The sequence below is a fragment of the Stegostoma tigrinum genome, chromosome 17, assembly GCF_030684315.1.
Source record: "Stegostoma tigrinum isolate sSteTig4 chromosome 17, sSteTig4.hap1, whole genome shotgun sequence".
Taxonomy (NCBI): domain Eukaryota; kingdom Metazoa; phylum Chordata; class Chondrichthyes; order Orectolobiformes; family Stegostomatidae; genus Stegostoma; species Stegostoma tigrinum.
The window spans coordinates 11,115,049-11,236,944 of record NC_081370.1 but is presented as its reverse complement, the minus strand read 5'-3'; the positions used below and the strand labels follow the sequence as shown (position 1 = coordinate 11,236,944).

The 121,896-nt window shown below is 43.5% G+C and overlaps 1 protein-coding gene across 1 annotated transcript; it reads left to right on the top strand.

The window, feature by feature from the left end:
• Positions 1-229: 229 nt before the first annotated feature.
• Positions 230-97,969, top strand: LOC125459123 (AP-2 complex subunit alpha-2-like). Its single transcript, XM_048545060.1, has 22 exons — positions 230-335; positions 10,960-11,028; positions 12,578-12,720; positions 15,657-15,850; positions 23,159-23,288; positions 23,379-23,480; positions 26,375-26,483; positions 26,979-27,129; positions 29,541-29,709; positions 30,357-30,494; positions 38,877-39,059; positions 49,128-49,225; positions 51,039-51,270; positions 61,710-61,877; positions 67,391-67,554; positions 74,511-74,593; positions 75,924-76,013; positions 79,484-79,607; positions 79,708-79,824; positions 80,787-80,856; positions 83,438-83,572; positions 96,222-97,969. The coding sequence occupies exons 1-22, from the start codon at positions 269-271 to the stop codon at positions 96,297-96,299; spliced, it is 2,814 nt and encodes a 937-aa protein (XP_048401017.1). The 5' UTR covers positions 230-268; the 3' UTR covers positions 96,300-97,969.
• Positions 97,970-121,896: the final 23,927 nt, after the last annotated feature.

The following is a 121,896-nucleotide window of genomic DNA, read 5'->3' as shown; positions in this document are numbered from 1 at the left end:
TGTCTATTTTGGTCGGATGAAAGGAAAAAGGACAGGTCAGAGTTATGATATGGTAGTTGGGGAGAAATGGGTGTTTTAGGGTGGAGCTGAGGAGACGTAGTGGGTTTCTGAGGGGGAAAGGAGAGGTGAGAGGGGTTTGTGAGGTGGAAGGGAATGGAGTGGGAGGTGGGGGAGGGGCCTCTTGTGATTCGCGGGCTTTCCGCGCAGCCGGCACGCGCTTTCCGGGAGTTCGTGGCGGTGCCAGCCGCGGGACCGTTATCTCGGGAAGATGCCGGTCGTGTCGAGAGGAGACGGGATGCGGGGTCTTGCTGTTTTCATCTCGGACATCAGAAACTGTGAGTGACCGGGGCCCAGAATCGGCAGTTCAACCGGGAAGGTCCCGTTCTCCATTTCATTCCTACCCCTCCTCCCCCGGTTCAGCTCCGCCATGACCGCCCCCACCCCTCGGGTCGGCTCCCTCATGACCCCCCACCTCCCGGGTCAGCTCCCCTATGACCTTCCCCCCCCCGCCAGGGTCAGCTCCCCCATGACCTCTTCCCCCTTCTGGCTCAGCTCCCGCATGACCCCCCACCTCCTGGGTCAGCTCCCCCATGATGCCCCCACTCCCGCAGTCAGCTCCCCATGACGCCCCCTCACCCCAGATCCAGGGTCAGCTGTCTGACTGACCCTCCGACCCTCAGGGTTAGCTCTTGCCCTTTCCTGCATAAAAGAAAATTCTGTTTACCTCATTGATGGCTGTCTAGTCTGATCTCTTAGTTGATGCACTGGAGAGAATGAGTAGCTTGGCCCTGATTAGGGCGTTTGACGGGGTAGATGTGGAAAGGTTGCTTCCTCCTGTGGGAGAGTCTGCATCATTTCAGAATAAGTGGTCGCACATTTAGGACAGGGATGAATTTTTTTTCTTAGATGATTATGAATCTTTGGAATCCTTTCTTGTAGAGAGCTGTCAATGCTGGATCATTAAGGCTTAGACAGACAGACAGACTTTTAATCAGTAATGGGAATCAAGTGGAGCGGGAGACTGTCAGATCAGCCATGAACATAGAATCATATAGTACAGAAGAGGCCCACCAGCCCATTGAATCTGCACTTACAAAATCAAACTATTGTAAATCTTCACTGGTTCCACACTCTAACATTTTCCTTCGATGTTGAATGTTACAACATTTTAAGTGTTCAAACAAATACTTTAAGGGTTTGTGAGGTTTCTTGCTTCAGCTACTGTCCCAGGCAGTGCATTCCAGATCCTCACCGCCCTCTGGATGAAAAAGGTTTCCTCAAATCCGCTTTATACCATTTTGCTTTTCACCTTAAAATTATGCCCTCTTGTAGCAAGTCCTTCGGCTAAGAGGAAGAGCTGTGTCCTCTTCACCCAATCTATGCCTTTCATAATCTTGTACACCTCCATCTCAGCCTTCTTTGCTCTCAAGTAAACAACTTGAGTCTATTCGATGTCTTTTCATAGCTAAATGACCGAGAATGATATGCGTACAGAGTCAGTTTGGGTTCAGGTCCAGAATAAGAAAGGAACAGTCACTTTGTTGGGAGTATTTTACAGACCCCCCTAATAGTTGCAGAAAATTGGAAGAGTGGATTGGGAGGCAGATACTGGAAAGGTGCAGAAATCACAGTTGTAATCATGCGTGACTTCAACTTTCCAAATATTGATTGGAAACATTTTAGTTGTAATAGTTTAGATGGAGTGGATTTTGTCCAGTGCATTCAGGAAGGATTCCTGACACAGTATGTGGATAGACCAACATGATCAGAGGCCACTTTGGATTTGGTGCTTGGCAATGAACCGGGCCAAGTGTTAGACCTGTTGATAGGAGAGCATTTTAGCAGTAGTGATCATAACTGTTACTTTTACAATAGACATGGAAAAGGATAGGTGCACACAGCAGGGTAAGGTTTATAATTGGGGGAACGGTAATTACAATTCTGTTAAGCAAGAACTGGATAACATAAAATGGGAACAGATGCTGTCAGGGAAGAGCACTATTCAAATTGTTTAAGGAATGCATACTGCACGTGCTCTAAATGTTTGTCCCAAGCAGCGGGGAAGATGCGGTTGAGTGAAGGAGCCTTGATTCTCAAGAGAGTTCGAACGATTGGTTAATTGCCACCCAGGTTGACAGGGCTGTTAAGAAGGCATACAGTGTTTTAGCTTTTATTCATAGAGGGATCGAGTTCCGGAACCAAGAGGTTATGGTGAAGCTGTACAAAACTCTGGTGCGGTCGCACTTGGAGTATTGTGTACAGTTCTGGTCACCGCATTATAAGAAGGATGTGGAAGCTTTGGAAAGGGTGCAGAGGAGATTTACTAGGATGTTGCCTGGTATGGAGGGAACGTCTTACGAGGAAAGGCTGAGGGACTTGAGGCTGTTTTCATTAGAGAGAAGAAGGTTGAGAGGTGACTTAATTGAAACATATAAAATAATCAGAGCGTTAGATACAGTGGATAGGGAGAGCCTTTTTCCTAGGGTGGTGATGGTGAGCACGAGGGGGCATAGCTTTAAATTGAGGGGTGAAAGATATAGGACAGATGTCAGAGGTAGTTTCTTTACTCAGAGAGTAGTAAGGGAATGGAGCGCTTTGCCTGCAATGGTAGTAGATTCGCCAACTTTAAGTACATTTAAGTCATCATTGGATAAGCATATGGACGTACATGGAATAGTGTAGGTTAGATGGGCTTGAGATCGGTATGACAGGTCGGCACAACATTGAGGGCCGACGGGCCTGTACTGTGCTGTAATGTTCTATGTTCTATGTTCTATGTTCTATGTAAGAGGAAGAAGGATGCTTATAAAAGGTTCAGGAAACAAGGATCGGAAAAGGCTCTAGAGGGATACAAGTTAGCCAGAAAGGAGCTGAAGAAAAGGCTTAGGAGAGCTATGAGGGAGCATGAGAAAACCTTGGCAGATAGCATCAAGGAAAACTCCAAGGCTTTTTACACGTACGTGAGGAAGAAGGGAATGACCAGAGAAAGGGTAGGGCTGATTAAAGGATTGGAGAGGGAATTTGTAAACAGAGTTTAAAGAGAAAGGAGAGGCCCTTAATGAATACTTTTCTTTGGTATTCACAAGCGAGAGGGACCTAGTTGTAAAGGAGTACCGTGTGAAACAGGCTGGTAGGCTAGAGGAGGTGGTTGTTAGTAAGGAAGATGTACTAGAAATTTTGAGGAACTTGAAGATACATCCCCTGGGACTGATGGGATTTATTCAAGGATTCTATGGGAAGTGAGGGAAGAGATTGCAGGATCTTTGGCGATGGTCTTTTGTCTTCACTGTCCATGGGTATAGTGCTGGAAGATTGGAGAGAGGCAAACGTCATTCCCTTGTTCAAAAAAGGGCATCGGGATAACCGCAGAAATTGCAGACCAATTAGTCTTACACCAGTGGTGGGCAAATTATTGGAAAGGGCTCAGAGATAGGATTTATGATCACTTGGATAGGAACAGTTTGATCCGTGATTGTCAGCATGGATTTTTGATGGGTAGATCATGCCTTACAAACCTTATTGACTTCTTTGAAGAGGTGACCAAACACGTGGATGAAGGTAGAACAGCAGATGTGGTGTACATGGATTTAAGTAAGGCGTTTGATGAGGTTCCCCATGGTAGGCTCATACAGAAAGTAAGGAAGCATGGGATAGGGGTAAATGTGGCAGATTGGATTCAGAATTGGCTGACCCTTAGAAGCCAAAGGGTGGCGGTGGATGGAAAATATTCAACATGGTGCTCAGTTATGAGTGATGTCCCATAAGGATCTGTTCTGGGTCCTCTTCTATTTGTGATTTTTGTGAATGATTTGGATGTAGGAGTGGAAGGGTGGATTAGTAAGTTGACGAACGATACAAAGGTGTGTCGAGTTGTGGATAGTGCATAGGGCTGTTCTAGGCTGTTCTATTGATAGGATGCGGAGCTGGGCTGAGAAGTGGCAGATGGAGTTTCACCCTGAAACGTGTGCGGTGATTCATTTTGGTAGGACAAACTTGAAAGCAGAATACAGGGTTAACAGAAAGATTCCTGGCAGTGTGAAGGAGCAGAGGGATCACGGGGTTCATGTCCACAGTTCCCTGAAAGCTGCCACCCAGGTGGATAGAGTTGTTAAGAAGGCCTATGATGTGTTCGCTTTCATTAACAGAGGGACTGAGTTCAAGAGCCCTGAAGTTATGCTCCAGCTGAATAAAAGCTTGGTTCAGCCACATCTGGAGTATTGTGTCTAATTCTGATCTTCTCATTACAGAAAAGATGTGGAAGCGTTGGAAAAGATACAGAGGAGATTTACCAGGATATTGTGTGGATTGGAGGATAGGTCTTGTGAAGTAAGATTGAGAAAACTAGGGCTGTTCTCTTTAGAATCATGAAGGATGAGAGGTGACTTGAGAGGTGTATAAAATGATCAGAAGACTAGATAGAGTGGACTGCAAGAGACATTTTCCTTGGATAGCTGTAGCTATTACGAGAGGGCATAGTTTTAAAGTGAGTGGAGGTAGACACTGGGGAGACGTCAGAGAGTGGTAGGGGTGTAGAATGCATTGCTGGAGAGGGTAGTGGAGTAGGCCTCTTTAGGGGCATTTAAGCAGCTATTAGATAGGCATATGGATGATAGTATAAGGTATGGGTGAAGGTCAGATAGACCTTAGGTTTCGGGTAAAAGTTCGACACAACATTGTGGGCCAACATCATGCTGTACTGTTCTATATACTATGTTCTATGTTAAACTGCTGCATCCTCACGTACATCCCCTTCCCCCATTCAGTGTAATCACATTCCTATAGTGCAGTGCTAATCTCTTGCCATTCATTGAGTACTCCCTTGTCTGGTTACTTCTTCCAAAATGCGTCACCTCTTATTTGTTAGGGTCAACTTCCACCTGCTACTGATCTGCCCATCTGACCAATTCATTTATATCCTCCTTTAACCTAAAACTTCCCACCTCACTCAATCACTGGCCATTTCTCGTCTCATCCAAAAACTTTTTTTCACCCCCCTGACATTTTCATCACTATCATTTAAGAAGATCACAAACAATAAAGGACCCAGCACTTATTGTGTTATACCACTGCACATCAGGCTGTGGTCACACAAACACCCTTACACTACCACCCTCACTGAATTTTGGAGCAGATTTGATGGGCTGAACATTTGTGCTCCTATATCTTATGCTGTTAAGTCGTGATTGGGATGGAATTCACTTAATTACCTGGAGGAACCAGGTAAAGGATTTGACCCCGACTGAATGTTGCAGACTGGTACTTTGCAAGCTTCTAGGACTTAATGCTGAGGGATGCACTAAAGCTTAGGGCAGTTGCTGCCAAGGTGCAGTGGGGAAAGACCACTGTCTGAGGCCCTTCTGTCAAAGTTAAATACAGGTCCATACAGTTATTGGACCTTCCTGGTGCTGAAATGCATGTAAATATAATTTTGTTCAAGTAAGAGATGCCCTTGGTTTGTGTGTTGGACAGAGTCAGCTCCTACGTTTGTTTGTTTCCCTGATACGCTACTATACAGAACCAAACTTCATTTGTGACTAAGTATGTATAAGGATTTTTTTATGAATAAAGTATATTTTTGAAATTAAAAAGGCCTGGAGGAGCCAGGTTGTTAGAATCCATATGTATAACCCCCACATCCCAGCAGCAGATGTCCTAACCTACCAATCCTGCGCTGTAGGGATTCTGAGAGACTGGAAGATTTGAGATGCGCGGCACAGCGGGTCAGTGGTTAGCACTGCAGCCTCACAGCACCAGGTTCGATTCAGCCTTAGGCGACTGTCTGCGTGGAGTTGGCACATTCTTCCTGTGTCCACATGGGTTTCCTCTGACTGCTCTGGTTTCCTCCCACAGTCTAAAGGTGTGCAGGTAAGGTGGATTAGTTGTGCTAAATGGCCCACAGTGTCTAGGGTGGGGATGCAGGAATAGGGTAGGGGTGGGTCTGGGTCAGATGCTATTTGGGGGTTCAGTGTGGATTTGATGGGTTGAATAGTCTGCTTTCACACTGTAGAAATTCTATGATTCTATGTATGCACAGCTAGAAGGAGGCAGCACCCACCTAGCGGATCCTTTTGGAATCTGGACCAGCAAGCAGCAAGTCTAGGTGATCCTGAAGGTGACCGCTAGCAGGAACATCCTCTGCCTGCCTTCCAGCTACGCGGTCAGAGGGATCTGAGGATACCTGACATATGCGGAGAGTGTGCTGAACCTGTGGGAGATCAGGGCACATGGCAGCAGATTGCGAAGTGACCCTTCATAGGAACTGCCAATGGGAGGGGCACCTGATAAGGATTGCTGGAGTTCCAGAGCTCCAACTGGTGTAGGGAAGCAGGCCACCTGTACACAGCCTGTCTAAGATGTTGCGGGTAGAGGGTGGTTTGTGGGTGACAGTGTGCCATGTATTCTCAGATGGCCGGAGAACTCTGGACCCTGAAAGGGTGTAAAGTGCCACCCTCCAGCAAGAAAACTAAAATGAGGGGCACCAAAAGGAGAGACAGGCTGGAGAGGAGTCATAAAGTCATAGAAATGAACAGCAGGGACTTCCACTTGAACAGACAGAGTCAATGGAGGAGGAGGAAGTGAAGAAGGCGGGGGAATGGATACCAGTGAGGAACAACTGGAAAGAGGAAACACTTTGGGCCTGCTGGTTCCACAGCAGAACAGTAAGAGGAAGCTGCATGATGGACATACCAGCAGCTCCTCTGATGATGAAGACGTGGAGAAGGTCGGCCACCAACAAAAAAAAAACAGGCTCAGCATCACGAGGGTGAGCAAGAGGGAGAAGAGCACCTCCCAGCCCTGAAATACTGGATGTTGTGAGGGGCCTGGTGAAACTCAAGCTGTAGCTGCTGGGAATCAAGAGGTACTCGCTACAATATAGCGCTGGGCAACTTGCTGCAGAGCAAATAAGGAGTAGAGCACCCCAGTCTTTTTGTTGGACTCGGAATTGGACCTTCGTAGCTTCTTTCTCTTGCAACAACACCGGATCAAGGCAAACCCCTAGGGAAGAACAGGGTGGCTACCTCACTGCTGAGAGTTTCCAGCAATTTGCCCACACTGCAGGGATGAGGGGAGTCCCCCAGTTTCAAGACTGCGGGTGAATGGACATTGGGTCTATGGGTAATTCTGTAAACTCTCATAACGGGTTTTAAAATTGCCAGTATTGATGTGCATGGTGTTAAATCCACTCCATGCTGTGTTTCCATGTTGGGTTACCTGGCCAAAGTCAAAGCAGACCTTCTGTTTCTGCAGGAGCGCGGGATAATACACCTCAGCAGCTACAGGAAATGGGTGAACTTATGGGCCTATGGTCCTTTGATTTGGGCGGGAATGGGGAACGATTACGCAGGCCTGAGGAATGGCATTCAGATGAGCGGAGGCACATTCACCATTTCCACAGTTAAGGAGATGGTGGGTGGATGCCTTCCTGCTCCCAAGAGTAAGGCTCCCTTGAAACTAATTAACATGTACACCCAGGTGGTAAAGAGTCAGCGGCTGGCTGTCCTGCAGCAGCTCCCACAGTTGCTGATGACGTCTAGGCTGGTCATTCTGGCCAGAGACTTCAGCTGCATCATTAATGAAGATGGACAATCCGGAGGGCCTGACAACAAACCGGACGCTGCATCCAGATTCCTGATGGGAGCAGTTAAGGTTGCCAAGCTGCATGGCATCTTTAGTACCCATGCACATGGAGTGCAGCATGGAGACACCGGATTGTGGCCTGACTGGTCTGTCAGGCTCAAAGATCAATTTCCTGATTGGCTTGACCAATAACATGCAGGACACAATGTTCCTTAATGACCACTGCCTCCTGCTGGCAACTGTCACCTACAGAATGACCATCTGGCCAGCAAGGGAACATGGAAGCTGAATGTGAAACTGTTGACCTCAGAAAACATTGAGAAGTTCAAAAGGGATTACATAGGTTGACGAACTGTGAACTAGTGGGGAACATCAAAAGGTTCTTTGTCCTCAAAGGTATTCCGAGGCAAGAGAGAGATGGGGAAAACTGCCCAAACTCCAGAAAAAGCATTAGACCCTGCTGCTATTGCAGATGATGGGGGTCGATGTCACGGAGGATCTCAGAGGTGAACAGCCAGCAAGCCTCGCTTTTTGCCTTGGTGATAAGATGGTCAAGATAATCTTCTGGGCCAGGGTCTGCACCCTGGAGTAGCATGACATATGCTTGTGTTTTTTCTTCCAGAAGTTGCAAAGCAGCCTGAATGAAGAAGATGGCTTGTTAACGTTGTTTCAGTCTGACATCCTGAGGAGCAGCAAATTCTTTTCTGCCAACTGTATGACACGAAGCCCACAGACAGTCGTTGCTATCCTCTTTCATGGAGGTTTTAAACAACAGCATGAGAGAGAGGTTGGACTAGCCATTATCTCTGAGTGAGCTGACCAAGGCCCTCGGGTCCTGAGAAAATAATAAAATTCCTGGAAGCGACAACTTACTGGCCAATGATAATGGGAACTGCAGATGATGGAGAATCCAAGATAACAAACGGTGGAGCTGGATGAACACAGCAGGCCAAGCAGCATCTCAGGAGCACAAAAGCTGACGTTTCGGGCCTAGACCCTTCAGAGAGGGGGATGGGGAGAGGGAACTGGAATAAATAGGGAGAGGGGGAGGTGGACCGAAGATGGAGAGAAAAGAAGATAGGTAGACAAGAGAGTTGCAGTGGGAGAGAGATTCCCTGAGGTTGGTCCGGAGGGAGGAGGGTAACTTCTTCAGGTTAGGCATCCCTGGAAGAGGCTTCGCAATGTGGTTAACATTGTATCAGTGATAATGGGAACTGGAGAATCCAAGATAACAAAGTGTGGAGCTGGATGAACACAGCAGGCTAAGCAGTATCTCAGGAGCACAAAAGCTGATGTTTCGGGCCTAGACCCTTCATCGAGGAGCTGCTTGGCCTGCTGTGTTCATCCAGCTCCACATTTTATTATCTTGGATTCTCCAGCATCTGCAGTTCCCATTATCACTGACACAATTTTAACCTCACTGCGAAGCCTCTTCCAGGGATGCCTAACCTGAAGAAGTTACCCTCCTCCCTCCGGACCAACCTCAGGGAATCTCTCCCACTGCAACTCTCTTGTCTACCCATCTTCTTTTCTCTCCATCTTCGGTCCGCCTCCCCTTCTCTCCCTATTTATTCCAGTTCCCTCCCCCCATCCCCCTCTTTGATGAAGGGTCTAGGCCCGAAACGTCAGCTTTTTGTGGTCCTGAGATGCTGCTTGGCCTGCTGTGTTCATCCAGCTCCACACTTTGTTAACTTACTGGCCAAGTTGTATTCAGCTCTGTGGGACGTGATTGGCCAGGACCTACTGTAGGTGTGTGACAGTCTGCTTAAGGCAGGTAGCATGTCCAAATCCATGAGGAAAGGTTTCATAATCCTCATGTACAACTGGAAGGGGGAGAGGAAGGTAATTAGAAATTGGTAACCAATTTCACTGTTGAATGCTGATTATCTGTCTAAGGTTAGCTGTTTTATGTGAAAACAAGACCAGACCTGTCCTTTGTAACACTGGCGATAGATTGCCATTATCAGGCTTTGTTAGTTCTTGTTTCACTCGCCACATGGATATTTTCCTGGTGGTGGAAAATATAGAATAAAGTCTTTGCACAATGGTGTCTTTTTACTGTATCACTATAGATACACACAGCCATCGGTGATTTGGGAGAGTATGAGCATTACTACTGGTCCCCCTTTGGGGACAGTGATAGTGTGGGGAAATTTAAGCAAATACCTGGGACGCGTCGAACCTCAGCACGTAGTGGCATTTAATGTTTGTGTACTGAGGGGCTCTGCACTTCTCGAAGCACCCACACTTAAATGGGGATGAATATGTCTTCCTCCGCCTTTTATCCAGAGGTTTGTACACAATGTCCTTGCGGACATGGTCCATCTTTGAACTTCAGGTGATGTGGATGATAGCTCGAGTAAGCGCAGTGTGCGGTTTCAGTGAGTAAGCCAGACCTGCACCGTGTACAACACTAAGCACACCTCATACCTGATGACCAGGTTTTTTACCTGCAGTGGAGACAGAGCGGTGCTCCCATCTGCCCAGAAATCTGCCTCACCTTGGTAATACTGTCCCAGGTTGTTATGCATATTCAGGCCCTTCTGAACTGTATTCACAGTACAATCAGATAATCTGACCTGATGGTGAAGGGTGTAAAGATTTCTTTAGTCCAGTTCCTAAAGAACATGGTCTTGCTCTTACCTCAATTTACCTTGGCTTCCAAGTGTAGTTTGAACTGGTTGCAGACGTTGATGAGCCTATGCACTGACAACGGATCCAAACAGAAAGTGGTGACATCATGAATGTACAGGGAGGCTTTGACCTGTAAGCCTCTGCTGTTCTGAATTGTCACCCCTCTCAGGCTCACACCCTTCTTGGTGGTCTCAGCGGAAGGCACAAATGAGGCAGGAGAGACTAAGCAGGAATCTGGGCGTGGTGTCCAGTTTGTTGTCAGCCCGTCTGGATCAGCTAGCCATGTGGATGATGCAATTGAAGTGTCCAGCCCAAATGACCGGCCTGAACATTGCCAGCAGCATAGAGAGCTACTGAAGGATGGCCAGGCACTTGCTGTTTATTGTAGAAGCAGAGTTGGCAGCTAATTCGTTGCTCTGCTTAGTGCTTTGCCATCGACACAAGACCTTGATAGGTAGAATAGAAAGATAGAAACTTCTTCCAGAAAGAACATATGGCAGTGTGCACAATCACTAGTTATTCAATCTTTGATTAGTAACAGTATGAGAGCATTAGGAGCAGCAGATGGACAACAGAATCAAAGGTTTAAGATGAAATCTCTTCCCCAACCCCAAGCATTGTGTTCAACCTTAACTCTGCAGATCTTTCACATGTGCCCATGAAACTCAGGAAAGTAGTGTTTGTATTGAAGTTTCATCGTGTACATTCCTCTTGAACAAATACTTAGCCTTGTATTCTTCTTCACAGGCAAAAGCAAAGAAGCGGAAATAAAACGAATTAACAAAGAATTGGCAAACATCCGGTCCAAGTTTAAAGGTAAGCGTCCAGAGCAGAGGATGATAGCAGCATAAAGACTATGGTAATGCACCAGGTACTTCAAAAACAAGAGTCCAAATTGGAACTAGCACAAGGGAAAGAAAAGTCTCCTGGAAAATTACTGATTTTTTTTCCATAAATTTGCTTTGTGCCAAAAGTGGTCCTAATCCCCTCCAGTGTGTTTGCCCCTGCAAATTCTCTATGTTGACTTACCCTGCAACCGCAGGAAGTGCTACACTTGCCCCCACACCTCCTCTCTCACCCCCATCCCAGGCCCCAAGATGACTTTCCATATTAAGCAGAGGTTCACCTGCACATCTGCCAATGTGGTATGCTGTATCCATTGTACCCGGTGTGGCTTCCTCTACATTGGGGAAACCAAGTGGAGGCTTGGGGACCGCTTTGCAGAACACCTCCGCTCGGTTCGCAATAAACAACTGCACCTCCCTGTTGCGAACCATTTCAACTCCCCCTCCCATTCTTGAGATGACATGTCCATCATGGGCCTCCTGCAGTGCCACAATGATGCCACCTGAAGGTTGCAGGAGCAGCAACTCATATTCCGCTTGGGAACCCTGCAGCCCAATGGTATCAATGTGGACTTCGCAAGCTTCAAAATCTCCCCTTCCCCCACCGCATCCCAAAACCAGCCCAGTTCGTCCCCTCCCCCCACGGCATCACACAACCAGCCCTGCTCATCCCCTCCCCCCCACTGCATCCCAAAACCAGCCCAGCCTGTCGTTGCCTCCCTAACCTGTTCTTCCTCTTACCCATCCCTTCCTCCCACCTCAAGCCGCACCTCCATTTCCTACCTACTAACCTCATCCCACCTCCTTGACCTGTCCATCTTCCCTGGACTGACCTATCCCCTCCCTACCTCCCCACCTATACTCTCCTCTCCATCTATCTTCTTTTCTTTCCATCTTCGGTCCGCCTCCCCCCTCTCCCTATTTATTCCAGAACCCTCCCCCCGTCCCCCTCTCTGATGAAGGGTCTCGGCCCAAAATGTCAGCTTTTTTGCTCCTGAGATGCTGCTTGGCCTGCTGTGTTCATCCAGCTTCACACTTTATTATCTTGTATGAGACGCTGTTGGTGTGAGGATGAGGGTGAGTAAAGTGTATGAGACACTACTCGTGAGGGAATACATATGATGAAGGCTTAAGAGGCTTTGGGAACTCTTGCCTGCGGGTTTTCACTTTGCTGCAACTACCTACGGAATTTGCATTTCTTCACTGGGAACCTGCCCGATGTGCTGCCAGTCTGGTTCTTTCTGCTCTGTAGAGGTTTGGAACGTGTTTGTAGGTAAAGGTCAGTGTGTTGTTGCAGTGGCCATCTGGTGTAAGGGGCTCCTGCTGGAAGTTGTGCAGTCCTGGTGTATAGGACTTGTATAATTTATATTTCTTCTCCATTTTTATGTGCATTTTATAGTCAGGTCAGTCAGAGTACCACATTTACATTTTCCTCATGTATTGCAGGCATTGTTTTGTGTGGGAAGTGAATACATTTCAAAATGACCTGTTTAAGAAATGTTCCTTGTTTTGATTTCTAGGTGACAAAACATTGGATGGCTACAGCAAGAAAAAATATATCTGCAAACTTCTGTTCATCTTCCTCCTTGGCCATGACATTGATTTTGGTCACATGGAGGCAGTTAACCTGCTCAGTTCGAATAAATATACAGAGAAGCAAATTGTAAGTGGGACAGCAGTCACTGCCTTATTTTGGTCAAACAGATTATCATCATAATAATAGTAAGCACAACTGAAACACTGTCTTTGAAAAGCATGGCACTGATTGGTAGTGTTTGGCAGGGAATTTGTACCTTGACAAGTACAAGGTGGCATTTTGTGTGGGCATGCTTGGTTATGATTATTCCTGTTGCTTAGATTTCTGATATCCTGTGGATTCACAGGGGAATGTATGTTCTTTTTCTGCCTGTTCACTTTGTGACAATGTGGACTTGTGTTAGGCTCTTGCAAGTCCAAAACCACATCCAGAAAGGTCAAGATAATAAAATGTGAGGCTGGATGAACACAGCAGGCCAAGCAGCATCTCAGGAGCACAAAAGCTTTTGTGCTCCTGAGATGCTGCTTGGCCTGCTGTGTTCATCCAGCCTCACATTTTATTATCTTGGAGCTTTTGTGCTCCTGAGATGCTGCTTGGCCTGCTGTGTTCATCCAGCCTCACATTTTATTATCTTGGAATCTCCAGCATCTGCAGTTCCCATTATCTCCAGAAAGGTCAAGGTGGTAAGACAATGGTGATACTGACGTATAATCACGTGAGCTTCTTGGTGCAATCAATGTGCTGGGTTAGAACATAGAATGTAGAACATTGAACAGTACGGCACATTACAGGCCCTTTGGCCAGCGATGTTGTGTCAAACTTTTACCTTAAACCGAAGGACTGCCTAACCTCCACCAGTACCTTTTATACTATCATCCATATGTCTATCTAATAGCCACTTATATGCCACTAATGAGGCTGGGATGGATGGATTAGGTGGGTTATAGAAGGATGGGTCTGTGTGGGATGCTCTTGAGAGCCAGTGTGACGTTGTTGGGCTGAAGGGCCTGCTTCCACACTGTAAGGATTCTATTTTTATTCTTAAATATCGTAGTTCCAAGCACTGACCCATGCTGTAAGTTCATCCGCCTTATTTATGATACTTCTGGCATTGAAGTATACACGCTTTAAACCGTCCCTGTGTCCACAATTACGCTCCATCGACTGCATTTCTTTATTAACAACCTCACTCCCTGTGGTGTCTGTTGGAAGGCTGAGTACCTCATCCTCTGAATTACAAATCCGGTTCCCTTGTTAGGTTGTTGAATGAAGACTAGCAATCCTATAAACAAGTGTTGCCCATTTAGCATAACCCTTGTGCATAAAAAGCTTTTACAAACAGAAATCAGACTGATTCTGCAGCTCTCGTGGACCATCCTCCTGACTGCTTTGTAGACAGAGAGGAGAATGAGGTCCTGCAGGCAGGAATTTTCAAATCATATGCTGAATAACAAGAGGTGATAGAAGGAAAATTTTCTTCTGCAGCAAATGTTTAAGATCGAGATTGCGTGACCTGAGAGTGGAATCAGTCATAGTTTTCAGAGGGCATTGGATTATTAGCTGAGAAGAAAGCATTTATAAAGCTACAGGGTGAAAGTGGGTGACACTAATTGAGAGAGTATTGAAACAAGCTGGCATTGACCCAGCCAGTTGAACGTATCCTGTGCTCCAGCATTCTGTGATTTTTTTTGCTGTTTTTTTCCAATTGTGATAACATAAATGTCGGAGAGGTTTTAGCCTGGGTTAATGGAAACATGTGGGATGATTGTTGATCAGAGATAATGGGAACTGCAGATGCTGGAGAATCCAAGATAACAAAATGTGAAGCTGGATGAACACAGCAGGCCAAGCAGCATCTCAGGAGCACAAAAGCTGACGTTTCGGGCCTAGACCCTCTCTGATGAAGGGTCTAGGCCTGAAATGTTAGCTTTTGTGCTCCTGAGATGCTGCTTGGCCTGCTGTGTTCATCCAGCTTCACACTTTGTTATCTTGTGTGATTGTTGATGCCTGTTTGTGCTAATAATGACTTGTGCTCCTGAGATGTTCTGTCCAAATCTGTGCTCCCACTCCCCGACAGTGTCTTTTGCTGTCACCTGCTGCTCCCTTAGCCTGTCCTTAATTCAAGAACTCTAACACTCTCTGTCTTGTCATTCTCTCTCTCACACTCAGTAATTCACAAATCTGTATTTCACAATCATCAACCTTCACCCTTCTGCATTTCACCCCCTGCCTCAACCTGATCATCCTTTTTCGATACCACCCATCACAATTATGCAGGGAGTTCTCCTCGTAGTTCTCCTGAAATCTGTGATCATGCCTCCTTTCATATTATGCCCCAGGAGTTTCTACAACTATACCAGATCCCTAAACCTTTCTCCTCTGCATGTGCACCTATGCCAGTCTTCCAAGAACCATAAACCTGGATTCACATAGATGGGAATCCCTTCCCAGCTTTCTGAACTCTCCCTGTTGTTGCGAAGACCCAGATTCACCATCTCAGTATGGCTCTCCAACTCCCCACTGCTCCCTTTTGACTTTATATTCTGGGCCTGGAACACAAGAAGTAAAATGACAGATAAATGAGCTTTTAATAAAAGCCATGGAGATTGTGAACATTTTGTCTGAACTTAGCCTTAAGCAGTCTTTAACACTCATACAGTGCTTAGAATAATTCAAATTGCAATTTTATAAATAATGGCAAAACTTTGAATTACATGTAACCATGCAGGGCATCCACTTACTCCCAGTGAGCAAGCAGCATGACATCGACCAGTGAATAGAACAAATTAGTCTTTTAATATCAGATTAAATTAATTATCATTAATCTGTTGTTGAATCTGAGTGACAGGCTCCTCATTCTTTGGTGAGTAATGATCATCCATCCAATGTTCCTGCTTAATGCCTTTGTGAAGACTACAGGATGGATTTAAATACCCCTAGCTCAGCGCCAGTGAGTTTGAGACATGCCAGAGTATAATGATCAAGCTGACAGTGTCAGATGCTAATAAACCGGTTCTGAACTTAATGTATCCTTTCTCTAACTGTCTTTTAAATAATTGCAGGGCTACCTTTTTATCTCGGTCTTAGTGAATTCAAACAGTGAGTTGATGCATTTAATAAACAATGCTCTCAGGAATGACCTGGCCAGCCGTAACCCTACCTTCATGGGCCTGGCCCTACACTGCATCGCAAATGTTGGAAGCAGGGAGATGGCAGAAGCTTTTGCTAGTGAAATTCCTAAAATTCTGGTTGCTGGGTAAGTGCCAATGTGAAAATAAATTGCATTTTTAAAAGAGCAGATTTTGTACCCTGTGTATAATATTTTGCAACAGTGCTATCACAGTGTATTGATCCAGATACCTGCCTTGCCTTATCATTGATTTTATTTTGTGTGCGCATATTGCCTTAAACAGAATCAAAAAGAAGTGGTAGTCTGTTACCTGGAATATTTAGTCATGCATTGCTTCACTTATTTTTTTCTGAAAACTTTGAGTTTCAAAAAAATGGTTATGTTTAGCTAAGTCTTTAGTCTCATCATCTTCAGTGTATGCTGCATTAGGATTCCACAGACACCAGTTGATTTGCAGTTGGACTTTTATGTATGAGGCCAGATATTGTCAGTGATTGCTGACGAAAGAGGCACCGCCAAGATCAGTCCTGTAGTAGTTCTTGTGCTCACTGCATTATTTTCTCTTCCGTGGGAAACACTGGCAAGTGATCAGAATTGGGAATGCCTCTTCCCTGTTATAGTGCTATCATAGTGTAGTAAGACTAATTGTGGCTCCACATGATTCCCCAGTAAGGTGTTGCTATGAAGAGACTGTACCCATAACTTGCTGGTCTATATGGCTGAGCTAAAGATGTGAGGTGAGAATGATTGTTTGTGTTAGTAATAAAAATGGAGTCAATGGGAATCAGGGAAGCTGTCCACTCATTGGAATCATACCTGCACATAGGAAGATGGTTGTGGTTGTAGAATGGCTAAAAGGGGCATGAAATGTCCTTGGCAAGTTGGATTAAGGAAAATCCCAAGGCATTTTACACATATATTTTACATATTGGAGTTAGAACGTAACTAGGGAAAGAGCAGGTTCACTCCAGGACAGAGGAGAGAATTTTTCTATCAAACTAGAGGATATGGATGAGGTCCTTAATGAGTACTTTGTATTGATATTCACCAAACAGGAGGACATGGATGACGTTTAATGTTTTAACGAAGATTTGTAGCTCGGGTTGTGGCTTGACTTGTTGTGTGGTTTGCTGAGCTGACTCGTTTTCATACAAACATTTCGCCTTCCTTCTAGGTGACATCATCAGTGCTGCCTAGTGTCTTTTGAAGCGCTTTTGTTCTGTCCCGCTCTGAATTCATATGATTCGGTCTAACATGGTGGGTAGTCTTGTTTCTGGTTTTGTACTATAGTGTTTTATAGATGGGGTCAATTTCAACATGTTTGTTTATCACAGGCCACCATAGTAACCATCCCAGCATCTACAAACCAAGCGGTGTCAAGACTCTGCTTAAACGAGCGATAACTAACTACAACACCCTGGAGCTGCACAAAAACGAAAAGGAACACCTTTAAAAAGTGTTTACGAGCAATGGGTTTCCCAACAGATACGTCGACCAATTCCTGGCAAATAAACAACACCAAGAAGACGGTGTACGCTCCAACACACTGGCCATCAGACCTTACATTAGAGACACATCAGAACTGACTACCAAGACTCCTCCAACCTCTTGGAATAAGGATAGCACACAAGCCAATAGTAACACTTCGCCAGTTACACTCAAGGATGAAAGACCCCATACCCACATGAGCAGGACAAGGGTGAAATACAAAATACCACGCAGCAAATGCGAGAAACGCAACTAAGACAGATGGCAGAAACTCATCACCAGGATACATGAACACTAACTCGCAGCAAACCAGCACGACCAACTTTCCTTCATTTCAATACGCTCCAACATAGAAGGACATCACTTTAACTGGGACAACTTTACAAGTAAAACAAACACTAGCACGAGAATTCCTAGAGGCCTGGCTCTAGAGGGAGACAAAGGAGTAGGTTGCTGGGGCTTTGACTGACATCTTTGTATGTTCTTTACCACATGCAGTGTCCCAGAAAATTGGAGAATAGTCAGTGTTGTTCCTTTGTTTAAGAGGGGCAACAGGGATAATCCAGGAAATTACAGGCTGGTGAGCCTTCTGTCAGTGGGAGGGAAATTACTGGAGAAGATTCTCAGGAATATAATTTATTTACTTTGGAAAAGAATGGACTTATTTGGGATTGTCAGCATGGCTTTGTGCGGGGGCGGTCTTGTCTCGATTTTATTGATATTTTGAGGAAATGACAAAGATGATTTACGAGGGTGAGGTAGTGGATATTGTCTACATGGACTTTACTAAAGCCTTTGACAAGTTCCGTCGGGTTAGGCTGGTCTAGAAGATGAAATTACATAGGATCCACAGTGATTTGGCAAGTGTGATACAAAACTGGCTTGGTCATGTCGTTCTGACTGGAAGTCTGTGACCTGTGGTACCATAAGGGTCAATACTGGATGTCTGTAGTTTATCATATATTACAATGACTTGAATGAAAGTGGAGGTGGTCTAATTAGTAAGTTTGCAGACGACAGTCAAGCTGGTGGAGTTGTGGATGGTGAGGAAGATTGTCGAAGGGTACAACAGGATATTGTCCAATTGGAAAGTTGGGCAGAGAAATGGCAGATGGAATTTAATCCTGACAGATGCGAAGCGATGCATTTTTGGAGTTCAAATGCAAGAGGAAAGTATGGCAGGAATGTTGATATATGGAGGGATCTTGGGGTCTCTATCCCCCTGAAAGTTGCAGTACAAGTGTATATGGTGGTAAAGAAGACATGCTTGCCTTCTTTGGTCAGGGAATTGAGTATTAAAGTTGGCAAGTTATATTGCAGCTATGTACACTTTAGTTATGCCACATTTGGAGTATTATTTGTGGTTCTGGTCGCCACACTATGAGAAGGATGTGGAAGCTTTGGAGGGGTTGCAAAAGAGGTTTGCCAGCATGTTGCCTGGCTTGGAACAGCACTTTCCAAACCCATGGCCACTTCCATCTAGAGGAATGAAGGTAGCAGATGCATGGAAACACCAACCCCTGTAAGTTCCCCTCCAAACCACAAACAATCTTGACCTGGAAATATATTGCTGCTCCTTTAGTGTATTAGTAATAAGGAGAAGTTGGACAAATAGGGATTGTTTTTGCTACACTGTTGGAGACTGAGGGGTAAGCTGATAGAATTATGTAAAATTGCGAGAGGCTTGGGTAGGGTGGATAATTGGAATCTTTTTCCCATGGTGAAAATATCAAACACAAAGGCATATACGTTTAAGGTGACAGGCTGAAAGTTGAAAAGGCCTGTGCAAGGCAGATTTTTACACAGAGGCTGGTAGATGCCTGGAACACGTTGTCAGGGGAAGTGGTAGAAGGGGATACCTTGGTAACATTTGAGACTCATTTGGACACATACATGGACAGGCAGAAAATAGAGGGATATGGACCATGTGCAGGCAGAAGGGATTAGTATGGAGTGGCATCATGGTTGGTACAGACATGGTGGGCTGATGGGCCTGTTCGTGTGCCGTCCTTTTCTGTGTTCCTCAGATGCTGAAGCAGTCCTTGGTCTATAGCAACAAGACCTGGACACTATCCAGGCCTGGGCTGACACGTGGCAAATAACATTCACAATGCACAAATACCAGGCAATAAACATACCAGGTAATGCAACAGGGCTTGTTCCTGTGCTTTACTGTTCTTTGTTCTTTAAGGGAGAATTTAATCATTGTCATTTGATATTCAATGGTATTACCATCACTGAATTTCCCCCCACTATCAGCATTCTGGGGATTACCATTGACTAGAAGCTCAATTGGACTCACCATCTCAACACAGTGGCGACAAGATCAGGTCAGAGGCTATGAATTTTGCAGCATGTAACTCACCTCCTGACTCGCCAAAGCCTGTCCACCATTTTGAAGACATGCTCAGGAGTGTGATTGAATACTTCTCATGTGCTTGGATGAGTGCAGCATCAACAACACTCAAGAAGCTTAACACCATCCAGGACAAAGCAGTCCACTTAACTGGCACCAAGATCCACTCCTTTCACCACCAATGTTCAGTAGCAGCAGTGTCTACTGTCTACATGGTGCTTTGCAGAAATTGAGCAAACATACTTAGACAGTACCTCCAAACCCATGACCATTTTCATCCAGACAGACCAGCTCAGCAGATACAGCAGAACATCACCGCCTGCAAGTTTCCCTCCAAGCCACTCACCATCCTGACCTCAGAATATATTGCTATCTCTTCAGTGTCACTGGGTCAAAACCCTTCCCTCCCTTGTATCATTGTAGGTGTATCTACACCAAATGGACTACCCTGTCTAAAGAAGACAGCTAACCACCACCTTTTCAATAAATACTGGCCTAGCCCATATCCCCTCGATGAATAAACACAAGTGATGTAAGTCAGTCGAGAATACCCAGACTTTTGTAGTCACAACATTTATATAATAGTTCTGTTAGGTTTCTGGTCAATAATGGTGGTCAGGATTTTAATAGTGGAGAATGCTGGTTAGAATCTCTCTGATGAGCGATAGCCCTTCTAACATTTGTGTTTTGCCTGTTTTTCTTTTTGTCCATGTGCATGTGTCAGTATTGTAAAATGAGTGAACTTTAAGTTATGTAAGTTAGAAATCCCAAATGTTTACAGTTCTTGTTGAAGTCGAGTTACAGTAAAGAGTTTTGTTTAATTGTCATTGAACAAATCTGATGTAGTTTGCTTTTGTTCTGGGCAGCAGCAAGTCAGAGGTGATATATGATGCATGGTAATTTGATTGACTGTTAACATTTGTCGTAAATCTTAAACAGAAGATAGGCTCGATCTTGATGACCAATAAAGTGACTTATTATATATTGCATAATAGCTAATTTCATTACATCTAAGACATATGTTCTGTTGTGAAACATCAGGCACGACTTCAGAGTAAGTACACATGGGTAATTTAGTTCCATGTTGTTTCCTCTTCTCTAGGTTAGCATGCTTGTTCTGTCCCTCTGCATGATGCTGAACCATAGCCAGAACAATCTTAGAACATAGACTGTACAGCGCAGGAATAAGGCCCTTTGGCCCACGATGTTGTGCTGAAGATGACGCCAAATTAAACTAATCCCATCTGCCTGCCCTTGGTCCATATCCCTCCATTCCTGCATATTCACGTGCTTATCTAAAAGTCCCTTAAACACCCTTTTCGTATCTGCGTCCACCACCACCCTGGCAGCATATTCCAGAGTACTACCATTCTGTATGTTTAAAAAAAACTTGCCCCTCATATCTCCTTTGAATTTTCCCCCTCTCGTCCTTAGAATTAGACACTTCAACTCTGGGTGCAAAGATTCTGACCGTCACCTCATTCTGTGCATCTCATAATTTTATAGAGTTCCATCAAGTCTCCCTTCAGCCTCTGCCATTTCAGAGAAAATAACCTGAGGTTTTTCTAACCTCCCCCTATAGCTCATTCCCTCTAATCCAGGCAGCATCCTGATAAAGCTCTTGTACCTGTCCAAAGCCTCTACAAACTTCCTGTAATGTGGTGACCAGAATTGAATACAGTACTCTAAGGTTGGCTTAGAAAAGTCTTGTAAAGCTGCAATGTGATTCCTAAGTCTTATACTTAGTTCCCCAACTAATAAAGGCAACCATGCCAAATGCCTTTTTTACCACCCTATCTACTTATGTGGCCACTTGCAGGGAGCTTTGGCCTTGAAACCCAAGATCCCTTTGTGCATCCATGCTGTTCAGGGCCCTGCCATTAACTTTATACTTTTCCTTAACATTTGATCTCCCAAAATGCAGCACCTCACATTTACTCAGATCAAACTCTATCTGCCACTTCTCTGTCGATATCTGCAATTGATTTATATGCTGCTGTATCCTTTGACAATGTTTCACACTATCCTTAACTCCACCGATCTTTGTATTGTCTGCAGACTTACTAACCTGCCTATCTCACAAACAGCAGAGGTCCCAGTATGGATCCCTGCAGAATACCATTAGTCATCGACCTCAAGCCCAGAAAAAGACACTTCCAGCACAACACTCTCTGGCTTCAATGGGCAAACCAGTTCTGAATCCACCCGGCCCAGTCACTGTGGATCCCATGTATCTTAATTTTCTGCTGAGCCTGCCATGAGGAACCTTTCTTGAAAGCCATACTAAAATTTGCATAAGCAACATTCAGAGCTCTACCCTCATCGATCACCTTTGTCACTTTCTTGAAAGATCCAATCAATTGATGTAACATGTGAGCTGCCCCACACAGCCATGCTGACTGTTCCTAATTAGGCCGTGCTTTTCCAAATGTGCATAAATCTTATCCCTAAAAATTTTCTCCAATAGCTTCCCAACCACCGAAGTGGGACTGCCTGGCCTACACTTGCCTGGATTATCCCTATTTCCCTTGAACAGAGGAACAACATTAAATACTTGCCAGACCTCCGGGACCTGTCCAGTGGCTGGTGAGGATCTAAAGATCTTGAACCTTAGCTAAATCCCTAGTTCACTATCTCCGTGCAGCTGCCCAAATTCTTTTTAAATTCTGATCCTGGCATTAGAAATACTGCAGCATCTTCAACCCCAAGATCAGCCTCTTAATGTCTGCATTCTAAGCATTCAACACTACTGCACAAATACTGCTGCTGCCTTATTGTTTTGAAGAAACATACTCCTATGAACCATATTGCCCCTGTCCATCTTCCTGCTCTTGTCATATGGAGACTTCATTTCATTTTAGAAAACACTGCTCCTTAATTGAAATAACAAGATGTAGAGCTGGATGAGCACAGCAGGCCAGGCAGCATCAGAAGAGAAGGAAAGCTGATGTGTTGGGTCTGGAGCCTTCTTCAAAAGCCTTGAACGACAGACTGGAATGAATGAATTTTCACATTCTATCAATAGCCCTTTGACCCAATCATGCATTCCATTCCCTGATCAGCAGAAAGCTGCCTCACCTGATTATGCCTTTAACCACGAACAAGTATGCACATGGAAAGAATTGTCATTGCTACATTATGCACCTGGGGCCTTACCATTCATTCATATGAGAAAGGAAGATGCAGTTAAGAAAATGGGCAATTGTAGAGATTGTTGCAGTGGAGCTAGTTGTGCTCACTGTTTCCTGTATGGTCTTTTCTTGGTCCTCACCATGTTGATGTGACTGTGATGTGTGCTGTCTGAATTTTTAGGGAGGCCAGGCAGTAATATTTATGGAGCACACTCAAAAGTATTCCAGTAACCTGTCCTTATTTGTGATGTACACAGCAGCCTCTGGACAAGCAATTCATTCTAATACTGTGATTGGGATTCTTTGTAGGCTTTGTTGAAAATGATCCTTTCAGATATTGGTATGCATTTTAAAAATGTTCTGCTCCTGACCAGTTCTAGTGCTCCTTTTTGTCTCCCCTGATGAGGAGTATTGGGTTGTGTTATTTCTTCTGTTAAAGGCTCTGTGTTGATCTTGCAGGGATACTATGGACTGTGCAAAACAGAGTGCTGCTCTGTGTCTACTGCGGTTGTACAGGACATCTCCAGATGTGATGCCAATGGGAGAATGGACGTCACGAGTCATTCACCTTCTGAATGACCAACACTTGGTAAAACTATTTGAGGTTTCCTTTTAATAATGTGCATTTATCGAAGGATCACAGTGCTTTTCTTGACTGTCCTATGCCTCATCCATCCAGGGCGTTGTAACTGCAGCTACAAGTCTGATCACTGTACTCGCACAGAAAAACCCTGAAGAGTTTCAAACTTCTGTGCTCTTGGCGATTTCAAGGTTGAGCCGGGTAGGACCTTTCCTTCATTCAAGTGTAGCACTTCAGTGTCAGCTGATATGAATTAAAAGTTGAAAAACACAGCAACTGCACAAAGCTTCAAGGGTCAAATATAGTTTGATACAGGTGCATGTATCCCATGGGGTAAGGTATGGTTTAGTGTGGGAATTGATCCAGGGTAAAGTGTTCTCTGTGGAAGGTAGTCCAAACTGCTGTTAACCTTTGAGTACAGAAATGTTTAAATTTCACTACGAGAAGGTCTGACTCTGGTCTTGTTAAATCTGTGCGGTCCTAAGCTACATAACCAAGAGAAATACATTGTCACAATCTAATCCAGTAGTTTTGTTTGGCCAAATTACTCTGTAACCCTCTATTCCACGGGATACACTCCTAGTATATTTGATCTCCCTCATTGTCTCTGTCAGGTATCATTTTCGTAAATATACACTGCTCTCCCTCAGATGCCGATATCTTCTTCCAAATATGCAGGGCCCACAGTAGTTCTCAGTGCCTCTGGGGGTGGTGAAAGTAGGGCTGTGTACAACGGAACTGTGCTGTCTAGCCCCTTGCGTTTGTGTCCTTGAGAGAAAGGCTAGAATTCAATCAGCCTTTGAATTATTTTCTGTATGTGTTCAAGGTATTTTAATTAAAAAAACCCTGACAATTGCAGATGCTGGAAATCAAAAACTGAAACGGAAATTGCTGGAAAAACTCAGCAGGTTTGACAACATCTTTGGAGAGAAAGTAGAGTTAATATTTTGGGTCCAGTGACCCTTTTCGTTCTGAAGAAGGGTCAATGGAACCAAAATCTTAATTCTGCTTTCTCTCCACAGATGCTACCAGGCCTCCAGGATATTTTAATGATCTGTATACCAAGAAGCACTTTTATTCATCCATTGTTTATGGATTATCGCCATTTAGCATGTCCCCCATTTCAGACTTCCCAGATCCAAAATGTATGATCACATAGAAATCTATTCACTACGTTTTCAGTCATTCACTTAATCTATGAGTAAATCTAATCATATAGTGTGGAGTATAGTTCAGTGTGGGAATGTAAATTCAGTGGTGCAAGTACAGTTTATCGCATGAATGTGAATCCTGTAGCATTGGATATAGTTTATTATAAGATTGTTACTCCTATTATGTGGGATATTATTTAGCATTGTATTGACCACACCTTTGTGCTTTTCTGTTATTTTGATTGTAAATGTAAAATTGTTCTAAAATGAAAAATTGAGAGTGGGAATTACTACACTTTTCAAAAGCAAGCTACTGGATATCATTTCATTTCTTGTTTACACTGCTGAAAGAGTGGAGGAGACTGTTTACAGATGGCTAGCGTCAGGGTTGTATACAAAGTGAGATTCGGTCTGTAAGAAGGAGCTGATTGGTTTGTGGAGTTATGACCATGCAAAAAGAGATATCAGCTGAACAATAATGATCTGATTGGCTCCTGGGTAACTGAACGGCTTGTGAGTGAGAATAATATTGGCAGAATTCTTTGAATCTGAAGTGGAGGTGATATGTCTTTCTATCCAGTAAAAACTTTTAAGCCAGTTTATTTTCTGTCATCAATTACTGAAGCAGAGGCTTAAATCAGTAACTAAAACTTTTCAGAATTTTTGAATGTGCCAACAGCCTGTGCCTCTTGTAAGGAACCGAAATGAAACGGGAGTAGGAAGCTGAATGACAGACTGAATGAGAGACCTAGCAAGCTAACAGGTCATTAGGGAACTCTGTGGTCTGGACTATTGAACTGATTCCTATCCAACCATATAATCAATGTTTTTGTTTGTCTGTCTGCCAGTCTGTGCGTGTGTCATGAGAGTTTTTTAAGGGGTATAGAGTTTTAACTTGTAGAGTTATATGATGATAATTCATAGTTATTTGCCTGTGATTAGAATCTATTCATTAAATATTCAATAAATGGCAATTCTTAGTCAGTACAGAAATCTCGACTGTGTTTTCTGCTAGCCGGAGTTTAACCGGACAGGTGACTATGAATTCTCTTACTTGGATAAAATTTTTTTAACTTTTGTGTGAACTCCGTAAATAGTGGAGCCTGATTCCAGCTGACTATTCCAGTGAGGGCTGCCAAAGTTTGGGAACTGGCCTGGGTTTGATTTTGAAACTGATCCATCAAGGATTTGGGTGTAGGTGAGGGATTCTCAATTGTCTTAAAGACATAGCAAATAAAGAAATTTCCTGCAGATAGCAGAGTTGTCACACAGATACATTTGCAGAGCAACATTGGTCATTCACCCTTTGAGCCAGTTCCATCAGTCAATTAAATCTAAGCTCTTAAATTGGCTTTGTAACTCCTGATCCCTTTATTAACAAAAATTGATTTAAGTCTTGAAATTATTAAATGATTCCCAGTTTCAACAATGCTTTTGAGAAGAAAGTTCCAGATTTCTGCTATTTTGTGTGGAACACACATCCTGATATCACAATGAAATGACCTATCTTAAATTTCAAGGTTAATATCACAGACTCTGGCAATTCCTGCTGGAAAAATCGATTTTTCTCTATCTGTTTAATGTTCTGATAGCTGGCTTTCTTATCTGACTGTAGTGTGATAAGACCATGTTAGAGTAAGGGCTTTCAAGGCCAGTGCCTGCTGTGAAAAGAAGGACTGGGATTTTTATGGAGCTGAATGATACATTGAACTGCCTAATGAAGCCCTCAATGTGGTAGTGATTGCGTTGTAGGAAAGCCAGCCTTGTCAATATTACAATAGTAAGAGTTCTTGATTAATTAGTTGACAAGTGGTCACTCATGTTGACTAGCAATTTCATGAATGGGAGAAGTGCCTACATGTGTCAATTAAAATAAAGGATCACACTAATGTCCTGGTTTGTTCCTTGGTTATTTGAACTGGTTTTGTTTGTTTATTATTACAGCTTGTATCATCTGCTTCAGCTGATCTCCAGGATTACACTTACTACTTTGTGCCAGCTCCTTGGCTTTCAGTGAAGCTTCTGCGGCTGCTGCAGTGCTATCCCCCACCAGGTGAGCTTTCTGTGTCCCCACCAGTGGAGAACCAGCAGTCCCAGTTCAGGTAGAGCCCTAATTAGTAATCTGATCATCTTTCAACGTTGAACAGTCTATTCAGAACAAATGGTCCAAGATTCAGTCCTTGATCCATGCATCTTGTGGTGAATAGCTTGTGGTCACTCACGAGTGAATAGTTGTGATTTGGGTGAAGTAGTGGAGCTGCTGGTTGTGTAGGAGTTCAGTCAGGTAATGTGTGCCAGTTCCCTTTCCACCTGAGCTCACTAAGACACAATCACTGAGCAATACTACCACCCAACCAGCTCAGAATCACAGGAAAATCTTGAGACCAATAAACTCAAAGCTAATAAAAAAATTGAACCTGAAATTTAGATGGTGTCTTCAAGATTCCATTTTCTGCTTTGGATATGATGAGAAGCTGGTCTGTGCCTCAGTATCTGTCCGATGAGCAGTACTGATTATGTCTAAATAACCGATTTCTGTGCCCTTCAGAGGATCCTGCTATTCGAGGGCGTCTGACTGAATGTCTTGAAACTATCCTGAACAAGGCCCAGGAGCCACCTAAATCAAAGAAAGTGCAACATTCAAATGTCAAGAATGCAGTCCTGTTTGAGGCCATTAGCCTCGTTATTCACCATGACAGGTTAGTCAGACAGGTTTGCAAAAAAGAAACTACTGGACCTTGCATATGATAAGGATAAAACTTATATCTTGTTTCAGTAATCTCTTGTTTACCACAAGATTTTTCAAATCACCCTTGCTGCAGCTTTCCTACCACAACAACTGACTTGTTCTTGCTTACATGTCTCACTTACATTAAACAACAGCATATAACTTTCTTACTCTGTGATAATAGATTACTTATTGCTTCTTAACATGATCCAGTCAGACTTTATCAGACCGTATTACATATTTGTCCCAAGTCATAGGGGCGATATGGTGACTCAGTGGTTAGCGCTGCTGCCTCTCACTGCCAGTGACCCAGATTCAATTTTAGCCTTGGGATGTATGGAGTTTGCACACTCCACATGTCTGTGTGGGTTTCCACTGAGTGCTCCCGTTTCCTCCCGCAGTCCAAAGATGTGTAGGCTAGGTGAATTAGCTAAGGGAGATGCAGGGACAGGGTAAGGAGAGTGAATTTGTGTGGGATGCTCTTTAGAATTTTGGTGTGGACTTGAAGGGCTTGAATGGCCTGCTTCCACATTATAGAATCCTTATTATTTCAAAATTCTCCAGTTCAACTATCCATTCGCATTTTCAGCTTGGTTACATCAGTCTAAATAAAAACTGAAAGAATTGTGGGTGCTGTAAATCAGGAACAAAAACAGGAGTTGGTGGAAAAGCTCAGCAGGTCTGGCAGCATCTTTGAAGAAAAAAGGTCTGACCTGAAACGTTAACTCTGACTTTTTCTTCCCAGATGCTGCCAGAGCTGTTGAGCTTTTCCAGCAACTTCTCCTTTTGTTACATCAGTCCAAGTTAGCCATGTAGTTCAGCAGCCTAGTATATCAAAGCACTTTACACTGAATGACATACTTTTGAAGTGTGATCATATTATAATCTGGGCACTATATTGAATTTGTGTGACACTTAACGAGGTATCAGGCAGTAGCAGAATGGTTATCTTCTTGAATTATCATTGTCGAGCCTAGACTGATATTGAGGTTACAAGTTCAAATTCTATCATGACTGCTGGGAGCTACTATAGGAGGAGACCATTCAGCCCATCATGTCTACACTGGCTCTTCAAATGAGCCTAACAGCAGTGCCATTCTCCTGTCTTTTTCCTTGACCCTTGAACTTTGTTGTTCCAAGTTTAATTAATTAATTAAATTCCTGGGATTCTGAAATCACCAGGCTGTTTTTAAACAGAATCTGCCTTTGAATATATTGAAGCCTGGAGTTGACAAATATTTGGTTTCACAGGAAATCTTGGCATATGGCGAGTGAACAGGAAATGGAATTGAAACAGAAAGTCAGCCATCATCATGCCAGGCTCGATAGGCCGAATGGCCTACTCTTGCTATGTTTGTGTGATTTCATGGTTGGATTCATTAAAAATAAACTCGCTGAGCTACTGGACATTTGCTATTTATCAGACATCTGTATTTTACAGTTTTCTAGAGTTCAGGTTGAAAACCTGCTGCGCTTGATTCATTACTCTGAGCTGTCATTTCTTTTGCAAGGGAGATTGCGTCTCAGTTGGGAATCAAGGTGCAGTCCTAACCTGCAAGCAATACTGTGCTTTTCATACTGAGAACCCTTTGTCAGTATTGATAGAAAGTATAGCTACCTGAGCCCTGTCCCCATCAAACACTGCCAGGACACGGACAGCGTGGGGCTAGATACAGAGTAAAGTTATCTTTTTCTTGACCTGAAGAAAGTAATGTGCCTGAGCTTTCACATTCAGGGCCTGTGCCATCATTCTCCTTATACGTGCTCTTATAAGGTTGCAGATTCTGAAAACTTGCATATTTATGGATTGTATTTTTTAAATTTGAAAGAATGCTTGCCCTGGTGTCATTGTACAGCTAGCTACCATTTGTAAATTGTACTGAATGCCTGATTCCTTTCTCCACTGCCTCCTTTATGTTTTTGCTGTGTGCTATGCTTGGAAGGATTTGAAGACAAGGTTAAGCTGCCTTCATTGAATCAATGGAGTTTAGGTGCTCGGAAGGAGGCCGTTTTGTTCATTAGCAACACGTGAGCTCAAAAACAAATCCCACTGCTCTGCTTTCTCTCTCTCAGCCTATTGCTGTATCTATCATTGCTTCCTTGAAACTCACCTTGAATCTGCAGCTGCTATATGTGTCAATTAACTGTCCCCTTTCTTCCTCCTCAGTCTGTCAGTGACAGTTTCAAATTGGTGACCCATTGTTCGTGGATTCGCTGACCAGAAGCAATAGTCTTTCTCTAACCCTCATTCCTTTCCAATAATTTGCTGCTTAGTGTAAAAAAAATTCACAAACAAATCTATTAAGCTGTGAACAGGTTCATGGCTGAGTTGGGCTAAATATCGGTCCCATCATTTTGAGGTACAATCTTTTGATTTCACAGTGAACCGAACCTCCTTGTCCGTGCGTGTAACCAGCTGGGTCAGTTTCTGCAGCATCGGGAGACCAATCTACGCTACCTGGCGCTGGAGAGCATGTGGCTGCTAGCGAGCTCTGAGTTTTCTCATGAGGCAGTGAAGGCACACATCGAAACAGTCATCAATGCACTCAAGGTAACTGCCCTTACCATTCCAGGATTTGTTCAGCTTTATTACCGACCAGTGGCTTTTTAATAAATGTACCCTCTGGTTGGGCAAGGGCATTTGGCAGCTGGTGTCAGCTTTGTAAGACAGAAGGTGGGCAACTGGAATATACTAAGTGCCTAAATACTTGGGCACTTAATAAGCCAAATTGGTGGCCAGCACATTTTTTTTTAGTCTAGTGTATCTGTGTTTACTCAGTAGGTTCAGCACGTCCACCATGTCTCTGGTCCTGCCTAGTGCTTCAACACTTGGCACACCCCCCTACAACTGCAGCTCTGCAATGGGACTCCTGCACCGAGTTCTACTTTCATTCTTCACTGAGCACCAGAAGTGTGAGGCTCCTTTACTTTGACTTCTGTTACAATCTTAGTTCTCCATTTGAATCTTCTCCTACCGAGTTCCCTGCATTATGATGCTTGCACATCAGTTTTAGTTCCTCACTGGAAAAACTAGGAGTATAATTCTACCCTTTCAAGTTGAGGTGGGTGTTGTGAAAGCTCTGATTGAGGCATTCAGCAGTGTCCTTGTGCAGGAATCTGCCTCTCTGTAATCAGAGCAGTGAACAGTCGTTGCCCAACAGGGTACAATGACCAGTGACTTTGCTGTTTGTGTTACAGACTGAGAGGGATGTGAGTGTGCGACAAAGGGCAGTGGATCTCCTGTATGGGATGTGTGATCGCAGCAATGCCCAGCAGATCGTGGCAGAAATGCTGAATTATTTGGAGAATGCTGATTATTCCAATCGAGAAGAAATTGTGAGTCCTGTTGGTTATTTGAATGATGGTTTCTCATATCTGATCGTATTCAGACACTTGGTTTTGTTTCTACTTTCTCACCATCAATAACCAAAGTTTTTGCTGGTTCAGCATTTCTGTTTCCATTGTTGGGGATTGATTGGCCACTAATATCCACTACAAACCCACTGACTCCCACAGCTACCTGGACTATGCGTCCTCACACCCCACTTCTAGTAATGACTCCATCCCATTCTCTCAGTTCCTCTGTCTCAGTCGTATATGTTCCGATGAGGCTAACTTTGACAGGGGACCCTCCAAAATGTCCACTGTCTTCCTCAACCAATGATTCCCCAGCTCCGTGTTTGAAGGGCCCTCAACTGGGTCCGCCCCATCTCCTGTACTTCTGCCCTTACCCCTTTTCTCCCCTCCCCCAACAGCGATAGCGTTCCCCTTGTCCTTACCTATCATCCCACCAGCATCCACATCCAGAAGATCATAAGGTGCCATTTCTGCCACCTCCAGCAAGATGCCACCACCAGACACATATTCCCCTCCCCTCCCCTCCCTTGTCCGCCTTCTGCAGGGACAGTTCCCTCTGGGACACCCCGGTCCACGCTTCCTTCACCCCCAACACTCCCCCATAGCTCTATGACACCTTCCCCTGTAACTGGCGAAGGTGCAACACCTGCCTATTTGCCTCCTCCCTTCCCACTGTCCAGGGGCCCAAACATACCTTCCAGGTCAAGCAACACTTTACCTACACTTCCCAGAATCGAGTCTACTGCATTCTCTGCTCACAGTCTGGCCTCCTCTACACTGGGGAAATGAAACATAGACTAGGTGACCACTTCACAGAAATCTACGTTCTGCTTGCAAGAAAGACCCTGTACTACCCATTGCCTGCCACTTTACCACACCACCCTGTTCCCCGACCAGCACGTCTGACTCTGGCTTGCTGCAGTGTTCTAGTGAAGCTCAATGCAAGCTAGAAGAACAACACCTCATTTTCCGCTTGGGGACCCTACAGTCTTCCGGACTCGATATCGAGTTCAATAATTTTAGGGCCTAAACGCTTCCATGTCCCAGCCCCCAACCCTACACACCAGGCCCTGTTACCACATAGCCTGCCATTATACACTCCCTGTTATTAGCCACTATTAACAATTATTCATCCTCCCAGCTTGATGATTATCAATTCGTTTCGATCCAACTGCTCTTCTCTCTCTTTAGACTCTAATCTGTCGTTTACTCCCTCCCCTTTTTTCTGTGTATAAACTGATGTTTTCCCTGCTACCATCAGTTCTGAAAATGGGTCACCGGACCTGAAACGCTAACGCTGTTTTTTCCTTCACGGATGCTGCCAGACCTGCTGAGCTTTTCCGGCAACTTAGCTTTTGTTCCAGATTTTCAGCATCCACACTTCTTTTGTTTTTTTATAGTCAACATGGATGTCCTGCTGAACAAATCTGGTAGATGTTTTTGAGGTGTTGATGAAGTGTTTGAATGAGGGTAGGACATTTGATGTGGTTTACATGAACTTCAGCAAATCCTTTGACAAGATCCCCCATGATAAACTGACAAAGAAGCTAAAAGCTCATAGGATCCTGGGTAACTTGGCAAGTTGGATCCAGAATTGGCTTAATGACAGGAGACACAGGGTGTTGGTAGAAGACTGTTTGTGTGACTGGAGCTTGGTGTGTAGTGACATACCACAGGGATCAGTGCTGGGTCCATTATTGTTTATGATATTCATAATAATGGAGAGAGAGTGTGGGAGAGATGGTAAGTAAGTTTGCAGATGACACAAAGATTGACCAATTGGTTGGCAGTGAGGAGGGAGGTATTAGGTTACAAGGAGGATATAAATGGATTCGTCAGATGGGCAGATCAGTGGCAGAATTTAGCCTGATAAGTAAGTGTAAGGTGATGCATTTTGGAAGAAGGAACAAGACAAAGGAGTGGCATCCCTGGAAGAGGCTTCACAGTGAGGTTAAAATAGTATCAGAGATAATGAGAACTGCAGATGCTGGAGAATTCCAAGATAATAAAATGTGAGGCTGGATGAACACAGCAGGCCAAGCAGCATCTCAGGAGCACAAAAGCTGACGTTTCGGGCCTAGAAACCTTCATCAGAGAGGCAAAGGAGTATTCATTTAATGACAGGACACTGGGAAGCTCAGAGGAATCTTCGGGGCTTGTCCACAGATTCCTGAAGGTTATAGGACAAGTTAATAGGGTAGTTAAAGAGACTATACAGGACACTTGCCTGTTCAATCGAGGCATGGATTATAAGAGCAGGTGGTTATGTTGAGTTTGTAAAGAATGTTGGAGAACTGTGTGCAGTTCTGGTGACCACACCATAAGAAGGGTATGATTGCACTGGATGGCATGCAGAAGAGATTCGTCAGGGTTTTGCCTGAGGTGAAATGGTTTAGTATGAAGAGAAGCTGGATAAGCTTGGGTTGTTTTTGTTGAGGGGTAAATAATAAGGGGGCATATTTTAAAGTGAAAGGTAGAAGGCTTCGAGGGTTATGATGAAAACCTTTTTTACCCAGAGAGTGGTGGGAATCTAGAATGCACTGCCTTGGGAGGGGGGTTGTTGAGGCAGAAACCTCACAACCCCTAAAGAGTACTTGGATGAGCACTTGAAATGTTGTAAAATTCAAGGCTATGGGCCTAGTGCAGGTAAATGGGATTAGCGTGGATAGTAGTGATAATGGGAACTGCAGATGCTGGAGAATCCAAGATAACAAAGTGTGGAGTTGGATGAACACGGCAGGCCAAGCAGCATCTCAGGAGCACAAAAGCTGATGTTTCGGGCCTAGACACGTCAAGGTCTAGGCCCGAACCGTCAGCTTTTATGCTCTTGAGGTGCTGCTTGGCCTGCTGTGTTCATCCAGCTCCACACTTTGTTATCTTAGCTTGGGTAGTAGTGTACTTTTGGTGGTACAGACTTGAAAAGCAGAATTTCTTTTTCTGTATTGTGCCATTCTATGATTTTACAATATGTGAAATCTTTGAGCCAGAAGTTGTGGGATGCATTAATATCAGGACGTAGAAGGAAGGTCATACAGGCAGATTTTCCAGAGCTAGGGAGGAAGTTTTAAAAAATAGGAGTTTGAGGTTAGTAATCTCTGATTGTTCCCAGCACAGCAACCAGAAGATTAGAGATAGGAAGACATGCTAGGGGGTGAGATCGTGTGGGGCTTCAAGCATGATGCAGGAGGCAAGGCTTAAGATGTTTAGAGCTCTGAACAGAACACAACTCTTGAAAAGGAATGGGCTGCATTAGGGACAATGTTCTTGCAGGGAGGTTCACAAGTGTGTGACAGTACTCCAGCTTTAAGAGATGTATTTTGTCTTATTTTTGAAGAGGGATTTCGAGCCAGAGGTGGTGAGTTGTCTCTTTCAAGCCAATAAAGTAAACAGCTAATAAAATGTGAGGCTGGATGAACACAGCACGCCCAGCAGCATCTCAGGAGCACAAAAGCTGACGTTTCGGGCCTAGGCTCTGATGAAGGGTCTAGGCCCGAAACGTCAGCTTTTGTGCTCCTGAGATGCTGTTGGGCCTGCTGTGTTCATCCAGCTTCTCATTTTATTACCTTGGATTCTCCAGCATCTGCAGTTCCCATTATCACCAAAGTAAACAGCTGTTTTTTTTTTGATGTTAGAACAATAGAAGCTGCATGAATGGGTGGAGTAAGGGTCCCGCAGAACCAGGGTTTTAGTTTAGCATTCAGTAGTTGTTGGGGTTTTGAAGCCGGTTGTGGAAGCTGTTCTACATCTCTCTCGGCCGCAGCAAAAAGCTGGAGTTCTTTCTTTCTGAAAGATTTTTCTCTTGATGTTCTTTCAATCTGGATTGGCAAAACATAATGTGAAACAATCTGTTTTACTGAATTTGCCTTTGCCAAGGGCATGTTTATGGAATGTTACTACGTTGGAACAGTTGCTGTTTAGTTGTTAAAACATCTATTATTCTGTTCAGTATTCCAATAGAGTTAAAGTTATGTAAATTCTTCTTTCTATTGTTTGTGTTCTAACTGAGTGTAAGAATAAAATGTGTTTTGCTTTAAGTGGAGTAGTATGACCAATCAAATTACATTTGTACTGGAGCACCTTACACTTGTCTTTCAATAAGATAACGTTATGGTCTTAGGCTATCTCGTTGATACATTTGAAGGGGGTTTGGTCTAGTCCATATCAAGTGCAGTTGAGGAGGGTTTAAACTTAATGGCTACCAACTTGTTGAAGTCTAAAAGAGGAATAAAATGTAAATGGTGACTCTGGTGATTGTTCGAGAGAAGGGAGGAAAGCAGACCAAGATATATTGTGAGGAATGTAAATACAAGATGATGGTGCATAAATGTGCAATTGAGCGTGATTTGGAGAGATACAAACATCATCAGCAGTTTGAGAATATGATCGGGGAAGATGATGGATACATGGCTTAAAAATCGGTTGGCTCGTGTCCGTAATGTATAAGATTATAAAGCATTCAACAAAGATGGAGAGAGGAAAAAGGGAGGTGGGATTTCTTCAATGATTATGGAAAATATTGAGTATACATGTTGCACCTAAAACATACTGTTCAAGTGTAAGCCAGGTCAAATATAGTCGATTGTGAGAGGAGAAGAAAATAACATGGGGAAAGAGAAATTATGAGAATGGGATCAAAGAGGGTGGCATATGATTTTTTGGCTCAGGACAAAGCTAGACTGATTCCTGAGTTCATTGTATAATTGTTCATTAAGGAAGGGGCATCTGAGAAAGTATCAGTCGAAAGTAGTTAACAGACAGTGTGAAAATTGAAAGGGAGGAATTACTGGAAAAGCTGACCGTGCTTAGAATGGATGGGTCATAGAACATAGAACATAGAACAATACAGCGCAGAACAGGCCCTTCCGCCCTCGATGTTGCGCCGACCTGTGAACTAATCTAAGCCCCTCCCTCTACACTATCCCATCATTAACCATATGCTTATCCAAGGACGTTTAAATGCCCCTAATGTGGCTGAGTTAACTACATTGGCAGGCAGAGCGTTCCACACCCTTACCACTGTCTGAGTGAAGAACCTGCCTCTGACATCTGTCTTAAATCTATCACCCCTCATTTTGCAGCTATGCCCCCTTGTACAAGCTGAAGTCAGCATCCTCGGAAAAAGACTCTCACTGTCCACCCTATCTAATCCTCTATTCGTGTTGTACATCTCTATTAAATCGTTTCTTAGCCTCCTTCTCTCCAATGACAACAGACCCAAGTCCCTCAGCCTTTCTTTATAGGGCCTGCGCTCCAGACCAGGCAACATCCTGGTAAATCTCCTCTGCACCTTTTCCAATGCTTCCACATCCTTCTTGTAATGGGGCGACCAGAACTGCACGCAATATTCCAAATGAGGCCGCACTAGCATTTTGTACAGTTGCAGCATGACATCATGTCTCCGGAACTCAATCCCTCTACCAATAAAACCTAACACGCTGTAAGCCTTCTTAACAGCACTATCAACCTGAGTGGCAACTTTCAGGGATCTATGGACACCAAGATCCCTCTGCACATCTATACTACCAAGAATCTTTCCATTGACCCTGCCTTCCTATTATTCCTCCCAAAGTGAACCACCTCACATTTATCAGTATTAACCTCCATTTGCCATCTTTCGGCCCAATTCTTCAGTTATCCAAGTCTCCCTGCAACCTGCAACATTCTTCCACACTGTCCACCATTCCACCGACTTTAGTGTCATCTGCAAGCTTACTAACCCATCCACCTATGCCTGCGTCCAAGTCATTTATAAAAATAACAAACAGCAGTGGTCCCAAAACAGATCCTTGAGGCACACCACTAGTAACCGGACTCCAGGCTGAATACTTTCCATCAACCACCATTCGTTGCCTTCTTACAGAAAGCCAGTTTCTAATCCAAACCGCTAAATCTCCCCCAATCCCGTGCCTCTGTATTTTCTCCAATAGCCTACCATGTGGAACTTTATCAAAGGCTTTACTGAAGTCCATCAGCTCAGGATGAATTGCTAAAGGAGCTGGTATTAGATATTGCGGAGGATTTGCCATAATCTTCAACCTTCCCTAGATTTGAGGAAATGTGAGAGGATTGGAGAGTGGAAAATAGACATTCCTATTCAAGAACGACTATGGACAGCCGTAGTGGCTACAGGTTGGTTAGTTTAACATCAGCCAGTGTTTGCTAATCCATTATCAGGGACAAAAATTCAGTGGGAAATTAAATGGGATTGGTTTAATAAAGGAGAGCCAGAGCAGCACTGTCTAAGATAGATTGTGATTGATTAATCTGACTATGTTTTCTGATGAAAGAATAGAGAAGGCTTATGAAGGGAATGCAATGGATATTGTCTATGTGACCTTCAAGAAAGACAAGATACCAAATAGAAGAGTGATTCATTTAATGGAGATTGGTGGAATAGAGGCTCAATGTCCAGTTGGGTAAACAATTGGCCTAAGGACAGAAAACAATGAGTTGAACTAGCTGGGTATTGTTCAGATTGGAGGATGGTAGACATTAGTCTTATTTAAGGGTCAGTGCTATGCCCCTTTTTTTTTAAACTTGTACATGATTTGGATCTTGGGACATAATGTACAATTTCAAAACTTGCCAGTGATCACAGTATAGTGCACAACAGAGATGCTATGAATTATCTATTATAGGACGTAGGTAGACTAGCAAGCTGAGCAGACAGTTGGTTGTTTGGGTTTTGTACAGGGAAATGTAAGTTGATGCGTTTTGGCAGAAAGGATATGGAGATATTATATAGATGTACAATTATAGTTTAATTTGGGAAACATGGTCTGCACGGATGAGTTAGACAGAATGGTCTGCTTCTGTTCTGCAAGATCTCCTAAAAAAAAGTTAGTGATCCTGTTCGAAAGACTGTAATGATAGAGAGACCTTGAGGTGCATGTGCATCAGCTTTTGAAAGTGGCAGGACATATTGAAAGACAATTTTTTTTTCATTCATTTGTGGGATGTGGATGTTGCTGGCTGGCCAGCAATTCTTGCCCATCCCTAGTTGCCCTTGGGAAGGTGGTGAGCCGCCTTTTTGAACTGTTGCAGTCCTTGTGCTGTGGGTTGACCCACAATGCTACTAGGGAGGGAATTCCAGGATTTGACCCAGTGACAGTGAAGGGATGGCAATATATTTCCAAGTCAGTATGGTGAGTGACTTGGAGGGAACTGGGAAGTGGTGGTGTTCCCATATATCTGCTGTCATGTCCTTCTAGATGGAAGTTGTCGTGGGTTTGGAAGGTTCTGTCTGAGGATCTTTGCCGAATTTCTGCAGTGCATCCTGTTGATAATGTCAGTGGTGGAGGGAGTAAATGCTTGTAGATGTAGTGCCAGTCAAGCGGGCTGTTTTGTCCTGGATGGTGTCAAGCTTCTTGAGTGTTGTTGGGGCTGCAGCCATCTAGACAAGTGGTGAGTATTCTATTACACTCCTGTTTTGTGCCTTGTAGATAGTGGACAGGCTTTGAGGAGTCAGGAAGTGAGTTACTGGCCGCAGCATTCCCAGTTTCTGGCCCGTTCTTGTCGCCACTCTGTAAATATCGTGAGTCTGGTCAATGGCAACCCCCAGGATGTTGATAGTGGGAGATTCAGTGATGGTAACACCATTGAATGTCAAGGGGCAGTGGTTTGATTGTCTCTTATTGGTGATGGGCATAGCCTGGCATTTGTGTGGCGTGAATGTCACTTGCCACTTGTCAGCCCAAGCCTGGATGTTGTCCAGATCTTGTTGCTTTTGGACACGGACTGCTTCAGTATTTGAGTCACAAATGGTGCTGCACATTGTGCAATCATTGGCGAACATCCCTACTTCTGACCTTATGATGGAGAGAAGGTCATTGAAGCAGCTGAAGATAGTTGGGCCTAGGACACTACCCTGAGGAGCTCCAGAGATGTCCTGGAGCTCCCACAACAGGATACAAAGCAGGTGTAATTTTAGACTTTATAAATAGAGGTATTGGGTATAAAAGCAGGGTAGTTATATTTAGAAAGCTCTGGGTAGCATCAGCAAGTGTATTGATTAAGTCCTGGTCACTAGACTTTAGGAAAAATGTGAAGATGTTTGAGCAGATGCAGAGGAGGTGGATTGGAATGATTCCAGTGTTTTTTAAAGTATAACCATTGCTGTAATGAAAAAACGAAGCAACTACGAACAGAAGTCAGAAAATAATTACATAATCTGTTCAATATTGCTGCCGGAGTGATAATTATTGTTAAGGACACCAAGAAGAACTTACTCTCCAGATAATAGCTGTGATAATGCAGCACTTCCCGAGTGTCAGCTGAGATTTTGTTCTCAAAGTTTGGGACTTTATAAATGGGGCCATTGCAGACTTTTGTAAGTCTGATGAGTCCATTTCTTCTCTCTAGGTATTGAAAATAGCAATTCTGGCTGAGAGGTACGCAGTGGACTACACATGGTATGTCGACACTATCCTGAACCTGATCCGAATTGCTGGTGACTATGTCAGTGAGGAGGTGTGGTATCGAGTCATTCAGATCGTTGTCAGTCGTGACCATGTGCAGGGGTATGCAGCCAAGACTGTGTTTGCGGTAAGCTGTTGTCTAGCCCAAGCTGTCAAATCTGAGGAGGGTTGTCCCATCATGATAATGGTGTAGCACAATATGCATTTCAGCCATATTATCCATAAGATAACATTTCACATTGTGGTTGGTTTGGACATGAAGTAGGAACTCTTACCTGTCTATCTTAGTTGGCTGATTAAACTCAGATCAGGTGAGTAGATTCTGATTGGTCAGGGCATTGTAATACAGAATGCAGTGGTCTCTGCATAGGAAAGTTGCAATATACGGACAAGTTCCTTTTGCCTACAAAAGCAATCAGCATCCTCTTTTCATGCTATGTAAATTAATATTTACTTTGTAAGTCTGTTTCTTGATGGGCACAAGACAAAAAGTTTTGACTTCTTTCTTGTTAGCAGTTACCTGTGAACTTGGAGTGAGTGCGTGCATTTGCTGGCTAAGATAGTGTCTCAGTCTTCAATGTGTGAAAACCTAATTTAGAATTGTGATTTGTAGTTTGCTTAAAGAGAAATCAGAAATGTTGAATTCTGTAGTAGCAATCTTTGAGCAGGCCCATTTTCAAGAGCTGCATTGAAAGAGTAGCCGAATTAGTAATGGACTGAAACTGGATCCTTACTGAGCGAGCTCAGCCCTTTGTGTCAGAAAGCCAACCTACTGTGACTTACAGTAGACCGTAGGGGTTGAATACCTCAAGGATTTCAGCAGAGGAAAGAGAAAGGTATTTGTTTCATTTTGTCCAAGCAACGCAGCTGATTGGTGAGTGTTTCTAGTTTTTAAAGTGTAAGATCTTCAGTTTCTGTTCAGATCTCTGGTCTTTTTACTTTGTTTTCTATTTTAAAAAAGTCTAGTTAGGCATAAGCTTAACATTAGAATGTTAAAATGGTAAGTAACACAGTAAAGTTAAGAATGGGGAACATTCACATGTAAAGCACAGGGATTTTAGAGTGATTTGAACCACTTACTGTGTTGCAGCTGCAGCATGTAGGAGCTGCTGGGCACCAAGGTGATCCACAGTGTAGTGATCCAACTGTAGCAAGTGTTCGCAGCTCAAGTAACTTCACATCCAAGTGGAGAAGCTAGAGTCTGAGCTACCGACATTGTACCACGTCAGGGAGGGGACAGTTACCAAAACATTTTGTTCCAAGAGGCAGTCATTTGAGGTCATCCATGAGGTCATTTGAACTTGGTCTGTAATCAAGGAGAGGGGGATGTGATTGTAGGAGAAGGAAGTATGTTGACCCAGAGGGCAGTTTGTATAACTGTCTAACATTAATAGGATTCTAGCAAGTTGTGTAGATAAGAGTGAGGATGGATACTGTTCTTTGCAACTGTGAGGGAAGAGTCTAGAAGCTGTGTTGCCCACCTGGTGCCATTTTTGAGGTGCCAACCCCAGGGTTGGAGAGGAACTTGAAGAGAGTGGAGAGTGATCCAGTTGATGTCATCCACGTTGATGCCAAATATTGATAAATACAAAAGCAAGTTCTGCTGAAAGATTTTGAACAATTGGGACCAAAACTGGAAAGCAGAACCTCCAAGGTAATAATCTCAGGATTAACACCTGAGCCATGAGCAAACTGGCACAAGGTAAATGAAGTCAAGGAATTAAATGAGTGTCTCAGGTTTAGTGTGAGAGGAATGAATTTCAGTTTATGGGGCACTGGCACCAGTACTGGGCTAGAGATGAGCTGTTTTGGTCGGAGGAATTTCACTTGAACTGTGCTGAGACCAGCATTCTGGGGAATCAAATAACTAGGGCTGTAGAGAGGCATTCAAATTAATGACAAAGGTTTTGGGAGAGGTGAAACGTCGACTTATAAAGAAAAAAGATACAGCAGCATTGCAGAGCAGCTATTTTGACAGTGATCCCCAGAGTGGGACAAGAATGGAAAGAATATGCAAACATTAAAAAAAAGCAATAGAAGATCAGGTCACAAGGAAAATATGGTTGAAAAAAGCAAAATTAATAGCGATTTACTTAAATGTACGTAGTACGTGGAACAAAATAAATGCATTAACAGCACAAAAAGAAGTTGCAGAGTGTGATCTTAAAGCCATTGTGGCAACATGGTTGCAAGGAGATTGAAGCTGAGAATGAAATATTCAACATCAGGTGATGTGAAATGACAGGGTAGAAGAGAAGGGAATGATGTAGCTTTGGTAGTGCGATATGGAATTAATATGTTAGCAAGAAATGATCTTGCGTTGGAAACTTTAGAATTCAAATGGATTGTGGTAAGAAATAACAAAGGGAGGAAGGCAATGGAAGGAATAGTCTATTGGTTCCCTTTCAGTAGCTGTTTTGTTGGACAGCGAACAAATCAGGAGATAATGAGGGCATGTTTAAAAAAAAAAGCAGTACATTAATCACCAGTGATTCTAATCTTCATGTAGGTAACATTAGATACAGTCATACAGCACAGAAACAGACCCTTCACCCCAACTCATCCATGCCGACTAGGTTTCCTAAACTGATCTAGTTCCATCTGGCTGCATTTGGCCCATATCCCTCTACACCTTTCCTATCCATATACCTGTCCAGATGTCTTTTAAATATTTTAATGTTCACCTCTACCACTTCCTCTGGCAGCTCGTTGCATATGCACGCTACCGTATATGTGAATTCATTGCCTCACAGGTCCATTTTAAATCTTTCCCCTCTCATCTTAAAGCTGTGCTCTCTAATTTTGGATTCCCTCTACCTTGAGGGAAAGATCTTTGCTATTCACCTTATCTGTGCCCCTCATAATTTTGTAAATCTCCATAAGGTCACTCCTCAGCCTCCTATACTCCAGGGAAAAAAAGAAAATCCCAGCCTATCCACCCTGTCTTTATTACTTGAACCCTTGTAATCCTTGTAAATCTTTTTCGCATCTTTCCAATTTAATAACATCCTTCCCATTGGCAGGGAGACCAGAATTGTACACAGTCCTCCAGATGTTACCTTACAAATGTCTTGTACAGCTGTAACATGATGTCCGAACACCCATACTCACTACCCTGACCAATGAAGGCAAGTGTGTCAAATGCCTTCTTCATCACCCCACCTGTGACACGGCTTTCAGGGAACTATGTACCTACACCCCTGGGTCTCTTTGTTCGACAACATTCCACAGGGTCCTACTGTTAATTGTATAAGACTTGCTCTGCATTTATTTAAATTAAACCCCATCTGCCAAGGCTCGGCCCACTGGTCCAGTTGATCATGATCCTGTTGTACTCTTAGATAATCTTCTTCACTGTTTGCTGTGCCACTTATTTTTGTGTCATTGGCAGATAGCAGATGTTAGCATTGAGGATGAACTTGTAGAGTAATTCAGGTCAGTTTCCAAGAATAATACAGATCATAGAATCCCCACAGTATGGAAACAGGCCCTTTGGCCCAGTAAGTCCACACTGACCCTCAGAGCATCCCACCCAGACCTATCCCTCTGTAACCCACCTAATCTACACATCCTTGAATGCTATGGGCAATTTAGCATGGCCAATCCCTCTAGCTTGCGCATCTTTGGACTATGGGGGGAAAGCGGAACACCTGGAGAAAACCCACGCAGACACAGGGAGAATGTGCAAACTCCACACAGACAGTCGTCCGAGGGTGGAATCGAACCCGGGTCGCTGGTGCTGTGAGGCAGCAGTGCTAACCACTGAGCCACCTTTGTCGGATCCAACCAGGGATCAGTCTGTTTTGGATCTGGTAAGGTATAATGAAGCAAGTTTATTAAATGATCTCAGGGTGAAAGATCTCTAGGCCGCAGAGTCCATAACATGGTAAAAATTAGCATTCAGTCTCTGAATGAGAAACATGGGTCAGAAACAATTGTGGCTGATTTAAATAAGGGCAATTACGAAGGAATGAGGGCAGAGTTGGCTGGTTGGGAAAAAGGTTTAGCAGAAAAGATGGTTAATGAACAATGCCAGAAATTTAAGAAAGTAGTTCATGACTCAGAGCAAAGTTGTATCTCAGATAGGAAGAAAGATTCTAGGAAGGGGATAAACCAATCAGGGTTATCCAGGGAAGTTAAGATAGTATTAAATTGAAATTTAAAACCCATACAAAAGGTGGTAAATCAGAATTCCAAACATTCACTATGCTCTGGGGGAAGAAGTTCCTTTATGTCTCAGTTTGAAGCAGTGACCCCTTACTCCGTATCTGTGCCCTTGGCTCAAGATTTCCTCCTGATGGAACAGCTTTTGTATGCTTCCTTAGATATGTGGACTTAAACTGTACATGATACTCTAGGTATGGCCTCATCAACACTCTGTGTAATTGAAATAAGACTTCCCTACTTTAAATTCGAATCCCCTGCAAAATTCCATTTGCATCCTTAATTATTTGCTGCTCCTACATTTTAACTTTTGGTTTCAGTGCACAAGAACACCCAGAACCCTCTGTGCTGCAATTTTTGGAGAGTGTCTCCTTGCAAGTTGTAGTTCGCCTTTTGATTCTTCCTATCAAAGTGCATAATCTCATACTTTATTACATTAAACTCCACATATTATGTTTTTGCCTACTCACTCAATCTGTCTATATCCCTTACAAATTCTTTATGTCTTCGTCACAACATCCCTGTCACCTATTTTTGTATTATCAGCAAATCTGGATACATTATACTCTGGCCCCTCCTCCAAGTCATTTACATAGATCGTAAATATTTGAGGCCCTAAGACTGATATTTGTGTCACAAACACTAGTTATGCCTAGTAACATCAGTGGTTTCCAAATCCATTGGAACCCTCCTAAAATCCAGTGAATTCTCGACTATTTCGACCAATGCCTCCACAATTCCTTCATTTTAAAATCCTCGGACACAGGCATCGGATTTTGGTCAACGTCAAAAACAGAAGTTTCTGGAAAAGCTGAGCAAGTCTAGCAGCGTCTGTGAAAGGAAAAAAAGTGTTAACGTTTCGGGTCCAGTGACTGTTCCTCAGAACTGATGGTCCCTGCCAGGGGTACCTGAACAGCTGGGTCCGATGATGCCGATCACAAACAACAGCAGGAAGATACAGTATGCCCTGACACACTCATCACGTTACCATACATCAAGAACATATCCGAACTGACCACAAGACTCCTATGATTATTGGTCATCGGAGTGGCATGTAAACCAATGTTAACACTAAGCCAACTGCTAACTGGAATCAAAGACCACTTACTCACTATGGACTGAACCAACGTGATATACAAGGTCCCACACAAAGACTGTGAAAAACGTTACTTCGGACAGACAGGAAGGAAACTGGCCACAAGAATACGTGAACACTAACTAGCAACAAAAAACATGACCAGTACTTACTCTCTCCATTCACATAGAAAATGGGAGCCACCAGTGCGCTTGGGTTAACATTAGGATTCTAGGACAGGCCGCATAGAGACAAGCACGGGAATTTCTAGAGGCTTGGTTCTCCACCAGGAAGGCCATCAGTAAACATCTAGAATTAGACTCTATATATACGATACTGCGAAGAAAAACCGGAAGTGAGGTAAGCAATTCGAACGGACCCCAGAGTTTAAACACCAAGCAGGAAAACATAACAGCACTCGTTGGAGGCTGCACTGATGATGTTACCCAGTAGGGTAATGAAATGTCTGCGAACTAACGACCCAGCTTGGTGAGCAAACTAACCACGGCATCCACAACTTGAGCTACATGGTGTAACATCCTCCATCTGAGGCTGAACTGAATCTGTTAGAAGGATATTGTTCTGTGGATGCCATCCGAGTTAGTTCAGTCCTGATTAATGAAAATACGCATGCAGGTTTCCGGTGAACATTGAACAAGACCAGGATGTAATATTGGTTTCCATACAATAGGGTGAATCGACACTGTACAGCCTGTGTCTAAGTGGAGTCAGTAACTGACCAGCCTTAGAATGGAAACTAGCAAGGGCTGGTATAATTTATCTTTCCTTCATGAGGCAATTGCAGAAGCTGTGCCATTGAGTGATTAGGTGTCAGATAATTATGGGATCTGAGAATGTCATAAACTCATATTTAAGCCAGTATTTTATATTTCCAATGTTTTTTTCAAAGGTATAGATATGACAAAAGAAAACTCCCAAAAGTCAGCTATCATATGCATTCCATTGTGAACCTCTTCAAAAGGGAAATTCAGACAAAAGTATCAATTCTGCAGTTGTGCTAGACTGAGATTCCATTCCTTGGTTCTGAGAGGGGTTTCAGTATTCAGATAGCCAACTGCTTCATACTGTTTATTCTTCTCAGTTCTCCAGAAATTCACTTACTGTTTTCTGGAAGCATTTCCACCTGTCAGTTTTACTTTGCAGTAACTGAAATTTCTAATGCCTTAAAATAATGTTTAAATCAAAGACGTTCAGAAAAATTACACATTTCACTGCATTCAGTTACCTTTTAATGCATTCATCTTACATCTTTATATGAAGCACCTTTACTATGGGAAAAACGTGATGTCACCTCACAAAAGATATAGGGAAGACAGATACCGGGTAAAGTTTTTGAGTCTGTTTTTGGAACAGTGTGTGAGAGCAGTGTACTGATCAAATATCTCATCTTGATTTTGGGTTCTGTTAAAGCCAGAGAGAATATTAAGCTAACGTTGTTTTTCGAGTCTTAATAGCTGAAATGGCCATAAAAACTGAAGCAAATAGTAAGCACTGAAAAACAAGCTAACTTATCTTTTACAAGTCTTTAGTAATTTGAAGGTTTTCTTATTTAAGGATAGTACTTCTAATTTACATCTGTGAAGTGAGCCAGAATTTGAAGGCTTGTGTCAACCCTCTATAAAGCTCCTGCTTTGCAAATCTAATTTGGATTGTTTACAGCCTTAATTACCTATCTTATAGCTTGCTGAATGTCTGACCCCGTAACTTTTCTGTCATAAAGATTGCCTACTTCCACAGTCATAGTGTTGCTAATTCATCCACTGTTATTTGTCTCAGTGGTCATTCCTTACATCCATGCCTTTGTTACCAACATCCTCAACCATTCAAAAACAGAATCATAGAATCCCTACATTGTGGAAACAGGCCATTTGGCCTGACAAATTGATACCAACTCTCCAAAGAGCATTTCACCCAGACTCTCACCCCCCCACCCCTGTAACCCTGCATCTCTGTTGGCCAATCCACCTAACCACCACATCCCTGAACACAATGGGCAATTTAGCATGGCCAATCCATCTAACCTGCACACCTTTGAACTGTGGGAGGAAACCGGGGCAGCTGGAGGAAACCCATGCAGACATGGAGAACATGTAGATTTCACACAGACAGTTGCCAGAGGCTGGAAATGAACCCAGGACCCTGGCCCTGTGAGGCAGCAGTGCTAACCGCTGCGCCATTTTGCCACCCCAAACTGAAGACAAGAAACCGAAAGCTTGCCATGGGATTTGAAGGCGGAACCTCTTGCATGTCTATACCATACAAGGCCCCAACTGAGAATCATACCCCTAAACCATTGAGCCATCAGCAGTTTGACAGCATCTGTGGAAAGAAAACGTTAATGTTTCAGGCCTGTTGACCTACTTCTTCAGAATGATCAGAAGAAGGGTCACTTGACCTGAAAGGGTAACTCTTTTTGCCTCTCTGCATTATGCTACCAGATCTGCTGCATTTCTCCAGCAATTTCTGTTCTTGTTTTACATTTTCAGCATTTGCAGTTCCTTGTGTTATTTCAGTCCTCAACATGCTTTCCAGATTACACACCCAGCTTCCACTTTCTATAAACTTGAGACCATCTACACTCAGTTAACTAGATCTTAACATGGGGAAAATCCACCGTCCATCAGTCCTCTGCAAGCAGTCTGACAACGTCGCTGAGCCAACCATATCCTGATTTTTAAATACTCTTTCTTGTATTCAAATCACTGCATTCACTTCCTCTCTTTAATTTGTTCATTGGATATGGGTATTACCGTTTTTGCATTTATTGCCCATCTCTGCTTGCCTTTGAGATGGCAGAGATGAACTGCCTTCTGGAATTGCTGCTGTTGTGGGTTGGAGGTGCATAAGTGAATTTGAGGGTAAAAGTTAAGGAGCTATTAAAAGGGGTGCTTTATCTTTGATGGTGTCAATCTTCTTGAGCATTGTTGCTGGAGCTGTACTCATCCAGGCAATTGGGGAAAAACATTGACTTGTACTTTGTTAATGGTGGTCTGACTCTGCGGAGTTGGCAGGTGAGTTCCTTGCTGCGTAATTCTTAGCCTTTGACCTGCTTTATAGCCACTTTATTTATATACGTATGTAAGAGCAGGTCAGAGGCTAGTCCTGTTGAATTTCTGGTCAGTGGGATATTCAGTGAGGGCAATGGCAGAAAATGTCAAGGGGTTATAGTTAGATTGTCTGTTATTGGAGATGGTCATTACCATGAATATTACTTGCAACTTGTCAGTCCAAGTCAGGTTATTGTCCAGGTTTTGCTGTATTTGAGCAAAGACTGCCTCACTATCTGAAGAGTCATGCATGGTGCTGAACATTGTACAATCAATGGTGAACATTCCTACTTCTCACCTTATGATGGAGGGCAGATTTATTAATGAAGCAGTTGAAGATGATTGGGCCTAGGGCATTACCCTGAGGAACTCGTGCAGTGATATCCTTGAGCGAGATGATTGATCTCCAACAACCATGACCATCTTCCGATGTGTCAGGTATGACTCTAACCAGCAGAGAGTTTGCCCCCTGATAGCAATTGATTCCAGTTTTGCTAGGGGCTCCTTGACACTTGGTCGAATGCTACCTTAATATCAAAGGCTGTCAACCTCACCCTGCCTCTGGAATTCAGCCTTTGTGTCCATGTTTGAACCAAGGCTGTAATGAGGCCAGGAGTTGAATAGCCCTGGCAGAACCAGACTGAGTGCTGTTGGGCAGATTTTTCCTTTGCAGATGCAGCTTGATGCCATTGTTGACGACTCTTTCCATCATTTTGCTGATGATTGAGAATTGACCGAAAGAACCGAAATAGGCAAGGTTAGATTTGACACACTTGGGAAATTATTTATATTGTCAGGTAGATGCCAGTGTTGTAACCGTACTGGAACAGCTTTGTTACAGGCCTAGAAAGTTCTGGAACATAAGTCTTCAGTACTAATGCCGAGTGTTGACAGGCCCCAGTCATCTAGTGCCTCCAACTGTTTTGTAATATCATGCAGAATGAATCAAATTGACTGAAGACTGAAAACTGATGCTAGGGATGACTGGAGGAGCCCAAGATGGTCATCCACTCAGCGCTTCTGGCTGAAGGTTGTTCTGGTTGAGTCAGAGAGATCTGCAGTACCCGAAAAGACACTTTAGCCAATCTTGTCCATGCAGGTCAAAAACAACAACCTAACAATTCTAATCCCATTTTCCAGCACTTGGCCTGTAGTGGGTAAATGTTGCTTCCTGTCTACCCTATTTATGCCTTCATAATTTTATACTTTTCAGTCATGTCCCCTCTGAATCCCCTCTGCTCTAAGGAACACAACCCCTGTCTGTCCACTCTCTCTTCATTACGAAAATTCCATCCCAGGCAACATCCTGAAAAATCTCCTCTGCATCCTCTCTATTGCTTTCTCATCCCTTCTTTGAAGTTGATAAGAGTGATAGACAGAGCTAGGCTTTTCCATAACCAATGGATCATATCTAAGCTCTGCTGTCCTGCCGTTTCCAGTCACGAAGACTTAAACAATTAACAGGAGTAGGAGATTCCACAAATATCCCCATCCTCAGTGATGGGGGAGCCCAGCATATCAGTGCAAAAGATAAGTTTTCACTCAGCCATTACTATCTGTACCTTCAGACTCCTTGACATTAAGCTCTGAAATTCCCTGTTTTAATACATTCTTTTAATCATGCCTCCGACTGAGGTTTCAACTATTTCATATTGTTTGATAGTCCAGTATCCGGATTTCTTAGTGATGCTTGATTTGGTGGTAGTGGAGATACGTAATTGTAAGTTAAGAATAAGAATATTCACGTGGGGTTAGGTTGATTGCTTCCATATAGAGTTAACACTGCACAGACTGGGAGGACTCAATGACCGGTTTCTGTGCTGTAATTTCAATGTAATTCATTGTAGAACATTGATCCTGAGGATTCATGTGTATTATTTCTTGACAGGCCCTCCAAGCCCCAGCTTGCCATGAGAACCTTGTGAAGGTGGGTGGATATATCTTGGGAGAATTTGGAAACCTAGTTGCTGGTGATCCAAGATCCAGGTTAGTTGGATTTGCTGCACTTGCTCTCCTTTGGAAAGTCAGTTGTGCCTTCACCTGTATGCATATTCCCAGCTTTACTGTAGAGCATTGTATGGAGACTCCCAAAATCATTCAGTTTCCAGCTAGCAAGGCCTGCAATGGGGGCCGTGCCCACCACCCCACCGAATACGTCCACGTCAGCCATGATCTGCTGCTTCTGTGTCTGTATTTTTCAGCTTTTACAGTGGTTGCTGATTGTGGGCTTTATCCAGTGATTAGGATATAGCTACACTTGCTGCTTTGCAGGTTAAAGTTGTATTTGAAGGTCTCAGTATTGAGGCACAGTGGAGAGAACAGTGAGTAAAACATGATTCTGAGAGTTGGGACTGTATTGATAGATGTATCCAGTAGTGGATCCAGTTCAAGTTAGCTAAGTTGGTCTAAACTGCAGATTGAATTTGACAGCTTTTTGGTGCAAGCAGGTCAAAGAACTTCAGATGCTGGAAATCAGAAACAAAATAGAAACTGCTGGTTAACTCAGGAGGTCTGGCAACATCGGTGGAGAGAAAGCAGTTAACTTTCTGGGCCCAGTGACTCCCTACCTTTATCAAGAGGGAAAAGGTATGCCCAGTCTTTTGCTACAGCAGTATCTTTGAGATTGTGTGATAGGTTTGTACCTGCTGCATTAAACCATTGTATGAGCTGTTTTTCATTAATTTTATCAGAAAGGGTTTCTATAGCCTGGCTTCCTTTTATTTCAAACTTGACTCAGTTAATAGCACTTTAACTGTGCGATATTTGTAGATTCACTCCCACTTCAGAGAATTACTGGGAGATTTACCAGGATGCTAGTGGGGGAACTGAGATATGAGAAAAGATTGGATAGACTGGGCTTGTTTTCCTTGGAGCAGCGAAGGTTGAGAGGGGACCTGATAGAGGCATATGAGATGATGAGGGGCATAGATAGGGTGGATAGAAAGAAACTTTTTCTACTCGTAGCAGGATTGTAACCGGGGCACAGATTTAAAGTAAGAGGTAGAAGGCTAGGAGGAGAGTTGAGACACTCTTTCACCCAAAGGATGGTGGAAGTCTGGAACTCACTGCCTGACAGGTGACGGGGTGGGTGTTGGGTTGAGTGTGGAACTCTTGTTACATTTAGACAGTACTTAGATTGTTATTTGTGTTGCCACAGCTTCATGGACTATGGCCAAGAGCTGCAGAAAGGGATTTGTGTAGTCAGATCTTTGTTAGCGCATTACTGAATGGTCATCAGATGGGTTGAATGGTCATCTTTTGTACTGTAAACATGTATAAGGCTGTGAGACTTGAGCAAGTTATGTAAGGTGGCGTGTCAGTGCCGTGTTAACAGAAAGCTGCACTATTATTAGCTGCAGTCTTTTAGATGAGATATTAATGTGGTAACCCGGCCGCCCTGTTAAGTGGATGTAAGCATCCTACAGCATCATTCAAAAACAAGCTATTCTCCAGAATGACCTGACCAAGATTTATCCCCCTAAACTGACAACTGAAACCAATAAAAGTAAAAAAACCTGAGGACACTAAAAATCTGAAGTAAGAACAGGGAATGCTGAAGGCTCCTCAGCAGATCTGGACAGCATCCAAAGAGAAAGAAACAGTGAATATTTTGAGTCTGGTATGACTGTTTAACCAAAACTGTCTGGTCCCTCAATTGATTGGTCTTTGGTGGAATTTAACACATTCTAGTTGTTTGCTATGTGACAAATAATGACGTTATTTCAAAAACATTTCTTTGGCTAATAAGCACTTTGGACCATTTTTGAGGTTGTGAAAGTTCTTCTCTTTTGATTTTCAGCCCTTTAATACAATTCAGTCTGCTGCATTCGAAGTTTCACCTGTGCAGTGTACCCACAAGAGCTCTCTTACTTTCCACTTATATCAAGTTTGTGAACCTGTTTCCTGAGATTAAGTCGACCATTCAAAGTGTGCTCCGCAGTGACAGTCAGTTGAGGAATTCAGATGTAGAACTTCAGCAAAGGGCAGTGGAATATCTCGGGCTCAGTTGTATAGCAAGCACTGATATCCTGGTAGGTAGAGGTATCTCCAAGATGTATGCTTCTCAATGTCTCCATGTCTGCACCATTCTGCCCTTTTCATGCCTGTGCTTTTATTCTTCTGCCATTGTAACAATTATGTATTCAGATCTTTAATTAAATGCATATTTTTTGTGTGAATTGTAGCCACCATCTACTCTAGTTTACGGAATGTTAGTATTGTTGGTCATACCTTAACTACTCATCTGTGTGTATTGGCATCAGCTTTTCCTGAGCCTGGCTTCTCGCAGTCTTATTTTGCTGACCCTGTCCCCTCAGTTTCTTCTGCTGGCCAGTACCAGCTCCTGCTGTACCTTGCACTTGGTCTTGCCTTGACTCTCTTTTCGACTGTCTGATAAATTTCTTAAATATATTCCAGATAGTTTTCTGGAGCGATATGTTCTCGTTCCAACAAGGGAGCAGACTTAGATGTGATGGTGAGTAATGTGTTAGACTGAGTTAATCTAGTCAAGGGAGCATATATCTGACATTGATTATAATATGATTGAAATTTTATTTCAGCATTTTTTTCTTGAAAAAGTGCAACTTGGCACAATTTTTGATTGTGGATTTTGTCAGAATAATAAACTGGAGTCAGAGTCTGATAGCAACAAACTGGTGAAACGGAGAATAATTACAATGGGACAAGACTGAAAAAGAGTTTATTTAATATTTCTTGAGGGGGAACGATCTGCTTAGTAAATAAAACAACCATGTTTAACCTAAGAGGTAGCTTAAAACTAAAGCAAAGAGCAACAAGAATATTGCAAATTAATAGTCCTGGCGTAGATATAAAGAAAGTCAAAGCAAGGCTGAAAAGACAGTAAATGTGCTGGGACTTCAACTGTTCCATCTCTCATTAAAGATTTAGATAGAGAGTCATATCTCTAATTTTGCTGATAGCACCAAGACTGGTGTAATTTAGGAAGTACTATAGAATATCAGTAATGATAGAGCAAGATATGTGCAGAACTGTGGCAGGGAGTTCCAATGCAGGTCAGTAAATGATTTATAAAGGACCCATAGAGATTTGATGGGAATATTATTCAAATTCTGAAGAGCTGGAAACAGTGGGAATTCAAGCAGATGATGTAACAGCATAAACATTTCATAAGTAAAAAGATTAAAATAACTAACTATCACTGGATAAAAAGCACTGAAGGAAATTAATGGGGTTAAACATGCATAAGTCCCCTTGACCTGAATGGGATACATTCTCAGATATTAAAGAAAGTAGCTACAGGGATTGTGGTTGCAGTGGTGATAATCTTCCAGGAATCCTTAGATTCTGGAGAAGTCCCAGAGAATGGGAAAACTGTCAATGCAACACCTTCATGAAAAAATGGGAAGGAGCCAAAGAAAACTAACCAAAGGCCAGTTTGCTTAACGTCTGTTATTGGGAAAATGTTACAGTCTAGTTTAAAGGATGTAGTAGCAGACTATTTCGAAACAAACCATGTGAATTAGTAGAAATGTAACAGCAGAGTCAGCATGGCTTCATGATAGAGAAATTATGCCAGACAAATTTACTAGAACTCTTTGAGGAAGTCACAAGGAGGATAGGTAAACGCAAAGCAATGCATGTTATGGATTTGGATTTTCAGAAGGAATTTGGGAAGGTACCACATATCAGGCACCTTAATAACAGAACAGTCGGTGGTATTGGAGTGACATTGATAGCGGATTGGCTAGCAAGTAGAAGACAGAGAATTGAAATAAGGGTGGGGGAGCATTCTCAGGATGTCACCTTACAACTAGTGGCTTGCCGCAGGGATCAATGCTGGGGCCAGAATGATTTTTAATATGTGACGGATGAGGAAAGTGAATGGACTATTGCCAAGCAAAAACAGGTGGGAAGGTAAGAGATGAAGACATAAGAGTCTAGCGAGTTTTGAGAAGATTTGTAGCTCAGGTTGAGGTTCTGGATGTGAGTTTGCTCGCCGAGCTGGAAGGTTCGTTTTTCAGACGTTTCGTCACCATGCTAGGTAACATCATCAGTGAGCCTCCGACGAAGCGCTGGTGTTATGTCCCGCTTTCTACCCAAGGAAACCTAACCAGATAAATAGAAAGCGGGGCATAACACCAGCGCTTCGTCAGAGGCTCACTGATGATGTTACCTAGTATGGTGACGAAACGTCTGAAAACGAACCTTCCAGCTCAGCGAGCAAACTCACATCAATAAAAAAGTCTGCAGAAGAATGGTTAAATGAGTGGGCAGAAACGTGCTAGGTAGAATCTTATGTGGGAAAGTGTGAGGGTTAAGCACTTTGGCAAGAAGAATAGAAGAACTGAATATTATTTAAATACAGAAAGATTGCCGAGAGCTACGGCACAGGTTTGGGATTTCTCACCTGTGAATCACAAAATGTAGCATCCAAGTTTAGCGAACAACGGGAGGGCAAATGCATTGTTGGCCTTTATTTCAAAGGGAATTGAGTATAAAGTTCGGGAGGTTTTGCTAAACCTATACATGGTACTCATCAGACGAAGGCTAGAAGACTGAGATAACAAGGTGTGGAGCTGGATGAACACAGCAGGCCAAGCAGCATCAGAGGAGCAGGAAAGCTGACATTTTGGCTCGAGAACCTTCTTCAGAAAATTGATACTGTGAACTGCTTTGGGTCCCTTATCTAGGGAAAGATAGCATTGGAGGCAGTCCAGAGAAGGTTCACCAGGCTGATAGCAGATATGGAGACACTGTCATATCAGGAAAGGTTGATTAGGTTGAGCCTATACTCATTGGATGTTGGAAGAATAAGAGATGGCCATATTGAAACATGAGAGATTTCTTGGTGGACTTGACAGGATAGAAGTGGAGAGGTTATTTCCCCTTGTGGGAGAGTCTTTCAGAACAGGGGGTCACACATTTAGGATTGAGGTGAGGAGGAATTTCTTCTCTCAGAGGATTGTGAACCTGTAGAATTCTTTACTGCAGTGGGCTTTTGAAACTGGAATAATTAAGCATTTTTAAGACTGTGTTGCAGATTTTTAGTCAGGAAGGGAATCAAAGGCCATGGGGAAAAGGCAGAAAGTTAGAGTTGAGGATTATCAGATCAACCATGATCTTATTGACTGGAGCGGACTTGATGGGCTGAATGGCGAACTGCTGCTCCTGCATCTTATAGTCTAATGGAATTTTTCATTCTGTTGGACAGACTCTCCCTGTGACCCTCTGGAATGAATTAGTATCCTTAAGGTGGGTAGTGAGATGCTGGGGTGCGGACCCCTGTTGAAGTTGGGCCAGCAGTGCCCAGACACTTGATTGCTGTCTAGTGTCACTCTCCCTGTGGTGCTATTCCAATTCTGTTCCTTTACAATACATGGACTCCAGGTCAACTGGCTGTTGGATCTCAGGTTCAAAAATAAACCCAACTCTGTTCATTCTCAGGAATCCTTTAAAACCCCATCACAGATCATAAAATGTTCTAGAATCAACCAACCCCTCATGCTGCTTTGTCCTGTGAAATGTGAATAATTTGCCATTGCAAAATGTTTTCAGATCTTTTTGTCCTCTGCACCCTGTATAGGGTCAGATTACATGTGGAAAGGTGAACATGAGGTCATTTGATTGCCTTCAGTGTACCCATACATTAGTTACACACAGATTAACCTCGTAAAATTGCCACATGTGCTCAAACCACATAAAGAAAAATTATATGGGTCTCATGTTCAAGTGTCCAACGTTAAAACCTTGGGGCTAGCGCTTCTGTTCTTCTGCTCCAAATTTAGAAATGTTGGTATGAAATGCCAAGCCGCACAATCCAAACATTGTAGCACAATACCTCCATCTAGTGGCCACTGTCCACATTGGTTTGGCTACTCTACCAGCAGTTTGTATTGTGTCTCAGAAGGGAGAGGTAAATTGAATGATTTTTACTGTCTTCCTCTTCTGCCTGATAGTTTTGAATTTTTTTTCTTTTATCACCTTTTCCCTTTAGCAATAGGTGATGATGTGTTTCTCCAAACCCTGTTTGTGAAACTAATTCTTTTGGTAAAACAAAATGTGGTTAGTCCAGAGGTGATAACAAGGTGTGGAGCTGGATGAACACAGCAGGCCAGGCAGCATCAGCGGAGCAGGAAAGCTGACGTTTCAGGTCCCAACGTCAGCTTTCCTGCTCCTCTGATGCTGCGTGGCCTGCTGTGATCATTCAGTCCCACACCTTGTTATCTCAAACTCCAGCATCAGCAGTTTCTACATGGTTAATGTATGCATTCTTAACCCAGGAAATGATTCACAACATACGTACCGTCACACGCATCCAACAAAGAAAGAAATGTAAGAATTATTTCACTTGAATTCAAGTGTAATAAGTTAGTGTGAGATTAGGTTCTTTTAGTTGGTTGTGTACAGGACTCATTTGCAGGAGCTCAGGAGCTGTTGAATTACAGCAGAAAGTGTAGTAGTTTGAAGCAGGGAATTAGATGACTTTGCAAGTGAGACATGAGTTTCTTTTCAGGAATAAGATGTTTGAGAGATATTGAGGTCAGAGGTGAGCATTGGGTAAACCTGGAGCTGCCTACTCTGAGTGTTACAAACCCCAAAGGGTTACAGACATGGATTGTATTGGTTCAAGAGGTGGCTAATGGGCCTATCTTCTCAAGGACGACCAAAGTTGAACAGTGAATGATGGTCCCATAAATGAATAAATAAAAGCTCACTGACGAATGAAAGTTAAGGTGCATACCATTAGAATGCCTACAGTTCAGAAAGAGGCCATTTGGCCCATTGAGTTCAACAGACTTTCCAAAGACCATCCCACCTAGATCCATTCGCCTCACCAATCCCTGTAGCCTGTATTGTTACAGGTGAACCAAACGAACCAGTAATTCCAGTTGTGTGATTGGAGCTTCAAGCTGAGAAGCTTAACTGACAAGGTTGTATTGATTCAGAGATAGTAGGATCTGCAGATGCTGGAGAATCTCAGATAACAAGGTGTACAGCTGAATGAACACAGCAGGCCAAGCAGCATCAGAGGAGCAGGAAGGCTAACGTTTCGGGCCTACACCCTTCTTCAGAACACCTTGTTATCTAAGGTTGTATTGATGATCCCTCATGAGAAACTATTCCGTCCTTTGGTAGTAAATGACTGTAGTTATTAGCACTAAGTTACACCAATGTGGGTTTTGATTGTTTCCTTTGATTAGATTAGATTAGATTCCCTACGGTGTGGAAACAGGCCCTTCGGCCCAACAAGTCCACACCGCCCCTTGGAGCATCCCACCCAGACCCATTCCCCTACAACCCACACGCCCCTGAACATGACAGGCAATTTAGCATGGCCAATCTACCTAGCCTGCACATCTTTGGACTGCGGGAGGAAACCGGAGCACCGGGGAAAACCATCGCAGACACGGGAGAATGTGCAAACTCCGCACAGACAGTTGCCCGAGGCCGGAATCGAACCCGGGTCCCTCGTGCTGTGAAGCTGCAGTGCTAGCCACCGTGCCGCCCACAATATCTTTGTCAGACATCTGGTCTACCAGTCCTTTGTAGTAGCTTGGTTGGAAGGTTCATGCAACAGAAGGAATGTTACATTCCAGGAGGTGCTGAGTTGACTCTTAACCTGGTAATTGCTGCACATTTTTGGAAGCAGTCAACTTGTGCATCCTATACTCGACAGCTGCTATTTAAAAATCAGCAAGAATCCATTTCTTAAAAAGGAAAATTTAAGCAAAATAATACTTCTTAAAACAGTTTAGGTGCTCTCTCTTCATGTTTGTTTGGCATAACAATTGATGGAATAATTAAACATAATGAAGTACTTCAGAGAGAACAATTCAGCCACAAAGAAGAGAGTTTCATTAGAGAGATTTTGAGGAGGTTTTGGATGGGGTCATTGATGGGGGTATTGAGGGAGAGTGATCCTGAGTTAGAACTTCTGGCCACTTGAAGTGAAACCCTGACAAGGTCTGAGTTGGAAGTAAACAAATGGATGGAGCTGTGAACCAGAAAGCAAGTTTAGAAATGGATGTGCTGCTGGTTCAGGAGCTGAGAGGTTGATGAGGGCCTGGGCAATGTGTGGTCCAGCTGATTCTTTATATGTTTGTAGTTTATGGAGGACTGGCCTTGTGAGGTTGTCAACGAGAAAGTAATCTAGTCAGGGGGTGATGGGCAGGCTCTCGGCAGAGTGGGGAGCTAGATCAGTGGTAGAAAAGTTGGTTCAGGGTTTGAAGCTAGGCTCAGGGTCAGACATTGCTTTCGGGTTTCTTTGAGATCTAATTTGGTTCAACACCCAAGGAGTGGGCTGAAATGGAGGACTTTTTCCAAATTGGATGGCTTAGTCTTGCAAAATGGTCTAGTTGTATTATTGTTGGACTGTTAATCCGGAGACCCAGATAACATTATGTGGACACTGTTTGAATCCTGCCGCGGTAGATAGTGGAACTTGAATTCAATAAAATATCTAAAACTAGGAATCTAATGATGACCGTGAATCCGTTGCCAATTGATGGAAAAACCCATCTGTTCACTAATGTCCTTTAGGGATGGAAACTGCCATCCTTACCTGGTCTGGCCAAGCGACTCTAGACCCACAGCAATGTGGCTGACTCTGAACTGCCCACTGGGCAATTAAGTATGGGCAATAAATGCCGCCTAGCCAGCGATGCTCCCATCCTGTTAATGAATAAAAAAAATTAAAATTGAAAAAAAACCCTCTCCTCCATGCCTCCTGATTTTTTTTCTTGATTCCATTGGTTTCAGTTTTACCAGGGTTACTTGATGCCACACTGAGTCAGGAGTGTTTTGATGTGAAAGGTAGTTTTAGGCCATCAGTAGAAATCAACATTTCTAATAATGTTAGAACCAAGTCTGTGATCAGATCAAGAGCCTCATGATCCTAGTGAAACCGAAATTGAGCATCATGATTAGATTCCCTACAGTGTGGAAACAGGCCCTTCAGCCCAACAAGTCCACACCACCCCTTGCAACATCCCACCCAGACCCATCCCGCTATAACTCCCACAACCCTGGACACTACGGGCAGTTTAGCATGGCCAATCCATCTAGCTTGCCTGCACATCTTTGAATTGTGGGAGGAAACTGGAGCACCCAGAGGAAGCCCATGCAGACACAGGGAGAACATACAAACTCCACGCAGACAGTCGCCCGAGGCTGGAATTGCACCCGGGTCCCTGGCGCTGTGAGGCTGCAGTGCCAACCACTGAGCTACCGTACCGCCCTGAGTAGCTTATTTCCACTGAGTGTTGTTCATTCGAACTGTTGACAATATCTTTCATTGCTCTGATGATGGTTCACAGTGGGCTGATGGAATGGTAATTGGCCGGTTGGATTTGTCCTGATTTTTGTGTATAGATCATTGGGACAATTTTCCACATTGTCGGGCAGGCATCAGTGTTGTTGCTGTACTAGAACAGCTTCACTAGGGTTCAGCAAGTTGTGGAGTATAAGCCTTCAGTAAAAGCATTCAGTGCTGCAATGTTGTCAGGCTCCATAACCTTTGCAAAATCCAGTGCCTCCAACGGTTTAATACCCTGTGGAGTGAATCAAATTGGCTGAAGACTGGCAACTATAATGCTGGGACCCACTGGAGCAAGCTGAGATGGATCATCCACATAATGCCACATCCAGTTGAAGATTATTGTGAATGCTTCAGCCTTATCTTCTGCATTGATGTGCTGGGTGCATTTAAGGTAAGGATGTTTACAGAGTCTCCTCTTCCAGTGAGGGGTTTACTTTCTACCAACATTCACTCCTATATGTCCACAGATCTAGAATTAGGAATCTAATGATGACTGTGAATCCATTGCCAATTGATGGAAAAACCCGTCTGTTCACTCATGTCCTTTAGGGATGGAAACTGCCATCCTTACCTGGTCTCGCCAAGCGACTCTAGACTCACAGCAATGTGGTTGACTCTGAATTGCCTACTGGGCAATTAGGGATGGGCAGTAAATGCTGCCTTGCCAGCGATGCTCTCATCCTGTTAATGAATAAAAAAAATTAAAATTGAAAAAAAACCCCTCTCCTCCATGCCTCCTGATTTTTTTTTTTCTTGATTCCATAGTTTTAGGCCATCAGTAGAAATCAACATTTCTAATAATGTTAGAACCAAATCTGTAATCAGATCAAGAGCCTCATGATCCTGGTGAAACTGATCTGTTTGTTATGGGTTTGCATAGCTCTTTCTATCACTTGTTGCTTATACTGTTTGGCATGCTAGCAGTCCTGCTTGACAGAACCAGGTTGACACCTCATTTTTATATATGCTTGGAGCACTCCTGACATGCCCTCTTGCACTGTCCACTGGGGCCTTGACTTGATAATAATGGTTGAGTGGGGAACAGATGAGGTTACAGATGGAAATAATAAACAATTCTGCTGCTGCTAACAGCCCACAAATCCATGTGGAGGTCAGAGTTTGAGTTGCTAGATTGTTTTGAATATAATCTAACATGGTAACGAGCCACGTAATGCCATGGGTGGTGTCCTCATTGAAGTTGGAGCTCTGTCTCCATAATGACGGTGTATTGGTCCATCCTATCAATATCATCTTTGACAGATGAACTTACACCCAGCAGGTTGGTGGGGTTGAGATTAGATTGTCGAAGATAGCACGGACTGCAGATGCTGGAGTCAGAGTCAGCACAGCGTGGAGTTGGAGGAACACAGCTGGTCAGGCAGCATCAGAGGATCAGGAAAGTCGACGTTTTGGGTTGCAACCCTTCTTCAGAGCGGGACAAGAGTGGAGCTGGGAAATAAATAGAGGGAGGAGGGTTGGGGTTGAGGGAAAGATAGGTGGGATGGTGGTAGGTGGATGCAGGTAGGGGATTGGTCAGTGGGAAAGGTGGGGCAGGTAGGTGGGAGAGAAGTTGGACAGGTTGTGTCAGGTCAAGGAGGTGAGAGGGAGGAGGGGTGAGGCTGGGGGAGGGCAGGTGATATCGTGATAGGTGGATGCAGGTGGGAATGTTGGGGCAAATAGGTGGGAAAGAACATGGACAGGTTGTGTCGGATCAAGGAGGCTTAGATGTGGGATGAGGCTGGGGGTGAGGAGATTTTAAAACTGGTGAATTCTATGTTCAGGCCATCAGGCTATCGGCTCCTGAGGCGGAAAAGGAGATATTGTTCCTCCAGTTTGTGGGTAGTGTCATTGTGGCACAGGAGGAGGCCCAGGATGGAAGTGTCACCAAGGGAGTGGGAGGCGGAGTTAAAATGGTTAGCAACTGGAAGGTGTTGTTGATTATCATCAAGGGTTTGTGTTGGTACTTAGCACTTGCTACAAACCCAGTCTGTCAGTTTGTCATTGACCAGCTTGTATATCAACAGGGGTGGATTTGAATCAGTCTGATTGGTTTCATTCTGTTACTGCTTTGGCTATGATTTAATACAGCTTGAGTTTCTCGGCAATTTCAGGGTTGACCATGTTACTCTGGATTAGCAATCACATACAGAGCTGATGCTAGGCTTCCTTCCATGAATTACATTTGTGAACCAACTGGGAACCAGTGCAGCTGTTTTATGGTCTCCATTGCTCGATTAGTAGCTTTATAATCCTATTCGTTTAAATCCAATTCTGCAAGGCCCTTGAGTTTTTACCTCAGCCTTTAGGATTATTACTGTAGTAATACATAACTACAATGCTGATATACCCTTCGGGATATCCCCTTCCGTCGATACTGTGCTGGTTTGATTCTCTTGAAGACTGCAACGCTAATCTTGTTGGAGATGTTTGTGGGTCCCAGGTTCTCCCAAATCATACCTGGCCTGGGGGACTGCTGGCGCAACAGAAGGACAATGAAGTATTTGGTTCAAAAACAAATTGCTGGTGAAGTAAAGCTCAGCAGGCCTAGCAACATCTGTGGAAAAAAATTCAGAGTTAATGTTTTGGGTCTGGTGGCCCTTCCTCAAAATATTTGCTTGTATTAATCCCATGTTTAAGAGTCTAGGTTAAATGTGGGATGCACAGTGGCCCAGGATTAGACCAAATTGTTTTACTGCCGACTGGGAAGAGAGAGGGAGCTGTTGGACCTGGGATTGCATTAGCTAGCAGAAAATTCTGAGAATGCACGGGGAGCCAGTCAGCATTGGCACTGAGACTAGGCTTCGAGCAGCAGAAGATATTAGCTGGAGGATGAGCTCTGACTAACCAAACTGGGACAAAACAGGAGGAACGCAGGTTGGATTTGGGAGAAGGGCAGCTGTGTTCTCACATGGTACAAAGTGCTTCCAGCAGGTGGAACTGAATAATGGTGAGGACTGAGGTCTCCAAGGTGTTGTTCCAACATGCTCTGAAATGCAACGCATGATCTATTGAGCTCTGTACAATGTCAGCTGAAAGGATTCCAGACCCACTGTCCGGTATTCTAACAGATATTTTAACATGTTCCAATTGCATTAGGTTTTCACTGTCATTTGTTAGACACATTTGTAGAATTTGAATGTCCTCAGAGCTAACTAATCTATTCCTTGCTAGGCAACTGTGTTGGAGGAGATGCCACCATTTCCTGAGAGGGAATCTTCAATCCTTAACAAGTTGAAGAAAAAGAAGGAATCCAGCAGCTTGGCCAACCTAGAGGTGGTGAAAAAGGAACAGAATGCTGATGTCAATGGTAGCTCAGAACCCACAGTTCTCCACCCTATGGTATGGGACTCAGAGTAGTGTTGACAATGACTTGTGTGACAGTAACAGATGCCTCTGTGTCAAATCAATAGATTGGTCACCATGCAAGAGGCCATTCGTTCTGTCTTGATGCGCTAGCTGTTTGTAGGAGCAACTTGAATCTCCTACCTTTTACCCTCCCTCTTTCCCTGTAGCTCTGTAAATATTTTCTTCAGGTAACTATCAATTCCTCAACTGTCCCCTGCCTCCACTACATTCTTAAGTGGTGCAGTCTGGTTCCTAACCATTTGCTGCAAAGAACAATTTCCTTTGTGCCATTTCAGATTCTTTTGCAGTATCCTCTGCTTCTCAATTCTTCCGCCAATGGGAAAGGTTTCTCTCTATCTCCTGTGTCCAGACCCCTCATGATATTGAGATGTCAATCAAGTTTCTTCTCAAAGTTTTCTCACCTTTCACCCTGACTCTGACTTTCCCTTTTGTTTTACCATCGTTTCAACAATCTAAAACCATTTTACAACTTTCCTTCACTTCAGAAGAAGAATCCCATCCAACTTGAAATATTTCTCTCCACACCTGCTTATTGAGTACATCTGTTTTTATTTGCTATATCTTTCTTGCTTCTAACTTCTATGCCTCTCTTTATAAAGCCCAGGACCCCAAACACCTTAGTTACTGATTTCTGAACCTTCCCTACCACTTCCAGTAGCAAAAGCAGAAGTTGCTGGAAAAGCTCAGCTGGTCTGGCACATCTGTGAAGAAAAAATCAAAGTTAACATTTCGGGTCTGGTGACCTTCCTCAGAACCATTTTCAGTGTTTTGTTTTGCATATACAGCCCGCTCCCTGCATTCCTACACTCTTTAAAATTTTATTGTTTGTTTTATATTGCCTGTCTTTGTTCTTTCTTCTAAAATGTATCACTTCCAAATTATTTTTCATCTGCCCAGTTTGAAATTGTGGCCTGTACATCCTTTTGTAACTCAGTAATATAGATTAATAAAGACAGTGGTCTTAATACTGACCCCTGGAGAGGGCAACCTTACCCCTGTGAAGTCTGAGAAATGACTATTTACCATGACTTGGTCTCCTGCCACTCAGTCAACTTCATATTCACGCTGCCATTCTCCCTTTATTCCATTGGCTTCCACTTGTCTGACAAGCTTGTTACGTTAGACTTGATGCTTTTTCAGAGCTCCTGTATGCCATTTTAACCTACTATGTTACCTCACCAAAAGCTCAAGCAAACCAGTTGCTCTTAGCAAATCCACATTCCTCCAAGTGATGGTTAACTTTGCCTGGAATTGTTGTTTTCAGCTTAAAGTCAAAAATACCACTATGATATTTACAAAATATATAAATTAAGACCATAAGACATAGGAGCAGAAATTAGGCCATTCGGCACATCGAGTCTGCTCTGCCATTCAATCATGGCTGATAAGTTCCTCCACCCCATTCTCCTGCTTTCTTCCCGTAGCCCTTGATCCCCTTGATAATCAAGAACCTATCTATGTCAGTCTTAAATTAAGACCTTGGAATTGAAATAGAGATGAGGGCAAGGCGATTTGTTGTAACTACGTGATGTAGGAACTAGTTGACACTATTTTCGTTCATAGTGACCACATCTGTAGCAAATGATGTTGCTTGAGGAACTCTACGTCAGCAATGAATTGGAGCCTGAGCTTCAAACACTAACACATCAGGGAGGGGGGAGTTACTTGGATGCCGTGTTTCAGGAGGCAGTCATACCCTTTAGACTAACCACCTCAGATACAGTCAGTGGTCAGAGGAAGGAGGATGTGACTATGTTTGAGCCATATAGAGGGATCCAGGCAGTGGTGCTGAAGGAACGTCAGCCCTTGAGCTTGTCTAACAGTTTGAGATTCTTGCTCCCTGTATGGATGAGAGGGGACCAAAGGGAGGATGAACAAAGCAACCATGGCACTGTGCCATAGGGAGCCGTAAGTCGAGGGAAGAAAAGAGACCTGCAGATGTTATCAGGGATAGTGTAGAGAGGGGAATGGCCAGGATTGTAAGACTGGCAGGCTGTGCTCCTGCCTGGTGCCTGTATTCAGGGTTTCTCATCTGGGCTGAAGATGAGCTTGAAGTGGGAGGGAAAAAATCCAGTTGGTTCACATAGGTAGAAAAATGAGAGGTTCTTCTCAGAGAATATGAACAGCTAGGGGCTAAATTAAAAATCAGAACCAAAAAAGTACATAATCCCTGGATTACTACCTGAGCCACAAGTAAATTGGTACAGTATCAACAAGATTAAAGAGATAAATGTGTAGCTGAAAGATTGGTGTGGGAGAAACAGGTTAGCATTCATGGGACATAGACACCATGAGGCGGGAGCTGTTTTTGATGGATGGGATCCACCTGAATCATGCTGTGACCAGAGTCCGAGCAAATTGCATAACTAATGCTGTGGGTAGGGCTTTAAACTTTATTAGTGGGTGATGAGCTCAGTTGCATAGAAAATTTATAAATCAAAGGTAAAGGAGGAGGTAGAATTTCAGGTTAGTGATGGGAATGATTGTTACCAGAAAATAAAAGGAAGGGACAGAATGCGTGAATGTCATATTGCATTTAGGAACCATAAAAGTTTAGGGAAATTTGATAATAGAACAGACTTAAAGATTTTGTATCTTAATGTATGAAGCATTCAGAATGTGGGAGACAAACTGATGGTACAAATCAATGTAAATGAATATGATCTCATAGCTATTCCAGAAACATGGTTACAAGGAGATTAAAACTTGGGACGTTACATTCAGGAACATTTGATCTTTTGGACAGACAGGCGGGATGGAAAAGGTTGTGGCATAGCACAGTTAATTAGAGACGAAATGAGGACAATTATGACATCTAATCTAGGCTCAGATGATGTAGAATTCATTTGGGTGGAAGTGAAAGATGACGTTGGTTGGAGTAATGTCGAGTCCCCCAGACAGTAGCCACTCTGTAAGAAAGGCTCTAAACTAACAAATAGCAGGAGCACATAAAAAGAATAAGGCAATAATTATGGGCAGTAATTAATTAACTTCATGTTGATTTGTTAAGAAATTGGAAAGGGTACCTACAGCAACAAATTTATAGAGTGCATTAGGGATAGTTTCCTAGAGCAATTTGAAACGGAGCCAACCAGGGAGCAAGCTTTCTTGGATCTTGTCATGGGTATTGAGGTAGGTTTAATAAATGACCTCAGAGTGAAAGATCTCTTAGGAAGTAGTGATCATAACATGATAGAGTTTAACATTATTGAAGCAACTGTGTTTGACTTAAATATAGGAATTTACAGTGAAATGAGGATAGATTAGCAAGAATGTCCGCAAGCAAGCAGTGGCAAACATTTAAGGAGGTAATTCATGACTCGCAGAAAATTTACTGTCATCTCAGTAAGGAGGAAAGATTCAGAGAGGAATAATTAAGGAAGTTAAGGCTAGTTAAGGAAGTTAAGGAGAATATTAATTTCAATAAAAAAATGTATAAGGAGCCCAAAGGCAGCAATAGCCCTGAAGGTTGCACCCCTAGGTCCCTCTGTTGTATAACTCCACCCAAGACCCTATCATTAATTTTTATAAGACCTATCCTTGTTTGTTGTACCAAAATGCAATGCCTCGTGTTTGTCCAGTTTGAACTCCATCTGCCACTTTTCAGCTCTTTGACTGTTTTCATGAAGATCCCTTTGTAATCTTAGAAAACCTTATCCACTGTTTACTGTGCCACCAACTTTGTTGTATGTAAACTTACTGACTATGCCTTCTATATTCTCATCCAAATCATTTATATAGGTGGGACTAGTTTAATTTGGGATCAAGTTCAGCAAGGACTGGTTGGACCGAAATATCTGCTTCTGTGCTGTGTGACTGTATGTCTGGGATAAATTCAGAATTGAGCAAAGGAGAACTAGAAGGAATGGCCTGTTTATACTTCTTGTAGCCTAATGGTCTAAACGTTTTCCCACCACTGAGAATAATCTGACAAGTCTGTAGTTCCTCAGTTTGTCCTTGCGTCCTTTTTTGACCAGGGGTGTAAAATTTGCAATTTAACAGTCTGTCACCACGTAACAACTTTGCAGCATAGCATAGTGTCCCCCCGGTGTAGAGTGCTCTTAGCCTGGCACGATAGCCTCCCAGCCATCTACCAGCCTCATGATCCTCAAGTTGAAGCTCGATGCAGTCTGGAGCCAGGGCGGACTGGAGGCTAGGTGCCAGATTGATATGGGTTGGAAGACTGCTGTTCTAGATTTTATTTTCTGCAATGCTGGACATGTTATTTCTCTATTTTCTAAGATCTTGTAATAAAGAAACTGTACCCAGGTACCTTTGTACCTAAGATGGTGCTGTAAGTGGACATCTACAAACTTTTCTCTGTACTCATTGAGTATATGTGACAAAAAAGCTAATTCATTCATTCAGTTTCTCTGCAATTTCTGCTATTACTTCCCTCAGTGTTCTCAGATAATTCTGATCTGGTCCTAGTGACTAATCAACTCTACTCGCGTCAACTTTTCTCACTGCCCTCTTCATTAATTTTTAGATTGTTCAGCATCTCAGTCACTTCCTCTTTCAGTGCAGTTTTGGCAGCATCGTCTTCCTTGGTGAAGACATACCCACTTAATATTCCAGGTAGGCCTCTATGTGTAATTCCTTTTTTTTCGTCCAGTATCAGCCCTACACCTACTTTTTCAACTTATGTCATTTTTTTATCCTAAAGAAGATTTAGGGTTTTCTATTTATGTTTAGGTGCCAGTTTCTTTTTATGCTCCGCTCCTTCTTTGCCTCTGTTATTTGCTTTTTCAGCTTCTCTGAACATTCTATATGCAGTTTTGTTTTCACTTGTATTTTCTACCTGATTCCTGTCATCATTGCACTTTTTCTTCTTATTATTCATTTCTTTCTCCTTTGTTATCCAGTGAACTTCGGATCTGTTTGCCCTACCTTTTCCCATCATTGTGAAGAACGTCAACTGTACCCAAACATGTTGCTTTTTAAAGGCCGCCCATTCTTCCATTATGGTTCTGCCAATTTGTGATCCTACTTGGACACAAATGGTTCCCACTGTAATGCCTATTTGAGGCTATTTTCAATGTGTACCAGTTTGATCATTGTTAGTATAGTAACATGGTTCAGACTTGCGATGCTTGTGTTGCACTGTCTGTGTTTGAAAGGAAAAATAAGCTGCTGGCTTTCAATTGGAAACACTCCTGCCTCCTTAGTCTGCAACTAAACCCTATTCCTCACCTTGAGTTGACATCTTGAACAGTACTGAAGATGTTTAGAAATTGAGAAGTGAATGTTGAGCTCCATTTGCTGTGTTAGAAACCAGATGGAAGTTCAACGCAACATGACATTATTTGACACCATGTACAAGAAATGGGAAAGAATACTGTGTAAATGCAAGCTTTGAAGCTGGTGAAATTCATTTGAGCCATTTATTGTGCTGTATTGTAATTATAAAAATCCTGTGTAGTCTTTCACTCTCATACAGAGGGAGATTTTGTAAGACAGTGTAATGATACTTGCTTTTTTTACAGCCCACCGTATTCCCATCGACTGATCTTCTGGGCCTTGGATCCGTCCATTTGGTGAACTCAGCCCCTACCTATCCATCTCAAGGTGGTTTGTTGTTGGATGTATTCCCAAATGTGAGCCCTGTGGTGATCTCGCAGATCACCAGTGCTGAGGACAGTTTTGGAAGGTACTGTACACCATAATTGGGTGACTTACTGGGAGCCTGGATTGGAAAATCTGCCAACATTTTGACTGACAAAAGGAGGCGGATTTGAGAGGAGGTTTCAAAAGAGAACTGGATATATGTTTGAAGTGAAGAAGATAGAGGGCTATGGAGATAGTGCTCAAGAATGGCACTAGCTGGGTAGCTCTTTTTGGGAGCCAGTATTGACATAAAGCTTAAATGGGCTCCATCTGTGCTGTAAAATTATATGATTCTATGACAAATGCACTGTAATATTTGAGTCAATTTTCCTGTATATGACAACGTTGAAGTTCCAGGTATTACAGAAACTGGAAAGGGACAGACTGAACTTTCTCACCTTTACTGTCTGTAAATTTGATAAGGACTGAGCTATGTTTCCCAAATGCATGTTTTATGCACTTTAAAATGATGTGCAGCAAATCATTTAAGCATACTCTAGGAGCATGATTTAATCAGGAATATAGATTATTCTCACATTCAAGCCTAGAGTGGTCTACATAACACCACACCCAAGAAAGTTCCCTTTGTTCTCTCAGGTCAGTGCTCTTGCGTACTCTCTTTCACTTATGGTTACTTGCTCACCCTCTTTCACTTATTCTCCCTCGCTCTGAATCATGCCTTCTCACTTGCTCTCTCGCTTGTTCTGTCTTATTGGCTATCTAAGGGAAGAGTGCTAAGTTGGAGGAAGGCCAACTACAGCAGGATTTGACAGAAGCTGGGGAATGTGAATTGGGAGCAGCTGTTTGAGGGTAAACCCACAGTTGATATGTGGGAGGCTTTTAAAGAGAGTTTGATTAGAATGCAGGACAGACATGTGCCTGTGAAAATGAGGGATAGAAAGGGCAAGATTAGGGAATCATGAATGACAGGTGAAATTGTGAGACTAGCAAAGAGGAAAAAAGAAGCATACGCAAGGTCTAGGTGACTGAAAACAGACAAAACTTTGGAAGAATATCAGGAAAGTAGGACCAATCTGAAACAAGGAATTAAGAGGGCTGAAAGGAGTCGTGAAATATCTTTAGCCAATAGGGTTAAGGAAAATCCCAAAGCCTTTTATTTGTACATAAGGAGCAAGAGAGTAACTAGAGAAATGGTTGGCCCACTAAAGGACAAAGGAGGGAAGTGATGCGAGGAGTCAGAGAAAATGAGTGAGATTCTTAATGAGTACTTTGTATTGGTATTCACCGAGGAGAGGGACATGACGGATGTTGAGGTAAGGGACAAATGTTTGATTAGTCTAGGTCAAGTTGGCTTAAGGAGGGGGGAAGTGTGGGGTATTCTAAATGGCATTAGGTTGAACAAATCCCCAGGTCTGGATGGGATCTATCCCAAGTTACCAGGGGAAGTGAGAGAGGAAATAGCTGGGGCCTTAACGGATATCTTTGCAGCATCCTTGAGCACAGGTGAGGTCCCAGAGGACTGGAGGGTTGCTAATGTTGTCCCCTTGTTTAAGAAGGGTAGCAAGGATAATCCAGGTGATTATAGACCGACAAGCCTGACGTCAGTGGTGGGGAAGCTGCTGGAGAAGATACTGAGGGATAGGATCTATTGACAGTTAGAAGAAAATGGGCTTATTAGTGATAGGCAGCATGGTTTTGTGCAGGAAAGGTCATGTCTTACCAACTTGATAGAATTCTTCGAGGAAGTGACAAAGTTGATAGATGAGGGAAGGGTTGTAGATGTCATATACATGGACTTCGATATGGCGTTTTATAAGGTTCCCCATGGTTGGCTGATGGAGAAAGTGAAGTCGCATGGGGTCCAGGGTGTACTAGCTAGCTGGATAGAGAACTGGCTGGGAAACAGGAGACAGAGAGTTGTAGTAGAAGGGAGTTTCTCAAAATGGAGAACTGTGACCAGTGGTGTTCTACAGGGATCCATGTTGCGACCATTGTTGTCTGTGATGTACATAAATGATCTGGAGGAAGTTATAGATGGTCTGATCAGCAAGTTTGCAGATGACACTAAGATTGGTGGAGTAGTAGATAGTGAAGGGGGCTGTCGGAGAATGCAGCAGAATATAGATAATTTGGAGAGTTGGGCAGAGAAATGGCATATGGAGTTCAATGCAGGCAAATACAAGGTGATGCATTTTGGAAGATCCAATCCAAGAGCGAACTATGATGTAAATGGAAAAGCCCTGGGGAAAATTGATGCACAGAGAGAGCTGGATGTTCAGGTCCATTGTACCCTGAAAGTGGCAGCGCAGGTTGATAGAGTGGTCAAGAAGGCATACGGCATGTTTTCATTCATCGGATGGGGTATTTAGTATAAGAGTTGGCAGGCCATATTACAGTTGTATAGGACTTTGGTTTGACTCTGTTGGAATACTGCGTACAGTTCTGGTTGCCAGATTACCAAAAGAATGTGGATGCTTTGAAGAGGGTGCAGAGGATGTTCACCAGGATGTTGCCTCGTATGGAGGGTGCTAGCTATGAAGAGATGTTGAGTAGATTAGGATTATTTACGTTTGAAAGACAGAGGTTGAGGGGGGACCTGATTGAGGTCTACAAAATCATGAGAAGTGAAGACAGGGTGGATAGCAAGAAACTTTTTTCCCCCCAGCGTGGAGGACTCAATTACTCGGGCTCACGATTTTAAGGTGAGAGGGGAAAAGTTTAAGGGAGATGTGTGTGGAAAGTTCTTTACGCAGAGGGTGGTGGGTGCCTGGAATGTGTTGCCAGCGGAGGTGGTAGGGGCAGGCACGATAGTGTCATTTAAGATGTATCTGGACAGATACATGACTGGGCAGGGAGCAGAGAGATACAGATCCTTGGAAAATAGGTGACGGGTTTAGATAGGGGATCTGGATTGACAGAGGCTAGGAGGGCCAAAGGGCCTGTTCCTGTGCTGTAATTTTCTTTGTGCTTTGTGCTGTCACAGTTCTCTCTTGCTCACCCTGTTCACTTATTCTCTCTTGTGCCAACTTTTCTGCTTATTGCTGTTGGGATGCATAACAGCCTAGTATGGCATGCCCAGGACCATAAGAATGTTGATGACACAGCCCAGACCATCACAGAAGCCAACCTTCCACCCATGGACCCCATTTACACTTCTCATCGCCATGGAAAAGCTGTCAACATCATCAAAGACCCATCCTGCCCCGGTAATACTCACCTGCAACCTCTTCTGTCAGGCAGAAGCTCAGAAATCACTCGACACCAGTTTATAGTTCAACAGGTTTATTTGAAAGCGCAAGCTTGTAGAACATAGAACATTACAGCACAGTACAGGCCCTTCGGCCCTTGATGTTGTGCCGACCTGTCATACCGATCTGAAGTCCATCTAACCTACACTATTCCATGTACGTCCATATGCTTATCCAATGACGACTTAAATGTACCTAAAGTTGGCGAATCTACTACCGTTGCAGGCAAAGCATTCCATTCCCTTACTACTCTCTGAGTAATGAAATTACCTCTGACATCTGTCCTATATCTTTCACCCCTCAATTTAAAGCTATGCCCCCTCGTGCTCGCCGTCACCATCCTAGGAAAAAGGCTCTCCCTATCCACCCTATATAACCCTCTGATTATTTTATATGTCTCAATTAAGTCACCTGTCAACCTTCTTCTCTCTAACGAAAACAGCCTCAAGTCCCTCAGCCTTTCCTCATAAGACCTTCCCTCCATACCAGGCAACATCCTAGTAAATCTCCTCTGCACCCTTTCCAAAGCTTCCACATCCTCCTTATAATGCGGTGACCAGAACTGTACGCAAGACTCCAAGTGCGGCCGCACCAGAGCTTTGTACAGCTACAGCATAACCTCATGGTTCGATCCCTCTATTAATAAAAGCTAAAACACTGTATGCCTTCTTAACAGCCCTGTCAACCTGGGAGGCAACTTTCAAGGATATGTGTACATGGACACCAAGATCTCTCTGCTCATCTACACTACTAAGAATCTTACATTAGCCCAGTACTTTGCCTTCCAGTTACTCCTACCAAAGTGCATCACCTCACACTTGTCTACATTAAACTCCATTTGTCACCTCTCAGCCCAGCCCTGTAGCTTATCTATGTCTCTCTGCAACCTGCAGCATGCTTTGTCATTATCCACAACTCCACCGACCGTAGTGTCATCGGCAAATTTACTAACCCATCCTTCTACGCCCTCATCCAGGTCATTTATAAAAATGACAAACAGCAGTGGACCCAACACCGACCCTTGCGGTACACCACTAGTAACTGGTCTCCAGGATGAACATTTCCCATCAACTACCACCCTCTGTCTTCTTTCAGCAAGCCAATTTCCGATCCAAACTGCTATATCTCCCACAATTCCATTCCTCCGCATTTTGTACAATAGCCTACTGTGGGGAACGACTTAATTGAAAAATATAAAATAATCAGAGGGTTAGAAAGGGTGGATAGGGAGAGCCTTTTTCCTAGGATGGTGACGGTGAGCACGCAGGGGCATAGCTTTAAATTGAGGGATGAAAGATATAGGACAGATGTTAGAGGTAGTTTCTTTACTCAGAGAGTAGTAAGGGAATGGAATGCTTTGCCTGCAACGGTAGTAGATTCGCCAACTTTAGGTACATTTAAATCGTCATTGGATAAGCATATGGACATACATGGAATAGTGTAGGTTAGATGGACTTCAGATCGGTATGACATGTCGGCACAACATCGAGGGCCGAAGGGCCGGGCCTGTGCTGTGATGTTCTATGTTCTATGAACATCTTGCTGAAATCTATATACACCACATCAACCGGTTTACTCTCATCTACCTGTTCGGTCACCTTCTGAAAGAACTCAATAAGGTTTGTGAGGCACGACCTTCCCTTCACAAAACCGTGCTGACTATCCCTAATCAATTTATTCTTTTCTAGATGATTATAAATCCTATCCCTTATAACTTTTTCCAACACTTTACCAACAACTGAGGTAAGGCTCACTGGTCTATAATTCCCAGGGTTGTCTGTACTCCCCTTCTTGAACAGGGGAACCACATTTGCTATCCTCCAGTTGTCTGACACTATTCCTGTAGACAATGAGTTAAAGATCAATGCCAAAGGCTCGACAATCTCCTCCCTGGCTTCCCAGAGAATCCTAGGATAAATCCCATCTGGCCCAGAAGACTTATCTGTCTTCACCCTCTGAAGGATTTCTAATACCTCTTTCTTGTGAATCTCAATCCCACCTAGTCTAGTAGTAGCCTGTATCTCAGCATTCTCCTCGACAACATTGTCGTTTTCTAGAGTGAATACTCTTTTAAAATATTCATTTAGTGCTTCCCTTATCTCCTCTGACTCCACACACAACTTCCCACTACTATCCTTGATTGGCCCTAATCTTACTTTCGTCATTCGTTTATTCCTTAAATACCTATAGAAAGCCTTCGTGTTTACCCTGATCCTATCCACCAAAAACTTCTCGTATCTCCTCCTGGCTCTCCTGAGCTCTCTCTTTAGGTCTTTCCTGGCTACCTCATAGCCCTCAAGTGCCCTAACTGAGCCTTCACATCTCATCCTAACATAAACCACCTTCTTCCTCTTGACCACCTCCTTCGTAAACCACGGCTCCCGCGCTCTACAGCTTCCTCCCTGCGTGACAGGTACATATTTATCTGGGACACACAGGAGCTTTTCCTTGAATAAGCTCCACGTTTCTAATGTGCCCATCCCCTGCAGTTTCCTTCCCCAATCCTATGCTCCCTAAATCTTGCCCAATCTCATCGTAATTGCCTTTCCCCCAGCTATAACTCTTGCCCAGTGGTATACACCCATCCCTTTCAATCACTAAAGTAATCGTAACAGAATTGTGATCGCTATCACCAAAGTGCTCACTTACTTCCAAATCTAACACCTTGCCGGGCTCATTACCCAGTACCAAATCTAATGTGGCTTCGCCCCTTGTTGGCCTGTCTACATACTGTGTCAGGAAGCCCTCCTACACGCACTGGACAAAAACTGACCCATCTATAGTACTCGAACTTTTGGAACCTCACTCCTTCTGCTGGGTAAGAACACCAGAAGAAGGAGTGAGACTTCGAAAGCTTGTGTCTTCAGATAAGCCTGTTAGACTATAACCTGGTGTTGAGTGATTTCTGACCTTGTGTCCACCCTAGTCCAGCACTGGCATCTCCACGTCATGTTCAGGCGGAAGATACAGAAGCTTAAACACATGCAACAACAGGTTCAAGAACAGCTTATTTCTTGGTGTTATTAGACTGATGAATGGGACTGTCTAATTCAACTAACCTTGATCTCGTCAATGTTGATCTTGCTTTGTGCACCTCTTGTGGAGTGTAACCTGTGTGCCCTACTCTGTCTAAGCATGCTGTTATCTGTAAATTCTTGCTTACAATGATCTGCCTGTACTGCTCGCAAACAATGCTTTTCGCTGTACTTAGTTACGTGTGACTACAGTAAATCAAATCAAATCTTACTCTTCACTTGTTCTTTCACTTTCACTGTTTTTATCTTGTTCTCTCTCCCTTACCTTCTCTCTTATTCTCTGTGTTGCTGTCCTTGTAAGAGCATAAGACATAGGAGCAGGAATTAGGCCATTCGGCCCACCGAGTCTGCTCCACCACTCAATCGTGCCTGATAAGTTCCTCAACCTCATTCTCCTGCTTTCTCCCGGTAACCTTTGAACCCCTTGATAATCAAGAACCTATCTATCTCAGTCTTAAATGTACTTAATGACCTGGTCACCACAGCTTTCTGTGGCAGTGAATTCCACAGATTCACCACTCTCCGGCTGAAGTAGTTTCTCCTTATCTCCATTCTAAAAGATCTTCCATTTACTCTAAGGCTGTGCTCTTGAATCCTAGACTCTCCTACTAATGGAAGCATCTTCCCAAACTTGTTTCACTTATTCCAGCTCATTCACTGCCTTTTGTGTGCTCTCTCACTCACACTTTCATTTGCTCACTCAGCTTTGTTTGCTGGCTGTTTCTCTGTCTTATGTCACTTTTTCTGTCTTTCAGGTTTATTTGCAAAAATAATGGCGTGTTATTTGAGAACCTGCTTTTGCAGATTGGTCTGAAATCTGACTTTAGACAGAATTTGGGTAAGTTTTAGTTGTTTTCTCTGTATCTCTGTCACTCTCTCTTCCTCTACTGTCTTCCCAACAACCCCCTGCCTCACTTACAGCCCCACCTTCTCAGTCTGATACTTGAGTCTGGTGTGCACTCTCCCCACGTCGTCCAGTTTTCCTATTGGATTTGAAACCGACTGGAGACAGACTGAAATGACCGAGCAGTTACAGTGACATTTGAAGAGAAGAGACTTGATGAACTGTTCTCTGGCCCCCAGATTGGGAGATGAGGAACTGCCAGAAATACTGCTGGTTGGTCTGCTGTGCATCACCTGCAGTTCCCAGAATTATTTGACACTGCAGCGTTACTGTTGTTGGTGGATCTGATGTTTGAGTGGGGAACATGAGTAGGCCTGTGGTGGTCCCATTTCACTGCTGTTTGCATCCTCTGAAGCAATGAGAGCAGGTTTCAGAGGCACCTCTCCCAGTTTTACTCATTTCAACGTTGATAGCCCATCCCAGAGTGACTCGGGTGTATTTTTGAGGATTTGGGCATTGCTGGCTACTCCCCATCACTCATTGTCAAGAGCCCACCACATTCACGGCATCTTTGTGACACCATTCCTGCTCTGAGGGCTGTTCTGTTCTGATACCTTTTGAATACTTGCTCACTTTCTCCCTCTCTTTTGCTCTCTAATGTTACTGTTTTCTAATGTTAGGGACAGAATATTTGCTTTGAGGCTTTCTTCTGTGTTCAAGCTGGTTTGGCTGGTGGGTAGCTGCACAGGGCTCAGTCTGGCAGCGTTGTGAGCTGGCTTCCCATTGCCAATCCATTGACCGTGCTTCCTCCCTGCTGAGACTACATTGAGAGAGACAAAGCCAGCTCAAGTCACCCTATAATGCCCCAGCCATTCAGCAGCATGCCAGCTGTCACTGCCTGAGATTCAAGGCCATTTGTGCTCATGGACCTCTTCCCCTGACCCCAGCACCTTTCAGACCAGAGGGGGCCCAGTCAGCAGCAGAAAATAAAGTTCTTCTTATTCAGGTTGAGCATATTTTATTGCCTTATCAATGTTTACCCTCTACTTGTTCTGCTTCGTGGTTGTTGAAGGTGAGCAGATGTTGCATTAGCATCCATTTTCACTGCCATACTGAAAGTGAAGCTGTCCTGGAATTCTGATCTCCTTCTTCATGGCTTGTGGAGTGACCTGAAATTATTTGGGATCATGGGAAGGAATATTTTGAGAATGGGATTGAATCTAGGGATACAGGATGAGGAAAATGGCAATCTTGTAGTGGCTTGTTTAATGCGTATGTTTGAGTGGCATGTATCTGCTAATCCAGGTTTTCTTACTGCCTGCAGGTCGGATGTACATTTTTTATGGTAACAAGACTTTGACCAAATTTGTCGATTTTACTTCAGTGATTATCTACCCGGGAAATCTTTCAGCCAATATCCTTTATGTGAAAAGAATTATTTGAAAGCCAACACTGACTTGTGAGCTAGCTGATACAATCCTGTCCAATTCAGTAAGGAGAGAGCAGCTCTTCCACTTGTTGGCTGTAGATTATCTGAAACTGCAGTGATTGCCGATTTTTACCCAGATTCCTGAGAACGGAAGTGGATGAAGATGAATGGTAGCTATGCTAGTGTTGGAAATATGAATCATTATAGTTGGATGGCTTTTTTTTCCCAATGGCACAAAATGTGTGTTCACAATTCTTCACCAGTCTCTCACCAGCAGTCAAACAAGAAGAGTCATGCATATTTTTGTCATCTCCTGAGTGCAGGCAGCTTCCTGGTGTCTCTTTGTATCTTCGAACCTGATCAAGTGTTTCTACAGCTCACTTTCTAATCTGAAGAACTGACTGTTTCACTGAACAGTCTCTATGTAGCAGTGAGACTGACCACGCACTATCCCTGGGATACAAGTGTTACAGAGACACAAACTTTCCTGGAGGGAGGAAGAGGTGGTCACTGAGGACTGAGTGTCCGTGGAGGAGGGAATTTGTTGGGACATGGTGAGGATGTGGGAGCTGGCCAAGCGACCTGTACGGGTAAGAAGCAAAGTGAAGGACAAGACCCAGATAGATGCACACAGAGACACCCCTCACACACACGCGGTGAGACACCCCTCACACATACATAGACTTGCTGTTTCAACCTTCTCTGAGATTGGCTGCCTCGCACCATACCGCCCGTGAGAGACCTATTTCAACATCGAATCAATGCCCAGTCCTTGAATTTCTCAATGCCAAAATGTCTGTCACGTTCTGGGAGTAGCAATCAACGTATCTACCTCACCACTGCAATTCCCAATAACAAACATTGTCTAGTTTGCTCTGTTTTTCTTTCCAAAACAATATGCTGCTCAAAGGTCATTGTTCACTTTTAACCCTGGATACCTAACCAAAAATGAGAAATAAAAATAATGAAGGCTGCAACACTGATGACAATCAAAGAAAATCATTCTTTTGATGTTTGAATCTGATGAAAGTATTTATTTTGTGCACGTCAATGTTTTGTTACAGAAGTCTGCCTTTTAAACACTGGAAAGTGGTTACATTTTTATAACAGCATGTTAGATTTCTCATTCGTATTCATGCAGCGCACCCTTGTTGAGTCAGTTACAGGACCTTTTATTTTTATTTCTGGCTAGATCTGTTTGTGGGAGGAAGCTTAGTTGGAAGTCCCCGAGGCAGGGGATGGTGTGGAATTCTTAAATTCCAGCTTTGCAGTCATATGAACAGAAAGAGCTCTGACGTTGCCGGCCTTCTTCAGTACTGCCCAAAGCTGTGTATCTAACACAGCCTGGACTCAGGCTTACAGCCTCCTGTCAGACACACATGGCTGCTACCAGATTCCTGATTAAAAGTTACTTAAATCCTTATCCTGACCCTTGGAGGTAAAGCTGATTTTTACACCTCCTCACCCTGGGTTACTGGCAACATCGTTGTAAACTCCTGTCACCTCAGCAGAGGCAAATCTCCAGTATCCGTCACTCTCTGGGACAGATGGGACACAAATCCACACTAGTGTTCCCATCAAGAAGAAAAATGTTTATGGTGACTTACAGTCAACACTGTGTTCACAGTTCCTGGTTTAATTGAATGGGGTTTTGAAAGCACTGACTTCTCAAGCTAATGTAAACAACACAGAAAAACTACCAAGATAACAAAGTGTGGAGCTGGATGAACACAGCAGGCCAAGCAGCATCTTAGGAGCACAAAAGCTGACGTTTTGGGCCTAGACCCTTCATCAGAAAAGATTTTCTGATGAAGGATCTAGGCCCGAAACGTCAGCTTTTGTGCTCCTAAGATGCTGCTTGGCCTGCTGTGTTCATCCAGCTCCACACTTTGTTATCTTTGATTCACCAGCATCTGCAGTTCCCATTATCACAGAAAAACTAAGAGTCCTCTTTTTTAGAACTTGCTCCTGGTTCAGATCCCAACTACACTTCTGATGTTTACGGGTTTTGTATTATCAACTGTTCGTTGCTAATCCTAAGATTTATTTCAAAGTGAATTGATTTACCTTTTTGTTTTGAAAATCAGTGACATTTAGTGTGACCAGGTCTTAGTGCTGATTGATAAACCAAATCCACAAAACAATTGGACAAATTATGGCTTCTAAAATGGCTGAGAATGATGATAGACCAGACGAGCTAAGGTCCAAGACTAGTCATTATTTAAGGCCTCACTGTAGTATTCCATGACTGCGTGTCTTTGAAAGTGAATCAGGCCTTGAGACTGAGTGCTGAATGTAGCTAGCTCCTCTAATCACAGCAGATGATTTGGATGCTGGCATAGGTGGGTGGGTTAGTAAGTTTGCAGATGACACTAAAGTCGGTGGAGTGGTGTACAGTGTGGAAGAATGTTGCTGGGAGACTTGGATAAACTGTAGAATTGGGCCGAAAGGTGGCAAATGGAGTTTAATACTGATAAATGTGAGGTGGTTCACTTTGGGAGGAATAATAGGAAGGCAGAATACCAGGTCAATGGAAAGATTCTTGGTAGTGTGAATGTGCAGAAAGATCTTGGTGTCCATGTACATAGATCCCTGAAAGTTGCCACCCAGGTTGATAGTTCTGTTAAGAAGGCTTACAGTGTGTTAGGTTTTATTGGAAGAGGGATTGAGTTCCGGAGACATGATGTCATGCTGCAACTGTACAAAATGCTAGTGCGGCCTCATTTGGAATATTGCGTGCAGTTCTGTTTGCCCCATTACAAGAAGGATGTGGAAGCATTGGAAAAGGTGCAGAAGAGATTTACCAGGATGTTGCCTGGTCTGGAGCGCAGGCCCTATGAAGAAAGGCTGAGGGATTTGGGTCTGTTCGCATTGGAGAGAAGGAGGCTAAGAGCGGATTTAATAGAGACATACAAGATGATCAGAGGATTAGATAGGGTGGACAGTGAGAGTCTTTTTCCGAGGATGATGACTTCAGCTTGTACAAGGGGGCATAGCTACAAATTGAGGGGTGATAGATTTAAGACTGATGTCAGAGGCAGGTTCTTTACTCAGAGAGTGATAAGGGTGTGGAACGCCCTGCCTGCCAATGTGTTAACTCAGCCACATTAGGGGCATTTAGACAGTCCTTGGATAAGCATATGGATAAGGATGGGATAGTGTAGTGGGAGGGGCTTAGATTAGTTCACAGTTTGGCACAACATCGAGGGCCGAAGGGCCTGTTCTGCACTGTAATGTTCTATGTTCTGTGTAATGCTGGTCTGAGAGCTGAGGCAGCGATGTTGAATGGTCGCTTTGTTCTCACTGTATCCCAACAAGGTAACCAGTTAACTGAAGTTTGTCCATTCTAACCTGTCCCATGGCCGAATAACTCTACATATCTTTATGTAATGGCTTTTTATATATCTTATTCATGAATCACTCTGTATATGATCATTTCTTTAACTGTCTTCTACAACTGAATGTTCAACTCAAGCCTGTCAGCCCCACACTTGAAGGTGGTGCCCAGATTCAGCAGATGTTAAACATTGAGTGTATCTCTGACTTTGTCGAGGTACCAATCCTTGGGATCCACTTCAGGTAGAAACCTGTGGTGAAAGCAAGTATGCAGATATTCGAGTGGGAAAAAGCTTGCTCTGTTTATCCTGTCATCCTCCTGTTGTGGTTTTCATTCACACAGACATGACGGTGTGCTACAGAACATCTCTGTTAAGCTGCCTATCACAGTGAACAAATTTCTCCAGCCCACAGACATGTCATCTGAGGACTTCTTTCGACGATGGAAGCAACTAAACAGGTGAAAGTGACGTAGTGACTGACTATATTCAGCCTAGTACCTAGGCAGATACCTGATCAGGAAGGTAAGAATCTGCCACAGCACTTTTGACAGAGACTGTCTACAGTTCTGATTCTGTATTTAAGGCAGGATATATTGGCATTGTGTGCAGGTCAAAAGATATTTACTAGGCTGATTCCAGGGAGGAGAGGGTTGACTTATTCCTAACAGCATTGTGGGTCTACCTGTACCAGTAGTTCAAGAAGGTAGCTCACCATTTTTTAAAAGGTAACCAGGGTTGAGAAATAAATGGGCCCACATCCCACGAATTAGAACAAAAATTCCTCCCTGGAATAATAGATAATGCTGAATTCTCTCAACCCCCAGTTGAAGAATGACCAGTGCCATATTAACACCACTCCTGTGAGGAGAGATGGTTGCTGGAGATGTGGTCGCACTGACTGTCAGAGAGTCAGTATTGAGGGAATGCCACACTGTGGGAAGATCAGTACCCCTTTTCCATTCTGGCCTGAAAGTCTGTCTGGCATCTCTATCTGAGGACTTCCCAGGACTACAGCTCAGCTATGGAAAACTTGACATTCTCCAGGCCTGAGATTCCCAAGCAGCTGTTTCCAGCTCTGGTTTCCTCAGCTTTACTTCAGAAGATTCATCCTGTGCTCCCTCCTCATGGCACTGTACCCTGCAATGTATGCCTAAACTCTCATTTCATCTTCTGATGCTGTGTGAACCCTGAGCTGTTTTTCTTGTGCTTTATTAATACTTCACCAGCAGTTTGACAGTCATCACATTTTCACAAGCCTCCTGACGTAGACAGTTGGGTTTATGTTTCACTGTTGGGTACTCTTTTTCTGCATTGTAATTCTTCCCGTTCAGAGAACAATATAAACATTGTGTGGATTCTCAGAATTCTCATTCCGTTGCTGAATTTTATTCATAAAGTGTTTTCTCCCTGTGTCCTGCAGCCCACAGCAGGAGGTGCAGCAGATATTTAAGGCAAAGTATCCAATCGATCCAGATGTGACCAAAGCAAAGGTAAAAATCAAACTCGAACCTAGATTTAAAAATGCTGAACATTGTCTCCAGACTGGAATATTGGCCTCTGTACAAGAATATCTGAATCAAATGCTGTGGGTATAAGCCCTAATCCACAGCAATGTAGGCTGAGATTTCCAAGGGTCAGTACTGAGGGAGTGTTGCAATGTCAACGGGCCAATACTGAAAGAGTGGTGCACTGTCAAAGGTTCAGTGCTGACGGAATGCCGCACTGTCGGACCAATAGTACTGATGGAGTGCTGCGCTGTCAGAGGGTCAGTGCTGAGGGAGTGCTGCACTGTTGGATGGTTAGTGCTGAAGAGTCAGAGGGTCAGTATGGACAGAGTGCTGCACCGTCAGAAGCTCAGTACTGAGTGAGTGCCCACTGTCTGAGGGACAGTACTGAGGGAATGCTGTACTATAGGAGACTCAGTCCGATAGCATTGCTGCACTGTCGGAGAGTCAGTACTGAGGGAATGTTTTACCATCAACAGTGCATTGCTGCACTATCAGAGTGTCAGTCCTGAGGGAGGGCTGAACTGTTGCAGGGGCACTAGTGAGGGAGTGCCGCACCATCAGTGGGTCAGTACTGAGGGAGTGCTACACTGTTGGCGGGTCACAGCTGCGGTTGGGCCGCACCATTGGAGGATCAGTAGTGAGGGAGCGCTGAAGAGTCAGAGGATCAGCTGTGGGAATGCTGCAGTGTCCGTCGATTCGTACTGAGAGAGTGTCACACTGTCAGAATATCAGTACTAACGGAGTGCTGTACTGGAGGATTAGTATTGAGGGAGTGCTGCACTGTAGACGGTCAGTACTGAGGGAGTCCTGCACTGTCAGAGGTTTAGTACTGAGAGAGCGTTGCACCATCAAGAGGATTAGTACTGAGGGAGTGCTGCATTTTCTGCCAATTAGCACTGAGGGAGTGTCGCACCATCAGAGTATCAGTACTGAGGGAATGCTGCACTGTCAGAGGGTCGGTACTGAGGCAGTGTTGCTCAGTCACAGCATCTGTATTGCGGGAGTGCTGCACACTTAGATGATCAGTACTGAGGGAGTGCTGCACTGTCAGAGGGGCTATAGTGAGGGAGAGCTGTACTGTCAGCAGGAGGTGCTGCACTGTTGAAGAGTCTGTACTAAGGAAATGCAGAACCATTGGAGAGTCAGTAGTAAGGGAGCGTTGTACTGTCAGAGGGTCAGTACTGTGGCACTAGACAAATAGCAATACCTGCACATCTCCCTCCTGAACCAATCATCAGTCAGACTTGGAATAATATCTCTGTACCTTCCCTATTGCTGGGTCAAAATCCTGGAATTCCCTTCTTTACAGCATTGTGGATCTATCTACAGCACAATGTCTGTAGCAGTTCAAGAAGGCAACTCACTAGTACCACTGCAAGGGCAACTAGGAAAGGGCAATAAATGTAGCCCAGCCAGTGATACCCATGTCTCTTGAATAAATAAAAATAACTTGCAGTGGTGCTGGCAGTGTACACGTGTTTGCATTTGACAGACTTTTATGTTTAACAACTCTGAACACTTTTGTTTTTGTAATTCAATTGTGTTAATGTTTATTGTTTCTGATCCTTATTAATCCATTCCAGTTCTATTATGACATATAAAACTTACATGAAAATACATGTAAATTTGAGAGCAAATTAAGATAACATCTCAAAATGTCTCTAATCTCTACCACATATATAATCATCTTATGTGGACATTGTGCATGCTCCACATCATACCCGGTATCCAACTCTTTGCTCTCTTTCATTTATAATACGCACTGATCTGTCTTCACAGCAGTCAGTGAGTAGCATGGTCACCTCTGAGTCAGCAGTTTGTGGGTTTAAGTCCCAGTCCACAGATTTGAAAACAGAAATCTAGGCTGAGACTGTAGCATTGCATTGTCAGAGGTGCAAGGCCCCATCTCCTTCCCTAGGACAAACATGATGGATCCTACAACTCTCTTTCAAAGAAGAATGAGGGAGTTCCTCTAGCATTCTGACCAATATTCATCCTTCAGTCAATGTCAGAAAAACAGATGAGCTCACTAGTACATTGCTGTGTCTGGGAGCTTGCAAATTGATTGCTGCTTTACCAGTGTTCCCTTTCTGAAGAGCTGCAAAAATACTTCAGTGCCTTCTCCTCGTTGTATCGAGTCTGTATGTGTCCATCATCAGAAACTCTAACAGATTAATCTCAGTCATTGTATGTTCATTCGGCTGTACTCTACTCACTAATCTTAAGATGGAAAACCCTAGGTTAACATTTTAGATGTCTAGAATCAAATTGACCAGAATATTCTGAGCAGGGATAATTCCCTCACTCTTAGGAAATGTCCATGAGAGCAGCCCAGAGCTCACCATGCTCACCATTTGTATGATTCGTCTGCGTTATGAGTTGTATGTTTTGATTCATTGTTTACTTTAAAGCACCTGAATGCACATGTTAGAAACAGCCCTGGGGTCTGCTAGAGTTGTGAAAGAGCACTATACATTCAGATAATTGTGGCTGTTCCGTTTGATCAGTTAGTGATATTTTCAATTCAAGCCCATGTTCGACAGTTGTATTTCTCATCCTGCAGCTATTGGGATTTGGTCTCGCACTTCTGGATGGGGTGGATCCCAATGGTGCTAATTTTGTGGGCACTGGAATTATTCACACGAGGAGCATCCAGGTTGGGTGTTTGCTTCGCCTGGAACCCAACACTCAAGCTCAGGTATGTGTTCAGGAAGACACTTCTACTGTCAGCTTGGAAGGAGTCTCGGCCCGACGGACACAACATCTGTCTCTGTCCTTGTAGCAATCTTTACTTTCTACATAATTACATTGCTGTGGGTTGAGTAAATTGGAAGTTTGCCTCAGGATCTACTTGAAGTGGGAAGGGAAAGGAGGATTCACACCAAATGTTCATTGTGTCAATGAGCAGCAATTGCCATTTTCCCAAGCAGCCTGTATTATTCTTTCATCATTGTACACCCTGTTCCTTTCAGCCCGTCAACACCACCACTTCAAATCCTTCTCTTTGCACATAAACTAGAGACATTTCCTGACTGTAGGTTACCACAAGTGATCATTTCAATATGGGAGTGAGGAACAATATGTTGTAGTTTGGTTGTTTTAAGTGTTGCTTACCTATTGATCTTGGCCTTGTTATACCACACTGCACAGTCAATGACACGGGCGTTAGTGTGCCCCAGTGTTCCCAACTTACAAAACGTAGTGTTAGGAAGGGGCAGTTGAACACCTCTACTAATTAAAATTGAAAAGCAAGCCCCCAATCTGTTACAGCAGGAGTAGAGGTCCCCTTCTAAAAATTAAACCCGAAACACCCAGAGAAGCTCACCTCACCTTGCCTAATCTGTTAAACTGTTACAGAGAAGGGGAGGTTAAATGAAAGAAAACCCCTGATATTCACTCTATAAGTAACTATTTATTTAACCTTAACACTGACAAATTAACAGAACTACTAACAATCTGAACAATTTCCTCCTAACTGAACAAATTTCTACTGGTATGCTATTCCTATAAATAGTAGTCCCACTTATATAACCCAAGTAATAAGAAAAATAATTAAATTAAAACTTTAGTCTCTCGAAGTCCACACAAAATGTGGCTTCCGGAATACTCTGCTATCATCACTGTGTCTCCAGTCATAAACACCTTTCTTCCGCTGATCTTACTGTCGGAGATGTTTTGTCTGTGAAGACTCTTAGCTAGAAGTGCTGTGGTACCTTCTATACATAGATGGTGCTTTCTTAGAGGGCTTAGTAATTTCTTGTGAGAACTAAGCGCTTATTTCTCAGATGGCGGTTTGTTCTCACTTCAATTTTTAAAAACCTTCTCCTTGTATACCTTGGATGACATATCAATTTTCTTACAATAACATGGGTCTGAGGTTATCAAAACCATCAGATTTAGATTGAATACAACAAGGTGAAGAGCTGGTTGAACACAGCAGGCCAAGCAGCATCAGAGGATCAGGAAAGCTGATGTTTCAGGTTTCGACGCTTCTTCAGAAATGGGGAAAGGGAAGGGGATTCTGAAATAAATAGGGAGAGAGGAGGAGGTGGATTGAAGATGGATAGAGGAGAAGACAGGTGGAGAAGAGACACAGGTCAAAGAGGCGGGGTTGGAGCAAGTAAAGTTAAGTGTAGTAGGTCAGTCCAGGGAGGACAGACAGTTCAAGGAGGCAGGATGAGGCTGGTACGTAGGAGATGGGGCTGGGGTTTGAGGTGGGAGGAATGAATAGATGGGAGGAAGGACAGACAGTTTAGGGAGGCAAGGATGAGCTGAGCCGGTTTTGGGATACGGTCACGGCAGGGGAGATTTTGAAGCTTGTGATGTCCACATTGACACCATTGGGCTGTGGAATTCCCAAGTGAAATATGAGATGCTGTTCCTGCAACCTTTGGGTGGCATCGTTGTGGCACTGCAGGAGGCCCAGGATGGACATGTTGTCCAAGGAGTGGAATGGAGAGTTGAAATGGTTCACGACTGGGAGGTCCAGATGTTTGTCCTGAACCGAGCATAGGTGTCCCATAAAGTGCTCCCCAAGCCTCTGCTTGGTTTCACCGATGTAGAGGAGGCCACATTGGGAACAGCGGATACTGTATACCACATTAGCAGACGTTCACGTGAACATCTGTTTGACGTGGAAGGTCTTCTTGGGGCTTGGGATGGGGGTGAGGGGGGAGGTGTAGGGGCAAGTGTAGCATTTCCTGAGGTTGCAGGGAAAAGTGCCGGGGGTGGTGGGGCTGGTGGGGAGTGTGGTGCGAACAAAGGAGTCACAGAGAGAGTGGTCCCTCCAGAAAGTAGATAAGGGTGAGAAGGGAAAACTGTCTTTGGTAGTGGGGTCAGATTGCAGATGGTGGAAGTGCTGGAGGATGATGCGTTGGATCAAGAGGTTGGTGGGGTGGTACGTGAGGACGAGGGGGATTCTCTTTGGCTGTTATTGCGGGTAGGGGGTGTGAGGGATGAGTTGCAGGAAATGCGAAAGACACGGTCGAGGGCGTTTTCGAACACTGTGGAGGGGAAGTTGTGGCCCTTGAAAAACAAGGACATCTGGGATGTCCGGGAGTGGAATGCCTCATCTTGGGAGCAAATGCAGTGGAGGCGAAGGAATTGGGAATAGGGGATGGCATTTTTGCAGCAAGGTAGGTGAGAGGAGGTGTATTCTAGATAGCTGTGGGAGTCGGTGGGCTTGAAATGGATGTCAGTTTCCAGGTGGTTGCCAGAGATGGAAACAGAGAGGTCCAGGAAGGAGAGTGGTATCGGAGATGGTCCAGGTGAACTTACGGTTAGGTTGGAAGGTGTTAGTGAAGTGAATGAACTGTCGAGCTCCTCATGGGAGCACGAGGCGGTGCTGATACAGTCATCGACGTAAGGGCGGAAGAGATGGGGTTTACGGCCAGTGTAGCTTTGGAAGAGGAATTGTTCCACGTATCCTGAAAGAGGCAGGCATACCGTGGGCCCATGTAGGTACCCGTGGCCGCCCACTTTGTCTGTAGGAAGTGGGAGGAATTGAAAGAGAAGTTATTAACAATGAGGATGACTTCAGCTAAGTGGAAAGGGTGCCACTGGAGGGGGACTGGTCAGGCCTGCGGGACAGGAAAGAGCAGAGGGCCTTTAGGCCATCTGCATGGGGAATGCAAGCGTATAGGGACTGGACGTCCATGGTAAAAATGAGGTGCTGGGGACTGGGGAATTCGAAGTTTTGGAGGAGGTGGAGAGCATTGGTGGTGTCATGGATGTAGGTGGGGAGTTCTTGGACCAACTGGGAGAAAATGGAGTTGAAGTTAGTGGAGATAAGTTTGGTAGGGCAGGAGCAGGCGGAGACAATGGGTCGACCAGGGCAGGTGGGTTTGTGGATCTTGGGAAGGAGATAGAAACGGGTGATGAGGTTTTGGGGAACGATGAGGTTGGAGGCTGTGGGTGTGAGGTCATCTGAAGTGATAAGGTTGTGGATGGTTTGGGAGGTGATGTTTTGCTGGTCAGGGGTGGTGTGATGATCAAGGGGGCGGTAGGAGGAGGTGTCAGAGAGCTGGCATCTGGCCTTGGCGATGTGGACGTCAGTGCGCCATACTACAACCATGCCTCCCTTGTCTGTGTGTTTTATAGTGAGGTTGGGATTGGAGCGGAGGGCTGCAAGTTCTCTGGGGGAGGTTGGAGTGGATGAGTGGGGTGGAGAGGTTAAGGCGATTGATGTCTTGACTGCAGTAGGAGATGAAGAGGTCGAGGGAGGGTAGAAGGCTTTGACATGGTGTCCAGGAGGCGGGGCTATGTTGGAGGTGGGAGAAGAGAGTGATCGAGGGAGGGTTAGGCTCATGGTTAAAGAAGTAAGCGTGGAGGTGCCGGAAAAACTGTTCAACGTCCAAGCGTGAGTGGTATTCGTTGATGTTAGGGTGGACAGGGACAAAGGTGAGCCCTTTACTGAGGACTGATTGTTCGTCCTCAGTGACGGGCAGGTCTGGGGGAATGGTGAAGACCCAGCAGGGCTGGGCAGAGCTTGTCCCCACCTCCCTAACCTGTCCTTCCTCCCACCTATCCCCTCCTCCCACATCAAGTCACACCTATCTCCTACCTACCAGCCTCATCCCACCACCTTGACCTGTCCGATCTCCCTAGACCAACATATCCCCTCCCTAAATCCCCACCCACACTCACCTTTACTGGCTCCATCCCTGCCTCTTTGACCTGTCTGTCTCCTCTCCACCTATCTTCTCCTTTATCCATCTTCTATCTGCCTTCCCCTCTCTCCCTATTTATTTCAGAATCCCCTTCCCCATTTCTGAAGAAGGGTCTAGACCCGAAACGTCAGCTTTCCTGCTCCTCTGATGCTGTTTGGCCTGCTGTGTTCACCCAGCTCTACACCTTGTTATATCAGATTCTCCAGCATTGGCAGTTCCTACTATCTCTGTTACAGATTTAAATTCAATTGGCTTTCAGTCGCAAAGTGCTTGGTTTAAATTAATTGGCTGGTTCTAGCTCATTGCCAAAACATCAAAACACACCTAAGGTTTCCAATCACACAGCCAACTGATACGTTTCCATTTTAGAACTGGCTGTACATCTTCAGCTATATGCAGACATTCTTTTTCTGCATTACATCTCTAAGCTTAGGAAATTATTTTATGTCTTAAAGGAACCACACACACTACACAACTTGTTAACAACAGGTTGGGAGTGACACATGTCAGGTGTGCAGATCTTCATCTGAAGCTGCACTGCTGGAAGGTGGGACTCAGAAGGTACAGAGTCCTTCAGTTTGCAGGCCGTTAGTGCCTCAGAACCCGGATTTATTTAGGCTGGGCTCCACAAGAGGGTGCGAGGAAGAGCTAAGAAAATCATTTGTTAATTAACCAGAACGAACAAATGAATTGGGGCGATAACTCTCAAATAAACAAATAAATGAATATTAGGGGAAGTCTTCAGAGGTATTCAGAACACAGTTGTCTTGTGGACTGGACTATTACAAAAATGGAAGAAAAATACTGCAAATCTGAAACAAAAGCAGGAAGTGCTGGAGTAACTCAATAAGTCTAGCAGCATCTGTGGAGAGAGAAACAGTTAATGTTTTAGGTCTGGCGTGACTCCTCAGAACTCAGTTAATTTGTCACTAGTATAATTAAAACAGGGAAAAACATCCTGAGGGTCAGTGAACATAGCTGGCAGGTCGCACTGTTGAGGAAGGAGCAATGTCAAGGAGTGAGTGGGGTGTGTGTCATCAAAGGAGGGGGAAACATGAGTGAGCATTTTCAGGGGGTGTTACTTCTGTTGATCTCCCAATTCTTATGGAAGCTCCTAAGTGGAACCCGTTCTCTGATTCTCTCCTCAGATGTTTTCTGGGCCATTGACTGTTGCCATCATTGATACCATTTTACTATCTGAAGCTTCTGAACACACTATCTGTGCTACAAATTGAACTTTCTTGTTGTGAGCTTGTTCATATTTTGGTCAGCACCGCACACATGCTTTTGGTGAAATTTTTCTTCTTCATTTTTTTTCTGATAATATCCCAAGTTTAGATTTTTCACAAAGTACAGTTGCAGCAAGACAAATCTCTTTCACTGGATGGCAGGCTTGATATATTTCTTCTCACTTTCTCCCAATATTCAGGAGAATGCTGTTGCAACTATTTGTAAAATGTTTAATTGATTTGCAAATTAGAAAGAATCATGTTGAGATGTTAATGTTTTCTTCTCATATTGAAGGAGTTTAATTGTGCTGAGAATCATAGAATCTCTATAGTGTGGAAGCAGGCCATTTGATCCATCGAGTCTGTACCAACCCTCCAAAGGGCATCCCACGCAGACACCCCACACAGTATTTTGGTCTCAGGGTTATCTAGAGACATGGTAAACAGACACCACAGTTAGCTGAGAGACTACAACATGATTAATGGCGTATAAGATTAAGAATAGGAAGTTTTTCACATGTTTGCAGGGAGAAACAGAAGAGCAGAGATTTTATTTATATTTGGCACACTGTGCTTCATGGTGTTGTTTGAGAGAGAAACAATGTGCATTTTTCTACCGTGCTTCACCGGGGATGCTCCCTTGGACATAAGTGGGCATTTGTATTTGCAGCCGTGTTGAGGTCGCTGAGTGTAGCAGGCTCCTACAGCATCTGACAGAACATCTGGGCCATGTGGTGAGTGAGATTGAAAGGATGATTGTCAGTGATTTATAAGTGTCCTCGTGGCTCTGTGATAGTAATTATACAGAACAGCAGTAATCATTGACTGATGACCTTGTCAGGCGGGATGGTGTATGTCAGATTGGATGCTCCAGGGAGTGACTATATTGACTGGAATATGTGGCCAGTGAGCTGGCCCCAATGTTTTGCCCTTTTCAGCCTAAGAGAATCAGCTTAAATAAAAACTGAAGGAACTGTGGACTCTGTAAATCGGAACAAAATCAGAAGTTGCCCTAAAAGCTCAGCAGCATGTGAAGAAAAAATCAGAGTTAACGTTTTGGGTCTGGTGACCCTTTCTCAGAACTTTTTGTAAGAGAGTCGGTTTGACAGGTTTGGCAGTTGTCAACTCCAAATTCCATCAGCCTGAGCCCACTGGAAATTGCTAGGATATTTGGGATGTCTTGTTATAAGTTGTAAATATTTCTGATTTGGAAGCTGCTGTTGGAAGGTCCTTGGTGAATTATCGTGGTGCATTTTGTGGATAGTGCAGAGTTTTAACTGTGTGCTGGTGAGGGAGAGAGTGAATATTGAAGGTATAGGGTTAGCCGGCTGCTTTCCCCGGTTGAGGTTGCTGCTCTTGAGTGTTGTTGGAGCAGCACACGTTCAGGCTGTAACAAGGTCAGGAGTGTGCAGATTATTGCTGAGCAGGTGCTGCTTGATGGCACTGATGACATCTTACCTCACCTCACTGAGACCTGAGACTGAGAGTGGACTGACAGGGCGGTCATTGGCAGTGTTGGATTTGTCCTGCTTTTTATGTATAGGACATACCCACATTGTCAGGTAGATGCCAGTGATGTAACTTCATTGGATCAGCGTGGCAAGGTGAGTGGCAAGATCTGGACACCAGCCTTCAATACTGTTGCCAGAATGGTGTCAGGGCCTGTAGCCTTTGCAGTATCCGGTATCACCAACCATTTCTTGGTATCATGTGGGGTGGATCAAATTGGCTGAAGACTGACATCTGTGATGTTGGGGACCACTGGAGAAGGCTGAAATCGATCATCCTGGGCTGTATTGGCCTATGAGAAGAATTTAATGGAGTGGGCATATATAACTTCGAATAAGTGAGTTTTGAGAAGATTTGTAGCTCAGGTTGAGGTTCTGGATGTGAGTTTGCTCGTTGAGCTGGAAGGTTGGTTTTCAGACGTTTTGCCACCGTTCTAGGCAACATCATCAGTGAGCCTCCTACGAAGCACTGGTGTTATGTCCCGCTTTCTATTTAAATAGATAAATAGAAAGCGGGACGTAACACCAGCGCTTTGTCGGAGGCTCACTGATGATGTTGCCTAGAGCGGTGACGAAACATCTGAAAACTAACCTTCCAGCTCAGCGAGCAAACTCACATCCATAACTTAGAATTTAACGGAATGAGAGATGACCTTATTGAACCATTTAATATTGCAAGGATTGTATAGGATAGACCATTTTTGACTGAGATAAGGGTAAATGCCTTCATTTCAGGCAGTGGTGAACCTGTGGAAATCTCTACACAGAAACCTATTGAAATTGGGTCATTGAATATGTTTAAGAAAGAAATAAACAGTGTTCTAGAGAGTAAAGGTGTGGTGGAGCCTGGGGAAGAGTGGGAGTGTGGTGTTGAGACAGAGGATCATCTGTGATAATGTTGTATAATAGAGTGAGATTTATGGGCAGAATGGCATATTTCTGCTTCTGTTTTCTATTCCCATGTTTCAGTTCCTCAGGGGTCTGATGGACTAGACCCTTCCCCTTGATGGAGAACTTCAAACAAGTGCTTATTTCCTCATAATAAGGAAATGATTTTAGGGTGGAGATGAGAATTTCTCTTTCCAGACAAAGAATTGTGAACCTTTGCAACCGTGCACCCCAAAAAGTCATGGATGCTCAGTGATGAGTATGTTCAAGCCCGAACTGGACAGATTTTTTGATTATTAAGGAATGACAACATCCAGGACTAGTATGAGCGAGGAGGAAATAGGTTTACAGCCAAGACAGGAAAAAACAAATTAAGGCAAAGACATTTTGTGTATTTTGAACATTTTTATTTAACACTCTTACTAGTTCACAGGTCTCTTATTAATATTTAGAATAGAACATAGAAGCGCATAGTAAAGTACAGGCCCTTTGGCCCACAATGTGGTGCCGAACTTTTACCCTAAACCTAAGGTCTGTCTAACCTCCACCCCTACCTTACACTATCATCCATATGCCTATCTAATTGCTGCTTAAATGCCCCTAATGAGGCTGACTCCACTACCCTCTCCGGCAATGCATTCCACGCCCCTACCACTCTCAGTTTAAATGACCTACCTCTGACGTCTCCGCTATATCTACCTCCACTCACTTTAAAACTATGCCCCCTCGTAATAGCTACCTCCACCCTAGGAAGAGTCTCTGGCAGTCCACTCTATCTATACCTCTGAACATTTTGTACACCTCTATCAAGTCACTTCTCATCCTTCAACGATCTAAAGAGAAAAGCCCTAGCGCGCTCAACCTTTCCATGTAAGACCTTTCCTCTGTTACAGACAACATTCTGGTAAATCTCCTCTGCACTTTTTCCAACACTTCCACATCTTTCTTGTAATGAGGCAACCAGAACTGCACACAATACTCCAGATGTGGCCGAACCAGGCTTTTGTATAGCTGGAGCATAAATTCATGGTTCTTGAACTCAATCACTCTATTAATGAAAGCTAACACACCATACGCCTTCTTAACAACTCTATCCACTTGGGTGGCGTCTTTCAGGGAAAACTGTGAACATGAACCCCAAGATCCATCTGCTCCTCCACATTGCCAAGAATCTTTCCGTTAACCCTGTGTACTGCTTTCAAGTTGTCCTTCCAAAATGAATCACCTTACACTTTTCAGGGTTAAACTCCATCTGCCACTTCTTAGCCCAGCTCTGCATCCTGTCAGTGTCCCTTTGTAACCTAGAACAGCCCTCCACACTGTCCACAACATGACCCACCTTTGTATCATCCGTGAATTTATTAATCCACCCTTCCACTCCTTCATCCAAATCATTTACAAAAATCAAAAGAGGACCCAGAACAGATCCTTATGGTATACACCACTCGTAACTGAGCACCATGTTGAATATTTTCCGTCCACTACCACCCTTTGTCCTCTAAGGGTCAGCCAGTTTTGAATCCAATCTGCCACATTTCCCCCATCCCATGCCTCCTTACCTTCTGCATGAGCCTACCATGGGCAACCTCAAGAAATGCCTTACTTAAATCCATGTATACCACATCCACTGTTCTACCTTCATCCACATATTTGGTCACCTCTTCAAACAGTTCACTAAGGTTTGTAAGGCTTGATCTACCCCTCACAAATCAATGCTGACTATCACGAATCAAACTGTGTCTTTCCAAGTGATCATAAATCCTATCTCTCAGATCCTTTGCAATAATTTGCCCACCACTGATGTAAGACTAATTCGCCTGTAATTTCTGTGGTTATCCCTATTCCCTTTTTTTGAACAAGGGAATGACGTTTGCCTCTCTCCAATCTCCTGGCACTATACCCTTGGGTAGTGAGGATGAAAAAATCATCACTAAAGGCTCTGCAATCTCTTCCCTCACTTCCCATAGAATCCTTGGATAAATCCCGTCAGGCTCAGGGGACTTATTTATCTTGAACTTCCTCAAAATTCCTATCATATCTTCCTTACTAACATCGACCTCCCCTAACCTACCAGCCTGTTTCACACTGTCCTCCCTGACAACTAGGTCCCTCTCAATTGTTAATACCAAAGAAAAGTATTCATTAAGGACCAGTCCTATCTGTTTAGGCTCCGTTCACAAATTCCCTTTCCAAACCTTGATCGGCCCTACCCTTTTTCTGGTCCTTCTCTTATTCTTCACGTTATGTGTAAAAAGCCGTGGAGTTTTCCTTGATCCTATCTGCCGACGTTTTCGCATGCCCCCTTATAGCTCTTCTAACCCCTTTCTTCAGCTCCTTCCTGGATGACTTGTATCCCTCTAGAGCCTTTTCTGTTCCTTGTTTCCTAAACCTTACATAAGCATCCTTCTTCCTCCTAACCAGTCGTTCGACCTCTCTTGAGAACCAAGTCTTCCCTCACTCACCCGTATCTTTCGCCTGCTCGGGACAAGCATATCAAGCACACGCAATGTGCATTCCTTGAACAATCTCCACACATCAATAGTGCTCTCCCCTGAAAGCATCTGCTCCCATTTTATGTTATCCAGTTCTTGCCTAACAGAATTGTAATTACCCTTCCCTCATTTATAAACCTTGCCCTGCTGTATATATCTATCCTTTTCCATGACTATTGTAAAAGTGACAGAGTTATGGTCGCTACCGCCAAAATGTTCTCCTACCAATAGGTCTAACACTTGGCCCCGTTCGTTGCCAAGCACCAAATCCAAAGTGGCCTCTCCTTGTGTTGGTCTATCTACATACTGTGTCAGGAATCCTTCCTGAACGCACTGGACAAAATCCACTCCATCTAAACTATTAGAACTAAAATGTTTCCAATCAATATTTGGAAAGTTGAAGTCACCCACGACTACAATTTTGTGTCTTCTGCACCTTTCCAGTATCTGCTTTCCGATCTATTACTCCACTTCTCCGCAACTGTTCGTGAGTCTGTTTAAAAAAAAACCCAACAAAGTTAGTGCTCCTTTCTTGTTCCGGACCTCAACTTTAACTGACTCTGTCGATGTATCATTCTTGAACTGCCTTTCTATAGTTGCTGTAATAGCCCTGACTAGCAATGCCATTACCCTGCATCTTTTACCACCCTCCTATTTCTTTTAAAGCATCTAAATCCCAGAACTTCCATCAACCATTCCTGTCCCTGAGTTACCCAGGTTTCTGTAATGTCCACAACATTGTAGTTCCAAGTACTGACCCATCCTCGTCGGAGGCTCACTGATGATGTTACCTCGAATGGTGACGAAATGTCTGAAAACTAACCTTCCAGCTCAGCGAGCAAACTCACATCCAGAACCTCAACCTGAGCTACAAATCTTCTCAAAACTCACTGACCCATGCTCTATGTTCATCCACCTTATTTCTGATACTTCTAGCATTGAAGTTTGCACACCTCAAACCATCTCTGTGCCCACAATTATGGTTTATCAACCGCATTTCTTTATTAACAAGCTTACTCCCTGCTGTGTCTGTTGGAAGGCTGAATATCTCATCCTCTGAATAACAAATCCGGTTTGGTACCCCATGCCAATTGAGTTTAAATCATCCTGTATTTCTCGAGCAAACCTCCGTCCCAGGATATTTGTGCCCTTCTGGTTCAGGTGCAACCCATCCTTACTGTACAGGTCCCACCTTCCCCAGAATGTGCTCCAATTATCCACTTAATGAAAACCCACCCTCCTCCACCAGCCCTGTAGCCACGTGTTTAGCTGCACTGTCTCCCTAGTTCTTACCTCGTTATCACGTAGCACTGGTAGTAATCCAGAGATAACAACCCTGTTTGTCCTGGACTTCAGCTTCCAGCCTAACACCCTGTACTCTTTTTTTTTTCACATTTTCTACCTATGTCAATTGGTACCGATGTGTACCATGACTGCTGGTTGCTCACCGTCCCCCTTAAGGATCTTGAAGATATGATCCGAGACATCACGGATCCTGGCACCTGGGAGGAAGCATACCATCCATTTATCTTGTTCGTGTCCACAGAACTGCCTGTCTGTCCCTCTTACTACTGGGTCCCCCACTACAATTGTCTCCTATTCTCTCCCCTTCCCTTCTGTTCCACAGGGCCAGGCTCAGTGCCAGAGACCTGTCTGCTATGGCCTTCTCCTGGTAGGTCATCCCCCGCAACAGTATCCAAAATAGTGTACTTATTATTGGGGGGGAACAGCCACAGGGGATCCCTGCACTGTCTGCCTATTCCCTTTCCCCTTCCTCACAGTCACTCAGCTACTGTTTTCCTGTACTTTGGGTGTGATCACCTCCCTGTAACTCCTCCCTATCAACCCCTCAGCCTCCCAGATGATTCGGAGTTCATGCAGTTCCCTAAAGCGGTTTCTGAGGAGCTGGAGTTGGGTGCTCTTCTTGCAGGTCAAGTCAGAGGGGATACCAGTTACCCTTACCTCCCACATCCTGCAAAATGAGCATGCAACTGCCCCTGCTTCCATTCCCTGTACTCTAGATTTTCAGAAGAATGGTTAGAGGAAGATGGGTGGAAGACACTACACCTGTAGTGTTTCGGGTTTAGCCAATGCCCGAAAATATCAATTTCTAATGAATATCTACTGCTTTCTGTTTGACTTAGGAAAAGCATGCTGGTTTTGAGTATTTCACTCAAATCTCTTACTTACTCCCCAAACCCAGCACAGCCAGTCCCTACAGCCTCCCCAGCACAAGCTCTTCTGGTCTTCGTGTCTTTGACATTTGGCAAAGAACAGCGTAGCTCATGAGTCGAATTGTGTTGTATTGAATTTAAAGTTGCAGAAGCTGCTAATGGTGAAATTTATACAAGTGACCAGTGTAAGAGAGTATTGGTCTGGATTTAGTGTGTACTCTGGATGTGGGATGGCAGGTTGTAATTAGGAAGGGGACTGAGATACCAGAGCATAGGTATCCTGTAGCACAGCCTGGCCCATGGTGTTAACAGATGAAGTGCTGCTCAGTCTGGGATGAGTGGTTGAGCTGATGCTGGTTAGTTGATGCTTACTGTTTTTCTTTTTCAGATGTATCGCCTCACTCTGCGGGCTAGTAAAGAATCTGTATCAAAGATGCTGTGTGAACTGCTGTCAGAACAGTTTTAATTACCTGACCACTTCAACCCATTGGACCAATTTGAGGACTTGGACAGTTATGCTAATATTTAACAGATTTTATGTGGAAACTAATTATTTTCCTTTAGTATTAATGATGTTTTCTACTGCTGTACCTTCTTTTATTTCTAGGACAGAAAATGAGGGTGGGGGGGAGAAAAAGCTTTCTTAAACGAATTTAATCAATGTTCACTTTTCCAGCTTACCTCTGCTTTATTGTTACTGAGGTTTCTTTGGTTAAAGTGGAAAGGGTCTTGACTGAATATGACTCTGTCTCCAGAGTCTATGTTCTGTTCAAACCCAGTGAGTGACCCTGTTTCACAGCTGCTGTGCCTTTGGTGCCAAGCAAATATTTCATGATACATGTGAATTTTCAGTCCCAGTAAAACACTATTTATTTACAGGAGTAGAGTCCAATCCAGATATAGAGACTTGTTGGAGAAGGGAGGTAAGGTGTGTTAAATTAGAAGATGCTGTAAGTAGTTTTGAGAATTCTGAGAAATGTTTCATCCATCTTCAAAATCCTGCAGCCCAATGAACTGCATCTAACCTGTGCTGGTGGATGTAATCCATGGTCTTGTTCATCCATATTGCAGACTTATGATTCCCATCAACCCACCCCCAGTTACTCCGTTAATTTAGCATCAAATTGAGCCCAGAGATACAAGTACGGCATGCCAGGTCAACTCACAATCAATCTTCAAACTTCATGCTGCAGTTAACAGGAATAATGGAAGTGAATCTCTTCAGAACAGTTTGAGCACTCTGTAGTCTAGGTGCTGAAGCCAAGAAGGAACCACTGACTGATGTGGGACAACAGGCTGTAGTTAGGAAAGGGATTGAGATCCCAGAGCACGAAGGGCTGAGGAGAATTAACTTGAGGTAATTAAAATTCTGAAGGGTTTTGATGGTGACTGTGAACAGTGTTCTCGCCAGATTTGAGATAACAAGAACTTTTCAAAGGGAAGTGGTGAGGCTAAGTTTTTTTCTGAAATAAGTTTTGAAGAGCGTGGAATTTATTTGTTGTGGAGTAGCAAAGGAAAAGGCATATCTTTTAGGATAAAAATGGATAAATATGTGAAACAACAGAATATGAGAGTTTAAAGGGAAAGGTATGGTGATGGTTGGGAGGAGGTTAGTTTTGAATTTGGCATTGGCAATAAATGCTGAGTTTGTCAAGAATGTCACTGAAGTAGGGGAAATGCGTACTGTAGTGAAGCACCGACATGACAGGATGACACTTGTTCAATTCCAGTGACAAATGCCAGCACAATAGATTTGTAGGAAATACTGTAGTCAGGGCATGTTGCAGCTGTGTTTATCATTTCCAAGTTCTAGTTTGTTAAACACATGGAAAGAAGTGGCATTTTTCTTTTTTGTATATTGTCCCATGCATTTGCCGCATTTTGACAGGTTTACATATTTACAACTGTTTAGAAATTCTGCGTTACCAAGATGCTTAACTGTTGTTACACTTGCTTCAGAAATAACACTTTGTGTCAGAATTATTGTGTGTCAGATGTCAGATTTCAAATGCACTTTCCTCTTGACCAGGCTCTATGCGAGGAGGGAAAACAACTCTTGCAGCAAGTAGCTGCAATTTGAATAGCTTTTACTTCAAAAGGCAAATGAACTTGTAACCTGAATGTTTTGTTGTAATATTGTGGTCTAAATAAACTCAACTTTAACAAATATGAACTCTTTGACACTTGAAATCTTTTAATCTCAGATTGTAGTTTAAAATTTCATGTGTTTTGTTTGATAAAATGAATTATGGAATCATAAATGGTTTGAGCAGAAATGGCTTCCCAATTTCTATGTTTTTGTCTCCACAGATGCTGCCGGACCTGTTGTATTTCTCCAGCATTTTCTGTATTTGCTCCATAGTTTGAAAGTCTGGTTTCTCTGTTAATAAAGTGATACCAATCTGGACACACCTGAAGAACGCATTGTGGAGAATATTGCACACAGGTATATGAAGGAACTTAATACTTCATGATAAAATTTTGTAGTGGTATTTTCCAGTTCACTCCATTCTGCCTGTTTCACAGAGGCTGGGGCATGATGTAGAGTGGGAAGATTAGGAAAGCAATAGTTTATTATTAGAATAAAATGTTGATAAGTTCCCAGATCTGACCCTAGGCTTTTAAAAGAAGAGCCAACTGAGATAGTGGATGGCTTGGCTTTAATTTTCCAAAATTCCCTGTTTTCCTTAAAGCTGCAACTGATTAGGAACTAGCCAAAAAGACACTTCCATTCAAAGAGCCGGGAACTATGGAACCATCTATTAGAGGGCAAGTGTAGGAATTCATTGTTAGAGAAAGGCACTTAAGAAAATCTTAATCACAATTCAGGTAGAGTCAGAGATAGTAGGAACTGCAGATGCTGGAGAACCCAAGATAACAAGGTGTAGAGCTGGACGAACACAGCAGCCCAGCAGCATCAGAGGAGCAGGAAGGCTGGTGTTTCAGGCCTAGACTCTTCTTCAGAAATGGGTCTGAAGAAATCAGACCCTTCAGTCCAACTCGTCTGCACCAACCAGATATCCTAAACTCATCTAGTTCTCTTTGCTAGTATTGGCCCATATCCCTCTAAACCCTTTTTATTCATTTACCCAAACAGATTCCTTTTAAATGTTTGTGATTTGTATCTGCCTCCACCACCTCCTTTGGCAGCTCATTCCATACATGCACAACGTGTGCATAAAAACATTGCCCCTCAGGTTTATTTAAATCTTTCCCTCACTTTAAACCTAAGCCTTCTAGTTTTGGCCTCCTGTACCCTGCGCAAAAGACTTTGGCTATTCGTCCTATTCATGCCTCTCTTGATTTTATAAATTCCTATAAGGTCAGCCAAGTCTCCGACACACCAGGGAAACATAACCCGGCCTATTCAGCCTCTCCCTATAGCTCAAATCCTTCAGTCCCAGCAATATCCTTGTAAACCTTTTCTGAACTCTTTCACATTTAACACCTTTCTGAAAGCAGGGAAATCAGAATTGAATGCAGTATTCTAAAGTTGCCCTAACCAATGTCTTGTACAGCTGCAACTTGATGGTCCAACTCCTATACTCAGGGCACTGACCAATGAAGGCAAATGTGTCAAATGCCTTCTTTACCATGTTGCAACCCTGCGACTCCACTACAAGAAACTATACACCTACCTGCACCTGTACAACTCTTTGTTTGACAACGCTCCTTGGGACCTACCATTAATGGTGTAAGTGCTGTCTTGGTTTGCCTTACCAAAATGCAACACCTCACATTTATCTAAGTTAAACTCCATCTGCCATTCCTCACCCATTGGCCCATCTGATCATGATCCAGTTGTACTTTGAGATAAGCTTCTTCACTGTCCAATACAGCACTATTTTAGTGTCATCTGTAAAATTACTAACCATTTACGTACATAATGAAAATCAGTGGACTCAGCATCAATCCTTCCAAGACACTGCTGGTCACAGGCCTCCAGTCTGACAAATAACCCCCTACCGCCACACTCTGTCTCCCATCTTTGAGCCAATTTTGTATCCAATTGGCTAGCTCCTCCTGGATTCCATGTAATCTAAATTTGCTAACTAGTCTACCATGCAAATTACAGTCACTGGCCTCACAGGGCAGCCCCCACTGACAACCCTTTATTTCCCAAGAGAAGGTCAAGTTTTTCTTCTTCTCTAGTAGGTACATCCACATGTTGCATAAGACATGGAGTCATAGAATCATAAAGAAGGAAAACAGATCCTTCAGTCCATCTCATCCATGCTGACCAATTTTTCCGAAGTGCGTAGTCCCATTTTGGCTGTATTTGGTCCATGTCCCTCTAAACTTTTCCCATTCATGTATTTGTCCAAATGTCTTAAATGTTGTAACTATATCTACATCTACCACTTCCTCTGACAGTTCATTGAAAATGTTGCCCCTCAGATCCCTTTGAACTCCTCTACCCTGGGGAAAAGATATTTGCAATTCATCTTATCAATGCCCATGATTTTGTATGGTCACCCCTCAAATTCATGTGTTTCAGGGAAGAAGTCCCAGTCCAATAGTCAATGGGAAATTGAAAAACAAATTTGTAAGCAGATCTCTGTTTCGTTAAGAATAAATAGGTTGGTTGCGATTAAGGTTTTTAACTTTCCAAATATCGACTTGGTCTGCCATAGCATTAAGGGCAAAAAGGGGACATACTTTGGCAAATAGCATCGAGGAGAATCTAAAGGATGAAACAGTAACTAGGGAGAGAATAGGGCCCCTTGAAAATCAGCCAACAGGTTGAACCGCAAGTGATGGGGGAAGATACTAACTGAGTATTTTTCACCGGTGTTTACTGTGGAGAAGCATATGGAAGACAGACAATGTGGGGAAATAGTTATATCTTGAAAAATGTCCATAGTGTAGAGGAGGAGGTGTTAGATGTCTTAAAGTACATGAAGGTTGGTAAATTCCCTGAGACCTGATCGGGTGTACCTTAGAATTCTGTGGGAAGCTAGGGAAGTGATTGCTGGGCCCCTTGCTGAGATATTTGTATCATCAATAGCCACAACTGAGGTGCTGGAAGACTGGATGGTGGCAAATTTGGTGCCACTATTTATGAAAGGTGGTAAGAAAAAAACCAGGGAATTTTAGACCAGTGAGCCCGACGTCGGTGGTGGGCAAGTTATTGGAAGGAATCCTGAGGTACAGGATTTACATGTATTTGGAAAGGAATGGACTGGTTAGGGATAGTCAATATGGCTGTGTGTGTGGGAAGTCATGTCTCACTAAGTTGATGGTTCATATTGAAGAAGTAACAAAGAGGACTGATGAGGGCAAGAGTGGCAGACACGAGCTATATGAACTTATGTAAGGCATTTGACAAGGTTCCTCATGGTAGACTGGTGAGCAAGGTTAGGTCACATGGAATATAGGAAGAACTAGCCATTTGGATACAGAGTTGACTCGAAGGTAAAAGACAGGGTGATGGTGAAGGGTTGTTTTTCAGACTGGAGGCCTATGAACCAGTGGTGTGCCACAAGGAACGGTGCTGAGTCCACTGCTTATCGTCATTTATATGAGAACTTGGGAGGTATGGTTAGTAAGTTTGCAGGTGATGCCAAGATCAGAGATGTTGTGATCAGCGAAGAAGGTTACCTCAGAGTACAATGGGACCTTGATCAGATGGGCCAATTGGCCGAGGAGTGGCAGATGAAGTTTAATTTAGATAAATGTGAGATGCTGCATTTAGGAAAGGCAAATCAGGGCAAGATTTAATGGGAAGGTCTTGCTGAGCAGAGACCTTAGAGTGCAGGTTCATAGTTCCTTGAAGTGGAGTCCCAGGTAGACCGGGTAATGAAGCAAGTGTTTGGTATACTTGCCTTTAGTGGTCCAATGCATTGAGTATAGGAGTTGGGAGGTAATATTACAGCTGTGCAGGACACTGTTTAGGCCACTTTGGGAGTACTGTGTCCAGTTCTGGTCTCCCTGCTATCGGATAGATATTGTGAAACTTGAAAGGTTTCAGAAAAGACCTGTAAGGATGTTGTAAGGGTTGGAGGGTTTGAGCTATACAGAGAGGCTGAATAGACTGGGGCTATTTTCCCTGGAGCATCGGAGGCTGAGGGGTGACGTTTTAGAAGTTTATAAAATCATGAGGGGCATGGATAAGGATGGATAGCCAACGTCTTTTCCCTGAGGTAGGGGAGTCGAAAACTAGAGGTTTAAGGTGAGAGGGGAGAAATTTAAAAGGGACCTAAGAGGCAGCTTTTTTCATGCAGAAGATGGTGCATGTATGAAATCAGCTGCTAGAGGAAGTGGTGGAGGCTGGTCCAATAACAACATTTAAAAGGCATCTAGATGGGTATATGAATAGGAAGGAATTAGTCAGAAATGGGCTAAATATTCGCAAATGGGAGTAGATTAATTTAGGATATCTGGTTGACATAAATGAATTGGACTGAAGGGTCTGTTTCCATGCTGTACAGCTCTGACTCTTTGCAGCCTCTCAAACACAAACCTTCCAATCCTGTCAACATCCTCATAAATCTTTTCTACACCCGTTTCAATTAAATGATATCTTTCTTATAGCAAGATGATCAGAGCTGTATGCAGTACAGGTATTTCTGTATAATGCGATAGTTAAATTCTTATGTGACCTCGTGCTGTAGAGAATCGCCGTTGAAAATCACGTTATAGGGAAATTGCTATACTGTAAAGTTCACATTATCCAAACAGAGTCAGCTATTCTTCATCATGTTGGAGTTAATTCGTGTTAACGAAACGTGTTATAGCACAAATACCTGTATCTAAAAGTGGCCTCACCAATGTTCTGCACAGCCACAAGATGACTGATGAAGGCAAGCACGCAAAACGCCGCCTTCACCATCCTGTCTACCTGTGACACAACTTTCAAGGAGCTATGAAGGGTCGTAATTCAAAATGTTGACTTTCTTGCTCCTCTGATGTTGCCTGACCTGTTGTGCTCATTCACCTCCACACTTGACTTGACTCCCAGCATCTGCAATTCTTGCTATACCCCTGTGAACCTGCACTCCCCAGGGCTCCACCAAAGAGGAGTGGGTAAATATTTTGCATATGGAGGATGATTTGAAAAGATGTGAACTTGTCCACTTTGGCAAGAAGAATATAAAAGCAGCATATTATTAAATGGACAGTTTTTCGAAATCTGCAATATGGAGGAATCTGAGTCCCTAAATGCTACTGTGACCAGTGGAGAGTACTCCATCACACTTGTGGCAGAAGCTCAGACAAATATTGAGGATACAGAGGCAAGTTATTTGCTGCAGTACTATGAAAGGATTGACACTTCTTTGAAGTTGTAATAAGTTATTTTTTTCTTTGATCAGTATTCTCAAATCCTTGGATTATTTAGACAGCATTAAGAGGTGTGAAGTGTGGGGAAAAAGGCTCTGATTTTGTTAACTCCAAGTTCTGTCTAATGGACAGTTTGATATAAGAACAAGATCTGTATTCAAGGCAGTATTCCAAATGAGTAGTTTCTCCACAGGACTTCATCACTTGCCTTTGTTATCACAGAGCTCATCAGTTTATATAGAAAAACCATGGGCTTTACACGGAAGTTTCAAAATGTTCCCCAATTCAGTGAATCATCCAGAAGCTAATGACACATTGCATGGGCTACCACAGGCGATGTAAGATGCCTGTGCCACCAAAAACAATACACACCAAGAGAACGGTGCGTGCACTCACTCCTGCATCCCGGGAAATGCAGGCTATGAATTCATTTCTGTATCCTGCAGAATGTAATGCGTGGACTCATGCCTGTATCCTATGGGAATTCTATATGTGGACTCAGTCTCATATTCCTGAGGAATGCAGGGTGTGCAATCACTGTAACCCAGAGAGAGTGTTGGATGCAGTTTTGCTCCTGCATCCTGGGGAATGCGGTATGCAGACTCATTCCCTTATTCTGTGTTAATGAAAGGACACCAAGATCAGAATGGGTTTGGAAGGTGTATGTCCAGTCCACTATTTCATTCAGCATAGCTATATTCTGACAGAAATGGAAGCCTAAAAATCCTGGCCAAGGTTTCATTGTCCATGATTTGATTTAAGTTGTCAACTTACATGTCACTAGAGAGCAATAACAGACAAATGTAGACACCAGAACATTTGAACTAGTTTTAATTTTGACTCCCTGTTCTTATTTCCATAAAATGTCTTTTTACGGATTATTTAATGGACAATGTTTGTGTCATAAAGCTCTTAAAAGAATGTGACAGCTAAACCATTTAATTTGCGTTTGATAAATCCATTTCTACACGTGGTTTTGTGATGTGTATTTGGTTTGATGTTTGCAAATCTTATAATCACATTCACAATCTTTCAACACAACATATTCCTTAGCTTTTGGGGGTCCTGTTTGACATTGTAGAAGTGCAGTCTTTTTCTCATAATTCAATGGCATACAGCAGCCACACTGGTGCATGATGTGATTGGTAAGTGCATTGTACCTGCCAAGTAAAAAGTAGCATTAGTCATTACAATAGGAAGGAAGCTCAGGCTATACAGTAGTATCTGCAGAAGCTTTTAACTTGTTAGGTTATTCTTTCTTTTGAACTATGCAAGTATTTGAGAATTCATGCCTCCTGAAGCATTTCAATTTTAGTAGCATTCTCAGACAATTTTGTTCTATGTTGTCACTTAGTAACATGATGCAAATAGAAAAAAAACTTGAACAATTGGCTGATGCAGTCTATGTATTGTCTGAGCAAATAGTTATATATGTGAATACACAAATTAACATCTCAGACTAAAGGTTGATGCTGTTGACTGTGGTTGGTTGAATAATCAAGCGACTGAATAAATATAGGGGGGCTGCATGCCTCCCCTGGGCTTTGCATGTAATTACATTAGCTGAAAAACAAAGGTGATTTGCTTATGGTTGTTAATAGATGTAGAAAAGATTCACCGCAGGCTATTTGGTGATGGGAAAAAAATCAATAGCATCTAAAAGTACTTCTGAATATAAAAGTGGGTGGAACAAATGGTACTGATTTCTGGTTGGACCTGTGCGACTGTGTACATGGAGGGTTCAAGTCCACCCTGCTCCAGAGATATGTAATAGCAACTCTGAACAGGTTGATTAAAAACATCTGACTTTTAGAACATACAGCATTACAGCACAGTACAGGCCCATAGGCCCACATTGTTGTGCTGAACTTTTACCCAAATCTAAGGTCTATCTAACCTCCACCCCTACCTTATACTATCATCCATGTGCCTGGCTAATATTGTTTCATCTCCCACAAATGTTATGTTTGTAATCATGTTGCTTTCTCTGAACCTGTTCTGCCTCTTGTGTGATTGATAGCATTTTCTCAAACTGTTTATTAACACCCTGCATCTTTCTTCACATTTTCCTCCTTTACATTTTCAAATGTTCAGGTGTAGTGTGTAGGAGGGCATGTCAGGAGTAGCACCTGGCATTCCTAAAAATGAAGGTATGAACCTGGTGATGATATCAAACAGGACTTAAGTGCCTAACAGCATAAGCAGCAAGTGATAGAGCGAAGCAATCCCAAAACTAATGGATCAGATCTAAGCTTTGCAGTTCTGCTACATCCACTCATGAATGGTGGTGGATACTTAAACAGCTCACTGGAGGAGGAAGGTCCACAAATATTCCTATCTTCAATGATGGAAGAGCCCAGCACATCAGTGCAAAAGATAAACTGAAGCTTTGGCAACAACCCTCTGCCACAAGTGCTGAATGGATGATCCAATAAAATGGCAGTCTTCAGCCAATTTGATTCACTCTGTGCTATCAAGAAATGATTTAAGACACTCAATACTGCAAAAGCTATGAGCTCTGACAATGTTTCAGCATTAATACTGAAGATAATATGCTCCAGAACTTGCTGCTTCCCTTGCATAGCTACAACACTGGCATCTACCTGATGATGTGGAAAATTGCCCAGGTATGTCCTGTACACACACAAGTGGGATAAATCCAACCTGGCCAATTACTGCCCCATCAGTTTACTCTCAGTCATCAATAAAGTGCTGGAAGATACTTTCAACAGTGCTTTCAAGCAAAACCTGCTCAGCAATAACCTGCTTGTTGATGGCCCAATTTGGGTTCTACCAAAGCTACTCAGTTCCTCACCTTATTCTAGCCTTGGATAAAATATGAACAATATAACTGAATTCCAGAGGTGAGGTGAGAGTGACAGTCTTTGACATCAAGGCTGCATTCAACTGAGTGTGGCATCAAGGACCCCCAGCAAAACTGGAATCAATGGGTATTGGGGCAAACTCTCCATTGGTTAGAGTCATACCTGGCATGTAGGACGGTGGTTGGAGGTCTCTCATCTCAGCTCCAGGACATCACTACAGGAATTCCTGACCTTCCCTCCATCATAAATTCAGAAGTGGAAATGTCTGTGATGATCATACAATATTCAGCACCATTCACGACTCCTTAGATACTGAAGCAGCCCACCAACAGGACCTGGACAATATACAGGCTTGGGCTGACAAGTGCCAATTAGCATTCATGCCAACACAAATGACCATCTTGAACAAGACATTCAAAGGCATTGCCATCACCATATCCCACAATAGCAATACCCTAGGGTTATTGATCAGAATATTAACTGGACTAGCCATATAAATATAATGACTTCACTTGCAGGTCAGAGGCTAGGGAAGTGAGTATTTAACCTCCTGATGCCTCAAAGCCTATCCACCATCTACAAGACATAGGTCAGCAGTGTAATGGAATACAACACACTTGCCTGAATAAGTACAGCTCCACCAACAGTCAAGAAGCTCAGCACCATTCAGGACAAAGCAGCCTGGCATCACAGCCACAAACATTCATTCTGTCCACCATTGATGTGGGTTTAGAAAGTGTTGTCTAAGGATCTTTGGTGAATTTCTGAAGTTCATCTTGTAAATGGTACACAGTGCTTGCTACAAGATGCACTGCAAAAATTCACCAAAAGTCCTTAGAAAGCACCTTCCAAACTACAACCACTTCTATCTAGAAGGACAAGGGCAGCAGATGCAGATCCTGGGAAACACCAACATTTGCAGGATCCCCTCCAAGCCACTCACTATCCTGACTTGGAAATATATTGCCATTCCTTCACTGTCACTGAGGCAAAATCCTGGAATTCCCTCCCTAAGGACATTGTGGGACTACCTGTAGCACGTGGACTACAGTTGGTCAAGCAGGCAGCTCATCATTCCCTTCTCAAGGGCAATAAAAGCTGCACCAGCCACTGATTCTTACATTCCATTAATAAAACAAATCTTATTACCTAACCCTGATCCTCTTTCCTCCAAATGCACCAAGTTGCTTTTTATTCTGCAAATTATTGGTGCAGGTGATCTCATTCATTCCCAATACAGACTGAATTAGATCACTTTCCTTCAGAATATTGATAATTTAACTATATTGTAGTCTCTAACCTGTTGCTTAAATGTAACCATTGATAGATCCCACTTTTGGTTCTCTTCATCTTTAGGCTTATTTCCCTTTAGTCAACTACTACTCTCAAGCTGTCTCCAAAAATGTCATTTCTTCTTTCATGGCTCACTCCTTAACCTTCTCAACTGCTGATGTCTGCTCCAGATTTTTACACTGTTCTCATTTCTGGGAAGATTTATCTGACACCTTGGTTGCACTGCTTTATGTACTGTAAGGTAAAGTTGTCATAGGCTTACTGGACCAGTAAGGAAGGGAATTCCAGACAGGCTGCTCTGTCATAGAGAGATAGAACATTGAACAGTATAGCACAGAACAGGGCCTTTAGCCCACAATGTTGTGTTGAGGTTAATGTGAGGGTCACCATGCCTTAGGGAAGGGAAGATGTTGAGAAAGAGAATCTTTCATGGTAACTCAGCCAATACAGGAACTGAACCCATGCTGTTGGCATCACTGTGTGCCACAAACATCCATGGGAGGAGGCAGCACAGTGGTTAGCACTGCTGCCTCACAGCACCAGGGTCCCAGGTTCAATTCTACCCTCAGGCAACTGTCTGTGTGGAGTCTGTACATTCTCCCCATGACTGCATGGGTTTCCTCCAGGTTCTTCCCACAGCCCAACAATGTGCAGGCTAGGTGGATTGGCAATGCTAAATTGCCCATAATGTTCAGGGATGTGTAGATTAGGTGGGTCTGGGTGGGAAGCTCAGATGGTCAGTGTGGACTTGTTGGGCCAAAGGGCCTGTTTCTGCACTGTAGGGATTCTGTGATTCTCTGATAAACCACCTGTCCAGCCAACTGAGCTAATGAAACTCCCTGTGTACCATACCATCCACTATCAACCATATCTTGGTGAATTATTTTGCTTTCATTTTGGTTAATTCACTGATTTCTTACTCAGCAGAAGAATCACACTGTCCTGCACAGCGGGTCATGGTAACATTCTTTTCACAATCTTCAATTCTCAGTGTCTCTGTGTAGTTGACAGGTATACATGGTGCTGGGAAAAGAAATAGAAAACATCAAAGATCTTTCAGTCATATTCAGTGTTTCAGGGGAGTTCATGTTAACCGTAGTTTTAGTAAAGATGTGAGGATTTAAAAAGCAAGACCACAGAAATTACTGTGATCATCACAAACTTTGGGTCTGAACTTGACACTCTCTGAAGTATAGGATTCCCCATCACTCTTTTAAGTGGATCTCATATACCCCCTTACATCACTGCCCAATATTCAATGACATGACAAGATCTGCTCTCTGATTGTACTGGCTTCTGTGACCTCTGCACAGGATGCCCGTGTATATCTGATCCCATAGAGACAAACTGCAGTGCAAATGTCAGTTGTTAACAGGAAATTATTTCATTGTTTTCCTCACATAATGGATGCAAATGTCTCTGGAATATGTTTGCACAAAGGGTGACAGAGGTTTGGAACTCTCTTCCACAAACAACAGTGGATGCTGGAAGAGTTGTTAATTTTAAATTAATTTTTGTTAAGCAAATGTTTTAAGCAATATGGGCCAAAGGCAGGTATGTGGAGTTAGCTCACAGATCAGCCATGATCTCTTTGAATGGTGGAACAGGCTCAAGGGGCTGAAAGGCCTACTCCTTTTCCTATGTTGCTAACCTTGCCACGGTCTCAAACTGCTATAGAATTGCAAGTCGACATGCTTCTGTTTACTACTTGACCAGTATTGCAACTGTAGGACCTAGGTAACTAGAAGCTAATATCTTAAGGTGAAACTTACGTTCATAACCACATCATTAATAACACCAAAATACCCCTGTCAGCCAAAATATGCATGCATGGCAGAAATGATATTAGTTAGTACATACACCATTCTGTGATAGGAGGTGTGAATCCTTACAAAATAAATAGAACATAAAACAGTACGACACAGTATAGGCCCTTCAGCTCGCGATGTCGTGCCAAACTTTTACCCCAAACCTAAGGTCTATCTAACCTCCACCCCTACCTTGTACTACGATCCATGCCTATCTAGTAGCCACTTAAATGCCCCTAATGAGGCCGACTCCACTGCCCTCTCCGGCAATGCATTTCACGGCCCTATCGTTCTCTGAGTAAAGAACCTACCTCTGATATCTCCCTGATATCTACTTCCTTTCACTTTAAAACTATGTCACCTTGTAAAAGCTACCTGCACCCTAGGAAAATGTCTCCAGCTGTCTACTCTATGTATACCTCTGATTATTTGTACACCTCTATAAGTCACCTCTCATCCTTCATCGTTCTAAAGAGAAAAGTCCTTGCTCTCTCAATCTTTCCTCATAAGACCTTCCCTCCATTCCAGGCAACATCTTAGTAAATCTTCTCTGCACCCTTTTTAACTCTTCTACATCTTTCCTGTAATGAGGTGACCAGAACCAGACACCACACCAGATGTGGCCAAACCAGGCTTTTGTATAGTTGGAGCATAACTTCACGGCTCTTGAACTCAATCCCTCCCACCTGGGTGGCAGCTTTCAGGAAACTGTGAATATGAACCCAAAGATCCCTCTGCTCCACCACACTGCAAAGAATCTTTCCGTTAACCCTGTAATCTGCTTTCAAGTTTGTCCTTCCAAAATGAATCACCGCACACTTTTCAGGGTTAAACTCCCATCTGTCACTTCTCAGCTCAGCTCTGCATTCTATCAATGTCCCTTTGTAACCTAGAACAGCCCTCTGCACTGTCCGCAACGTGACCCACCTTTGTATCGTCCGCAAACTTGCTAATCCACCCTTCCACTCCTACATCCAAATCATTTACAAAAATCACAAATAGAAGAGGACCCAGAATAAGCAAGGCGTTCGATAAGGTTCCCCACAGTAGGCTATTGTACAAAATGCGGAGGAATGGGATTGTGGGAGATATAGCAGTTTGGATCAGAAATTGGCTTGCTGAAAGAAAACAGAGGGTGGTGGTTGATGGGAAATGTTCATCCTGGAGTCCAGTTACTAGTGGTGTACCGCAAGGGTCGGTGTTGGGTCCACTGCTGTTCGTCATTTTTATAAACGACCTGGATAAGGGTGTAGAAGGATGGGTTAGTAAATTTGCAGATGACACTAAGATCGGTAGACTTGTGGATAGTGACGAAGGATGTTGTAGGTAACAGAGAGACATAGATAAGCTGCAGAGCTGGGCTAAGAGGTGGCAAATGGAGTTTAATGAGGACAAGTGTGAGGTGATGCACTTTGGTAAGAGTAACTGGAATGCAAAGTACTGGGCTAATGGTAAGATTCTTGGTAGTGTAGATGAGCAGAGAGATCTCGGCGTCCATGTACGCAGATCCTTGAAAGTTGACACCCAGGTTGACAGGGTTGTTAAGGCATACAGTGTTTTAGCTTTTATTAATAGAGGGATTGCGTTCCGGAACCATGAGGTTATGCTGCAGCTGTACAAAACTCTGGTGTGGCTGCATTTGGAGTATTGCGTACATTTCCGGTCACTGCATTATAAGGAGGATATGGAAGCTTTGGAAAGGGTGCAGAGGAGATTTACTAGGATGTTGCCTAATATGGAGGGAAGGTCTTACGAGGAAAGGCTGAGGGACTTGAGGCTGTTTTCGTTAGAGAGAAGAAAGTTGAGAGGTGACTTAATTGAGACATATAATATAATCAGAGGGTTGGATAGGGTGGATAGGGAGAGCCTTTTTCCTAGGATGGTGACGGCGAGCATGAGGGAGCATAGCTTTAAATTGAGGGGTGAAAGTCAGAGGTAGTTTCTTTACTCAGAGAGTAGTAAGGGACTGGAACGCTTTGCCTGCAACGGTAGTAGATTTGCCAACATTAAGTTCATTTAAGTCGTCATTGGACAAGTATATGGACGTACATGGAATAGTGTAGGTTAGATGGGCTTCAGATTGGTATGACAGGTCGGCACAACATCGAGGACCGAAGGCCCTGTACTGTGCTGTAATGTTCTATGTTCTAGAACAGATCCTTGTGGTACACCACTTGTAACTGAGCACCATGTTGAATATTTTCCGTCCACTACCACCCTTTGTCTTCTCAGGGTCAGTTAATTCTGAATCCAATCTGCCACATTTCCCTATACCTCATGCTTCCTTACCTTCTGCATGAGCCTACCATGGGGAACCTTCTCAAATGCCTTACTTAAATCCATGTATACCACATCCACTGCTCTACCTTCATCCATGTGTTTGGTCACCTCTTCAAAGAATTCAGTAAGGTTTGAGAGGCACGATCTACCCCTCACAAATCCATGCTGACTATCACGAATCAAATCATGCCTTTCGAAGTGATCATAATCCTATCTCTCAGACCCCTTTCCAATAATTTGCACACACTGATGTAAGACTAAATAGGTGAATATTTTTATGAAACCAGTGGAGCAGTCACCTGAAACAAAAGCAAGGTTGCTGGAAAAGCTCAGCAGGTCTGGCAGCATCTGTGAAGAAAAATACAGAGTTAACATCTTGGGTCCATTGACATTCTGAGGAAAGGTCACCAGACCCAAAATGTTAACTCTGTTTTTTCCTTCACAGATGCTGCCAGACCTGCTGAACTTTTCCAGCAACTTTGTTTTTGTTCTTGATTTACAGCATCTGCAGTTCTTTTGTTTTTTTTTATGGAACAGTGATCTGGTTCTGTTCTCAACTCTATTTTCTAGTTTGTATTCCAAAATCATTGACTTCCTTGTCTGTGGGAAAATCTTACGTGGCCTTAAATAAACGAAAAGATCCTGCCTTCACTTTCTCCTCAACTCTGTCTTAAAAGGTAGGCTTCTTATTCTTTAACCTCATTGCCTGGTTTTAGTCTTTCCCACAAAAGGAAATAGCTTCATGGTATTCAACCTGTTTGTTCTGTCAGATCTTATACGTTTCATTCAGATCACCTCTCATTCTTCTCAACTTCACTGGGTATCAGCCTAATGTATTTAAAATTTCTTCCTAAGATAGTTCCCTTCATCCCAGGAATTTCCAACTGCTTTGAAACTAATTGCTTCTTTTTTCAAACAAGGTGACCAAACTGTGTGCAGTTCTCCAGAGGCAGTCTCACCAATTCCTGTACAGCTGCATTAACCCACCTTTAATTCTGTGTTCCATCTCTCATGTAATAAGTGGCAACATTCCATTTCCTGATCACTTGCTGTACCTGCAAACTAACTTTGAGGCTCATGTACCAGGACACTCAGATCCTTCTGTACCGCAATTCTGTATTGTCTGTCTGTGTCTTTTTAAGCTTTCCTGTACTTCTTACCAAAATGGACATGTTTATGTTGACCCATGGTGTACCTCATCTGTCAAAGTTCTTTTTCTCACTCACTGAAGCTAAGGAAGAGATGTTGGAGTAATGTTTATGTCACTGAACTAGTCCAGAGGTCTAATCTAATGCTATGGGGACACAGGTTTGAATCCCATCCAGCAGCTGGTGCAATTCTTTCAATGAATAATCCGGAATACGGAGTTAGTCTCAGGAAGCATCACATGTCTTAAAAATATATCTGGCCACTCAAGTACTTCACCTCCTCATGACAACTTACTTTCCTACATATCTTGGAGTGATCAGCAAATGTACTTATCATTGATTCAGTCTCGTCATCTAAAGGTTGCATATAGCTCAGGATCAGCACTGATCCCTGTTGTACATTGCTAGTTTCATCTTGCTTATCTGAACATAACTTATTTAACCATTCTTTTTGCCTCTGTTAGTTAATCAATCCTTTATCTTGGCTAAGAACCCAGACTGCAATTCTTGTTGAGATTATATTCAGATTCCTCTTGTTCATGCTTGTGTTGCCTTTGGACATGGCTTCTAAAGCAATCTCTCCGAACTGAACCTGTAGCTGCTTCAACTTCTCAAATACATTGCAGGCTTTATTCTGCATCCAAACCAGAACATGCTCCAATCATCTCCTTTCTCTCATAGCTCCACTGATGCTAGTGTACAAATGTATTAATGTCAAATTCTTATCTTTATTTCCAAATCTTCTCACAGCTAGCCATGCTCCATGATCTCCTCTATAACAACCCATTATCATTCAGTCCTCCACCCACATTCTACTTCTCCTAATGTGAAGATTTCCTTACTCCAGGTCAATATTATTAGATGCTGGTACCTCTAACTTTCCTCAGGAACTTTCTACCTAGTTTCCCCCTTTTTGCCACTTTGATCATGATTTCAGTTCCCCATCCTAATTTGTCCATCTTGTTTTTGTGATCTGTGTTGCTGCGACTGTTCAAGGCATGAGTGAGGCTGCACCTGAAATATTACATACAATTTTGGCCCCCTTACTTAAGGAGGGATGCATAAGAAGCAGTTCAAAGGAAGCTCCTAGATTGATTCCAGAGATGAGGATGTTTGCCATATGAAAAGAGATTGAGCAGTTTAGACTGATACTCTCTGGAGTTTAGAAGAATGAGAAGAGATTTAATTGTGATTTATAGGATGCTAACGTACGATTAGAGTGGACGTGTCATAGTTTTAGGATAAGGGTAGCAGATTTAATAGAGAGATAGGGAGATTAAGGGCTGTGGATCTGTGGAAGTTAGTATCCCGGAATTAGATGGAAGCTTGGAAATTGATTAAATTTAAGGAGGAGATAGACAGATTTTTAATCAGTAATGGGTTCAAAGGTTATGGAGAACTGGCAGGAAAGTGGAGTTGAGACTGAGATGAGATCAGCCATGAGCTTATTAACTGGCAGAGTAGGCTTAAGGGGCTGAATTGCCCACCCCTATTCCTAGTTCTTATGTTTATGTTCTTAACACATATCCTTTTAGTGTCTGTTGGAGTCATCAGGATTATATTGTATATGAAAGGGGTTGCTTTACTCAGTATTGTATTTGGCTCAGTGTGTCACACTCTCAATTATGATTTAGAAAGAGCTGGGTTTCAGGTCCTATTCTTGTCAGAGGTGCTGTTGGATGAAGCATTAAAAGAAGGCCTAGTCTTCTCTCTTAAATGGATAAAACAGATCCTGAGATGCCAAACCCCTTGTCAGCATTCATTCCGCAATGAACTTCACCTTATATTTATCCTGATAATAAGGAGATCAAAGGTTATGATGAGAAGGCAGGAAAAGGGATGAGAAACATTCCTGCTAGTCTGATGCTCCTCTGATGCTGCTTGGCCTGCTGCGTTCATCCAGCTTCACACTGTGTTATCTCAGATTCTCCAGCATCGGCAGTTCCTACTATCTCTGAGAAACATACCAGCCACAATAGAGTAGACTTGCTGGACCAAATGGTCTAATTCTGCCACCATTTCTTGTGGTCTTATTGCCTATTGCTTGTTCAAGACATTATAATACTTCACAATAAGTACATCAGCTTTGGCTGACCTCATTAATATAAATAGAGAATTCATTTAATGGAGCTTAGGGGGAGCTCACTTTCACACATCCTGGTTCTTACTGATCTCTTCTCCACCATGTTAGAAATCAGAGCAGGAATACATCTTTTAAAATAAGCACAGGTAGTGTTCCAACTCAGCTCCACCTTCCTCCCATCCCTTAATTTCCATAACACCAATAATCCATCAGTCTACACAACAATTAAGCTGCTCAGAGGATTCCAAAAATGCACAATCCTTCAGGTGAATAGATAATAAAATGTGAGGCTGGATGAACACAGCAGGCCAAGCAGCATCTCAGGAGCACAAAAGCTGACGTTTCGGGCCTAGACCCTTCATCAGAGAGGGGGATGGGGAGAGAGAACTGGAATAAATAGGGAGAGAGGGGGAGGCGGACCGAAGATGGAGAGTAAACAAGATAGGTGGAGAGAGTGTAGGTGGGGAGGTAGGGAGGGGATAGGTCAGTCCAGGGAAGACGGACAGGTCAAGGAGGTGGGATGAGGTTAGTAGGTAGCTGGGGGTGCGGCTTGGGGTGGGAGGAAGGGATGGGTGAGAGGAAGAACCGGTTAGGGAGGCAGAGACAGGTTAGACTGGTTTTGGGATGCAGTGGGTGGGGGAGGAAGAGCTGGGCTGGTTGTGTGGTGCAGTGGGGGGAGGGGATGAACTGGGCTGGTTTAGGGATGCAGTGGGGGAAGGGGTGATTTTGAAACTGGTGAAGTCCACATTGATACCATATGGCTGCAGGGTTCCCAGGCGGAATATGAGTTGCTGTTCCTGCAACCTTCGGGTGGCATCATTGTGGCAGTGCAGGAGGCCCATGATGGACATGTCATCAAGAGAATGGGAGGGGGAGTGGAAATGGTTTGCGACTGGGAGGTGCAGTTGTTTGTTGCGAACTGAGCGGAGGTGTTCTGCAAAGCGGTCCCCAAGCCTCCGCTTGGTTTCCCCAATGTAGAGGAAGCCGCACCGGGTACAGTGGATGCAGTATACCACATTGGCTCCACACTACCCTCCAACCCCACCACACCCGGCACCTTCCCCTGCAACCGCAGGAAATGCTACACTTGTCCCCACACCTCCTCCCTCACCCCCATCCCAGGCCCCAAGATGACATACCACATTAAGCAGAGGTTCACCTGCACATCTGCCAATGTGGTATACTGCATCCACTGTACCCGGTGCGGCTTCCTCTACATTGGGGAAACCAAGCGGAGGCTTGGGGACCGCTTTGCAGAACACCTCCGCTCAGTTCGCAACAAACAACTGCACCTCCCAGTCGCAAACCATTTCCACTCCCCCTCCCATTCTCTTGATGACATGTCCATCATGGGCCTCCTGCACTGCCACAATGATGCCACCCGAAGGTTGCAGGAACAGCAACTCATATTCCACCTGGGAACCCTGCAGCCATATGGTATCAATGTGGACTTCACCAGTTTCAAAATCTCCCCTTCCCCCACTGCATCCCTAAACCAGCCCAGTTCATCCCCTCCCCCCACTGCACCACACAACCAGCCCAGCTCTTCCCCCCCACCCACTGCATCCCAAAACCAGTCCAACCTGTCTCTGCCTCCCTAACCGGTTCTTCCTCTCACCCATCCCTTCCTCCCACCACAAGCCGCACCCCCAGCTACCTACTAACCTCATCCCACCTCCTTGACCTGTCCGTCTTCCCTGGACTGACCTATCCCCTCCCTACTTCCCCACCTACACTCTCTCCACCTATCTTCTTTACTCTCCATCTTCGGTCCGCCTCCCCCTCTCTCCCTATTTATTCCAGTTCCCTCCCCCCATCCCCCTCTCTGATGAAGGGTCTAGGCCCGAAACGTCAGCTTTTGTGCTCCTGAGATGCTGCTTGGCCTGCTGTGTTCATCCAACCTCACATTTTATTATCTCCACATTGATACCATATGGCTGCAGGGTTCCCAGGCGGAATATGAGTTGCTGTTCCTGCAACCTTCGGGTGGCATCATTGTGGCAGTGCAGGAGGCCCATGATGGACATGTCATCTAGAGAATGGGAGGGGGAGTGGAAATGGTTTGCGACTGGGAGGTGCAGTTGTTTGTTGCGAACTGAGCGGAGGTGTTCTGCAAAGCGGTCCCCAAGCCTCTGCTTGGTTTCCCCAATGTAGAGGAAGCCGCACCGGGTACAATGGATGCAGTGTACCACATTGGCAGATGTGCAGGTGAACCTCTGCTTAATGTGGAATGTCATCTTGGGGCCTGCGATAGGGGTGAGGGAGGAGGTGTGGGGACAAGTGTAGCATTTCCTGCGGTTGCAGGGGAAGGTGCCGGGTGTGGTGGGGTCGGAGGGCAGTGTGGAGCGAACAAGGGTGTCACGGAGAGAGTGGTCTCTCCGGAAAGCAGACAGGGGAGGGGATGGAAAAATGTCTTGGGTGGTGGGGTTGGATTGTAAATGGCGCAAGTGTCGGAGGATGATGCGTTGTATCCGGAGGTTGGTAGGGTGGTGTGTGAGAACGAGGGGGATCCTCTTAGGGCGGTTGTGGCGGGGGCGGGGGCGGGGGCGGGGTGTGAGGGATGTGTTGCGGGAAATACGGGAGACGCGGTCAAGGGGTGAAGATGTTTCTCAGTTCTGTCCTGAATGCCTGAACTCTCTTGAGACTGTGGCCGTGAGTTTTAGACACCGAGATGGGAATACACTAGCACCTCCTCCGTGAAGGAATTTGAAGTATTTCATAATTTCAATGATACCGTTTGTAATTCTTCCAAATTACAGGAAATACATGCTTAGTGCTTTTTCAGAAGTGCTGAGTTTTCTTGGGTGTCCTGAGAGGGGGAGTATTCAGTGTCCACCAACATCCACAAGGCATTCAGAGAGGTGGGCACCATGGCAGCTGGTGTGTATTCTTTCTCGCTCCAATACCATTTTAGATTTAATTCTTTCTTTTGCCTTATCCCTCCTTTTTTATTGCTTGCAATGTGCCTGGTGGGCTGTACTTGTTAATGGCTACTTGTTCAGTTGGTCAATTGGTGACTTGATGGTAGGTCAAAAAGAAAGGAGCTGAGTTTTACCCAAGAATGGGAGTTGGCTTCTGAAAAGAGATGATTCAGAAGTGAAGTGGAAAAATTGGTATTTGTACTGAACAATGTTCAATATGAAAAGCTTCAAGGTTATAATTTTCATCCAGGTTTTTTTTTTGCCAGGGAATGTCCCAGTTTTGGGAAAAGGAACTCTATTTTTAAAAACAGGTTCAAGATCAGAAAGCTCAAACCTTTAAAAAAAATCTAGACCAAAACCAATCCTAGCCAACAGAGACACTGTGAACTTCATCCTGGCTCTAAATGATATAGGAAAACAACAACACCCACCGGTTTGATGTAATCTAGGGGATGACGATTCCGTATGTTCCTATCCCACTCTTCTTACCTCTCCCTCACCTTTGCTTGTATTACCCTTAATGGAATTTGTATGTGAACTAATCAGTTGGAAAACACAGATGACTTACTGGTGGTGTTTAATAAAATAAAAAAAAATTAGGGTGATTTGGTATTGGAGGAAAAATACTGTTCAGTCCAGGTGCAAAAGCATTTCTGTATGTCCAAAAAAAAGACAGAGCCCAGTTGGAAGATGGTTCACACATTATATAATATTCAAGATCAGGAGTTCCCATTGTTCTGCAAAACCAGCTGGAGGAAAGTAGGGAGAAGCAATACACACTGAGCAAAGCTTTCTGTGAATCGAGGCAATTTCTGCTTGCTTTCACCATCTGAGGAGAGTAGTCAGATAGGTGTGGGTTAATGTTCTGGTTTGGACTGACATTATGCATTACTACCATATCCAGTCCACCATTAAGCAGCTGACAGTTATTAGCATGATCAATGTCAACGTGATGGAATATTATATCTTGTGGGACCCATAACTTGAAAACACCTTATAAAACTTTTCATAAAATTCGTATTTTTCAAACCAATTTCTTATTGTAATGGAGTAAATTATGAGAGTACCTACATTTCCCTTGTTCACAGCTGTATATCTTGCAGCATCCACTCAAATCTAGACCAACAACTTTCTGAAAATAAAAAATAAATATATTTTAGCTCCAATGTAACCAACATATTATCTGAAGTAATACTGAACTTTTAATGACTTTTACCATTGTAGAGGTCAAAATTAAAACTGTTGTTTAAATAAAGGATGAAGTTCTGCTTTGCTGAACCTTTTTTTTCCCCAACCTATGGCTGAGTTGATAGGAGCTAACTCTAGGACACTGAGTCTAGAAATTACTGTTTGCACAGTCAGTGGTCAGATGTTCATAGGTATGAAGCCATTTATTTCAAATAGATTATTACTTCTGCTTGTAGCTGCTAGCACCAGCAGGGGTATGTTTTGTAATCTGATCATTGGAATGACCTACTTCACTCACTGTCCTGACATAAATATATCGTTGTTTCTCCAGTGTCTTTGAGCAAAAGCCCTGGGATTCCCTCCCTCAGGGCATTGTGGGTTAGTCCAAAGCATGTGGACTGCAGTGGTTCAAGAAGGCAACTCACCATGTCTCTTCTCTACGGCAACTAGGGATGGGCAACCAGTGATGGCATCCCATTAAAGAACAATAAAATAAAACATTCTGAGGTATGAATTGTTTTATTAAAGAATTTGAGCCATATAGAGTCACAGAGTAATATGGAAACAGGCCCTTTGGTCCAAGCTGACCATGGTGCTCACTCAGCTAGTTCCAATTGCTCTCTTGGTCCATATCCCTCTAAATTCTTCCCATCTATGTACCGATGGAAATGTTTTTTAAATGTTGCTATTGTACCTGCCTCAACCACTGTCTCTGACAGCCCATTCCATGTATGCACCACTCTCTGCGTGAAGAAGTTGGCCCATATAGTCCTTCTTAAATATTTCCCCTCTCACCTTAAACCTATACTTTCTAGTTTTCAGATGTAACACAGCCAGTCAGGCAGCATCAGAGGAGCAGGAAAGTCGATGTTTTGGGTCGGAACCCTTCTTCAGAAATGGGCTCTAGTTTTCAGTTCCCTATCCCTGGGGAAAAAGACTATATGCATTCATTCTATCTATGCCCCTCATAATTTTATACGTAAATCTTCTCTGCACGTTTTCCTGTTTAACTATGTCTTTCCTGTAACAGGATGAGCAAAACTGTACACAATACTCCCAAGTGCAGCCTCATCAATGATTTATACAAATGTCACATAAGGTCCCAACTCCTTTAACCTATGCCTCGATCGATGAAGGTCAGCATGCTAAATGACTTCTTCACCATCCTGTCTATCTGTTACGTCTCTTTCAACGAATTTGTATTCCTAGATCCCTCTGTTTCACAACACTCTGCAAGACCTTACCATTTACTGTATATGTCATACCTTGGTTTGACTTTCCAAAGTGCAACACCTGACACTTATGTGTACTAATGTCTTTTAATGATGTACACTTTTTCATTGCTGTAAAAGATCTGTATATATAAGTAGTAACTTGAATTAGCATTGTAAATGTTAGATTAGCGCACAGCTTTGAGCGAACCGAAAGTACTAACTTTAAAGCAAATCAGGTACAATTGAAAGCCCTGGTTGGTGAGTCATACAGCTCAGAAGAGGCTCTTCAGCTATCAAGTCTGTACTGACCTATCCTTACTAGTCTAACTTTTCCAGCACTTGGATGTTTTGACAATTCAACTGCTCATCCAAGTACTTTTAGAAGGTTATGTGGTTTCCCATCTCAACCACCCTCCCAGGCAAAGTATTTCAGACCTCCATCACCCGCTAAGTGAAAATAGCTTTCTTCAAATCCCCTCTAAACCTCCTGCCTTACACTTTAAAATTTACCTCACGTTATACCCCTGTTCCCCTTTGACTAAGAAGAACAGCTGCTTTTTATCCACCCTGTCCATGCCCCAATAACTTTATACAACTTAATCAGGAACCCCTCTTATCCCTCTCTGTTTAACAGAAACCAACTCAATCTTATCCAGTCTCTCTTCATAGCTGAAATGCTCCATCCCAGGCATTATCCAGGTGCATCTCCTCTGCATCCCCTCAAATGCAATCACATCCTTCCTATATTGTGGCTACCAGAACTGCACACAGCACTCCAGCCCAGGCATGTGCTCCATACGAGTTAACTACTCTATCAAACGGTCTTACCATTTCAGGGATCTTTGGGCAAGCAAGACATTCTGATGAAGGGTGATTGGACTCAAAATGTTAATTCTGTTTTCTCTTTACAAATGCTGTCAGACCTGCTGTGTTGCAATGCTTGTTCCAATGTTTTTTTCCTTGAATCTGCTTGTTTGACACTATTTGGTGGGGGCTGTGCCTAGCAGCCATGCTCATAATTACTTGCGGTTTTCTCCAGCATTGCCTCATTGCTGCTGGGCCTTGCTGAAGCAAAACAAACACAGAGAATGCTGGATAAACGCAGCAGGTCTGGCGGCATCCTAGGAGACAGAAGCAGATCTAATATTTTAAGTTTAGTGATCCTTTTTCAAAAGTGAAAGGGGGATTGGATAAAGTATTTCTTTATATATACTTTTGATAGGTAGAGAAGGGGTGAAGGAACAGATGGTGTGGAAGCTCAGTGCAAAAACAAAGGGTTTGAAATAGAGATATAAAACGCACATAAATTAAACTGTGAAAAGGGGAAAATGGGTGCTTTCTTTTATGAACAAAGTACAGATGACACGCTGCGGTGGTGGAGGATAAAATCGTGTAAGAAAAATGGAGAACAGACATAATGTGGTCAGGCTGTGAAATTGTAGGATTCAATATTGCAACTTTGAGGCTGTAAAGTGAGATGTCATTCCTCGAGCTTCGTTGAAACATTGCAGCAGGCCCAGGTCAGAAATGTGAGCATTAGAGAAAGGGTGGTTTATTGAATTGGCTAGCAACTGGGAGGCCAGGGTTATTCTTATACATAGAGCAGAGGTGTTCTACAAAGCTGTCACCAAGTCTGCATTTGGTCTTGCCAATGTAAAGGAGATTTTATTGTGGGCTGTATTTGCTTTTCCATCCATATCAATTCTGAAGAAGAGTCATACAAGGCTTGAAACATTTCTCTCACCCCAGACACTGCCAGATCTGTACCTGAGTATCTGTAAGGTTGTTGTTGAGAGGTAAAAGGGTTTATTGCTTATTTCTAATCATTGTGAAATATTTAAAATAGTTGTATAGTGTACAATTGTTGTTTTTCCTTTAGTATATAATAAATTTTGATGTTCTTTTGTACTAAATATGCTTGTGAGTAAGCTTAGCAATTGATCACTGTGATAAACAAACAGCAAGAATAAAACTGCTGGTCCCTCAATTTTCACTCTGGGATTTGCCTTGTCCTGTATTGCC

What these genes read in the sequence shown, in the direction of transcription:
- LOC125459123 (XM_048545060.1), top strand. Translation starts at nt 269, where the DNA reads ATGCCGGTCGTGTCGAGAGGAGACGGGATGCGGGGTCTTGCTGTTTTC. An exon ending in GCTGGTGATCCAAGATCCAG is followed by an intron (nt 49,226 to 51,038) that starts GTTAGTTGGATT and finishes TTTGATTTTCAG; the next exon opens with CCCTTTAATACAATTCAGTC. An exon ending in CAGATGTGACCAAAGCAAAG is followed by an intron (nt 80,857 to 83,437) that starts GTAAAAATCAAA and finishes CTCATCCTGCAG; the next exon opens with CTATTGGGATTTGGTCTCGC.